The sequence below is a fragment of the Saimiri boliviensis genome, chromosome 20 (assembly GCF_048565385.1).
Source record: "Saimiri boliviensis isolate mSaiBol1 chromosome 20, mSaiBol1.pri, whole genome shotgun sequence".
In the NCBI taxonomy this organism is placed as follows: Eukaryota; Metazoa; Chordata; class Mammalia; order Primates; family Cebidae; genus Saimiri; species Saimiri boliviensis.
Genome location: NC_133468.1, coordinates 33554920 through 33656387, shown reverse-complemented (window position 1 = coordinate 33656387; position 101468 = coordinate 33554920). Strand labels below are relative to the sequence as shown.

Here is a 101468-nt window from a genome sequence, read left to right as displayed (position 1 = left end):
GCGTGAGCCACCGCATTCAGCCAAAATTTTAAATTTAAGAAAAATAATTTAAAATCTCCTGTCTCCATTGGGATATTTCCCACACTACTCCCACTGTTTTTTTTTTTTTTTTTTTTTTTTGAGATGGGGTCAAAAAATGACAACCTTTGTCATTCAGGCTGGCGTGCAGTGGTGTAATCATAGCTCATTCTAGCCTCAAATTCCTGGGCTCGAGCAATCCTCCCACCTCAGCCTCCTTGGTGCCTTTTATTTTATTTTTGAGACTAAGTTTCGCTCTTGTCGCCCAGGCTGGAGTGCAGTGGTGCCACTTCGACTCACTGCAACCTTCGCCTCCCAGGTCCAAGCGATTCTCCTGCCTCAGCTTCCCAAGTAGCTGAGTAGCAGGGATTTCAGGCACCAGCCATTACACCTGACTGATTTTTGTATTTTAGTAGAGATGGTGGTTTCAGCATATTGGCCAGACTGGTCTCGAACTCTTGGCCTCAAGTGATCCTCCCGCCTCAGCCTCCCAAAGTGCTGGGATTATAGGCGTGAGCCACCACGCCTAGCTCCTGGCGCCTTCTTTAACACTGGCTGTTAGGACTGTGTCCTGGCGAGGCCTCTGCACACCGAGTGCATTTCCCAGATCCAAAGTAATAACTTCCCTTGCCCAGGAGCCTTCAGGGCTGGAGTGCCCGGTCTCGCAAGTGGAGGAAACAAACGTTCCTCTGAGCGGGGGAGGGGGAGTGGGGGACAGTGGGAAGGGTTAGTCCCGTCCTTCCCTGCCGTTGCCTCCGCTGCGGGCGTTCCTCCAGGCCTGCTGAGGGCGCTGCGGGTACGGGGCCGCGCCGCTCTGGCCGACGGGAGGGCAGGGAGGCGCCTCGGTGGCGGTGCGCTGTCCAGCATTTCAGCAAGCGGCGGCGGCACCCGCGGGGAGGCGGGGGGCGCGGGGCCGTGGGGGCCGTGGAGCTGCCCTGCCCAGCTCAGCCCAAGCGAGGCGGCAGCCCGGACCGGCAGGATCCGAGGGCCTGGCCCCGCCGCCCGGCAGATCGCGGCGGTCAGCGGGGAGGTGAGAGCGCCTGTGGGGCGGGGGCATCTCCCAAAGGGGCTGGGGCCGGGTGGAAGCCCGGGCCTCCCCAGCCACCCCCAGGGTCTGCAGGCCCTCCGAGCAGAGGGGCGGTGTGGGGGAACAGCGCGGGTGTCTGTCCGGGAGTGCCAGGCACCCGGAGAGCAGAGATGAGGGACGTTCATTTCACTGAGAGGGATGGAGACAGTGGGGACACTATGGGGTCATGGGCAGGACTCCCCTGGGCATAAATGACCATGGCCTGGTCCACGAGGGTGCCAGGGAGGCCCCCAACTGCCGTCCCACTGAGGAGAAGGACCTGCTCCCCAGGGAAGGGAGAGACCGATGCAGGGACCCCATGGAGATGCTGGTCACTGGCCCGGGTGGAGGGAGCAGGCCCCCACCTGGATGCTGGGCCTCTGTCCAGCAAGAGGTGCCAACCCAGGGGACAGCCTGGCCCCTTTCCCAGCTGCCCAAATGGCCCTAGGGAGGCAGGAGCTGGCAAGGAGAACTGGGTTTCACAGAGGATGGCATTTACTCTTGCACTGGGAAGAGGATGGAGGACACAGAAGAGAAAATAGCTGCTAGGAGTTTGGGGGGGGTTCTCTGTACACACCCCCTACCCCCAGATGCCCAGAGAGAGTTCCTAGAGCCCAGAGTTAGCCCAGCCCCAGAGCGAATTCCTGGTAAATAGGAGAACTGAGAAAAGATGCAGCCTCTGCCTTGCATCCGCCTCCCCCTCCCTCCCAGGGCTTCTGCCTGGACAGTGTTGAAGCCTCCTGCAGTTCCTGCTCCTGACAGCAGATCCATTGTGGCGAGAGATTTAGGGGGAGCAAGGGAAGGTTGTACCAAGTCTGTCTTGGTACTTCAAAGCCTGTTCCCTATTCCAGTCATAATTTCTTGTTGCCCTAAGACCTCACTCATCCTAGCATCAGGGGGCTTGGGCTGGTCTTTTGTCCCATGGCAAGAGAAATGGCAGGTGCTGGGGTTTGTTGGAGAGATGCATACCAGTTCCTCTGTCCAGGGGGCATCTTAAGGTCATGGCCCCAGCTTGTGCCACCTTCTTCCTCAGCCAAAAATAGGACCCAGCTGGCTAGGAAATTGTTCCCACACAACACTAGCTTTCTGGTTCCTTAACTTTATACCCCATCCCACTCTCCTGTGGGGTGGAGGAGGTATTCTTGAAGAGTGACTAAAGAGTCAACTGGGTTTTAAGAGGTGGGGATATGTGGGTTGGGAGTCATGGACTCTGATGTCAGAAAGACATAGGGTCAAATCTAGGTTATGTGACCTCAGGTAAGCCATTGACCTTTCTGAGTCTTTCCAATCTGCAAAGCAGGTGTGGTGTTAACAATGTCTACTTTGCTGTTGAAAGAAATGCTCTGGATAAGGGGATGGGAGACTACTTTTACAGTATAAAATGCTGGGTGAGTGTTAGTATATAGGAGACAAGTAAGAATTGCTTAAAGAAGAGCTGGATAAATGTGTAAGAGTGTTGAGTGATATTTGAAGCGTATTTTTCTGTTCCCAGAGGAGGTGAACATTGGTTGAGGGCCTCATAGCCAGCTCCATGCTGGGCACAATGCAACGGTTGACTCAGCTAATCCTCACGGAAGCTTCACGAGGAAGGCATCATTGTCCCTATTTCATAGCTGAGAAATGAGGCTTGAGTGACTTTCCCAAGGTCATGAAGCCACTCGAGCTGTCTTCCTGGAGGCAGGAGAGTTACTGACGACCTGTCCCATTCTCTGTTTATCAAGGCCCAGTTCAATGCCAGTGTCTTGATTCACGATGCCAGCTTTACAGGTGGGGAGCCTCAGGGAGATGGATGAGGGTGTACAGTGCAGTGAGGAGGTGACTCCTGCAAGGTCACTGGGATACTTGGAGGTAGAATATGCTTTAATCGGCCAGCTGGGTGCCTCTATCCCTGTCGCGCCTGCCAAAGTGGGAGTCTGGGTCTGACAGTCCCATCTGCTCCTGCACTCACTTTGCATCTCCTCTGCCTGCCAACCTCTTGCTGACCTCTTCAAGCCAGTGACTGCCCCTTCCTTTCTTAGTGTGTCACCCTCACCTCCTGAGATGGTCCATGGCCAGATGTGGCTACTGGTGCTGCTGGGGTCAGCCTCCCTTCCTGACTTTTCTCCCTCCTCTGCCCACATTTTATTGCCACCCCCCCTCCAGGGACAAAATCATAGCTTTTCCTGTCTCAGAAGCCTGCTAGGGGCACTGATGGGGAGGTTAGGGGAGCCCAGCCCCTCTTCCTTCACTCCTATACATACACTGAGCCTCTGTCCGTGGTCCTGTAACTTCACATACATGATCTCATCTCCTCCTCACGTAACCTGGAGTCAAAAGTGCTGCTGTCTCCCTTTCACAGAGGAGCAAATCAAGGCCTGAGAGTGTGATGGGACTTTCCCAAGTCACAGAGCAAGGTCTTAGTGCAACCCAAGTCCACTGCCTCAGGACCCCAGGATGACTTCCACAGCACCACTCTGCCCGCTATTCTCCAGGCTCCCCAGGGTGAAAATCAACCCAGGCACTGTAGGCCGGTGAGTGTTGGAGGGGTGGGTACGAAGTGCTGGAGGCAACTGAAGGACACTTGAAAAGGAGTCCAAGGACCTTTCTGGGCCTATCTCTGATCCTGGCCCCCTGTATGACCTTGAAAGGAGCCCTTCCCATCTCTGGGCTTCAGTGTCCCCAGTCCTAAAACGATGGGGTTTAATCCCAGGTGTGGCGGCTCACACCTGTCATCCTAACACTTCAGGAGGCCAAGGCAGGAGGATCCCTTGAGGCCAGGAGTTCAAGATCAGCCTGGAAAACAGAGTGAGACCCCATCTCTACAAAAAATTATAAAAAGAAGGCTGCTCTTCTCTGAACACCACTTCTCCAAGCTCCTTTCTCCTAACTGAGCCTCCTGCCCCTCAGCGAGTCCCCGCTCCTGATCCCCTCTCCCCTCATTGAACCCTCCCCCATCTCTGAGCCCTCCACTCCTTCACTGAGTCAAGGTGTTGGAACTAAGGAGTCCCTTCCCCTCCTCCCTCCCACTCAGCCTGGACTCATTTGCACACTGACCCATTCCCTCTGCAGGGCTTGCCTCCGGTCTTTTCTTTCTTTCTTTATTTTTTGAGGTGGAGTTTTGCTCTTGTTTCCCAGGCTGGAGTGCAATGGCGCAATCTCAGCTCACTGGAACCTCCGCCTCCAGGGTTGAAGCAATTCTCCTGCCTCAGCCTCCTGAGTAGCTCGGATTACAGGCACGCGCCACCATGCCTGACTAATTTTGTAGTTTTAATAGAGATGGGGTTTCTCCATGTTGGTTAGGCTGGTCTTGAACTCCCAACCTCATATGATCTGCCTGCCTCGGCCTCCCAAAGTGCCGGGATTACAGGCATGAGCTACCAAGCCTGTGCCCGACCTCTCTCTCTCTCTCTCTTTTTTTTTTTTTTTTTTTTTTTTTTTTTTGAGACTGAGTCTTACTCTGTCACCCAGACTGGAGTGCAGTGGTATGATCTTGGCTCACTGCAACCTCCACCTCCTGGGTTCAAGCGATTCTCCTGCTTCAGCCTCCCTAGTAGCTGGGACTACAGGCATGCACCAGCACGCTGGGCTAATTTTTTTTTTTTTTTTTGAGACGGCGTTTCACTCTTGTTACCCAGGCTGGAGTGCAATGATGCGATCTCAGCTCACTGCAACCTCCGCCTCCTGAGTTCAGGCAATTCTCCTGCCTCAGCCTCCTGAGTAGCTGGGACTACAGGCACGCACCACCATGCCCAGCTAATTTTTTTGTATTTTTAGTAGAGACGGGGTTTCACCATGTTGACCAGGATGGTCTCGATCTCTCGACCTCGTGATCCACCCACCTCGGCCTCCCAAAGTGCTGGGATTACAGGCTTGAGCCACCGTGCCCGGCAATTTTTGTGTTTTAATAGAGACAGGGTTTTGTGACATTAGCCAAGGTGGTCTCAAACTCCTGACCTCAGGTAATCCACCCGCCTCGGCCTCCCAAAGTGTTAGAATTACAGGCATGAGCTACTGTACCCGGCCATGCCGCCTCTCTTTACAGCACCAGCTGCAAACTTAGTCTTATTTTCCCGAAAATTCCATGAATAAGCCTCAATCACCTCACCTCTGCTGCTTTCCCAGCCCCATGCCTGTGGTCCTTGGGGGGCCTCCTGGGCTCTGGTGAAACACCCTAGGAGGTATATGGAAGACATCCTGGTGTCTTTGCAGCTCACCTCGAATTCTGGGCCAGAAAGGACTCTAATCTTGGTTCAACCAAAGAGTCCTGGGATCTCTAGGTGGGCCACTGGGCCTGTTTAGCCCTATTTTCCCCTTTAATTAAGACCCAAGTCTGTAGGTGACTTGGGACAGGTGAATTTAAAATCTCAGCTCCAATAAATCAAAGCTTGAAACACTGGAGGTGACTTCTGCCTCTAGTGATGAAACTGGAGGCTTCCTAACATACAGATTTATAGGGCAGAGTGATGTTTAAGTCTTGGGACTGACAGGGCCTTCATGGGTTGGGGGGATCATCTAGTCAAAACCCATTTTTAAATTTTTTTTGAGAGAGGGACCCAGTCTGTTGCTCAAGCTAGAGTGCAGTGGCACAATCACAGCTCACTGCAGCTTCGATCTCCTGGGCTCAAGCAGTAGCAGTCCTCCCGCCTCAGCCTCCCAAATAGCTAAGACTATAGGAATGCACCACCACATGCAGCTATTATTATTATTATTTTTTTTTTTTTTTTTTTTTTTGAGACGGAGTTTCGCTCTTGTTACCCAGGCTGGAGTGCAATGGCGCGATCTCGGCTCACCGTAACCTCCGCCTCCTGGGCTCGGGCAATTCTCCTGCCTCAGCCTCCTGAGGGATTACAGGCACGCGCCACCACGCCCAGCTAGTTTTTTGTATTTTTAGTAGAGACGGGGTTTTACCATGTTGACCAGGATGGTCTCGATCTCTCGACCTAGTGATCCACCCGCCTCGGCCTCCCAAAGTGCTGGGATTACAGGCTTGAGCCACCGCGCCCGGCTATTATTTTTTTTAGAGATGGAGATTCACTATGCTGTCTTGGCTTCCCAAAGTGCTAGGATTACAGGTGTGAGCTGCCACGCCCATCTAAGAACAGCTTTTGCTGAGTGGAGAAGAGTCAGATGAGGGGAAGGGAAGGCGTTTGGGAGGCAGAATGAGGGGGAGTGGGCTCAGAGAGGAGAAAGGGGTGAGGGTGAGAGAGAGATGAGAGAGAGAGAGAGAGAGAGAGAGAGAGAGAGCAAGCATGGGAGGCCCAGGAGAACAGAGGGTACTATGACAGGGAAGGGCTTGTTATCACCAATTACAGACCCAGGCTGGCCCAGCCTAGGCGTTCACTGTGGCTTAGCACCTGCTGATACCTCTGGGGTGCTGCCCCTCTGCCCTCTTCTGGGTCATGAGCACAGGAGGGTGACATCTCCATGCCAGAGGCTCAGCCTGTGGGCCCCATGTCATCTAGAATAGAATTCTCAGAGGGCCTGGGTGGGTGAGCCAGGTTCAGGCTGCTTTGCTGACTGCTGACCTAGAAGACAGGCCCCCTCCCCTGGGGCCATGCGTGCATTGGCTCCAGAGCGGCACTCACCCCCTCAAGGACTCCTCCAGAGCCTAAAGCCGCCGGCCTGTCCGTCTGCAGGGCCGCTTCCTCGGCAGCCAGCCTGGCCTCTGCCTCCAGCCACCCCCGCCCTGGCCTCCTGCCCACTGCTGAGACTGCTGTGCCCGTGGAAGCTGGCGGACGGTGCCGAGGCTCCCTCAGCATCCTGCCGGGGCCTCTGAGGGCTGTGAGGAGGCTTGGCCTGGTTACCCAGACCCCGGGGTCCAGGAAGCTTCCTCAGCTGAGCCCCTCCCAGTCCAGCACTCCTCCCCACCACCATTTCCCAGCACTCCCCAGGATAGAGACAAGTCAAAGCAAGTTGTTAGATTCTTAGAATCAGAAGAATGGCATATCTTCAGCCTAGGCAACATAGTAAGACCTCAGCTTGCTAAAAAAATTTAAAAATAAGCCATGTGTGGTGGCACGTGCCTGTCGTCCCAGCTCCTTGGGAGGCCGAGGTGGGAGGTTGCTTGAGTCTAGGTTATAGTATACTATGATTACACAACTACGCTCTAGCCTGGGCGACAGAGTGGGACTCCATCTCAAAAAAAAGAAAACACACACACACACACACATACACACACGCACACGCACACGCACACACAGAATGGCATACCTTCATTGTACAAGTCTTGGGAAATGCAGAAACCAAGGAGAAAATAAATAGAAAAAATCCGTAGTTCCACCACCCAGAGACAACCACTGCACTCCAGCCTGGGCGACTGAGTGAGACTCCGTCTCAATAAATAAATAAATAAATAAATACTCTTTAGAGCCAAGTTTGGTGGCTCACCCTTGTAATCCCAGCACTTCAGGAGGCCGAGACAGGAGAATCACTTGAGCCCACAAGTTTGAGACCAGCCTGGGCAGCATAGTGAAATCCCATCTCTACTGAAATAAAAAATAAATAGATAAAAATTAGCCAGACTCGATGGTGCACGCATGTAGTCCCAGCTACTCAGGAGGCCGAGGTGGGAGGATTGCTTGAGTCCGGGGGGTTCAAGGCTGCAGTGAGCTGAGATTGCACCACTGCACTCCAGCCGGGGCGACAGAGCGAGACTGTTTCAGTGAATACATAAGGCTGGGCGTGGTGACTCACGCTTGTAATCCAAGCACTTTGGAGGCTAAGGCCGGCGGATCACCTGAGGTCAGAAGTTCAAGATCAGCCTGACCAACATGGTGAAACCCCGTCTTAAAAAAATACACACACACATACATACATACATACATACATAAATATTCTTCAAAAAGCATATTTTTAATATCCTTATAAAAGCTGTGTAGGCTGGGCGTAGTGGCTCACACCTGTAATCCCAGCACTTTGGGAGGCCAAGGTGGGCAAATCATCAGGTCAGGAGTTCGAGACCACCCTGATCAACATGGTGAAATCTCGTCTCTACTAAAAATACAAAAATTAGCTGGGCATGGTGGTGGGAGCCTGTAATCCCAGCTACTCAGGAGGCTGAGGCAGGATAATTGCTTGAACCCAGGAGGCGGAGGTTGCGGTGAGCTGAGAGCATGCCATTGCACATCAGCCTGGGCGACAGAGGAAGATTCTGTCTCAGAAAAAAAAAAAGAATGACAGGGGAGGTGCTAGACAGAGAGGGCAGAGGATTGGCACTCCAGAGGGTGTCATGGGCAATTACACAGAGGTATGAAACCTCCTGGTTTTATTCAGGGGATAGAGTTATCAGATGTGGAAACAGCACAGGACGGTGGGGGGGGACCTGATAATAGCAGGCAGCCCAGTGGGTGTGGTCAGCCAGGCTAGGCCTTGAAGGACCCTGAAAACCATAGTAAGAACTAGAAATTTTTTTTTTTTTTTTTTTTTTTTTGAGGCAGGGTCTCACCATCAGGTAGGCTGGAGTGCAATGGTGAGATCATAGCTCACTACACCCTCCAACTCCTGGACTCAAGATATTCTCTTGCCTCAGTCTTCCAAGTGGCTGGGACAGGCCTGTGCCACCACACCCAGCTAATTTTTTAATGTTTTTGTAGAGACAGGGTCTCGCTATGTTGCCCAGGCTGGTCTCAAACTCCTGGCCTCAAGCGATCCTCCCATCTCAGCCTCCCAAATTGTTGGGATTATAGGCATGAGCCACTGCACCCGTCAAGAGCTGGAAATTTATTCAGAAAGCAATGACAGTCATATGCTCTGGGGCAATGCCATAAAATGCTCAGGTTTGCACTTCAGGAAGCCCCCTCTGGCTGCAGTAGCGTAGGAGGGAGAGAGGGAGAGGAAGAGACCAAGAGCAGAGAGGCCAAGGGGGGTGTCTGTCTGCCTGTTCATCTGGGCAGGTGATGGTACCACTGTCAGAGGAGCAGGCTTCAAGACTGGCAGAATCTCCAAGCCACCCCTTCTCCCATCAGGGCCCCAGAGGGGGCTTCTGGGGAGGCAGGCAAGCTGGAACACTCAGTGGGTCCTTCCTCCAGGCAGTCATTTCTTCCCTCTCTGTCAAGCCCTGTCTGACACATATGTCTTGGTCCCTGCGACCCATCCATCAATCTCCCCAGAACACCTCTCTCTTCCCTGCCTGTCAAATGCTCTCTTCTCTCTCCTGCTCTTCAGACATCAGAAAGCAGAGACGGTCATTCATTCACTCGTTCATTCATCACACAGCAGCGGCCCCTCCCCACTTAAAGCTGCATGAACACTTCGTCATCTCCAAGCCCTGCGCTAGGCACTAGGTAAAGAGAGGGGAAGCAGGAGCTGGGCACAGTGGCGTACACCTGTGGTCCCAGCTACTCAGGAGGCTGAGGCGCGAGGATTGCTTGAGCCCAGGAGTCTGGGGCTGTACTGCGCTATGATCGCACCTGTAAATGGCCAATGGACTCCAGCCTGGGCAACATAGTGAGATCCTGTCTCTAAAAAAATGGGAGGAGCAGGACAGTTCTTGAGCCCAAGCAGCCCTGGAGAATGTTTTTAGATGGACTAGGCATCATGTAGGAGCATTCCAAGGGCTTCAGGGACACTGGTGTGGGGAAGTTCCACCTGACCTGGTTGACTTTGATTAACTTTTGAGCCGGCATCACAGATGGAGCTCAAAGAATGAGTGCAGGTTTGCCAGGTGGAGGCACAAGGAGGCAGGGTGCTTTTGGCAGGAGCAGAGAGGAGGAGGCAAGAGCACCAGGCGCTTGGGAACAGGGTGGCTGGAGTGCCGGGGTCTGGATGGAGAAGCTGAAGCCCAGGGTTGGAGACAGGGGCGTCCCAGTGTGGGGGGTCTTAGTGCCAGGCAGTCTAGCCTTTTTTTCCGTGGACAGCAGAGAACGCCAGGAATGTTCCAGTAGGTAAATGTACGACCAGAGCTGTTCCAGGAAGGTCACTCTGAAGAGCGGGTGTGATTTGGACAGATGGAGACAACAGGGGGCCTGCGGTGTGTTTTCAGGACATGGGTCATAAGGCCCGGGGCCTTTCCCCTCCTCTCCGTGGCTCAGCCCAACCTGGACACCCAGAACCGCTGCAGCCATGGTGGGGGTACAGGTACCTCCCCACGTTCTGTTTGTTTTTTGTGGGTTTTTTTGAGGTGGAATTTCGCTGTTGCCCAGGCTGGAGTGCAATGGTATGATCTTGGCTCACTGCAACCTCCGCCTCTCTGGTTCAAGTGATTCTCCTGCCTCAGCCTCCCAAGTAGCTGGGATTACAGGCATGTGCCACCATGCCTGGCTAATTTTGTATTTTTAGTAGCGATGGGGCTTCACCATGTTGCTCAGGCTAATCTCAAAATCCTGACCTCAAATGATCCACCCACCTCAGCCTCCCAAAGTGCTGGGATTATAGGCATGAGCCACCATGCCCAGCCCCCTGCCCCAGTATTTCTAGAACAGTTTATGAGTAGATTCCCAGGACTCACCCAAAATGACTGATTGCAATACTTTTATTATTATTACTATTATTATTTTTAGAGACAGGATCTCACTCTGTTGCCCAGGCTGGCGTGCAATCTCGGCTCACTGCAACCTCTGCCTCCCAGGTTCAAGTCATTCTCCTGCCTCAGCCTCCCAGGTAGCTGGGATTACAGGCGTGCACCACCACGCCCAGCTAATTTTTGTCTTTTTAGGAGAGACAGTGTTTTGACATGTTGCCCAGGCTACTCTGGAATTCCTGACCTCAAGCGATCCACCCGCCTCGGCCTCCCAAAGTGCAGGGGTTATAGGCGTGATCACCTGGCCAAAGTCTGCATTTTTTAAGGCTCCAAGGTGACCCTACATGCTAGAGTTGAGAACTGGTGCCTTATTGCTTTGCACACACTATTCCCTTCACCCGGAACGCCCTTCCTCCCTCTTCCTCTGCCTCCCTGAGCACCAGGCTCTGCTCAGATCTCTTCTCTGTGATGTCCTGTTCCAGTCTGAGTGCCCTCGAGGGCCCGGGGCTGCTGCTTCCCCAGCCCACTTTACACCCCATTCTGTCTGGTGGTTTACCTTTCCAACTCATTTAGCCTTTTCTGCGAGCCAGAGGTTGCTGCATGTATTCACTTATTCAGTCCTCACAACATCCAGTGAAGCAGGCAGGTCATCGTTTGGGAAACGGAGGCGCCGAGAGGTTAATCACATCACCCAGCTAAGAAGTGGTTGACCCGCAGAGGCTGCACCGAGGCACTGTGAGGCCCCACAGTGGCCGTTCTCTGAGGGCAGGGACCTTGCGGGATTCACTGTTGCAGGTCATCAGTGCAAGCACAGGGCCTGGTATCTAAGAGGTACTCAATTTCCTCATCTGTAGGATGGGCTGAAGGAGAGCAGTTCTCTCCCAGGGCTGCTCTGTAGCTTGGGATATGAGAGGGACTGTAAGCTATAGGGTGCATGGCGTGGATGGGGAGCAGGGGCAGAGGCTCCTCTCTATTTATTTATTTATTTGCGACAGGGTTTTGCTCTGTCACCCAGGGCGGACTGCAGTGGCACAATCATAACTCACTGCAGCCTTGAACTCCCAGGCTCAAGTGATCCTCCTGCCTTAGCCTCCCAAGTAGCTGAGACTACAGGTCCATGTCACCATGCCTGGTTAATTTTTTTTCTTCATTTTTAGTAGGGATGGGGGGGTCTCACTATGCAACCCAGGTGGGTCTTGAACTCCCGGACTAAGTAGTCCTCCCATCTCAGCCTCCCGAAGAGCTGGAATTGCAGGTGTGATCCACCACGCCCAGCCCTCTCTGGGATTTTGTTTCCCAGACAGGAGAACTTGTCCCTCCTCCACGTGCTGTGCTTCGGCCTTTCCCACAGAAATCAGCCCCTTTGACCCCGGCCTGGGGGTGGGTACCCTGATGGAGATTCTCAGATGACGGCAGAGCAGAGTGGAGACTTGGAGACGGCCCAGCTGCAAGGGCAGCTCCCCCTCCCGCTCTGACCTGAAGGGGCTCACCTGTTCCCAGAGCAAAGAGGACCTCCCTTCCGCATCCCCACCGTTCCTACCTCCCACCCACCATTCCTCAGGGGCTGTGGGTTATTGTCAATGATGTTGTTAATTAGCTGCTTAATTAACTATTTAGGCTAATCAGATTAATTGACATTAATTGGTTACCATTTGTCAAGGACCTTGGAAAGCTGTGCTTCTCAGAGTTGAAGTGTGTGCCTGGCGCCGGGCAGGGGAGTTGGGGAGGAGCTGTCACCGTGCTGAACAGCTGGGGGTACCAGGTGGCAGGCAGTGGCAGTTCCAAGGCCACCAGGACCACTGCTCAGGGACTGTGTACCTCCTGGCACCTCTCAGGAAGCACCAGCTTCTGAGTGCTGGCCTCTCACACCTTGGGACACACGTCACCTCTTCCTCTCCCTTAGTTGTTTAAGAAAAGGTTTGACAGGGACTGGGGGAAGACTGAGAAACTTTCCTTTTTGTAAAAAAAAAAAAAAAAAGAGAGAGAGAGAGAGAACGAGATGGGGTCTTGCTATGTTGCCCAGGCTGGTCTCGAACTCTTGATCTCAAGTGATCCTCTCACCTCAGCCTTTCAAAGTGCTGGGATTACAGACATGAGCCCCTGTGCCCATCCAAGAGACTTTCCTTCCTCCATCCCCAAGGGCTGTTAAGACCTCAGAGGGAGAGGGACCTTAAAATTCTAAATAAGCCGTGAAGTAAGTAGGTCACCACATAACAACTGCTAGGATGACGTGCATATGTTCAGCCAAAAAAAAAAAAAAAAAAAAAAAAAACAGAAAAGATGAGCAGTGTGGGGTAGATAAAATATGCAAAATATTAAACTATGATAAAATGATCAGATTTGCATTATTTAGTCAATTACAGCCCCCAAAACCCACAGTACATTTTTATGCCTGTTTTAAAACACAACTAACAGTTTTAAATTATAGCACTTGAAACAACAACAAAAAAAAACTACTATGAAATGCATCCTACGTTTTGGGAAGAGGGAAAAAAAAGCCAACCCGCTGAAAAATGGGAGTGTGCGTTTGTCTTTAGAGCCATTCTCTGAAGATTAAATGGCTCCCATATTTAGTCCAATACTGGGCTGGGAGTTAGCAGCCTGCAGTCTTTCTTTTTTTTTGGGGGGGGGAGGTGTGTTGCGGGGACGGAGTCTTGCTCTGGCGCCCAGGCTAGAGTGCAATGGTGAGACCTCAGCTCACTGCAACCTCTGCCTCCTGGGTTCAAGGGATTCTCCTGCCTCAGCCTCCCGAGTAGCTGAGATTTCAGGTGCCTGCCACCGTGCCCGGCTAATTTTTGTATTTTTAGTAGAGATAGGGTTTCACCATCTTGGCCAGGCTGGTCTCGAACTCCTGACCTTGTGATCCACCCGCCTTGGCCTCCCAAAGTGCTGGGATTACAGGCGTGAGTCACTGCACCCAGCCCCATTTTTTTTTTTTTAAATAAAGACAGGGTTTGACTCTGTTGCCCAGGATGGGGTGCAGTACTGTAATCATAGTTCACTGCAACCTCAAACTTCTAGGCCCCAGTGATCCTCTACCTCAGCCTCCTGAGTAGCTGAGACTACAAGCATGCACCGCCACCCTGGCTAATTCTTTTTGGTAGAGTCGAGGTCTTGCTATGTTGCCCCGGCTGGTCTTTTTTTTCTTTGAGACAGAGTTTTTTTTTTTTTTTTTTTTTTTTGAGATGGAGTTTCGCTCTTGTTACCCAGGCTGGAGTGCAATGGCGCGATCTCGGCTCACCGCAACCTCCGCCTCCTGGGTTCAGGCAATTCTCCTGCCTCAGCCTCCTGAGTAGCTGGGATTATAGGCACACGCCACCATGCCCAGCTAATTTTTTGTATTTTTAGTAGAGACGGGGTTTCACCATGTTGACCAGGTTGGTCTCGATCTCTCAACCTTGTGATCCACCCACCTCGACCTCCCAAAGTGCTGGGATTACAGGCTTGAGCCACCACGCCCGGCCAGAGACAGAGTTTTGCTCTGTTGCCCAGGCTGGAGTGCAATGGCATAATCTCAGCTCACTGCAACCTCTGCCTCATGGGTTCAAGTGATTCTCCTGCCTCAGCCTCCCTAGTAACTGGAACTACAGGCATGTGCCATCACACCGGCTAATTTTTTGTATTTTTAGTAGAGATGAGGTTTCAGCATGTTGGCCAGGCTGGTCTTGAACTCCTGACCTCAGGTGATCCGCCAGCCTCAGCACTTCCAAAGTGCTGGGATTACAGGCATGATCCATTGTGCCTGGCCCCAGGCTGGTCTTGAACTCCTGGGTTCAAGTGGTCTTCCCACCTCGGCCTCCCTAAATTCTGGGATTATAGGCATGAGCCACCAACCCTGGACAGGGAGCCTACAGTCTCATCTTGACTTTTCCACTGAACTCCTGAGGGTCCTTTCCCCTTTCTGGGCCTTGATTTCTTCAATGGTGAGTCCCTGGCCTGTCTTCCTGAGATGGTGCTTACATGGAGCAGAGGAGGGGTGGACTTCCAGTACCCCGGAGGTGCATACAAATGTGAGGGGACGGAAAAGTTTCATTTGGCGGGAGGGTCTAGTGCTCATCTTGGACGGGGGATTGCTTTCTAGGGAGGAGGGGTTCCCAGGTTGGTGACAGAGGTTTCTAGCTTGAGAAGGGGTGACATGGAGAGCGAATGTGGGGTCTCTCCCTCTCTCCCCCTTAACTGTCCAATTCTGCAGCCCCCGGGGGGAGGAAGGACGGGAGAGACTGGAGGCTGTTGCCTAGCAACGACAGGCGCATCTGGATCGATGGCAAAGTCAGTGCTGCTCCAGCCCCCAGCCCGGCTCTCTTTGATCTCAGCCAGCCCAGCAGAAACCTGGGGGGAAGCCCCTGGGCAGCCAGCTTGATTGGAGCTGAGTCAATAGAGGGAATTTTCCATAATGAGATTGTATAGGCAGTGGAGGCAGCTGCCCGGGCTTCTCCTGTCACCCTCCCCAGCGGGTGGAAGGGGTCAACTGTCTGTCCGTCCAGCACACATCCTTCCTGCTGATCGCCCTGGCCTGCGTAGGGGGTAGGGTCAGGGGTGGACATCACCATCCAATTTTGATTCTTGTCGGCCTTGCACTGCCAGGGACTCAGAGCCCAGCCCCACCTGTTAGGTTTTGAAGGGAAGGTGAGGGTTATAGAATGACACACACACAGAAAGAGGGCAGCTCAAAGGCAGATGTAGGGTGTTTGTTTGTTTGTTTGAGACAAAGTTTTGCTCTTGTTGCCCAGGCTGGAGTGCAACGGCGTAATCTCGGCTCACTGCCAACTCCTTCTCACAGGTTCGAGAGATTCTCCTCCTGCCTCAGCTTCCCAAGTAGCTGGGATTACAGGCGCCCGGCACCACACCAGGCTAATATTTCTAGTAGAGACGGGGTTTCATCATGTTGGCCAGGCTGGTCTTGAACTGCTGACCCCAGGTGATCCACCCTCCTCAGCCTCCCAAAGTGCTGGGATTACAGGCGTGAGCCACTGCACCCAGCCCCAAATGCAGGTTTTGTGTCCAGCATAAAACCTACAAAAGTAGGGAACCAGCCTAATGCCAGAGCTACAGCCTGGGGCAATTTACAGGTATGGGCGGGGGCGGGGTGGGGGGGAGTCTGGACAGTCTGGCTTGCCCTGCAGGATATTGATAAGATGTCCCAGTGATGAGGCGGTCTGGCCCTTGTTCCGGCAGAATGTGATACTCCTGCACTTTCTCCCTGCAGAATATTATTTAGAGGTAGGCTGTTTCTTCAGTCAGGCCTTTGTTAGCCTTGTGGTCAGGTGGTTAGGCAGGATGTTTCCCATGGTTCGAACCCCGTGAAATGTTTCACTTTGACCAAGGTCTGCAAAAGAGCAAGGAGCTTACAAAATGGTATGATTTAGACTAACACCACCCTAGCCCTGCTAGTAGTATACATGCCTCTGACACTTGGTCCAGATGAGGGAAACTGAGGCCCAGGGGGAAAAAAAAAAGGAATCTGGTTATACAACTTCTAGCCCATTGCATCTTCCTCTGCCTAGCTCCCAGGTGTGAGCCTGAGTGGGGGTTGGGGTCTGATCCTGGAGGAAGGAGAAGGAAGTGATGAAACTGGAGAAAGCACATAAGCTTCTCCGATTTCACTGCAGGGTCAGCGTTCAAGGCCAGCTTGGGAGGGTCCTCAGAGAGCATAGGCTTCTGACACACAGGTGGCTCTCCCTCCGTATCTCCCGAAGGCCATCTGATTTGCACCCTCCCGGGACACAGAGACTGCCACCTGCCATCAGTGACAGCTCAGTCATAAGACTGTTCTTTCTTGGGCTAAGCTGAAGCTGTTTCTGTAGAACATTCCCTCCACCCCCAGTCTCCATTCTCACTCAGGCAGCCCCAGGGAAGCTGTCTACTCCCGGTGGAAAGGCTTCAGCCTCCCACAAGGCCACTGAGGGCCCTGACAGAGAGCAGGAGGACTGAGTGAGGCAGGGATTCTTTTGTTCCACTAGAATGCAGGGAAGAAGAGACCAAACCACTACTTGCTTATTTCATATCCGTTCCGGATTCTACAGATCTGTCTGCTGGGTTGAACTGGTCTGTATTGCTTTTTTTTTTTTTTTTTTTTTTTTCTTTCCTTTCCTTCTTTCTTATTTTGAGGCAGGGTCTCATTGTGTTGCTCAGGCTGGAGTGCAATGGTGAAATCTCGACTCAGTGCAACCTCCACTTCCTGGGTTCAAGCAATTCTCCTGCCTCAGCCTCCCAAGTAGCTGGGACTACAGGCATGCACCATCACAGCTGGTTTATTTTCTTTTTTTGAGACGGAGTCTCGCTCTTGTTGCCCAGGCTGGAGTACAGTGGTGTGATCTCGGCTCACTGCAATCTCCACTTGCCAGGTTCAAGCAATTCTCCTGCCTCAGCCTCCTGAGTAGCCGGGATTACAGGCACCCACCACCATGCCTGGCTAATTTTTTATAGTTTTAGTAGAGATGGCCATGTTGGCCAGGCTGATCTCGAACTCCTGGCCTCAAGTGATTCGCCGGCCTCAGACTCCCAAAGTGCTGGGATTACAGGCGCAAGTGACCATGCTCATCCTGTATTGCTTTCAGTAGCCAGTGTTGCTTGTTCTGATATCTTCAGAGGGCTATCATGCTGGTGTGAGTGTCCCCAGTGTCTTCTGTGGGTCAGCCAGTCTGAGCTCCTGGCTTGGCTGGGTCTGTCCCGTTTACAAGGCTCTGTAAGACCTGCCCTGGGCTACTTCAGTGCACTGATCTCACCTGAGCATTGTTACCTGTTCTCATGGGGGCTGCATTACCTGTACTGTGGATTCCTCTGGAGGGAGCAGACAGCAGAGGCCTCCTTGTCCCATCTTGTCCCTTGTCAGTGATGCTCCGGCCCCCAGCTGGCTCCTTTGATCTCAGTCAGTCCAGCAGAAACCTGGGGGGATGCACCGGGCACCCTGCTCGATTGCCACCCAAACCTTTGCTCCAGGAACTCAAATCAAAGCCAACAAAGAGAGGAGCCTCGACCAGGCAAATCCTTCCTATCTATTCAAAGTCAGGGCTGGGGCTGGGCGCAGTGGCTCACACCTGTAATCCCAGCAGTCTGGGAGGGCAAGGTGAGTGGATCACTTGAAGTCAGGAGTTCGAGACCAGTCTGGCCAATATAGTGAAACCCCGTCTCTACTAAAAATACAAAAAGTTAGCCGGGCGTGGTGGCACACACCTGTAATGCCAGCTACTTGGGAGGCTGAGCACGAGAATGACTTGAACCCAAGAGGTGGAGGTTGTAATGAGCCGAGATCACGCCACTGCACTCCAGCCTGGGCAAAACAGCGAGACCCTTTCTCAAAAACGAAAAACAAAGACAGGGCTGGACTCCGAGGCTTACAAAGTAGATGACCATGAGGCCCATGTAAATGTCAGCACACACATGGTCGAGGCATAGTGAGAGCAGTGACCAAGGACCTTTGCCTCCATAGTTCCCAGAGATGGTGGTGGTAAAAACAGGTAGTGGGCTCCCTGTTGGTGCAAACACAGGCTGGGTCTCAACAAACAGACCTAGGTGGCTGCTCTGTTCCAAGCCCTGCACTGGGCATTAGGGAGATGGATGCGGATCAGTCTAGTCTCTGCCCTTGGACAGCCCTCCGTCAGCCAGGAAGCAGTCATGCTAGATTGCTAGTAGTAGCCAGAGGGTAACAGCAGAGGGACGTCCCCCCAGGAAGTCCTTCCAGGCAGTCAGGGAAGGCTTCACGCAGGAGGTGATGCTTGAGCAGTCTTGCAGGATGGGTAGATGAGGAAGGACCTTCCAGGCATGAGGAATAGCGTGGGTCAGTGCGTTCTTGGGTGGAGCGGAATGCTGTGCGGGGCTGGACAGGGACTAGCGTAGGGCTGGACACGTTGCCAGCCATCCCACCAGGACTTTCTTGCCCTCTCTGCCTTGCCGGCCCCGGGCACCTCATCTTGGCTCTTGAAAACTTTGCCAACCCAGCCACCTCCATTCCCCAGCACAGACTGAGACAGCAGGAAAAAGGGACAGCCCTACCCTGGCACCGCTGGACCCAGCCCTAGTCTGAAAATGGGAGGGTTGAAGAGGGACTACAGGGGCTGTGGCCAGAACGCAGAGCTGTAGTGCCCACACTTTTGCAGGCCAGGCTGCCTGTCCCTCCAGGAACCAGCCCTCCCACCCCCAGCCAGAGAGCCTGGGGGCTCTGGCCAAGATTTTCCTCCAGCTCCAGCAGGGGCGGCAGGAAGCTCCTGCTGCTGAATAATTGAAAGCAAGGCTTTCAGCAGCTCCCCTCCCCCCAACCACATCTTCTGGAGGGTTGGGTAACAAACAGCCATGCCAGCACCAGCGCCTCCCCAGAGACACTCCAAGGAGTCATGGAGGAAACTCACTGGGCTAACCTCTCTCTGCTGGCTGCCTACGCCACCTCCCACTGCAGTATCTTCTTACCCATCTTTTTTTTTTTTTTTAATTTGAGACAAAGTCTCGGTTTGTCGTCCAGGCTGGAGTGCAGTGGTGCAATCTTGGCTCATTGCAAACTCCGCCTCCTGGGTTCAAGCGATTCTCCTGCCTCAGCCTCCCAAGTAGCTGGGATCATTGGTGCCCGCCAGCACGCCTGGCTACTTTTTGTATTTTTAATAGAGGGGATTTGCCGTGTTAGCCAGCCTGGTCTCGAACTCCTGACCTCAGGTGATCCACCCGCCTCACCCTCCCAAAGTGCTGGGACTACAGGTATAAGCCACCATGTCTGGCCTGTTACCCATCTCTACTGGTCTCTACTGGTCTCTACCGGTCTATGTGGGTTTGTATTTCTGAAAAGCACCATGATTGGGCTATGAGTGTTTGTACTGATTTAAAATGGTAATTATCAACCTGATCCGTTCTGATTTATACGCATCTATATTTCCTCCTGGTCTAACTCATGCCTGTAATGGTTTAGACTGATTGGGGTAGTTCATGGCTGATAAAAGCTAACACTTAATACATACAGCTTATCACCTACACAGGCACAGTGTACACACCTTACTCCTTTCCTCCTTACCCTGAGGTGGGGGTATTTATATTAACCCCATGTTACAGATAAGGAAGAGTTTAAGTCACTTACGCACACGTAGTAAGTGATTTGAACCCATCTGCTACTGGCTGACCGGCACAGGTCTGTCTTGGTTCATGTGGACCGGGATATCCTCTAGGAGCAGAATTTTCTCCAAAGGCAGGGGTCTGAGGGCATCAGGCTACAAGAGAGAGCTGAGCACAGTGACTCACATCTGCAATCCCAGAGCTTTGGGAGGCCAAGGCAGGAGGGTCGCTTGAGTCCAGGAGTTAGAGACAAACTTGGGCAACCTAGTAAGATCCTGCCTCTACAAAAAAATTAAAAATTAGCTGGGCATGGTGGCATGTGCCTGTGTGTAGTAGTGGCCAGCTACTTGGGAGGCTGAGGTGGGAGAATCACTTGAGCCCAGGAGGCAGATGCTGCAGTGAGCCATAATTACACCATCGCATTCTAGCCTGGGTGATAGAATCAGACCCTGTCTCAAAAATAATTTTTAAAAAGCTGCAAGAGAGATCTTTCCAAAATGCAGTTCTGACCTCCCCAGCTCAATACCCTTCACGGGCTCCCTATTGCCTGCAGAATATGGTCCTAGCTCCTCAGCCTGACTCTGAAGGTCCTGGGGTCTGGCGCTTGCTCAATGGGCTCAGCCAAGACAAGCCCATGCTTTTTTTTTTTTTTTTTTTTTTTTTAAGATGGAGTCTCCCTCTGTGGCTCAAGCTGGAGTGCAGTGGCATGATCTTGACTCATTGCAACCTCCGCCTCCTGGGTTCAAACAATTCTCGTGCCTCAGCCTCCCAAGTAGCTGGAATTACAGGTACCTACCACCATGCCTGGCTAATTTTTTGTGTTAGTGGAGACGGGGTTTCACCATGCTGGCCAGGCTGGTCTCAATCTCCTGACCTCAAATGATCCACTTGCCTCAGCCTCCCAAAGTGCTGGGATTACAGGTGTAAGCCACCACACCCAGCCACAAGTCCATGCTTTTCCCTGTTTCCTCTCCATCCCTTCTTCCCACACACCCCTACACCCTGTCCAGGACATCCTTCTCCTCCTTCTTTGTCCTGCCAACTCCTACTTATGCTTCAAGATCTCTCCTCCAGGAAGACCTCCTGGCTATGCTCCTGACACACCCCAGCTCCATTACATGTCTCTGCCATTCATCCATCATCCCAGCATGATAAGCACCCATGCTTCTCTTTCTGCATTTCTCTCTTATCCTCTGGTGAACCCCAGAGTCGCCACTCACAAATAGCTGCGACCTGAATGAATGACTCAACCCTGGAGTTGATGGGGTGTCTCCTGGTCCCGTGGTCCTTACTCCCCCAGCCCCATGCTCTTGGGCAGTGAGCACTGGGGAAGCTTCCAGGATAAACTGTTCAAGGCTGGAGGTCTGCAGAGGGTTCCCACAGGGAAGGGAAGGTTCAGCAGGAGAGTGCTCCAGGGAATATGTCCCTGTCTTGGCTGTACCTGGCTTCAATGCCAGGATTTGGAGTGGGGACACGCCCACATTCCTTGGCACAATGCAGATGGCTTTTCTTTCCCAGCTTGATAAAATATCTTAACAAACCATTGTTGCCGCACACTGATTTTTGACCAAGACCCAAGCCGAGTTTCACAACTTAAGGACCTGGTTTAATGCGTATTTGTCAGTTCTGTCTCATTTCTGACAGTTGCAAAGAATCTTTTTCCTCTGGGAAACTCAGGAGGCACATTGCTGCCCACCCGCTGTCCCCACACTGGGCTTTTTCTCTGGAAGAGCTCATCTTATGTTTCCAGCCACCACCTTCACAGGAATGCAGCTTTCTTCATCAGAAATTCCTTTCCACCCTAGCCCTCTTAGTCAAGGGTCCCTGGGTCTTACCATGCCCTTACCATCGCCTGTCCTGTCCCCTGCACTCCCTGTTCCTTACCTGGAGAAGACACTTCTTCCTTTCCTCTCTTCCTTCCTTCCTCTCTTCCTCCCTTTCTCTCTCTCTTTCTTTTTCTTTTGGATAGAGTCTTGCCCTGTCGTCCGGGCTGGAGTGCAATGGCAATGATCTCAGCTCACTGCAACCTCCACCTCCCAGGTTCAAGCAATTCTCCTGCCTCAGCCTCCTGAGTAGCTGGGACTACAGGTGCATACCACCATGCCTGGCTAATTTTTTGTATTTTAATGGAGATGAAGTTTCACCGTGTTGCCCAGGCTGGTCTCGAACTCCTGAGCTCAAACAATCCACCTACCTCTTCTTCCCAAAGTGCTAGGATTACAGGCCTAAGCCACTGCCCCCAGCTGAAGGCACATCTTTCAAAGGCCCATTTCTAACATGATTCTCTTCATGAAACCTTCCCTGACCATCCTAGGCAAAAGTAGAGCCTCCCTGGTCTCTTTTTTTTTGCTTCCACTGGGTGGATGGGTGGGAGAATGTCAACAAGGTCTATCTTTGGAAGAAGCTAGTTAGTGCAAGAATAAATGAATGAATGATCCCACCAAGCTCCAAGCTACAAGAATAGGGAATATTGTCTCCATTTTACAGATGAGGAAACTGAGCCTTGAAGTTTAATGACTTTTCCTGATCACCCAGGCAGAAGTAGTGGAGCCAGAATGTAAGCTAAAGTCTTCTGACTCCAAGTCTTTGTCCTTGTCTAAAACTCTTTTTCCTGGCCCCTGTAGAAGACAACACAAAAAAACCTTAGCAGTAAGAAGGTGGTTAAATTGTGTGACCACAGACGAAGTGCTCACTTGAAGCTGTGGGGATCTGTACCTTTGAGGCTCTAAGTCCCAACATTCTCTGGGGAGGCACGATGCAGGGCCAGGAAAAGAAGCCTCTAGGGGAATGGGTGCTGCACCCTCCCCTCATCCCCCACAAGAGAGGCTTCTGAGCCCCGGGAGCAAATGGGACTCCTGAATTGGTGACGGGGTGCTGTCCGTGGTGCTGGAGGGTTGCGATGCTGCCAGAGAGATGAGGAGCAGGGAGTAGTTTGCTCATTCCTGTAATCCCAGTGCTTTGGGAAGCCAAGGCGCAGGGATCACTTGAGGCCAGGAGTTCGAGACCAGGCTGGGCAACATAGTGAGACTCCGTCTCTACAATAATAATAATTGATCATAATAATGACCTCCAGTGCCATTTATGAGACGCTCATTGCATACTAAGTACGGTGAGGCATTTCCCATGCATTAGTCCTTTACGACAAACCTGTGAGGAAGACGCTATGATTAATTAGATTCATTTTACAGGCAAGGAAACTGAGGCCCAGAGAGTTGAAGTCGCATGCCCTAGGTCTCTCGGCTCATGAATTCCCAAAGAGCACTGTCCTGTCTCCCTCTCAAATCAGGGGTCCCCAAGGCAGGGCCAGGTCTCCTCACAGACCCATCTGTGGTCCACTTCTCATTACGGCCATTCCCTCTCCCCTAGACCTGATCAGGTCACTACCGATCTGAGCATCTTCTCCCTCTGAGCCTCAGGGTGAATACTGATCTCATTAGCTGAGAGGCCTCTGTGCCTGTCAGCAGCTGACTTTCTGGAACAGGCTGGACCCTGCAGTACAGATGGGCCGTTTCACCTTCAGTTAATCACTTGCAGGTAGCAGCATCCAGTGTGTGGCCCCTTCCATCCATGGCCAGGCTCGCTCAGGACACCCAGGCTTGGGCTTGTGGGAGAGAGACAAGTCCAGGGACCTAGCTATGAGGCTTGGAAATCAGGCCTCTAGGCCTTTAACCACTTCCTGGCTTGCAGAAAAGGGAGTGTGCCCCTTTGGCAGGCATTAAACTAAGGCTTCACAATTTAATCTGCACATGGGTTTGGCTGGCTCCAGCATCTGGGCTTGCCCTTAGGAGCTGACCCAATGCTGGGGACAACCTCAGTGGAGCTCTAAGGGTGGCTGGTGGGGCCTGGGCTCCTGGCTGTATCAGCAGAAAGGAAGTGGTCTGAAGGCCTGGTGCCACACATTTATGTATGTATGTGTTTATTTATTTGTTTATTTTTTAAGATGGAGTTGCGCTCTTGTTGCCCAGGCTGGAGTGCAATGGTGCGATCTTGGCTCACTGCAACCTCCGCCTCCTGGGTTCAAGTGATTCTCCTGCCTCAGCCTCCCAAGAAGCTGAGATTACAGGTACCCGCCACCAAGCACAGCTAATTTTGGTATTTTTAGTACAGATGGGGTTTCATCATGTTGGTCAGGCCGGTTTTGAACTCTTGACCTCAGGTGATCCATCTGTTTCGGCCTCCCAAAGTGCTAGAATTACAGGTGTGAGACACCACACCCGGTCTGGTGCCACATATTTAAAGTTAGTATTATCCAGACTTCCAGAGTAGCAAAGGATGCGTGGGGTCTTTGAGTCATTGTTTAGTGGGAGAAACAAGTGTTGAGAGAGGGGCAGGGACTTGTTCAGGAGCTCACAGCCAATCAGTGTAGGGTAAAGACGTCCAGTGTACTGTTCCGCGCCAATGAAGGGCAGTGTCAATGCTTCCAAGGAACAGACAAGTTAGAGTTAGGGTTAAGGTTATGGCTCTAGACTCTATATCTGCTTGCTTGCTGCAGCAAACCCCTCACCCTCCAGCACCCCCACTTTGTTCTTCATGTTCCCCATCACAGTAAATGGCTGCACCATCCACCTGGTCACCCAGGCCAGAAACCCAGTATCATCTAAGCCGCTTCCCCATCCCACATCCAGTTAATTACAAACCCTGCCAGATTGGCCCATTTATTTCTTGAATTCTGGTCGTCCTCACCAGCTCTGGCAGCCCTGCCTCCTGCTCCCTGCCATCCTTGCTGGGAAGCCTGCCTTGGCCAAGCAAGCAGGGGGCTATAGACCCTTCTCCAGTTCTCTTTGATCACATTATGCTGCTGTTTACCTGTCAGTCTCCTAAACCAGCCTGGGAGCTTCTACAGGGCCAGGATGAGGTCATGTTCCTCTCTACACACACGGCCTTTAATAAGGTAGGGCCCAGAGCAGATGCTGGGTGAGTGTTTGTTGAGTGAATGTGTGAATATCATTTCTATCTCATGTTTGAACAATTCCTTTAATAGGGATCTCATTCGTCCTAGGACAAACTGCTTAGTTTTGTTTGTTTGTTTTTTGAGATGAAGTCTCCCTTTGTCACCCAGGCTGAATGAAGTGCATTTCTAACAAATAACACCAATACTACTGGTCCTTGGACTACCCTAAGAGGAACATGCTCCTTCTAAAAAAAACTCTTTAAAAAACAAAGCAGTTCTGGCCGGGTGTGGTGGCGGCTCACACCTGTAATCTCAGCACTTTGGGAGGCCGAGGTGGGCGGATCACTTGAGGTCAGGAATTCGAGACCAGCCTGGCCAACATGGTGAAACCCTGTCTCTACTAAAAATACAAACATTAGCTGGGCATGGTGGCACACACCTGTAATCCCAGCTACTCGAGAGGCCGAGGCAGGAGAACTGCTTGAACCTGGGAGGTGGAGGTTGCAGTGAGCCAAGATTGCGCCACTGCACTCCAGCCTGGCAACAGAACAAGACCCCTTCTAAAAAAAAAAAAAAAAAAAAAATTGAAAAACGGTTATTTCTAGACCAGTGCCCACCTCCACCTAATTGGTGGTCCATACTTGGGCTGTATCATCAGGACCTGAGGGGACATGAGCAATTTCATCCCCAGAGACTTCGATTCAGTGGATCTGGGTTGGGTCCCAGGTAGCACTGACATATGAAATATAGGGCACCCAGTTAAATTTGAATTTCAGATAAAGGAATAATTTCTTAGTAGAAGTATGTTCCAAATATAAAATTCAGATTTAATCTAACTGGGTAGTCTGTGTTCCTATTTGCCAAATCTGGCAATGCTAGCTAAACATTGCCACTTCTTAACAAGCCTCTCAGTCGATTCAGCCGGGTTTGACCTAAATCCTCTACAATTCTTCATATATTTGAAGCCAGGTATTCTGACCACCTGTGTTTTCTTATCATCCTTCCCTCCTTGGCATCCTATTTTCGTTGATAGAGCCTAAGATAACATGTACTTTTGGCAGCCACATTGTGATATTGACTCAAATTGAGTCTTTGATCATTGAAAATCCCCAAATCCTTCCCAAACATTCTGCTTCTGAACTATGTCTACTCCATTCCAATTTTAGTCTGGGACTCAGCTTTAGAATGTGGCACTTCTCACTATCCTGTTTCACCTATTTTTTTTTTTTTTTTTTTTTTTTTTTTGAGACAGAGTCTCACTCCATCGCCCAGGCTGGAGTGCAGTGGTGTGATCTCGGCTCACTGCAACCTCCACCTCCCATATTTAAGTGATTTTCCTGCCTCAGCCTCCTGAGTAGCTGAGATTACAGGCACCCACCACCATGATTGGCTAACTTTTGTATTTTTCGCAGAGATGGGGTTTCACCATGTTGGCCAGGCTGGTCTTGAACTTCTGACCTTGTGATCTGCCTGCCTCAGCCTCCCAAAGTGCTGGGATTACAGGTGTGAGCCACCACATCCAGCCCTGTTTCACCTTAGATTCTTCCAATGTCTCCAGCTACTGAGTCCTTTTAGAGTCTAACTGTACATCCATGAGCCCTCTGAGGCTGTGTCCTCAGTGAATTTGATTGTCAGACTACCAATGTTCTATCCAGCCAATAGTGAATATATTGGACAGATGTGGTGAGAATACAGCCCTGTGATTCTCCACTAAATAGCTACATCTAACATGACATTGATCCATTAATCAGCTCCTTTTGAGTACAGGTCAATCAATCAACCAATTACAGCAAAATGGGATATCAGCACCCATCAGGACAGTGTCACTTTATGAAATCTCACAGTGAGACCAAGGACAGTGGCTCATACCTGTAATCCCAACACTTTGGGAGGCTGAGGCAGAAAGATCACTCGAATCCAGGAGATTGAGAACAGCCTGGGCAACATGGCAAGATCCCATCTCTACAAGAATAAAATTAAAAAAAAAAATCAGCTGAGCATGGTGGTGCACCTGTGGTTTCAGCTACTTGGAGGCTGAAGCAGGAGGATCACTTCAGCTCAGGTCAAGCCTGCAGTGAGCTATAGTCATGCCACTGCACTCCAACCTGGGCAACAGAGTGAGTGTCTGTCTAAAAGGAAAGAAGGAAGGAAAGAAGGAAATAAGGAAGGGAAAGAAGGAAGGAAGGAAGGGCGGAAAGGAGGGAGGGAGGGAGGGAGGGAGGGAGGCAGGGAAATCTCACAATGGTTTCTTTTCTTTCTTTCTTTTTTTTCTTTTTTTTTTTTCCTGAGACAGAGTCTCGCTCTTTCGCCCAGGCTGAAGTGCAATGGCGTGATCTCAGCTCACGGCAAACTCCGCCTCCCAGGTTCAAGTGATTCTCGTGCCTCAGCCTCCTGAGTAGCTGAGATTACAGGCACCCACCACCATGCTGGCTAACTTTTGTATTCTTAGTAGAGATGGGGTTTTACCATGTTGCCCAAGCTGGTCTTGAACTCTGACCTCAGGTGATCCGTCTACCTTGACTTCCCAAAGTGCTGGGATTACAGGTGTGAGCCACTGTGCCCAGTCCCACAATGATTTCATAAAAATATCATGTCATACGGTTCACAGAGGGACCCTGTGCCTGCATTCCTGCAGCCACTCCCTGGTCCGCTGGCTCAGCACCTGACTTGGAAGGGAGCGGACTAAGTGTGCAATGATTCGGGTCATTCTATTAACGACCTGCCGCAGACTCCCGCCTGGTGCCTCTTCAACTTACCAGGTGAAATTGGTCGAATCCACCGTCTGTCCTAGTGAAAATCCAGACTGCATCTGCCACGCCTCTCTTCACACTGCTCTCTTTTCCTCCTCAATCATTTCTGCAAAAATTACCCTGGGCAACCCAGCATTGCTACCCAGGTGTTCTCCTAGCACTGGGGCTAGAATTTCTCAGGGTTTGGAGATCTGAGTGCATTCAGAACGACTCCCACCAGCTTTCCCCCTTTGCCCTCCAGGAGCTCAGGCGAAGTTCTAGGCCTGGGAAACCGGCCCAGGTCAGAGGGAAGACCTTGTGCTCTCTCTCCACGCCTTCAGCGTGCCGCTTGCATTGCCTGGTGTTGGGGTAGGTTCTAATGAGCCAGAATGAAAGAATGGTCCCCTTCCCTAAAAGGCTCATGGTCTAGAATAGGAGTTAGAAGCAAACTGCCAACTGAATCTCAGTATGCAAATGTCATATTTAAAAAGTGTAGCCGGGTGCAGTGGCTCACACCTGTAATCCCAGCACTTTGGGAGGCCGAGGCGGGTGGATCACGAAGTCAGGAGATCGAGACCATCCTGGTCAACATGGTGAAACCCTGTCTCTACTAAAAATACAAAAAATTAGCTGGGCATGGTGGCTCGTGCCTGTAATCCCAGCTACTCAGGAGGCTGAGGCAGGAGAATTGCCTGAACCCAGGAGGCGGAGGTTGCAGTGAGCCGAGATCGCGCCATTGCACTCCAGCCTGGGTAACAAGAGCGAAACTCTGTCTAAAAAAAAAAAAAAAGTGTGGCACAAAGAGGGAATGACTCATCCTTCCTGGAAGAGTAGAAGACTTCCCAGAGGAGGTGACTTTTGGGCTGGGCCCTGAAGGATGAGTTGAAGTTCCCTAGGTGAAGAAAAGGGGAAACAGAACTCCAGCCAAGAGAAAACACAGGCAAGGGCACAAAGGAGGAAGTAAGAGCCGCATTTGGAGAACGAGGACCAAGGCTAAGGGGCTGGGTGTTGGTTGCAGGATGGGGTGCAGCATGGGATGAATTTCAGGACAGTGTTCAACAGAATGCACAGGGGCTCTTACAGGCTGTATCAAGGACCACGCCATGTATTCCTCTATCCTACCTCCTGTTGCCACGGTCTTTGTTCAACCCGAGTGCACTGAGCTTCACATGCAATAGGCCCTGTCTGGAGCTAGGAGTTGAAAGCTAAGCTGCCCTCAGCCCAGGTGGAACCAGACCTGTAAACCCACAGCAACAACAACAAGTAATAAGAGCTCTGGGAGGTAAGGCCAGGCGAGGTGGCTCACACCTGTAATCCCAGCACTTTGGGAGGCCAAGGAGGGTGGATCACCTGAGGGTCGGGAGTTCGAGACCAGCCTGGTCAACATGGTGAAACCCTGTCTCTACTAAAAATATAAAAATTAGCCAGGCGTGGTGGTAAGCGCCTGTAACCCCAGCTACTCAGGAGGCTGAGGCAGGAGAATCACTTGAACCCAGGAGATGGAGTTGCAGTGGGCCAAGACTGTACCACTGCACTGCAGCCTGGGCAACAGAATGAGACTCCAGCTCAAAGAGAGAGAGAGAGAGAGAGAGAGAGAGAAAGGCTGGGAGTGGTGGCTCACACCTGTAATCCCAGCACTTTGGGAAACCGAGGTGGGCGGATCACAAGGTCAGAAGTTCGAGACCAGCCTGGCCAACAGAATGAGATCCCATCTCTACTAAAAATACAAAAATTAGTCAGGTGTGGTGGTGCACGCCTGTAGTCCCAGCTACTTGGGAGGCTGAGGCAGGAACCCGGGAGATTGTAGTGAGCCAAGATGGCACCACTGCACTCCAGCCTGGACAACAGAGTGAGACTTCATCTCAAAAAAAAAAAAAAAACCCTAGAAGGGTGATACCAGCCAGAGGGGAAAGGAAGGCTTCTGGAAGGAGATGATGCCTATGAGTGGTGACTTTGAAGACAACGAGGAATGAAGAGTGTCCCAGGAAACAGCCTGGAGCCAAGATAGGTGGAGGAGGATGTGTATGGTGGGCAGTGATGGGGACGGGGCTGGACCGTGAGGCAGGGCTGTGTCGTGACTTTAAGCCAAGGTGACAGGAGTCACTGGAGGCTGCCAACCAGGGCATGACATGGTCTGATTTGCTCCTGAACCCGTCTGCCAAGTTGGCAATGGAGGATGAAGGTCTGAGAGCAGATAGGCCAGGCAACCACAGTGAGGCAGTAGACCTGAGTGGAGAGAGGAGCTTGGGTCCAGGTAGTCACAAGGGGGAAGAGGAGGTAGGTAAACGTGAATGATGTTGAGAAGAGGGGATGGGGCTGGGCACAGTGGCTCATGCCTGTAGTCTCAGTACTTTGGAAGGCCGAGGTGGGAGGATTGTTTTGTAAGCCAGGAGTTCAAGACCGGCCTGGGCAAAATAGCAAGACCTTGACTGTATATAAAAAAAAAAAAAAATTTTTTTTTTTTTTTTTTTTTTTTTTGAGACGGAGTTTTGCTCTTGTTACCCAGGCTGGAGTGCAATGGCGCGATCTCGGCTCACCGCAACCTCCACCTCCTGGGTTCAGGCAATTCTCCTGCCTCAGCCTCCTGAGTAGCTGGGATTACAGGCACGCGCCACCACGCCCAGCTAGTTTTTTGTATTTTTAGTAGAGACGGGGTTTCACCTCGTGATCCACCCGCCTCGGCCTCCCAAAGTGCTGGGATTACAGGCTTGAGCCACCGCGCCCGGCGGCTTTTTTTGTTTTTTTGAGACGGAGTTTCGCTCTTGTTGCCCAGGCTGGAGTGCAATGGCGCGATCTCGGCTCACCGCAACCTCCGCCTCCTGGGTTCAGGCAATTCTCCTGCCTCAGCCTCCTGGGTAGCTGGAATTACAGGCACGTGCCACCATGCCCAGCTAATTTTTTGTATAAAAAAAAATTTTTTTAACTACCTGAGTATGGTGACATATGCCTGTAGTTCCAGCTCCTTGGGAGACTGAGGTGGGAGGATATCGCTTGAGCTCTGGAGTTCAAGGCTGCAGTGAGCTATGACTGTGCCACTGCACTCAAGCTGGGGTGACAGAGTGAGAGCCTGTCTCAAAAAACAAACAAAGAAGAGGAGAGGAGGGACCCAGCTTGAGGACAGGTGAACTGTGGTGGGCCAGGGCAATAGGGCAAGCTCCACACATGTCCCTGGCTCAGGTGATCAACAGACAGAGAAATCGCCTATGAGCCAAGCACTGCGGCCGAAGTGGGTTCGGAGCAGGGCGCCCAGAGTTCTGTTTGGGGCCTGGTGGGTGATGCTTGTGGAGGGTCCCAGGAAAACCCCTGGTGGTATAGGGCTGGTCTAGGGACAGAGGGGGGAAGCCAGCAGGTGTGGAAGTGGAAAAGAGGGGTTAGAAGAACAGCTTTGGTCTCCAAGCCCCTAGGCACTCCCCTCTCCAGAAGAATCTGACAGATGCTCCCAGGAACAGAAATCAGAGGTTCAGAGAGGGGTAGTGACATCTTCAAGGTCACACAGCAAGGAGTGGAGGAATGCAGCCTAGAACCCATGCACTTGGGACTCAGGGGAAGGACATATGAGAAGAGCTTATGTTTTCATCACCACCGTTACCTCCTGTCATTCTGTCCCCTTCACGGCCTCCCATAGCTGTCACAATCCCTCTCTCTTTTCTGCTTTCCAGTTTCGGTGGCTCTGAACACTCCCACCCCCATCCCATCACTCTGAGGCCAGAGAGGGGAGGGTGCGTTGGGGGAGAAGTGTTACAGGAATCCAAGATGTCCAGGCATGCCCAATCCCTCCTTTCCCTCCCTCCCTCCTTCCATTCCCTCCCTCCCACCCCACTCCCTGGGAATGAGGCCTCCCTGTTGCTTAGCAACTAGCAGAGTCTTGGAGAAAGGAAATGGAAATAGCTCAGGAGGTGCCTCCCCTCTGTTAAGATAGAAGTCCTTGGAGAGAGAGAGAGAGAGAGAGAGAGAGAGAGAGAGAAGTGTGTGTGTGTGTGTGTCTGCTCTACTTTGGAGGGCCTAACAGAGTCAGGGCTTCTTTGTTCCAAGCCAAATTGGAACTCCCACCCTACCCTGAGCCTACAGGAGGATGTGGCTACCTGAAAAGCTAATGTCAGTGTAGCTTTGGTCACATCATCAGAAGCAGTGTTCCCAGAACAAAGGAGGGGATAGTCCTGTGGGCCTCAGTCTGGGTGAGCCCCTCTTACCCGGAATTTTGGCTTTGGGAAAGTTGGCTAGATCAAAGTGAGAGCTGAAAACTACCTCTGGGGTGAGAATGGAGTAAGCTTCCCTCTTTCCCCTCTCTGCAGAGCTCCCCTGGGAGCAGACTGGGAGGTAGGAACACATGTCATCTGTATCCCATTGGACAGAGCCAGGACAATGGGTCTGGTGTGTGCATAAACAGTTTCAACTGAGCCTGAAGGAGAAACACGACTGGGGAGCTAATGATGTGTGCGCGCGGGCACTGGGATGTTTGGCCCAAGCACTTATGCAAGGCAGAGGGGATTGTCCTCAGTAGTTGCTAGGTCCCTGGAGGTGACACGATTCCCAGCCAATGGCTCTTAGAGGTCATCCAGTCTGGCCTGCATCCACCCACCTTACAGATGGGAAAAGCCCAATGTCCAACCCACTCGTGCCCTGAGGTGTGACCCAAAGATGCAAACCAGCCGTCCGCCTCCCTCTGCACCAGGAAGGGAAGCGGATTAGAGCCATGAGTGGGCCCTTAAATCTCCAGGATTAACTCGAGCAGAGAGGAGCTTAGCAGGTGGCCAAGAAGTGACCATCCCGCCTCGTGTCTGTGTCTGTCCCTCAGGGTCAGCGGCCCAGGCCAGCGGCCCCGGGGCCAGCCGCGATGTCGTCCACCGTGAACAACGGGGCGGCCAGCATGCCGTCCCCACCCGACGCCGCGAATGGCTTCCCGCAGCCCGGCGCCTCCTCGGGGGCCTGGCCGCGAGCGGAAGAGGAGCTGCGCGCCGCGGAGCCGGGCCTGGTGAAGCGCGCGCACCGCGAGATCCTGGACCACGAGCGCAAGCGACGCGTGGAGCTCAAGTGCATGGAGCTGCAGGAGATGATGGAAGAGCAGGGGTGAGCGAGCCGCGGGGCGGGGAGGTGGGCGGGGCGGGGAGGTGGGCGGGGCGAGGGTGGGAGAAGCGAGTGATGCTGGTCGTGGGCGTGGCGAACGCCGTGGGCGGGGAGGAGGGCGGGGCTATGGTGTATTAGGGCGGAGTCAGGAGGCCGTGGGGACCCAGGAACCTAGGTCAGGCAAGAGGCCAGAGGCCAGACTAGTTGGGATGAAGCGATTGCAAGTCCTGCTCATCTTTCATTTATGTATTAAGTTGTTGCGAATGTAATGTTGGTTTTTGCTATTAAAAGTAATGGTTTCCTTCACGAGCTCTTGAAAAAAAAAAAAGTAATGGCAAAACTTGTCGGGCACACTGGCTCATGCCTGTAATTCCAGCACTTTGAAAGGCCGAGGCAAGCAGATTATTTGAGGTCAGGAGTTCGAGACCAGCCTGGCCAACATGGTGAAACCCCGACTTTATGAAAAATACAAAAATGTCTGGGCGAGGTGACTCACGCCTGTAATCTCAGTAGGTTGGGAGGCCGAGGCAGGTGTATCACTTGAGATCAGGAGTTTGAGATCAGTCTGGCAAACATGGCGAAACCCCGTCTCTACTAAAAATAAAAAAATTAGCCAGTTGTGGTAGCACGTGCCTATAATCCCAGCTACTCTGGAAGCTGAGGCAGGAGAATCGCTTGAACCCGGGAAATGGAGGATGCAGTGAACCGAGATGGCACCACTGCACTACAGCCTGGGCGTCAGAGAGAGACACTGTCTCAAAAAGAAAAAGAAACTAGTGGGCTGGCTGTTGAAGGAGTCAAAGTCAGGAGCAGGGGCTGCCCCTCAGGCTTACACTGCCAGTGAGCTGAGAAATCAGAAACTCCCTGCACAGGGGGACTAAGCCTGGAGCCATATGGGGCCAGACACAGCCTGTGTCCTGTAGTCCGTCCAAGCCTCACCTTTGACTGTCCACCCCAGACCTCCTGGGCTCCCTTAGACAGTGGCCACCATCTCTGAAGAGCTCAGGAAGACCCTCAGGCTCAGACAGACCGTGTCTTGCTGAAGGCCATCTGGAAGGTGGGGGGCCACGGTGGAGCCGGGATCAAGAGTCCCACTGGCTGCCAGACAGGTCTGCTTGTTGGAAGAAGAAGGGGACATGGGAGCCTCGTGCTCGCCTTGCCCAGAGGACCCCCTAAGGGGGAGGAGGCCCCCTGCAGAGAGGGATAGATGGATGGATGGCAGGATGCTGAGGACACACAGAAAGGAGACTCCAGCTGGTGGGGGAACACGTTGATGAGCTGTGGGTAGTAGGTATGGGAAGAGGGAATGAGACCCCAAGGGGCAGGGGCAAGGAGGGGCGAGGTTGGGGGTATTTCCTACAGTAAGAATCTCAATCCCCAAATTAAACCTGCAAATCTAGCCAGGTGCGGTGGCTCACACCTGTAATCCCAGCACTTTGGGAGGCCAAGGCAAGTGGATCACTTGAGATCAGTTCGAGACCAGCCTGGCCAACATGAGGAAACCCCATCTCTACTAAAAATACAAAAAATACAAAAAATACAAAAAAAAAAAAAATTAGCCGGGCATGGAGGCAGGCACCTGTGATCCCAGCTACTCAGGAAGCTGAGGCAGGAGAATTGATTGAAACTGGGAGGCAGAGGTTGCAGTGACTTGAGATCGTGCTACTGGACTCCAGCCTGGGCAACAGAGCAAGACTGCATCTCAAAACCAAAACCAAAAACAAACAAACAAACAAAACCTGCAACTTCTGCCAAATTTTGTCTGGCGAGTCAAGGAGGGAGGGGAGTGTGGGCAGAGGACAAGAGGGTTGACAGGGACAGGCAAAGTGTCCCCTGCACTTTCCTGCTCCTCCTCCTCCCAGAACCCCACCCCATTGATGAACCCATCCCCATCCTGAGCCCCTCTCCCTTCACTAAGCCCCCTCCTCTTCTCTGTACTTTCCCATCCTGAAAGCCCTCCCCATCAAAGACCCCCACCCTTACTGGGCCCCTCCCCAAGCAAAAGGTGATGTCATTTGGCCACATCCTGGGTGTTAGACTCCCAGCATCAAAGATCCCTGCCTCCCTGGGAAGCACCCACTATGTCCCCACTTAGTGAGGGCCCCTTCCCCTACCCAAGCTCTCACTTCAGGTGGTCCTTATCCTGAAGCGACCCTCAAAAAACCAGATCTTGATTGAGCATTCCCCCTGGCCTCCCCATCCTCAGCAGGCATTTGATCATTGCAGGGATAGGCATTCTGAGACCCCCAAATCCAGGCTGCAGGTCCTATCTTGACCTTGAACAAGCCTCGGTTTACTCACCTGGAAAATAGGGGCACCGTGTTCTGGAGCTGTTCTGAGAGTCCTTGGTCAAAGACACTCATGAGACTGCCCAGCCCCCAGCCCATCCTCACAAAGTGCTCAATAAACACTAGGTGCCCCTGCTCTTTTATCAAATCGAGTCATTAATATCCATTTCTAGAAACACTGGTTCTGTCACGTTTATTAACCGGGTTCTCGGGCATTTGACAAATATTCCCATCAATCACAGGAACAGACACTCTTTGGCCCCATTAAAAAACAATCCTTTTTCTTAATATTGATGGCTGGCTGGCTAATCCACTGGTGATTGATGGCGTACTTGGAGTCACCTTCCCAGACAGCCTTGGCTTACAGTCTGCAATCACTGCAGGGCGGGATGGAGCCCCCAGCCTTTCTGATGTGATGCTCCCACCATGGACACCAGCATCCTCCCTGCCACCTTATTTATCTTCTGGCCATGCCTCTTTTTTTTTTTCTTTTTTTGAGATGGAGTCTCACTCGGTTGCCCAGGCTGGAGTACAGTGACACGATATCTGCTTACTGCAACTCCCGCCTCCCAGATTCAAGTGATTCTCCTGCCTCAGCCTCCCAAGTAGCTAAAAAATTATCCAGTTAATTTTTGTATTATTATTATTTTTGAGATGGAGTCTCAGTCTGCCTGGAGTGCAGTGGCGTGATCTCAGCTCACTGCAACTTCCACCTCCCACATTCAAGCGATTCTCCTGCCTCAGCCTCCCCACGTAGCTGGGACTACAGGCGCGCGCCACCACACCCAGCTAATTTTTGTATTTTTTTTTTTCTCTCTCTTTTTTTTTTTTTGAGACAGAGTTTCGCTCTTGTTACCCAGGCTGGAGTGCAATGGCGCGATCTCGGCTCACCGCAACCTCCGCCTCCTGGGTTCAGGCAATTCTCCTGCCTCAGCCTCCTGAGTAGCTGGGATTACAGGCACGCACCACCATGCCCAGCTAGTTTTTTGTATTTTTAGTAGAGACGGGGTTTTACCATGTTGACCAGGATGGTCTCGATCTCTTGACCTCGTGATCCACCCGCCTCGGCCTCCCAAAGTGCTGGGATTACAGGCTTGAGCCACCGCGCCCGGCAATTTTTGTATTTTTAGTAGAGACCGGGTTTTACCATGTTGGCCAGGATGGTCTCGATCTCTTGATCTCAAGATCCACCCATCTCGGCCTCCCAAAGTGCTGGGATTACAGGAATGAGCCACTGCGCCCGGCCCAATTTTTGTATTTTTAGTAGAGATGGGGTTTCACCATGTTGGCCAGGCTGGTCTCGAACTCCTGACCTCAAGTGAGCCACCCGCCTTGGCCTCCCAAAGTGCTGGGATGACAGGCGTGAGCCACTGTGCCCAGGTGCCATACCTCTTCTTGTGAGGACTTGGGTGAGGTGACAGAGCACAGCTCCATCCCTAGCTAGGCTTGGAGCTTTGAGCCCTCCCCTCTCCCTGTTCTGTTTGCTCATCTGTAAAATGGGAATCAAAAGGCTACCATCCCAGGCGTTGTAGCTCATGCCTGTAATCCCAGCACTCTGGGAGGCTGAGGAGGGAGGATCACTTGAGCCCAAGAGTTTGAGACCAGCCTGGGCAACGTAGTGAGCCCCCCACCCCCCATATCTACAAAAAAAATTTTAAATTAGGCCAGGTATGGTGGCTCACACCTGTAATCCCAGCACTTTGGAAGGCTGAGGTGGGCAGATCATGAGGTCCAGAGATCAAGACCATCCTGGCCAATGTGGTGAGTCACAAGGTCAAGAGATCAAGACCACCCTAGCCAACACGGTGAAACCCTGTCTCTACTAAAAATACAAAAATTAGCTGAGCATGGTGGCGTGCACCTGTAGTCCCAGCTACCTGGGAGGCAGAGAGGGGAGAATCGCTTAAACCCAAGAGGCAGAGATTACAGTGAACCGAGATAGCGCCATTGCACTCCAGCCTGGTGACAGAGCGAGACTCTGTCTCAAAAAAAAAAAAAAAATGTAATACACATAGTAGTTGTACATATTTATGGGGTACATGAGATGTTTTGAAACAGGCATGGAATGTGAAATAGGCACATCATGGAGAATGGGGTATCCATCCTGTCAAGCATTTATCCTTTGAGTTAGAAATAATCCAATTACATTCATTAAGTTATTCAAAAATATGCAATTAAGTTATTTTTGACTGTAGTCACCCTTTTGGGCTATCAAATAGTACTTTTTTTTTTTTTTTTTTTTTTGAGATGGAGTCTCTCTCTGTCGCAGGCTGGAGTGCTGGCACAATCACTGTTCACTGCAATCTCCGCTTCCCCAGTTCAAGCAATTCTCCTGCCTCAGCCTCGCCTCCCTAGTAGCTGGGACTACAGGCATGCGCCACCACACTCAGCTAATTTTTTATATTTTTGGTAGAGACGGGGTTTCACCATGTTGACCAGGCTGGTCTCAAACTCCTGACCTCAGGTGATCTGCCTGCCTTGGCCTCCCAAGGTTGCTGGGATTACAGGTGTGAACCACCATGCCTAGCCAGTAGGTCTTATTCATTCTATTTTTTTGTATCCATTAACATCCCTACCTCCCCGTCACCATGTTCTCTGTCCAAGACAATGACCTGCAGCCCAGGGAGGACAGAGAGAAAGCTTCAGGACAAATAAGACTTAGTTGTTAACATTTATTGGGCACCTACTGTATGCCAGGCACTGTGCAAAGTGCTGTAAGCACGTCACCTCTATGAATCCTCTGACAATCTTGAAAGGCAGGTCATGTTCCCATTTCACAGTTGTAGAAGCTAAGGCTAGAAAAGTTAGGCCAGGCACAGTGGCTCACATCGTTAATTCCAGCACTTTGGGAGGCCGAGGGGGGTGGATCACAAGGTCGGGAGTTCAAGACCAGCCTGGTCAACATGATGAAATCTCATCTCTAATTTTAAAAATACAAAAAATTAGCCAGGCATCATGGTAGGAACCTGTAATCCCAGCTACTCAGGAGACTGAGGCAGAGAATTGCTTGAACCCAGGAGGTGGAGGTTGCAGTGAGCTATCACACCACTGCATTCTAGACTGGGCAGCAGAGTAAGACTCTATCTAAAAAAAAAAGAAAAGAAAAAAAGAAAGAAAGGAAGGAAGAAGGAAAGAAAGAAAGGTACAGTGACTCACACCTGTAATCCCAGCACTTTGGGAGGCTGGGGCAGGTGGATCACAAGGTCAAGAGATTAAGACCATACTGGCCAACATCGTGAAACCCCATCTCTACTAAAAATACAAAAATTAGCCAGGTGTGTTGGCGCACACCCAATCCCAGCTACTCGGGAGGCTAAGGCAGGAGACTCGCTTGAACCTGGGAGGTGGAGGTTGCAGTGAGCTGAGACCGCGCCACTGCACTCCAGCCTGGCGACAGAGTAAGAATCTGTCTCAAAAAACAACAACAAAAAAAGATAACTAGACTTTGGTCTCTAGCCTGAGACTGGGCTTAGGGAAAGAGGGAGAGGGAGAGGGGAGTAGAGAAGTCAGGGGCTTCCATTTGAGGCCCAGACTTCAGCTACCTCCCTACCCCAAGCCAGCAGCAGAGAGAAGCAATGAAACCACCCCTTACCCCCCAACTACCCCCCACAAGCCACCTGGCAGCCTCACTCTTGCAGAAATGGGGATGCTGTGAGGACCCTCCATGGCTGTACAAGGATCAGATGTCACAGAGGCCAGGAAGGCAGAAAAGGCCGTGTATGTCTCAAAGCCAGAATTCTCACTCTTCCCCTAAAATTCTAAAAAGAGTGACCGCAGTCTGGAGATGGGAGGGAGGCCTGCCCTGGGGGTTCAGCCTTACCTGAGGGGTGAGGGCGTCATCTCTCCCCACCTCTGGGAACAAGTTTTTCTTTTGTCTGTGTACAATGTTTTGTTGTTGTTTGTTTGTTTGTTTTTTGAGAGGAGTCTCTGGGTCACCCAGGCTGGAGTGCAGTGGCGTGATCTCGGCTCATGGCAACCTCTGCCTCCCTGGTTCAAGTGATTCTCCTGCCTCAGCCTCCTGAGTTGCTGGGACTACAGTTGCCTGCCACCACACCTGGCTAATTTTTGCATTTTTAGTAGAGTCAGGGTTTTGCCATGTTGGCCAGACTGGTCTCAAACTCCTGAGCTCAGGTGATCTGCCTGCCTCAGACACCCAAAGTGCTGAGATTACAGGTGTGAGCCACCGCGCCTGGCCAGGTTTCTGTACAATGAACTTTTTTTTTTTTTTTTTTTTTTTTTGAGACAGAGTTTCGCTCTTGTTACCCAGGCTGGAGTGCAATGGCGCGATCTCGGCTCACCGCAACCTCCGCCTCCTGGGTTCAGGCAATTCTCCTGCCTCAGCCTCCTGAGTAGCTGGGATTACAGGCACACGCCACCATGCCCAGCTAATTTTTTGTATTTTTAGTAGAGACGGGGTTTCACCATGTTGACCAGGATGGTCTTGATCTCTCGACCTCGTGATTCACCCGCCTCGGCCTCCCAAAGTGCTGGGATTACAGGCTTGAGCCACCGTGCCCGGCCGTGTACAATGAACTTGAGCTCCCTCAGTGCTGAAAGCCTGGCTTGGTCTGTAATTTTGGACAGGTTATTGCAAGCCAGAGTGTGCACTGTGACCCAGGAGTGTGGTTGGGGGGCTGGGCTGGGTGGGGAGCAGGAAAGAGGGAAGCAAAATCAGGAGAGCAGCCCCTTCACCCTCTTTGTGCCACTGCAGGTATTCAGAGGAGGAGATCCGGCAGAAAGTGGGGACGTTTCGGCAGATGCTGATGGAGAAGGAGGGAGTGCTCACCAGGGAGGACCGACCTGGGGGCCACATGTGAGTGCTTACCTATCTAGGGATGGGGTAGAGGGGGTGCAGGCTCAGGCAGCAGCTGGGTACCAGAGGGGCCTGTCCAGGTGCTCCCTCGGGTGGCTTGGTCTGGTTGGGGTTTAGGTGAGAGGGGGGAGAGGAAGAAGAGAAGGAGGAGGAGAGGTCATGGATTCTGCCCACTGGAAATGCTGGCCTGGCCCAGGGACACCTGGACATCACCAAGGGCCTCCTCCTACCCACCCTAGGTCCTACCTATGGCTCAGCAGTGGGAGGGGTAGGGGAGGCAGCCCAGGTCTCACTCAGCTCAGGGAATTCTGAACTGCAAATCAGAAGACCTCGAATATGCCCTGACCCCAGCATTGTCTCTGGCCAACAATGTGACCCCAGGCAAGCTCCAATAATTCCTTCCTATAGAAATGAAGTTCAGGCCAGGCACAGTGGCTCATGCCTGTAATCACAGAACTTTAGGAGATCAAGGTGGTCTGATCACGAGATCAAGAGATCAAGATCATCCATCCGGGCCAACATGGTGAAACCCTGTCTCTACTAAAAATACAAAAATTAGTTGGGCATAGTGGCACGTGCCTGTAGTCCCAGCTACTTGGGAGGCTGAGGCAGGAGAATCGTTTGAACCTGGAAGGCAGAGGTTGCAGTGAGCCAAGATCCTACCATTGCAATCCAGCCTGGTTAACAGAGTGAGACTCCATCTCAAAAAGTAGAATACAATACAATACAATAGAATACAATAGAATACAATAGAATACAATAGAATACAATAGAATAGAATAGAATAGAATAGAATAGAATAGAATAGAATAGAATAGAATAGAATAGAATAGAATAGAAATTCGGAGCAAGCATACAGTCTGGGAAGTAAGAACTCACACACCAAATGCCACTGGCTTAGTGGATAAAGAGGGTGTAGGGCCGGGCACAGTGGCTCACGCCTGTAATCCTAGTACTTTGAGAGGCCAAGGCGAGAGGATTACTTGAGCTCAGGAGTTCGAGACCAGCCTGAGCAACATGGGAATATTAGTCGGGTGCGGTGGCATGGGCCTGTAATCCCAGCTACTCAGGAGGCTGAGGCACGAGAATCACCTGAACCTGGGAAGCGGAGGTTGCAGTAGCTGCACCCTGCTCTCCAGCCTGGGCGACAGAGCGAGACTCTGTCTCATTAAAAAAAAGAGTGTAGGGTTTTGCTGAGGTCACGCCTCTGCAGCCTGTCACAGGATAGGAGGAACACCGGTTTGCTGTGGGCTTCTGGGTGGGCCTTGGATCAAACAGGCAAGGCAAATATTGTCTCAGATCAGAGGCGAACTGTGAACCACTCGAAGCCATACAAACAATGAAGGCGGCTGCATTGTGAGGGTGGGAACAGCCTGTGCCTGTGAGTGTCCAGCCATGCCTGGCCGAGCTCCATGCCTGGCAGGCGCTGTGTGCTCAGGGAGTGTTGCTGAATCCACTCAGATGGGCCTTCCCCGTTCACCTTCAGTTTCCCTGCCCAGCACCAACATCTCGTGCTTCTCTGCCTAAAAGTGAAACTGAGGCTAGGTAAGAGGCCAGGCTAAATATTGCTGGTCATTTCTTTAAGAGTAGGGCAAGGCTGGGGGCAGCAATGGCTCATGCCTGTAATCCCAGCACTCTGGGAGACTGAGGTGGAAGGATCACTTGAGGTCAAGAGTTCAAGGCCAGCCTGGCCAACATGGTGAAACTCTGTCTTTACTAAAAATACAAAAATTAGCCAGGCCTTATGGCGAGTGCCTATGATCCCAGCTACTCAGGAGGCTGAGGCAGGAGAATTGCTTGAACCCGGGAGGTGGAGGTTGTCATGAGCTGAGATCATGCCATTGCACTCTAGCCTGGGAGACAGAGTAAAACTCTGTATAAAAAAAAAAATTGCCGGGCACGGTGGCTCACGCCTGTAATCCCAGCATTTTGGGAGGCTGAGGCAAGTGGATCACTTGAGCTCAGGCGTTCGAGACCAGTCTGGCCAACATGACAAAAACCCATTTCTACTAAAAATACAAAAATTAGCTGGACATGGTGGCGGGCACCTGTAATCCCAGCTACTGGGGAAGCTAAGGAAGGAGAATCACTTGAACCCAGGAGGTGGAGGTTGCAGTGAGCCGAGATTGTGCCACTGCACTTCAGCCTGGGCGACAAGAGCAAAACTCCGTCTCAATAAATAAGTAAATCATAAATGATTAAATGAGATAAATACATGTAAAGTGATCAGAATCATACCTGGCACCTGGTTAGTAATGACCACAATATGCCCCAGCCTGGCTGAGTGATGAGCAGAGAGGGGGGACCCTTTGCCTGGACTCCCCACCCTCCTCCCACATCTGGGTCCTTTCATCTGTCAATTGGCCATTGTGCTACTAATAGGAAACAGGACCAGTTAATTAGTGAAAGTGCTGACGGGAGGAAGAGCTTGCAGCGCTCGAAGTCTTTACCCGGGGCAGAGCCCTGCCCATGGCGGTCAGCCCAATGCCCATCCTCTGTGGGGCTGTTCCCCTTGTCTGTCCCTGTGTAGCAGACTCTGGGTGCACTTTGATCAGCTCTGTGGGGCTCAGTTTGTTTTCACAGGGGGGTTAAACTTCCCCTGCCTACTCCCAAGACATGATCAGGAGTAACCTAGTTAGCAATGATGAATTTAAGGCTGGGCGCGGTTGCTCATGCCTGTAATCCCAGCACTTTGGGAGGCCAAGGTGGGCAGATCATGAGGTCAGGAGTTTGAGACCAGCCTGGCCAACATGATGAAACCCCATCTCTACTAAAAATACAAAAAGTTAGCCGGGCGTGGCGGTGCACGCTTGTAATCCCAGCTACTAACGCTGGGAGGCTGAGGCGGGAGAATCCCTTGAACCCGGTGGTGGAGGTTGCAGTGAGCCGAGATCGTGCAATCGCACTTCAGCCTTGGCGACAGAGTGAGACTCTGTCTCAAAAAATAAATAAAAACAAAAATAAATTTTAAAAAATAAAAAACAAAAACATGAAAATTCAAGAGCATAAAACATTAAACAAATCTAGGACTCAAAGCACACACCCACAACAGTATCTGTAAAGTCAGAAGGGGATGACTAAACTGAAAGACCTCATGTTAGCTTACATCTCCAGCAGGGAAGGGTGTCATTTGCTCATAAATTCTCAAAGCCAGTTGCCAGGTGAATTTACATAGGTGTTTGTTTTTGAGACAGTCTCGCTCTGTCACAGAGGCTGGAGCGCAGTGACACGATCTCAACTCACTGCAACCTCTGCCTCCCAGGTTCAAGCAATTCTCCTGCCTCAGCCTCCTGGGTAGCTGAGATTACAGGTGTGCACCACCACACCTGGGTAATTTTGTATTTTTAGTAGAGATGGGGTTTCACCATGTTGGTCAGGCTGGTCTTGAACTCCTCACCTCAAGTGACCCACTTGCTTCAGCCTCCCAAAGAGCTGGGATTACAGGCCTGAGCCACCTCACCCAGCCTGGGCTATTTTATTTTGTAAACAACATTCATCACTTTTGTGTCAGTATCAGCTGACACTCCCTGCTCCTACTAGCTCACCTACACAGTACTCGAGGTGCCCTTAAGTTTTCCTAAAGACTATGTTTGATGTGTCAGGCACTTTTGTGCCTGAGGAGCTGTGTAGGCGGTCCTGGAAGGATGGGGCTGGATGAACTGAGCTGAGGGCATTGGGGATTTTAGGGACAGGGACAGGAGGTAGGACGCCACTGGCCTCAGAAAGAGGAGCATGGAGAAGAAAAGAGAAGTTTAAACAAAGAAATGTGGGGGTGTTTGGCTCTGCACAAGCCAGGGGATGACATGGCTTGTGTCACCCCAGAAAAACCTCACTATGACCTGTGTAACATCAAGGAATCACGAAGCTTGGGAGTCAGGAATTGTTCAGGAATTGAATGACATTCTTGAGAATAGCCTCAAGGCTAGCCTCCCCTGTCATATTTGGGTAACATTATTTTGTCTTTTTTTATTTTTCTTTTTGAGAAGGAGTTTCACTCTTGTTGCCCAGGCTGAAGTACAGTGGCGCAATCTCGGCTCACTGAAACCTCCACCTCCCAGATTCAAGCCATTCTCCTGCCTCAGCCTCCTGAGTAGCTGGGATTACAGGCACGAGCCACCACCCCCGGCTAATTTTGTATTTTTAGTAGAGATGGGGTTTCTCCATATTGGTCAGGCTGGTCAAGATTCCCGACCGCAGGGGATCCGCCCACCTCAGCCTCCCAAAGGGCTGGGATTACCGGCATGAGCCACCGCACCAGCTATTTTTTCTTAAAGATGGGGTCTCACTGTGTCACCCAGGCTGGAGTGCAATGGCACCGTCATAGCTCACTGCAGCCTCAAACTCCCGGGCTCAAGCCATCCTCTGGCCCTACCCTGTAGCTGGGACTCTACAGGTACATGCCACTGTGCCTTGCTTTTTCTTTCTTTCTTTCTTTTCTGTAGAAACAGGAGTCTCACTGTTGGCCAGGCTGGTCTCGAATTCCTGGCCTCAAGTCATCCTCCCACCTTGGCCTCCCGAATTGTTGGGATTACAGGTGGGAGCCATCATACCCGGCCTGGTTATATTTCTTTAAATTCAAAATCAGGCTTCAAAGAGTCAATTAGCGGGTTCCCTAAAAGTTTGTCTTTCACCCTGTAGCTGTGGCCTGCCTCCCTTCCCTCTGTCTCTTTTTCTTTCTTTCTTTCTTTTTTCTTTTTCTTTTTTGTGAGACAGAGTCTTGCGCTGTCACCCAGGAGGGAGTGCAGTGGCGTGATCTCAGCTCACTGCAACCTCCGCTTCCCAGGTTCAAGCGATTCTCCTGCTTCTGCCTCCAGAGTAGCTGGGATTACAGGCATGTGCCACCACGCCCGGCTAATTTTTTTATTTTTAGTAGAGACGGGGTTTCGCTATGTTGGCCAGGCTATCTCGAACTCCTGACCTCAGGTGATCCACCCGCTCAGCCTCCCAAAGTGCTGGGATGACAGGTGTGAGCCACCACACCTGGCCTCCTCTGTCACCTTTCCTGTGTTGCAATGTCTTTTCTCCCTAGAAGAGGTGTTAGTGTGTAAGTAGCAGCAAAGGCTCCTCTGTTTCATGGTGGCTACCCCTCCCCAGATAACATTCACAGGCCAGGCCTCACAGACAGCATCTTACTTAAAGCTCTCCTCAAAGCTGATCTGTTCTTTTCCTCGTTGTATATTTATGACCGAGAGCTTAGTCATGCCTGGATTCAAACCTGTCTCTGTGAATCTATTACAGGAAAGGGATCTAATCCAAACCCCACGAGAGGGCTCCTGAATCTCACCCAAGAAATAATTTAGGGCGACTCCACAGTGCAAAGCAAGAGCAAGTTTATTAAGAGAGTAAAAAAATAAAAGAATGGGCCGGGCGCGGTGGCTCAAGCCTGTAATCCGAGCACTTTGGGAGGCCAAGGCGGGTGGATCACAAGATCAAGAGATTGAGACCATCCTGGTCAACATGGTGAAACCCCGTCTCTACTAAAAATACAAAAAATTAGCCAGGCATGGTGGCGCGTGCCTGTAATCCCAGCTACTCAGGAGGCTGAGGCAGGAGAATTGCCTGAACCCAGTGGGCGGAGGTTGCGGTGAGCCGAGATCGCGCCATTGCACTCCAGCCTGGGTAACAAGAGCGAAACTCCGTCTCAAAAAAAAAAAAAAAAAAAAAAGAAGGCCAAGCATGGTGGCTTATACCTGTAATCCTAGCACTTTGGGAGGCCAAGGCAAGAGGATTTCTTGATCAAGCCAGGAGGTCAAGACCAGCCTGGGCAACATAGTGAGACCCCATCTCTACAAAAAAAAAATTTTTTTTAATAGTTGGGAGTGCTGATGTGCTCCTGTAGTCCCAGCTAGTCTCAAGGCTGGAGCAGAAGGATCACCTGAGGCCAGGAGTTCAAGGCTGCAGTGAGCTGTGATTGCACCACTGCACTCCAGCCTGGGCGACAGAGCAAGAGTCTGTTTCAAAAAATAAAATAAATAAAATAAAAATATTTAAAAAAGAAAAAAAAGAAAGAAACTGTACAGCACCTATGACCTCAGTAAATTCTCCCAGCAGCCCTGGAATGGAGTTATCACTCTCACCTTCAAGAAGAGGCTCAGAGAGGAACACGACAGGCCCCAGGTCACAGGACGACTCAGGACAGTGCAGGATGAGCGCTCGTCTGGAGCTTCAAAGCTCAAGCTCTTGCCTCAAGCCCAGCTACCTCTAAAAAAGAAGCAGCGCTCTGAGAAGAGCCTGCAGGGAGGTGACATCTGTGGCAGAGGCTGGCTGAGGCTCCGGGAGCAGAGACAGGAGGCGGCTGGTCCCTGCTGAGCAAAAAGGAGAGTTCTGTAAGATGGATAGGGACTATCAGAGGCCCCCACCCTCTGCCATCAGGCTTGATTGATGATGAGCACAGTCCTGCTGCAGAGACGAGCAGCGGGGCCCCCTGGAGGCTGCAGAGGGGAGGACGAGGAGAGGCTGTGAATATTTCCGCCACAGAGGCAGGGCTGAAGGAAAGGAGAGGAAAGAGGGCAAGAAGGCACTCAGCCGGCCGGAGGGGGCTCAGGGACTAGGACACCCAGGAGAGGAAAGACCCACAGCAGTGAGCTGGGGCTCAAGGAGGGTGGGGCTAGGCGAGGAGGAAGGGGCTTTTTGAGAAATTAGGGTTTAGGCAGGGCAAGGTGGCTCACGCCTGTAATCCCAGCACTTTGGGAGGCCGAGGCAGGCAGATCACTTGAGGCCAGGAGTTCGAGACCAGCCTGGCCAACATGGTGAAAATCCATCTCTACTAAAAACACAAAAATTAGCTAGGTGTGGTGGCAGATGCCTGTAATCCCAGCTACTCAGGAGGCTGAGGCAGGAGAATCACTTGAACCCGGGAGGGAGAGGGGTTGCAGGGAGGTGAGATCAGGCCCCTGCACTGCAGCCAGGGCAACAGAGTGAGACTCTGTCTCAAAAAGAAAAGGAAAGAGAGAGAAAGAGAGAGGAAAAGAAAAGGAAAGGAAAGAAGGAAGGAAGGAAGAGAGAAATTAGGGTTCAGTGAGGGAAAGGAGGGGCTGGGATGGGGGTCCCAGAATAGGACAGTAGGGTTAGGGGCACAGGGACCAAGTGTGGGGTTCACTGAGGGGGAGGGCTTCAATGAATCAGGCTGGGATATGGAAGGGATTCAGTGAGGAAGAGGAGCCTCATATGAGTAGGCACACTCCCCACCCCCACCACTGCAGGGTGGCTCATGCCCAGAATCCCAGCACTTTGAGAGATCAAAGGGGAGGATCTCTAGAGGCCAGCAGTTCAAAACCAGCCTGGTCAATACAGTGAGACCCTTGTAGTCCCAGCTACTCATGAGGCTGAGGAGGGAGGATTGCTTGGACCCAGGAATTCAAGGCTGCAGTGAGCTATAATCCCACCACTGCACCCCAGCCTGAGCAACAGAGCAAGACTCTGCCTCCAAAATCAAAAAACAAGAGGAGGGGGCTCACCGAGATGGTGAGACCTTAGAAGGGGTGCAGGCTAAATCACGGGTTCAGTTCCTCTCTTTCTTTTTTGCAAAAGATTACGCCGTGAGGTTGGGGACCTGTAGGGGACGTGCCTCTTTGGGTTCCCCGAATATCTTCCTGGCCCTGTAGAGGCAGGGGCCGCAGGTCCCCTCGCCCCTCCTCCCCCCGGGTAGCAGCTCGCAGACCTGGGGGGCTAGTTCAGGCCCCGAGCGCCGGGGAAAGGGGCGGAGAAAGGGCGTCCCGAGACGGGTGGTGAGCGTCCCTGTCGCCGGCAGCGTGGCGGAGACCCCGCGGCTGACCGAGGGCGCCGAGCCGGGCCTGGAGTACGCGCCCTTCGACGACGACGACGGCCCGGTGGACTGTGACTGCCCGGCCGCCTGCTACCGCGGCCACCGCGGGTACAGGTCAGCGGCCGCCGCGGCGGGGGTGGGGGGCGCGCAGGGCTGCCCCCCCTCACCGCCCCCACCCCCGCCCCTTCTCCCCCAGGACCAAGCACTGGTCTAGCAGCTCGGCATCGCCCCCTCCCAAGAAAAAGAAGAAAAAGAAAGGCGGCCACCGGAGAAGCCGGTGAGAGCCGCGCCTGGCCGGAGCGGGAAGGGAGGGGGCGGTGGGGTCTCTCCCCGGGTTCCCGTCCCTGGCCCGCAGGGGAACCCAAACCATGCCTCATTTGTGAGCCCCGCACCTCTCTGCGCCCCTCCCTCGCCCTCACCCTCACCCTGCGGCTAAATACCCTCCAGGTAACTGAACCCATTCCAGGCCTCAAGCTCCTCCCCTTATATAGGCCCCGCCCATCAACAAGCCCCTCCCCTTTGACGGGTCCCGCCCCCACCAAGCCCCTCCCCCTCTCTAGGACCCGCCTCTAAGTGAGCTCCTCCCCCACTAGGCTCCACCCCTCGTCAAGCTCCTCCCCTTCTCTGGGACCCGCCCCTCACTGAGCCCCTCCCCTACTCTAGCACCTGCCCCTCACCGAATCCCCGGAGCCAGACTCACTGACCAGGTCCATGTGTTACCAGCACCTGCTCCCAGTCCCCTCGGCCCTCCTCCAGGGCTCCTGTGCCCACCACCACCAGTGCCAGTGGCCCTGGGGAGGAGGGGCCTCATCTGCCATCCCAGCATCTCTCTGTCCACCTCTCCTGTCCTGCGTGAGACCCTGGCAAGTGTCTGAGGCCCCTGCTAACCCTATCCATCCGTCTGTCCTTTCTCCCTGGCATCTGTCCTCAGCAAAAAGAGGAGACTGGAGTCCGAGTGCAGGTCAGTGGGGGCAGAGCTGGCTGGGCCCAGGGTGGGAGACGTCTGTGGGTGGAAGAGATGGCAAGGTCATCCCTCAGATGCCAGAGGCCTGGATCCTCAGGGCCTGCACCCTGGACACTGCCAAGGTGCCAGCTTTGCCCCTACAGAGGCCATGAATCCCACCATTGGAGTCTCTGAACTCTGAGTTTGAAACTATCTTTACCTACAGTGCCAGGGGAGCACTGGAAGGGTGACTTGGGGACAGTATAGGCAGCGCCATCAACTACCTTGAGGGACCTTGGCGACTCTTGGGGCCTAGGGTCACTCTGTACAGGGGGCCTTGGGCTTCATGGCCTGGAATCCCCTTTCCAGCTTCAATGTCCCAAGCACCCTGGCCTCTCCAGCCATTTCCAGCCCCTCAACCCCCACCCCAGCTCACAAGAGCCCACCCCACTGTGTCCACAGCTGTGGGAGCTCCTCACCCCTCCGCAAGAAGAAGAAAAGTGTGAAGAAACATCGCCGAGACAGGTACCCTTGCTGCCCCACCCTGGGGCCTCCTCTTCCTTCCGTGGGGCCCAGGGCCAGGGCTGTGCCCCTCCATAGGCATTCCCTGGGCCACCCCAGGCAGGCTCAAGAGAACTTCTTTATCACCCTACAGGTCTGATTCTGGGTCCCGGAGGAAGAGACGGCACAGGTGAGCAGTGCTTTGCAAAGAACACGGACAGTGGTCCCTGAAGGGACCAAAGCCCAAAGGACACAATGATTGGGGTGGGGGGGGGTTCTGAGGGTCCCACTGGCTCCATCCTTCAGCTCTAGGGTTCCTTCCCAGGCTGGGGGAGCTGGGCAGTGGACGAGGTGCATGAAAACTGTTTGCAACCCTTGCCTGCCCCATGCATCAGCCATGGCATGGGGACCCCAGGAATTTCCACGTCCAATGCCCAAGGGGCATGTCTGTCTGTGGAGGTGTTGGTTAGACAAGCAGAAACACCAGGACCCTGAATTTGCAGGGAAAGAGCTTGAGAGACAGGAGGCCCTCCACGAGCCAGGAAGGCTCCGTGGATAGGAGGCAGAGTGGGGAGCAGTGGCTAGAGGTAGAGTTTCAGGGGGCAGATGCTAGCCCCCAGCAGGTTTGACTGCCAAGTTATGGAGTCATCAGCCACCCAGGAGGGCTGGAGGCTAGCGTGGAAGGGCTCTGAGCAGGGCAGTGGTTTGTTCAGGGTGGACAGGGGGAGGGGAGAGGAAGTGAAAGGCGGGATCCCAGGCAGAGGCAAAGTGGTCCAGGAGAATAGGGTTGATGAGAAAGCAGAAAACTCAGCCTGTGCCAGGCATGGTGGGTCATGCCTGTAATCGCAGCACTTTGGGAGGCTAAGGCAGGCAAACTGCTTGAGGCCAGGAGTTTGAAACCAGCCTGGTCAACATGGAGAAATCCTGTCTCGACTAAAATCACAAAAATTAGCTGGGTGTGGTGGCGAGTGCCTGTAATCCCAGCTACTCGGGAGGCTGAGGCATGACAATCACTTGAACCCAGGCTGCAGAGGTTGCAGTGAGCCAAGATCACACCACTCCAGCCTGGGCGACAGAGTGAAACTGTCTCAGAACCAAAAAAAAAAAAAAAAAAAAATAGGCCAGGTGCAATGGCTCATGCCTGTAATCCCAGCACTTTGGGAGGCCGAGGTGGGTGGATGGTTTGAGGTCAGGAAATTGAGACCAGCTTGGCCAACATGGTAATACCCCCATCTCTACTGAAAATACAAAAATTAGCCAGGCATGGTGGCGGGCACCTGCAATCCCAGCTACTTGGCAGTCCAAGGTAGGAGAATCGCTTGAACCCAGAAGGCAGAGGTTGCAGGGAGCCGAGATCACGCCACTGCATTCCAGCCTGGGTGATGGAGCAAGACTCCATCTCAAAAGAAGAAAAGGAAAGAAGGAAAGGGAAGGGAAAACTTGGAAGGAAGAAAGTAAGAAAGTTGTCTGGCAGTCACATTCCAGGGGTGGCATTAGAGCCAGAGCCCCTCCCAGCAGCCCAGAGGAAGGGCAGAGTCCTGGCTTCCTTCCTTGCTGTGGGAATTTGCCAATTAGGGAGGAGCCTAAATAAACACTTAAGGCCGGGCGCGGTGGCTCAAGCCTGTAATCCCAGCACTTTGGGAGGCCGAGGCGGGTGGATCACGAGGTCGAGAAATCGAGACCGTCCTGGTCAACATAGTGAAACCCCCGTCTCGACTAAAAATACTAAAAAAAAATTAGCTGGGCATGGCGGCGCGTGCCTGTAATCCCACCCACTCAGGAGGCTGAGGCAGGAGAATTGCCTGAACCCAGGAGGCGGAGGTTGCGGTGAGCCGAGATCGCGCCATTGCACTCCAGCCTGGGTAACAAGAGGGAAACTCTGTCTCAAAAAAAAAATAAATAAATAAAATAAACACTTAAATCTGCCCCTCCAAGGACCCCAATTTTCATCTTCCCCTGACCCACAGTGTCTGTGGGTCAGTGTGGGCCCCTACTGCCCCCAAGTGGGCACCATTAGCTTACACACACCCTCTGGCCAGCTCCCATCCTTCATGGACAGGTCCTAAAAGTGAACTAGGGCTAGACTAGCTTCAATGGGGAGGCTGAAGCCCAAAGCAGGCTCCAGCAGCCACACCCTCGCTCACTCTGCTCCTGCGGGAAGCACATTTCTGTGTTTCTTAGCATGGCTTTGTTCTGGGGTCAGAAGGACTGAAAGGGGTCTAGTGGTACCAGAGAGGTTGGGGCTAGGGATTGGGGTTGGGTGAGACCTTTGAGGGCGAATCAGAAGCATCTCAGGCCTTTCATCAAAGGTAGAGGGTGCTGGGCTGGGGGGCTTGCCCCAGAGGGCTAGATGGGAGGAGACGGGAGGCTGTGGGAGTTGGGAGGGGCAGTCCCAGAGATGGATCCAGAGATGTCATTGAAAAGGAGGGAGATTGGCCAGGTACGGTGGCTCTCGCCTGTAATTCCAGTATGTTGAAGCGCTGAGGCAGATGAGGCCAGGAGTTCAAGAACAGCCTGGCTAACACGGTGAAATCCTGTCTCTACTAAAAAAACAAACAAAAAATAGCCAGACATGGTCAGGCGCGGTGACTCACACCTGTAATCCCAGCACTTTGGGAGGCCAAGGCAGGTGGATCACGAGGTCAGGAGTTTAAGACTAGCCTGGCCAAGATGGTGAAACCCCATCTTTACTAAAAATACAAAAATTAACTGGGTGTGATGGTAGGTACCTGTAATCTCAGCTACTTGGACTCGTGCCTGTAATCCCAGCATTTTGGGAGGCTGAGGCAGAGAATTGCTCAACCCTGAGAGGCAGAGGTGGCAGTGAGCCAAGATCGCACCACTGCACTCCAGCCTGGGCGACAGAGCAAGACTCTGTCTCAAAAAAAAAAAATAGCCAGACGTGGAGGCAGGCAACTGTAATCCCAGCTACTCAGGAGGCTAAGGCGTGAGAATCACTTGAACCTGGGAGGTGAAGGTTGCAGCGAGCCAAGATTGTGCCACGGCACTCCAGCATGGGCAACAGAGCGAGACTCCATCTCAAGAATAAAAAAAGCTGGGACAACGTTCCCTTGGGAAAGCATTTCTTTCCTAAACCCCTGGTGAGCTGGCCTAGGGTCGGGCCACAGTCTGGGAACACAGGGAGGAAGGGGCACAGGCACATGAATGTCAGGCCACACCCCAGTACTCACCTATATAGGGAATGAGTACTGGGCGTGTCCCAGGTCCGATACCAAAGACAAGAGCAAATGAACATTTCCACCTGGCCCAGACCGGAGGCCTGAGGCTGTCAGACCTGCAAACAACACCCCCCTTTATCTGGGGCCAGCCACACTTCTGAGAACAAGTACTCTCAGGCCAGGCCAGGACTTAGAGAAGGAGGAAGGACCCAACCTTGGCCGAGTGAAAGGGACAAAGGGGTGGGGTAGGATGGAAAAGTCCCCACCAGCCAGGAACAAATCTCAGATCCACACCTGGGCATAGCCAGGCTCCAGGGCACAAAGGCCACGCCCTCCCCGGGCTGCACCATCACTGTGGTCTCTGCTCTCTGCAGATCTCGAAGCTCCAAGAGTAAAAGAAAAGAGAAGAACAAAGAGAGGAAGAGGTAAGCACCCTCCCTTCTCTCCAGCCCCAGATTCAATCTCCCTCCTGCCCCAGCAAACTAGGCCTTTTCAAATCCCAGAATCAGGCTGTTAAAGGTAGCTCATTTTGGGCCAGGTGTAGTGGCTCTCACCTGTAATCCCAATACAAAATTAGCAGGGCGTGGTGGTGCGTGCCTGTAATCCCAGCTACTTGGGAGGCTGAGGCAAGAGAACGGCTTGAACCCGAGAAGCAGAGGTTTTGGTGAGCCGAGATGGCGTCATTGCACTCCCGCCTGGGTAACAAGAGCGAAACTCTGTCTCAAAAAAAAAAAAAAAAAAACTAGCTCATTTTCCCCAGTTAGGTAAATTCAGATCTAGGGAGAAAGCCAAGGGTCCTTGCTGATTGAGGCAGGAGAACTGCTTGAACCCAGGAGGCGGAGGTTTTGGTGAGCGGAGATTGCACCATTGCACTCCAGCCTGGGCAACAAGAGTGAAACTCCATCTCAAAAAAAAAAAAAAAAAAGAGTAGCTCATTTTCCCCAGTTGGGAAAATTAAGATCTGGAGAGAAAGCCAAGGGCTCAGAGCTAGAACCGAATCCCAGGCCTCTTGCCTTCCAAACCAGGGTCCTTCCAAGCCCAGTCTTTGTGACTCCCCCCACCTCCTTCCTCCCACCCCACAAGTCCCAGGACCACCTGGTGAGGGTTGGGGTGGGGTCTTAGGGACTGGGGCTTTCTAGAGAAAAGGGGTGCTTTTCCTAATTCTCACAGATGACCAATATGGACCAGATAGGCTCTGCAGCCAGCACCAACCCTGCTGACGTTCCTTTCCTAGGACACTTTAGGGGACTCATGAACACTGGCTTTCAGGAGGGCTCCACTGGGATCCTGGTGGGAGGTCGGGCAACTTGGGGGCTGGAGGGTGATGGGGGGCAGAATTGAGGTACAAGCTGATTTCCCTCATCCACGCCAGGCCTCACACAGAGTCCCCAGGCCGGAGGTCTCACCGCCACAGCAGCGGCAGCTCCCACAGCCCCTCCCTGTCCTCCCACTACAGTGATTCCAGATCTCCTAGCAGGTAACCTGGGCCTCTGGGAGGCTTTCTCCTGGTGGAGGGTGAGGGTTGCAGAGTAAACACCCCCAAGGGCTGGGGAGCAGGGCTGGTGGACAGAATGTCAATTCATCAGTGGAGAGAAGTTTATCGGGATGGCCAGGTGCGGTGGCTTATGGCTGTCATCTCAGCACTTTGGGATGCCAAGGCGGAAGGATCGCTTGAGGCCCAGGAGTTCAAGACCAGCCTGGGAAACATAGTGAGACTCCCTTCTTTAATTAAAATTAGTCAGGCGTAGTGGTGGCTCACACCTGTGATCCCAGCACTTTGGAAGGCTGAGGTAGGCGGATCACCTGAGGTCGGGAGTTCAAGACCTACCTGACCAACATGGAGAAACCCCATCTCTACCAAAAATACAAAATTAGTCTGCTGTGGTGGTACATGCCTGTAATCCCAGCTTCTCAGGAGGCTGAGGCAGGAGAATCACTTGAACCTCGGTGGGGGTGGGGGGTGGAGGTTGCAGTGAGCCCAGATGGCACCATTGCACTCCAGCCTGGGCAACAAGAGTGAAACTCTGTCTCAAAAAAAAAAAAAAAGTAATTATAATTTTTTTTTTTTTTTTTTTTTTTTTTTGAGACGAGTATTGTTCTCTTGCTCAGGCTGGAGAACCGTGGCCCATTCTTGGCTCACTGCAACCTCTGCCTCCCAGATTCAAGCAATTCTCCAGCCCCAGCCACCCAAGTAAGGCTTGCACCACCACGCCAGGCTGATTTTTGTATTTTTAGTGGAGATGGGGTTTTGCCATGTTGGCTAGCCTGGTTTCAAATTCCTGACCTCAAGCGATCCACCTGCCTCTGCCTCCCAAAGGGCTGGGATTACAGGCAAGTGAGCCGCTAAGCCCAGCCTAATAATAATTTTAACAAGAGAAATTGACTAGGAGTGATAGCTTGAGGAAGAACCGCCCTAAAGCCCCTCAGCCTCCACCTGCGTCGGAAACCCAGGCACAGCATGGCTGGCTCACCCTGGTCAAGCCCTCTCTAAGTGGAAAGGTTCCCAGCGCGGTGAAAGGGTGGGTGGGGTGGGGGTCCGCCCTCCTCCCCCGTGCACCGGGGATGCGGGGAACGGGAGGCGCAACCGCTTGCAAAGTGGGTGTCCCACGCCGGCTCCCCCTTTCTCCCTGGCCCCCGATCCCAGGCTGAGCCCCAAGCACCGAGACGAAGGGCGAAAGACGGGCAGCCAGCGGTCCAGCGGGAGCCGGTCGCCTTCCCCGTCCGGCGGCAGCGGTTGGGGGTCGCCCCAGCGGAACGGCGGCAGCGGGCAGCGGAGCGGAGCGCACGGGGACCGCCCCGGCTCGGCGCACAGCCCGTCCGATGTACGTACGCTTCGCTTTGCGGAGGGTTCCCGCGCCGCGGGCTGCGCCGTGCGGGGTCCGGCGGGGCGCCGGCGGGGCAGGGGGCGGTGAGTGTGGCTCGGGGCGGGGGCGGCCGCTTCCTCCCTCCTCGGCTCCCCGCTGAGGGTGTCCTGGCTCGGGAGCCGCCGGCAGTGCTCGGCTGCTGCGCCCACCGGGTCCTGGTGTCAGGGTGCGGGGCGCCTGCGGTCTTGGGCCACCCTTGCGCTTGGCAAACTGAAGGCCAGAGGGAGGTTGATCACCGGACACTGAGTTGGGTACAGAGCTGGGGAGGAATCAAGGTCTCGTGCCCACCCCAGGCATATTAGGGTGGGAGGGGCATTGGTAGGAGTCCCAGGCAGGAGCAGGATTCGAGAGATAGGACCCCCGGCTGGGCACCATCTGGGCCCTGAGTCTTCCTCTCCCCACCAAGTCCTGGCCCCACCCCTGAGCACCCCTCCCCCCTCCCTCAACTTTCTCCCAGCCCCTGTCTCCCCCAGCCCCTCCCGCATCTCAGTCCCTTTGCCCCACAGGACTGCGTTTCTAAAGTCCCTGTTCCAGGGAGACTCTGCCCTTTTCCAGGCACCGCCCACACTTGGACAGGTGTCTCAAACCTGCCGGCTCCTCTTCCCGAGGCCACCCTCCTAAGGCACCCTGCCAAGGTGCCTCAGAGACCCCACACCAACACTGCCTCCCCCTAACTGTCCCCACCCTTCCTCCAGGAGGGGCACAGATGCCTGAAGACCTACAGGCAGGGGCGGTGGGGGGGGGCGGGGGGCTGGCAGAGTAAAGAGACTGTCTCAACCTGTCCTCAGGTGGATGGGCTGGGCCCGGGTCGGGGCTTCTCCCAGACACCAGGGAAGGTCCACATCCCCTTCTGGTGTGTTGATTATAGAGTACACCATTTAGACCCCTCAGAGAGAGGGGGCTGCAGTGCTGACAGGGACACTGGGGTGGGGTGGGGGGTGGCTTGGAGTGGGGAGGCCTGCAGGTTCCTTCCCAGACCCGCAGACTGCCCGCTACCCAACCCCAAAGCCTCAGCTGGGAGCGGGGAGCTGCCCCTCCCCAGACCTCAGGTCTCAGCAGCAAACATGTACGTGTTGGTCAGTTTCATTTTGATTTTTGGCTGTTTCCTTTCCCTTTCTTTTCTCAAACACCCTTTACTCCCACGTCCTCAGAGAGGAAAGTCAAGGGCAACTGACTGAAGGCTCTTGGTCTCAAGGTTAAGTTTTATTGAAGGATATTTACCTGTCTCCAGACTGTCCCACCTGGACCAGGTGCCAGGCTCCTGGGCTCTGGGGGTTTCGGTTGGGCCACGCAGGGAAGATGACGCTGTTGTCCCTGGATCTGTCTTGGGGGGGTGAGGACAGGCAGAGGTAGCTGACGGTAGCTTGGTAGAGGCTAGAGAGAATTAACAAGCCCACAAGATAGGCACCCACAACCACCCACCCACCCCCGTAGGCATGGATTCCCAAGAGCACAGGACCCCAAACGCCTGCTTGCCAGCTTCTCGTCCACCTTCCTGGGGTCTCCAGAGAGACACAGAGATGCAGGTTCTCTGAAGCCAGGGCTGAAAGTGGGTCCCTTCTTACTTCTGGTCCTCTCTCCAGCTATGGAGTCCTGAGCAATGATCCCTCCTCCACCCCTCCCCAGTGCAGACAAAATGGTTACAGCAACTAGGCAGACTCCCCAGGGACAGGGCAGTTGGGGAACGAGAGCCAGCCACCAGCCTCAGGGCGGGAGCTTCTGAAGCACCCACATCTTGTGTCCCTCCCAGCCTGGGACTCTAGCTTGGCACAGCCCTGGGAGTTTTCTTGGAGATGGCGTTTCATGAACCCTTTCACCAAGCACGGTCCCCAAATCCTATCCCTCCCCCTTGGGGCCCTGGGACATCTAGGACTTCGGAGCATCCCGGGTCTCAAACCTGCACTCGAATCCCTGCCTCTTTGTCTAAAAAAAGACCTCTGAGGAATCAAATGAGGCTAGTTCTCGCTCATTTTTGGAAAAGTGAGATGGGGGATGGGAGAGGGGTCCCAGACTTCACCATGAACGCAACTGTCTTTGGGAAAAAGTACTGGGGTTGCCGGTATTCTTGGACGCTACCTTTAAAAAAAAAAAAAAAGAAAGAAAAGAAAAAAGAGAGAGAGAAACAAACGGGAAAAAAAAGGAAAGCTCGACATTTTTTAACCCCGTCTATGTTTTTGTTTGTTTTTTAGCCTACCATTTGAAACATGGTAATACTGTGATTCCATTTCTTGCTTAGCTGGTGAGGGAAGAGGGTGGGCAAGTTTATGTAACTTTTTCTGTTGTTTTGTTTTTGTTTGTATTTCCTTTCCTTTTTCTTTTTTTCTTTTTCTTTTTTTATGTACAGAAATGCAAACTATCTCTCTGGGGTTTTTTTTTTTCCTATCTTTGATGTTCTAGAATTTTGCTTTTGTGTGTGTTACTGTGGGAACCTTTCCTCTTAATGCAGAGATGGCTTTTGAATTTTAAGTGAACATTAATCATATACATATCTCTATATACTTTTTCCCTCCTTTGTAATCTGAATTTAAAAGGGAAGATAACTCTTAAAAAAAAAAAAAATCACGCCCACACCGACAGCTCCTGCCAAGTCAGCAACGGCAGCAGCCTCCTTTCAACCCCAGGCACAGGCTGGAACTGCCACAGATTTTAAATTAACTACAGTGGTGCAGCCTGTGCTGCTGCGTGCCCCAGGAAGCTGGGAGACCAAGGAAGGGGAAGAGACTTATCCTTGGTCACCTAGGGAGCTTCTTGGAGCTTGCTGCTCCTCCTTGGTTCAGTTTAGTATAATGGGCTGGACACCGGGCACAGGGAGAGGACAAGCTGTTCAGTACCATCAGTGTCAGACCCCAGACTCAGATCCTTAGGAAACTGTGGAGGAGGGAGAGGTCTGAAGGCACCTGGCGGGGTTTAGCTGAGACACTCCAGGCAAGAGAAAAAGTTTATCTTGGGCTGGGTGCGGTGGCTCATGCCTGTAATCCCAGCACTTTGGGAGGCTGAGGCGACTGGACCACCTGAGGTCAGGAGTTCAAAACCAGCCTGACCAATATAGTGAAACCCAATCTCTACTGAAAATAAAAAAAGGTCAGCCGGGCGTGGTGGTTCATGCCTGTAATCCCAGCACTTTGGGAGGCTGACGGAGGCAGATCACCTGAGGTCAGGAGTTCAAGACCAGCCTAGCCAACATAGTGACGCCCCATCTCTACTAAAAATACAAAAAAATTAGCTGGGCATGGTGATGTGTGCCTGTAATCCCAGCTACTTGGGAGGCTGAGGCAGGAGAATCACTTGAACCCGGCAGGCGGAGGTTGCAGTGAGCGGAGATCGAGTCACTGTACTCCAGCCTAGGCAACGGAGCAAGACTCTGTCTTGAAAAAATTTTAAAAATTAAAAAATTAGCAGGCATGTTGGTGGGCGCCTGTAATCCCAGCTACTTGGGAGGCTGAGGCAGGTGGATCGCTTGAACTCGGGAGGCACAGGTTGCAGTGAGGTAAGATCGTGCCATTGCACTACAGCCTGGGTGACAAGAGTGAGACTCTGTCTCAAGAAAGAAAAAAAAAATTCCATCTCGGTCTTGAGACTGAGGCCAATGACATAATCACTCCCAACAAATCCCTTCCTTGACCCATCCCAGGTGATGATTGATTGGACCCCACAGGAATTTCTGTGTTCTGCTGCTTACAGAAAAAACTGCAGCTCAGAGAGGTTAAATAACTCGCTGAAGGCCACACAGCATTAGAGGTAGATCCAAAAGTAGCTCCCAGGTGGAGCACTGTGGCTCACACCTGTAATCTCAGCACTTTGGGAGGCAGAGGCAGGAGGATCACTTGACATCAGGAGTTCCAGACTAGCCTGATCAACAGAACAGGACTCTATCTCTACCAAAAAAAAAAAAAATTGTTTTTAATCAGCGAAGCATGGTGTCATGTGCCTGTAGTCTCAGTTGCTGGGGGAGATGAGGGAGGAGAATCACTGGAGCATAGGAGTCCGAGGCTGCAGTAAGCCATGATTGCACCACTGCAATCCAGCCTGGGCAACATTGCAAGACCCAGTATCTACAAAAATTTTTAAAAATTAGCTGGGCAGAGCTAAGTGTGGTGGCTCACACCTGTAATCCCAGCATTTTGGGAGGCTGAGGTGGGCAGATCATAAGGTCAGGAGATCAAGACCATCCTGGCTAACACAGTGAAACCCCATCTCTACACAAAAAAATTAGCCAGGCGTGGTGGTGGGCACCTATAGTCCCAGCTACTCAGGAGGCTGAGGTGGGAAAATCACTTGAACCTGGGAGCCAGAGGTTGCAGAGAGCTGTGATTGCGCCACTGCACTCCAGCCTGGGCAACAGAGTGAGACTCCATCTCAGGAAAAAAAAAAAAAAAAAATTAGCTGGGCATGGTGGGATACACGTGTAATCCCAGCTAGTCAGGAGGCTGAGGAAGGAGGACTGCATGAGCCCAGGAGTTTGAGGCTGCAGTGAGCCATGATTGTGCCACTGCACCTCAGCCTGGGCAACACAGCAAGACCCTGTCTCAAAACAAAAAAAAAAAGAAAAAATAGACTCCAGCCCTCTGACTCTGACCTCTAGACCTCAGCTGGGCTGTGGAGAGGGTGGCAAATGGGGAGCATAGTCCAGGAGCCCTGAGCAGAAGGATTTGGGGGGGTGGATGTTGGTCATCTCAGCTCCTGCCTTCCCCAGCAGACTCCTCCAGAAACCAGCATCCAGCCCTCTCAAGTCCCTAGACGGAGGTCTGCCCACACAAAGAGACCAGGGTGCAGGTGGCCCCCACATTACAGAAACTCACTCTATATGACTGTGCTTCAGTGACTCAGGGAACCCCAAGCCCTCACATACGTGTGGAGAAATAAATATGGAGGCACAGAGACGGAAGACAGTCACTCAAGGTCACACAGCGTAGGATGGAAGAAGAAGAAACTGAGCAGGAGACCTCCTGCGGCAACCCCTTCCATCCGGTTTCACCCGGCCTCCCTCCAGCCCCCACCAGCATAGCCTGGTGCTAGCCTTACCTTCCTGAGGCCTACAAAGAGTATACGGAGTTTGGCATTTTTTCTTTTTTATTATTGCATTTCTGTCCAGAGGCCACCTGCTCACATTAGAAGTCTCCAGCATTAGAAGTTTCAGGGGATGGGGCAGACACAGTGACTCAAGTAATCCCAGTACTTTGGCATGTCAAGGCAGGAAGGTCACTTGAGACCAGGAGTTAGAGACCAGCCTGGGCAACATAGCAAGACCCCCATTTTACAAACAAACAAACAAACAAAGCATTTAAATTAGCCAGGTATGGTGGTGCATGCCTGTAATCCCAGCTACTCAGGAGGCTGAGGTGGGAGGATCACTTGAGCCCAGGAGCTGGAGGCTACAGTGAGCTATCATCCTGCCTGTAGTCCCAGCTACTCAGGAGGCTGAGGCAGGAGAATCGCTTGAACCCAGGAAGCAGAGGTGGCAGTGAGCTGAGATCACACCACTGCACTCCAGCCAAGACAGAGCGAGACTCCAGCTCAAAAAAAAAAAAAAAGAAAGAAAAAAATCCAGTGTCAGGAGATACTGGAAGGTGACGCCCTTAGGTGAGGATGGTAGAGAAGGCTCAGGATCATGGCCCAGGCTCTCTCTGACTTCTCCCTGTGGTTCAAATGTTACCACATTATGGGCAGCCTAGCCTAGGGTGACCCCCAAGAAGAGGTGCCAAGGCACGCCCTGACCTGCTTTATCCAGGAACAGAAAAAGGCAAAAGGGATGACTTTTGCCAAAATGATGCCGAAGCCAGGGGAAAAGGAGTGGGACCGACCTGAGATGGGGCCACTCCTCCAAATCTGATCTGCGGTTGCCTTCCCTTTTAAATGCACATTCTCCCTTCACCCATCTGTCCACTCGAACTGGCCTCGTTTAAACAGCGCTTGTCTCTTCTTTCTGTCTGGGGGCACCTTTCCTCGCTCTCTTCCTGCCTCTCTGCTTCTGTTTGCGTCTGTCTTTCTGTTTCTCTTCGTCCCTCTCTTCCCCTTTCTATCTCTGTCTGTCTTTGTCTGTCTGTCTGCCTGCCTCTGCCTCTTTCTCTCTTCCTCTCCATCTCTCTCCCCCGGCACGGGCCTCTCTCCCATGCTGCCAGCCCCTCTGTAGCCCACCCTGTGGTTCTCTTCCATCAGCTGCTTCCTGCATGCCCTGTGGAGGTTTTCTGCTGTTTGAAGAGTAAAGAAAGCTTGGCTAGTGGAACCCATTGTTTAAAAAGAAGAAAAAAAAAAAAAAAAAGAGCAAACAAATGACTGAGCAAGAGCCCCCTCCCATCTCTGGGATGAGACAAAAGCCACATCGGCCACCCATTTCCTGGCTCGGAGGGGAGCACAGTTTAGGGTCACTGTCTTTCCCCCATTCTGCATTCCCAATGCGGAGACCTTCTTTTCTTTTTTATTATTGCATTCCTGTCCCTGACCACTGAGAAGGTAGGTATCCCAGCTCCGCTGTGCGCTCTCGCTCCCATCTCCAGATAAGCCCCGCCACTCTGCTTGGTTTGAATGTGGTTTTCTTTCTCTCTCTTTCTCTCGATCTTGCCCTGGTTGGTTTCATCTTCCTCCCTTTTCTTTATTTTAGTGACTACTCATTTGTAACTTGCACTTTCTTCAAATGAGCTACAAAGCTGTGTTTCCTGGTTTGTCATTTGGTTTTCTCGACTTTCCCCGACCAACTTTTCTAGCCCATCTCCCCTCCTTCTTCCCTGCTCCTTCCTTCTTCCTCCCCATCCCCGACTCCCGCCCCTCACATCCTCCTTCACGCCTTCTTTCTCATCCCGTTGTCCGAGTGCATTTCTGTGTGGTTTAGCATCCCAAGTTTGTGTTTCTTTCCTGAACTATATGCTGCAGTTAAGCCAATTTGATTTCTGTTGTGTGGAGTAGCTGCTAAGCCCCTCCTCACCCTTCATCCCTGCCAGTTCCTGGGACTTCGGTCACCCCGCTGGCCTTCAGGGCCCTTTCGGGCAATAGGCAGTGACAGAGGAGCCAGTGGGGGGGCCCCTGGCCTCCAGATCCTGGAGGAAGTTCTGGCCAAGGTCAGGCACAGGGAAAAAGCCCCATCCCACCCTCGGGGGGCTACTGGGTCAGACAGAACTCTGGGCTTCCTCGATCCTTCCCTGGCTGCAGGATAGAGCTTTGGGGTGGAAGCTGCAGGACTCTGGAGCAGGGACAGGCACTAGGACTGGGCCTCCAGGTTCCATCTCTTGGGTGCCACGGTAGATTCACTTGGGTGGCAGAGGGTGGGGCGGTGAGCTGGCCAGGAGCAAGCTTGGGACCTAGAGGGCCTACTTAGCACAGTCTCTGTGAAGTAATTAACAGGTAATTTACCTGCCCACTGCTTGGTCCCTGACTCAACCCAGACAGGGACTCCCTCCACCTTCTCAGCAGTCTTCCATCTTCTGAATTTGAGCAGCTTAATGTGGACCCTCAGAGCGGAAGGATCCCGAAAGAACAACCAGCAGGGATGGGGGCCCGCAGGGTGCTGGAGCAGAAGCAGGACTAGGTCCTGGTTGGACTAGGTCCAACCCAGGGCTCATCTGGCCACACTGAGGGTACTAGAGTCAGCGGTAGGCCCTATGGGACCCCATCTCCACACCCCTACCCTTTAAACTGTTTCCTTTCCCACCTGGGAACAGCTACAGAAACTCAGTATTCCGGTCAGGTGCGGTGGCTCAGGCCTATAATCCCAGCACTTTGGGAGGCCGACACAGTTGGATCATTTGAGGTCAGGAGTTTGAGACCAGCCTGGCCAACAAGGCAAAACCCCGTCTCTACTAAAAATACAAAAATTAGCCAGGGGTGGTGGTGCACGCCTGTCATCCCAGCTATCTGGGAGGCTACGGCAGGAGAATCGCTTAAATCCGAGAGGCAGAGGCTGCAGTGAGCCTAGATCATGCCACTGCACTTCTGTCTCAAAAAAAAAAAAAATAAGGACATTCAGCATTCCGACCATTATGAGGCCTCCATGGGCTTTCATCTTCCGCTTTTTAAAGAGAAGGCCCTTGGCCAAGCGCAGTGGCTCACACCTGTAATCCCAGCACTTTGGAGGCTGAGACAGGGATCACGAGGTCAGGAGTTCAAGACCAGCCTGACCAATATGGTGAAACCCCAACTCTACTAAAAATACAAAAATTAGCCGGGCGTGCGCCCTATAGTCCCAGCTACTCAGGAGGTTGAGGCAGGAGAATCACTTGAACCCGGGAGGCAGAGTTTGCAGTGAGCCAAGATCATGCCACTGCACTTCAACTTGGGCAACAGAATGAGACTCCATCTCAAAAAAAAAAAAAAAAAAAGAAAGAAGGCCTAGCCAGTCACCCCTACCCACCCCATGTTTATCCCAGAGACAGGTGCCAGGGAGCTCACCCACTTAGCTTCCTCCTCAACCCTGGGTGGTGCCAGGAGGGCAGACAGCAAACGGCTGTTTGCAAGCTAGACGAGGTGGTAATGCCTGTAGTCCCAGCTACTCAGGAGGCTGAGGCAGGAGGATCACTTGAGCCCAGGATCACTTGAGGCTGCAGTAAACCATGATTGTACCACTGCACGCCAGCCTGGACAACAGAGCAAAACTCTGTCCCCGCTCTTTCAAAAAATTAAAAGTAAAAAAAGAAAAGAAGGAAAATGCTACTGATCTGACAGGAGAAACTCTGCTGAAGCCCGATGAGGAAGGGGAGGCTCCATGCTTTGGAGTTTCTGACATGACCAGGGACCCATAAGTTGGGATCTCAAACACTGAGTTAGAGGTGGGTGGTCATCTAAGCCCTCAAAGGAAGCAAGAGAAAAGCATCTCAGGTGTTTACCTGCTCTGGGCCTTCAGAGTCCCAGGACCAGGTGAGCACACTGACCCTTGCTACTCCCTTCTACCATCTTTTCCACTTGACCCTCAGAAATTGCCTTCGCAAAAGTTGGGCGCGACGGCTCATGCCTGTAATCCCAATGGTTTAGGAGGCTGAGTGGGAGGATCACTTGAAGTTAGGAGTTTGGGACCAGCTTGAGCAACATAGCAAGACCCCATCTCTACTAAAAAAAAAAAAAAAAAAAAAAAAAATAGCCAGGCATGGTGGTGTGCGCCTGTGGACCCAGCTACTCAGGAGGCTGAGGTGGGGGGATCACTTGAGCCCAGGAGTTGGAGGGTGCAGTGAGCTATGATTGCACCATTGCACTCTAGCCTGGGCAGCAGAGCCAGACCCTAATTCCCCCCCCCCCAAAAAAAATATACAAACAGAAGAAAAAATATCAGGAAGCAAGGGGTAAAAAGGAGAGGAGGGGCTCCTGGGAACAGGGCTTGGAGGCAGGCGAGGTCCCTCACTCACTCACTCGTTCATTCATTCATTCCCACACACATATGCCCAGCACCTCCTCTGTGCCAGCCCCCATCTGGATGTCCATGCCAGGAGAGAGGCAGGCAGACCTGGGCGTCCCAGGACAGAGGCTGGACAAAGACCACTGAGCACGATGAGAGGGAAAAGCTGAAATGGGAGTGGGGGGCTCACCGCAGCAGCCCCCAGCTAGCACGGCCTGGCAGAGTCCTTAGGGAAGGGAGGAACCAGGTTCTGTGGGATCACAGAGGAGGAGACCTGACACAGCCTGGAGAAAGCGCCCTGGAGCTGAGGGCAGGGACCCCAGTAGGCATTAGCCAGGCTGTGGTGGCAGGTGGGGAGAGGAGATCCCGGCAAGAGCCACCAAGTCACAAAAAGCAGCTTCCTGGAGGAGAGATTGGGAGGTCTCTGATCATCCTATGAAATCCCATAGTGCTTGGCCTTGGATCTTCCCTCAAGTCCCGGGACGAGTAAGACCCGAGCATGGGGGTCAGACTCTGGCAGGCACATGGTGACCCCTTCCTGAGGACCTCGGAGGGATGGGTGGAAAAGGACGTGAGGCTGAGCCTACGAGTCTTCCCCAGGGAAGGCTGTATCTGCCACGCTGTCCGGCAGTGCCTTCCTCCCATCCTCTGCCATCCTGGTACTTGGTGGATACCCCAAAGGGACCCCCCGTCCTTCCTGCACTGCTCTGACCCTGTGAAGGGACCATGAGTCGGTTGTACTCTGAAAAGAGTCTCCCCAACACCAATATAGGCCGACGCAGCAAAGACTCCGCTTATCCCCATTTTACCAATGGGGAAACTGAGGCTCCCTACAGTCAGGTGACTTCCTTCGGGTCTCACAGCAAACTCACACCAGGGCTGATTCCAGGGTGTTCACTTTTCCAAGTTCTATCATCTTGGGCCATGGCAGGCCCGTGGCTTGGAGGAGATGAGAAGGAAGTGCGGAAGAGCTTGGTCTTCAAAACCAGCAGGCAGGAAGTATCCGATCAGCACCGGGGACTGGACCCGGAGGCTTGCACCTCAGTGGTAGGGGCGCACTATGATAGGGGTGAACAGCCATCCACCCTGGACCCTTTTTGCTTCTAATACTCCCATCCCACTCTCAGCTCAAGATAGTGGGAAGTCAAGAGGGCCCTGTAGCATCTGTGGGAAGGACCCATCATGGCCCATCCTCTTCCTCCCTGACGATTGGCCCCTTTCACTGAGTCAGAAGTAGCTGGCTCAGACCAGGTGTGGTGGCTCACGCCTATAATCCCAGCACTTTGGGAGTGGGAGGCCAAGGCAGGTGGATTGCTTGAGGCCGGGAATTCAAGACTAGCCTGGCCAACATGGTGAAACTAAAAATACAAAACAATTAGCCGAGCATGGTGGTGTGCACCTGTAGTCCCAGCTACTCAGGAGGCTGAGGCAGAGAATTGCTTGAACCTGGGAGGCAGAGGTTGCAGTGAGCCGAGATGGCGCCACTGCACTCCAGCCTGGGCGACAGAGCAAAACTCTGTCACCAAAAAAAAAAAAAAAAAAAAAAAGTTAGCCAGACATGGTGTCTCACACCTGTAATCCCTCAGCTACTTAGGAGGCTGAGGCAGGAGAATCGCTTGAACCTGGGAGGCTGAGGTTGCAGTGAGCTGAGATTGTGTCCAGCCTGGTCAACAGCATGAGACTCCACCTCAAACAAACAAACAAACAAACAAAACAGAAAAAGAAAAAAAAGTAGCTGGCTCAGATCCAAATTCAGGGTTGGAGCCAGGGTTCACAGCTAGGCAGATTCCTAACTTCTGAACTCTGCCCTGCTGTCCCCCTGTGCCTTTCCACCAATGAGGTTGACCTCCTGGTTCTACCTCCATGTTCAGGCTCAGCGCCAGCCTTGCAAGGAAAGACCTGGGCACCACCTTGCTCCCTCCGGGTAACACCCTGGGCCATGCCAAGGAGGCCATGATTCTTCCAGTCCCTGGCAGCAAGGTGCCCTGAGAGGTAGCAGCAGCTTTTGTCTTCTCATCCAAACAGCCTGCCAATGGCTGGGTGCGGTGGCTCACGCCTGTAATCCCAGCACTTTGGAAGGCTGAGGCCGTAGGGTCACTTGAGGCCAGGAGGTCAAGACCAGCATGGGCACCATAGTCAGACCCTGTCTCTATTTTTTTTAATACAAACAAATTGGGCCAGGCGCAGTGGCTCACACCTGTAATCCCAGCGCTTTGGGAGGCTGAGGCCAGAGGATCACTTGATGTCAGGAGTTCAAGACCAGCCTGGCCAACACGGTGAAACCTCATCTCTACTAAAAATACAAGGATTAGCCAGATGTGGTGACAGACGCCTATAGTCCTACCTACTCTGGAGGCTAAGGCAGGAAAATTGCTTGAACCCAGGAAGCAGAGGTTCAGTGAACCGAGATCATGCCACTGCACTCCAGTCTGGGTGGCAGAGCGACATGCCGTCTCAAAAAGAAAGAAAAAGGAAAGAGCGAGCCTGCCAAAAGAGCTCGGTCCAGGCACCACCTGGCTTTTCAGGCTTTCTTCCTTCCTTAGCAAGCAGAATGAAGGTTTTATTAGGCGCCAAGTTCTGTGATAAAAAGTGAGGGTACAGAGGGGAATCAGACACCACATCTGCCCTGGAGGTCTCAAAGTCAAGTTGCTAGTGGTGATCGGAGGACTTTTGGGGAGGAACAGACCTATAAACAGACGAGGACAGTCAACTGCTACCAGATAGAAGGCCAAGAAAGGAGGAGGGACCAGCTCTGTGCAGGGAGGGGAGACGGGAGGGTGGGCAGGGGGCATGCAGAGAATCCTGGAATCTTTGCCCTGGAAGGGACGTCAGAAAGCAAAAGCCAACCCTCTCATTTTGTGGATGGGGAAACTGAGGCCCAGACTGGGGAAGTGACATGGCCAGGGTCGCTCGGTGAGATAGAGGCAGGCTCTCAGACTCCTGAATCCCAGCCAGGGCCCTATTGACGGTGGCACCAGGTGCCCTTCCTGGTTTTCTGTGTCCCGATCCTTGTGTCCTGACTCCACTTTTGGAAAAACATTTGCCATCTCTATCCAACGGTCACCTAAGAGGTGCCCACTCAGGAGCCGGGCGCTGCCAGCCCTTCCTCCAGAGGTGGCGTGGCCTCCTCTCAGGCCTAGAGCGGGGTGGTTGCGTTTCTCTCTCTCTCTCTCTCTCTATCTCTCTTGCATTTTTGTGAATCTAATGATGAACTTATACTACCACGCTTTTCCCTTCTCTTACACACCTTACCTACTAAAGGAGGAAGTGCCACTTTGTTGGTAAGTGGACGTTAACCAAGAGGGACTTAAAAATCAGAACTTAAAAAAAAAAAAAGAAAGAAAGAAAGAAAGAAAGAAAAAGAAAAAAGAGAGAAACAGAAAGACAGTCGGGTGCTACTGACAGCTCCAAAGCTCTCTGCAGGGCCGGAAAACAAAGACAGAAAAATATTAACAGAAAAATGTCAGGCTCCCCAGGAGTTCAGATATTGTTTTTTGATTTTTGGTATCTAATGACATTTGTGGATTTTGGTTTTTTTTTTTATTTCTGTTTTTCCTCCCTTTCTTCGGTTCAGTTTTGAGTTCAGTTGTCCCCCTCGCCCCTCCCCCATCTGTGTGCCGTGTGACTCCCCCCCCCTCTCCATCCCCTCGCCCACCCCCCAAGCGCTGGGGGCCCGGCCTGATGGGCTGGCCCTGGCCCTGCTCCCGGTGCCGCTCTCTCTTCTCTCTGCCGGGAATCGTCCGTCCCTTCGGGGGGGCAATGCCAGCCCCGACGCCTGTCCTGGAGCCCCTGCCCTTTGGCCCCCGCCCCCCACCGCTCCGTCCCTCTTGTGTTTTGCATGCCAAGAACCTTGCATGAGCTGCACTGTTGAGGCCAGAAGGTGGACACCCAGGAGAGGCAGAGGCAGGGCAGGCGCGGGGAACCGTGTGTGCGATGCTCCGGGACTGGCAGCCCCCGGCCCGGGCCCGGTGAAAGCCCTCTCTCCTTCTCTCCCCCCACCCCACCCGCCCGCTCTCCCTCCCCAACCTCTCTCCTCCTGCTCTGTCCTCTCTCTCTGCCTCCACTCTGGTCCCCTGCCTGCCTGCCTGGGTTTTTTCTGTTTCTCGAACTTCTCCCTGGCTTCCATCCTTCTCTCTCTGTCTGTCTCTCTTCCATTTCCCTCCCTCTCTCTTCTCCTGTCTCTCTCCCCCCGCTTTTTCCTTCTCCTCCTCTCATCTCTCTCGCTCATTCTCCCTCTCTCATCTCTCTGCCACTTTCTCTCTTCCTCTTACTCTTCTGTCTCCTTCCTCTCTCTCTTTCTTCTCTCTTGCTCTTTCTCCTCCCTCTTTATTCTCCCCATCTCTCTCTTCGTCTCTGTCTCTCACTCCCTTCTCTCTGTCTCTCTTTCCTCTCTCTTTCCTGTCTCCTGTCTCTCTTTCTCCTTTCTCTCTCCTGTCTGTATCTCTCCTGTCTCTCTCGCTCTCTCTCCTGTCTCTCTGTCTCTCTCCTGTCTCTCTGTCTCTCTCCTGTCTCTCTCCTGTCTCTCTCTCTCTCTCTCTCTGTCTCTCTCCTCTCCCTCTTCCTCTCTGTCTGTCTCTCTCCGTCTCCCTCTCCCCCCTCCGTGCCCTCTCTGCCTCTCTCCCCGTCAGAAGCCCAGCTCGCCCTCGCCCAGGGCCCGTGACAAGGCGGCGGACCCCGCACCCACGCCGCCCGCGCGGGGGAAGGAGAGCCCCAGCCCGCGCTCGGCGCCGTCGTCCCAGGGTCGCGGAGGCCGCGCGGCGGGCGGGGCGGGCAGGCGGCGGCGGCGGCGGCGGAGGCGGCGGCGCTCCCGGTCCTCGGCTTCCGCGCCCCGCCGCAGGGGTCGCCGGCGCGCCCGGCCCGCGCCCCCCCGGGGCTCGTCGCGCTCGCTCAGCAGGGCCCGCTCCAGCAGCGACTCCGGCAGCGGCGGCGGCGCCCCCGGCCCCGGGCCCGAGCCCGGCTCCGAGCGAGGCCACGGCGGACACGGGAAACGGTGAGCGCGCTCGGCCCCGGGAGCCGGACTCCCGCCCCCACCCCGCACAGGGCTCCCCTCCGCTCGCGGATCCCCGCCCACGGGATCCCTCCCCGCACCGAGCTGCCCCCCACGGATCCCAACCTCCCACGGAGCTGCCTCCCAGGGATCTAAAACCCCCAGTGACCTACCCTCTACGGATCCCAACCCCCACGGACCTACCCCCCCAGGGATCCCACTCCCCATTGACCTACCCCTCACTAATTCCACCCACCCATGGACCTACCCCCACAGGTCCCTCCCCCCCATCGAGCTACCCACCACGGATTCCACCCTCCCCTCTGACCTACGCCCCACGAATCCCACACCCCATTGACCTACCCCACAGATCCCACCCACCCACTGACCAACTCCCCACAAATCCCACACCCCCAGTGACCTACGCCCCACAGATCCCACCCCCCACCATTGACCTACCTCCCACGGATCCCAACCTCCAACGGAGCTCCCCTCCCTCTCCACAGACCCCCAAACCCCCAGACCCCATGGATCCTCCCATGGATTTCCTCCCTCCACTGATCCCAATTCCCCCCTCACGGGGCTCCCTCCCCCGACGACCCCAACCCTCCCCAGGGAGTTACCTACCTCCACTGACCTCCAAACTCCACTGATCCCAGTCCCCCCACGGAGCTGCCTCCCCACCCTGACCAACCCCCCAGTTATCCCGACTTCTTCCCCACACTGATCCCTCTCCCCTTACTCATCACTGCTCCCAGGGAGCCCCCCTGCCCCCGTGAAGCTCCCCGCACCCCGCGGAACACCCTCCTCCACTGATCTCCCCCAACGCGCCTCTTCACGGGGCTCCCCTGGAACTGACCCCTGCCCTTCACCCGTCTCCGCGTTCACTGCGCGCTCCGCACAAACTAACCACAAAATACGCGGACCCCGCCCCTCCGCCCTAAGCCCCTCCCCAGGGAGCCCTCCCCACCCCCAGCCCCCATCGGGGTCGCTGAGCCCAGTCCCGCGCCGTCCTCCTTCTCCAGGGCCAAGGAGCGGCCCCCGCGCGCGCGGCCCGCCAGCACCTCTCCGTCCCCGGGCGCGCACGGCCGGCGCGGCGGCCCGGAGGGGAAGAGCTCGTCGCGCAGCCCGGGCCCGCACCCCCGCTCCTGGAGCTCCAGCCGCTCGCCCTCCAAATCGCGCTCGCGCTCCGCGGAGAAGCGGCCCCGCAGCCCCAGCCGCTCGCCGTCGCCGAAGAAGCCCCTCGGCCGGTGAGTGTCGGCCCGCGGCGGGCGGCGGGGTGGAGCGGCCGGGCCGCGTCGCTCACTTACCTCGGGCCGGCCCCGCAGGGACAAGGACGGCGAGGGCCGCGCGAGGCACGCCGAAGCCGAGGCCGCCCGCGCCCGGCGCCGCTCCCGCAGCTACTCGCCCATCCGCAAGCGGCGCCGGGACTCGCCAAGCTTCATGGAGCCGCGGCGCATCACCAGGTATGGAGGGTCGCGGGGCGGGGAGGCCGGGGCGGGCCGGGGCGCAAGGCTGGGGCCGCTGACCCGGATCAGGGACAGAGAGCTCGGCTCGGCTCGGGGACCTTCTCCGAGGATTCGACTGAACCTGGCACGGAGAGGGGGGTGGGGGTGGGGGCCGAAGGACAATGAGTGGGTTCTGCCAGGGTAGGGGGGCCGGGGAGGAGGGGGACTAGAACTGGAGGCGGCGAGGGCGATCAGAAACAGGTGCAGGAGGCCTCGAAGAGGGAAGGGTCCCGGTGGGGGCCTGAGGCTCCATGGAGGGTAGGGACTCTGTACTTGGGTCTGGGTGGGCAGCAGCCGGCAAGGAATTCAGCTCTGCAAGAGTCGTCCTGCCATCCCTCCGATGCCCCTCCCACCCTCCCCACATCCCTCTCCGGACAATGATGTCTCCTTTTCTCCTTCATCTCAAGGTCCAGCCTGCTGAGTGGCCTGTGGTCAGCCTGGGAGCCAGGCGGACCCCTCTGCACAGGCTGCCTGGGAGATGCCCAAGTGAGCTGGTCTGGCCCTGGTCAGCTGTCCGTCTGTCTGCCTCTCTCTATCTCACTAACCTGGGGGATTTGGAGGAGGGGACACAGCAGTCTGGTCTCTGGGGCAGCTGTCAGAGGAGCCAGCCACTCCCCCTTGCCCTCCACAGCCCAGTGGTGCTGTGCCCAGGACGTGGCTGGTGAAGTCATAATCAGTTTCTCTGCTAGGATTGGAAGTGTCTGGGCCTCGGTCTCCGGGTGACATTATGGACCACCTTTGTGGAAATCGCCCTGAAACCCTAAATTACCCTGGCAGCAGCTGGGGGAACCACAGGCAAAAAGTCCTGAGCCCAGCTCTCCACCGCCTTGCTGGGCAGCCTTGGGAGACGGGTGTGCCTCTCTGGGCCTCGGTCGCCACATCTGAACAATAATGATAGTTTTGTGAGCATCTTTTCAGCTCCAACAGTGTATGATTCTCCAACTAGTCCCACCTAGTCCTTGGTGATCCAGGTAATCAAGAAAAAGATGGTGGTTGGCGGGGGGCATTCCCCAGAGCTCAAGGCCAGACCACCTTGAAGGATAAGCCAGATTATTTTTATCACTATTTTTTGAGATGGAGTCTCACCCTTGTCGCCCAGGCTGGAGTGCAATGGCGCAATCTCGGCTCATGGCAACCTTCGCCTCCTGGGTTCAAGCAATTCTCCTGCCTCAGCTTCCCAAGTAGCTGGGATTACAGGCGCCCACCATCATGCCCAGCTAATTTTTTTGTATTTTTAGTAGAGATGGGGTTTCACCATGTTAGTCAGGCTAGTCTTGAACTCCTGACCTCAGGTGATTCACCCGCCTTAGCCTCCCAAAGTGCTGGGATAATAGGCGTGAGCCCCAGTGCCCAGATAGATTGTGATTCTTCTTTTTTTTTTTTTCTGAGATGGAGTCGTGCTTTGTCATCCAGGCCGGAGTGCAATGGCACTATCTCTGCTCACTGCAACCTCTGCCTCCCGGGTTCAGGCAATTCCCCTTCTCAGCCTTCCAAGTAGCTAGGACTACAGGCACACACCACCATGCCCAGCTAATTTTTGTGTGTGTGTGTGTGTGTGTGTGTGTGTGTGTGTGTGTGTGTGTGTTTTTAGTAGAGACAGGGTTTCACCATGTTGGCCAGGGGGGTCTCGATCTCCTGACCTTGTGATCCACTTGCCTCGGCCTCCCAAAGTGCTGGGATTACAGGTGTGAGCCACTGAGCCCAGTCAATTGAGCTTCTAATGGATGTCCTCTCCCACCTCCTGCCCAGCCACCATGCCCAAGGAACAAAGAGCCATTGCAAACCCTGGGATCTTCCTGCCCCGCCTTTCTTCTGATGCCAACTCACCCGGCTGGGGACACCCCCAGACAGGTCACACACCCTGCCCGTAGGCCAGGCCCTCACACCTTCCACCTGGCACCCCCTCAGCCCCTCTCCCAGGCTGCCTCCTCCTCCTCCACTAATGTACACCTGTTTTCTTCCTCAGAATTAACCCTGAGACAGGGCGGTGTTGCCCGCTTAACCTCTCTTTTCTCTTCTCTGGGTCATAGCCTCCTGGCTTCCAACTAACTCCGGGCCAGCGGGAGGTAGCTGAGTGAGGAGCGGGGCCTCGGGACTGGACCAGGGCGTGGGGAGCAGCGACCAGGACTCTCCTCCTTATTCCTTCTGAGTGACCTGAAAGCAACAAAATCCTTGATTGCAGAGGGAACAGGAGACAGAGAGGCAGGGCTGGCATGTAGTCGTAGACGCCTCCACACCAGCTTAGGTGATGGGAGCCATCTGTATTTGCAAGTTTCATTCATTCAACTTTTATTTATTTATTTATTTTGAGACAGAGTCTCACTGTGTCACCCAGGCTGGAGTGCAGTGGCATAATCTGCTCACTGCAGCCTCCACCTCTGGAGTTTAAGCGATTTTCCCACCTCAGCCTCCCAAGTAGCTGGGATTACAGGTGCGTGCCACCACACCCAACTAGTTGTATTTTTAGTAGAGATGGGGTTTCACTATGTTGGCCAGGCTGGTCTCAAACTCTCGACCTCCAGTGATCCTCCTGCCTCAACCTCCCAAAGTGCTGGGATTACTGGCATGAGCCCCCATACCTAGCCTCACCAAGTATTTATTATTAGCAGGTATTCAGATCAGGCAGAGACATGGACTCCTTTCCCTGCAGATGGGTGAAGAAAAGCAAAATGATCAACATGGAATTTGCAAGTAACTATGGACCGTCAAATTCCATTTGGAGGAGGCAGGTGTCTCTAAGGCCAGGGCTCAGGGGAAACTGAGGCAGGAAGCCCTGGCCGCTGCCGGATGGGACTCAGGGCCTGGGATGGCCTGTAAACGGCTTTTTCTTCCCTGCAGTGCCCGCAAGCGTCCTATTCCATACTACCGGCCCAGCCCCTCTTCCTCCTCCAGCTGCTTGAGCAGTGACTACTCCACCCGGAGCCACAGCCGCAGCCCCAGCCCTGGCCACAGCCACGGGAGCTACAGCAGTCGCAGTCGTGGGACCCGAAGCCGGACACGCAGCCCCTCTCAGACCCCCAGTCCCAGCTACCACAGCCGGAGCAGCTCCGAGAGCGGGGGCTTCTGAGCCCGACAGACTCAGCTTGGTGCCCCCCTGACACTGGGAGAGACGAGGGGCAGGCCCCAGGACCCTGGCGGGGAGGACGCTGCACCTCCTTGCCCCCAAGGCTACAAAGAGGTCCCAGGGCCAGTGCACGGGCAGATGGGACCAGGGAAGACTTTGAGGGTGAGCACCTGGTGGACACGGAGAAGCCAGATGTGCTGCTTCTAAGGGTGTCCTCTCCCACCTCCTGTCCACCCACCGTGCCCAGGGAACAAAGAGCCGTTACGAACACAGGGATCTCCCCGCCCCCGCCCTTCCTGCTGATGCCATCTCACCAGGCTGGGGACTGCTGCCGGTGGCCGGTAGGAGAATCCACAATCTGCTCCGTCACCTCACCTTAGCTCAGTGCAGCCAGGGACACCTTGCAAGGTGCCAGCCCTGGGAGCCTCTCTTTCCCACTCCACAGCTCCCTCCACGCCTATCAGTGGGCAGCTGAGGAGGTGGCACAGCACGCAGGATCGAAGCTAGATAGAAGGAAGAACAGCCTCACTCTTGGTGCACCCCCGTCCAAGCTGGGAGCTGTGTCCTTTTAAGCTGGCTGCAGGCGAATCCTGGCTGAGGGCTGGTGGCTGGCCCCACAGTCTCCCCAACCTCCTCCACTGGCCCAGGAGTGCCTAGACAGGTGCCTCCCAAAGGCCCAGCCTGGGGAGCTGGGCACCTCACTCTTGGTCTAACCTCTCCAGGCCACACTCTCCTCACCCCATGCCCTGGGCCTCGGTCCTACCAGACAGGCCTTCTGCATGACAAGAGGTGGGGGGTACAGACCTCAGGTGCATTTGACCCTGAGGTCAAAAGGGGTTCAGGTCAAGAGGTGGGAGAGCAAAGGGGGAGGTGGGAGGTGGAATCTGTAGGGAAGAGAAAAGGGAATGTCATCCACTGACTTGAGCAGGCCCTGGGGAGTGGAGACAGGTCCCCAGGGAGGCAGACGGGTGACAGGTCATCAGTGCCCCCAGTCCCACCCAAGAGGAGGGCCGCCTGTGCCTGGGGTCTGGGCATGGGCCGGATGACAGCCCAGGGTCTCAGGCATAGGATAACGCGTGCTTTGGACCTGCCAAGCGTGTACCTCGGGGGACCGATGGGGCCCACGGCCAACTGAGCTTCTGCAGAGACAGAGGCTGCAGCCCTCGGAAGGGAGGGGAAGAAGGAGGCTGAGGGCCTTGACGTGAGCATGGAAGGGGAAGCAGTGGCCCCAGTCCTCTTCTGCTGCTCCCAGCCCCCTCCTCCTGGGGCCCTCAGGGATCTCACAACGTCTTCCTTGGCCCAACCAGGCAGATGCCCCGGGCTCCGATGGGGGGAGGGGTCTGGGGTCTGGTCCGGGTTCCCTGCTTTCTCTATGTCCCCCCCTCCCTCTTTCTCCGCGGTGCGGATAAAAATTGGACTCGAATAAAACCCTTGGTGCCCGGATGGCAGGTGGTGAGACCAGGCCTCTGTGCAGGTGGACACCTGGGGAGGGTCAGGAGGGCCGTGGGGCTCAGACTGCTCCTTAGGACTGACCCCAGAGAGAAGAGCTGACACCAGGGAGACAGTGGGTCTATCCCGCTGCCTCTGAGCTTGAGGCTAAAACAGGACCCAAGGAGAACCTTCCTCCTACCCTGGACGCCTGGTGGCCTTTGAACCCTCTGTAGGGTGGGCTGCCTGAGCCCATACACCCAGACTAGCTTCAGCAGTGAATGGGGATGGGGTAGAGGGAGGAGGCACAGGGCGGACACAGACGCAGGGGACCCTCACGACCTGGTGGGGTGTTGCAGAGTGGATGGGACACAGCTCGAGGCAGCATGTAGGTATACGTCCTAGCTGCTGCACCTCCCAGCCACGTTGACACGGGGCCGAGATGAAGTGGGCATCAAATATCCTGACAGTCCTCAGCTTGGTGACTGTGATGTATGGAGTAAGCATTTAAAAGGTGGCCACAGCCAGGCACTGGGGCTCAGGCCTATAATCCCAGCACTGTGGGAGGCTGAGGTGGACTGATTACGTGAGGTCAGGAGTTCGAGGCCAGCCTGGCCAACATGGCGAAACCCTGCCTCTACTTAAAAGACAAAAATCAGGCCAGGCGAGGTGGCTCACACCTGTAATCCCAGCACTTTGGGAGGCCGAGGCTGGTGGATTACGAGGTCAAGAGATCAAGACCATCCTGGCCAACACGGTGAAACCCCGTCTCTACTAAAAATACAAAAATTAGCCGGGTGTTTGGCATGCACTTGTAGTCCCAGCTACTCAGGAGGCTGAGGCTGAAGAATCGCTTGAACCCAGGAGGTGGAGGTTGCAGTGAGCCAAGACTGTGCCACTGCACTCCAGCCTGGGTGACAGAGTGACTCCTTCACACACACATAAAAAAGTGGCCACTTAGGGAAAACACTGTGCCTCTGGCTAGCTACTAGTAGGAGACCTTAGAGGAGTGGATTCCTACGTATATATGTATTTAAAATGTTGCTGGGAGCAGTGGCTCATGCCTGTAACCCCAGCACTTTGGGAGGCCAAGGCAGGTGGGTCACTTAAGATCAGGAGTTCGAGACCAGCCTGATCAACATTGTGAAACCCTGTCTCTACCTAAAAAATACAAAATTAGCCGGTCGTGGTGGCATATGTCTGTAATTCCAGCTACTTGGGAGGCTGAGGCAGGAGAATCACTTGAACCTGGGAGGTGAAGGTTGCAGTGAGCCGAGATGGCGCCACTGCACTCCAGCCTGGGCAACAAGAGCAAAACTCTGTCTCAAAAAAAAACTGAGGCCAGGTGCAGTGGCTCACGCCTGTAATCCCAGCACTTTGGGAAGCCAAGGTGGGCAGATCACAAGGTCAGGAGTTTGAGACCAGCCTGACCAACATGGTGAAACCCCGTCTCTACTAAAAATACAAAAATCAGCCAGGCATGGTGGTGCACACCTGTAATCCCAGCTACTCGGGAAGCTGAGGCAGGAGAATCACCTGAGCCCAGGAGGCGGAGGTTGCAGTGAATTGAGATCGCACTACTGCACTCCAGCCTGGGCAACAGAGTGAGACTCTGTCTCAAACAACAATAAATAAAATTTTGGGGGGCCAGGCGCGGTGGCTCACACCTATAATCCTAGCACTTTGAGAGGCTGAGGTGGGCAGATCACTGGAGATCAGGAGTTTGAGACCAGCGTGGCTAACATGGTGAAACCCCATCTCTACTAAAACTACAAAAAAATTAAGTGGGCATAATGGTGGGTACCTGTAATTGCAGCTACTCAGGAGGCTGAGGCAGGAGAATCGTTTGAACCCAGGAGGTGCAGATTGCAGTGAGCCAAGATCACGCCACTGCACTCCAGCCTGGGTGACAGAGCGAGACTCTTGTCTCAAAAAAAAAAAAAAAAAAAAACATTTGGAGACCCAGTATCACTCAGTTGCCAAGGCTGGAGTTCAGTGTCATGATCTCCATTCACTGCAGCCTCAACCTCCTGGTCTCAAACAATCCTCCCACCTCAGCCTCCCAAGTAGCTGAGACTACAGGTGTGCACCACCACATCCAGCTAATTTTGTTTTTTGGTAGAGACCAGGTTTCACCATGTTGCCCAGGCTGGTCTTGAACTCAAGCGATCCTCCCAAAGTGCTGAAATTATAGGCATGAGCCACTGTGCTTGGCCTGTATTTCTTTCATTAGATTATTAGATCTAAAGAAATATACAAATTTTCCTCCTCCTCCCCTTCTTTCTTGCCTCTCTCCTTCCCATCCTCTTTTTTTTTTTAGACAGAGTTTTGCTCTTGTTGCTCAGGCTGGGGTAGAGTGGTGTGATCTCGGCTCACCGCAACCTCCACCATCCGGGTTCAAGCAATTCTCCTGCTTTAAGCAATTCTCCTGCCTCAGCCTCCTGAATAGCTGGGATTACAGGCATGCACCACCACACTCAGCTGACTGTGTATTTTTAGTAGAGACAGGGTTTCGCCATGTTGGTCAGGCTGGTCTCCAACTCCTGACCTCAGGTGATCTGCCCGCCTCGGCCTCCCAAAGTGCTGGGATTACACACGTGAGCCACCGCACCGGGAGCTGCTTCTCCTTCTCTCTCTCTTAGGGTGGTGGATTTTAAGCTTGTTTTGAATCACGTGTTTTTTGAGAATCTGATAGCGGCTGAGAACCCTCCTCCCCGAAGAATGTGCGCATGCCCGCTGTGCACATTTTGTGACATCGCATCTGTCTCACAGATACTCAGAAGGCCTTTAGCGTCCCATCGGTTAAGAACCCTGGTCCACCTCCAATGAAGGTGTGGCTGATTGGCCATGGTTCCCATGTCTGCATAACACAGGTGTCCTTGAACCAGTCCCCAGAGCTGGAGCTGCTCCAGCTGCTTTTCCAGTTTCTTTTCCCCAAAATTAGAAGGGGCACCTGGCCAGTGGCTCTGTTTCTGATCTACAGAAGCTGTTCCCAGAAGCTCTGGTGATTGGCCAGGTGTGGTGGCTCAGGCCTGTTATCCCAGCACTTAGGGAGGTCGAGACAGGTGGATCACTTGAGGTCAGGAGTTTGAGACCAGACTGACCAACATGGTGAAACCCCGTATCGACTAAAAATGCAAAAAAATTAGCCAGGCGTGGTGGCGGGTGCCTGTAATCCCAGCTACTTGGGAGGCCGAGGCAGGAGAATTGCTTGAACCCAGGAGGCAGAAGTTGCAGTAAGCAGAGATCACACCATTCCAATCCAGTCTGGGAAGAAAGAAAGAGAGGGCAGGCCGGGCACAGTGGCTCACGCCTGTGATCCCAGCACTTTGGGAGGCCGAGGCGGGTGGATCTCCTGAGGTCAGGAGTTCAAGATCATCCTGGCCAACATGGTGAAACCCCATCTCTTATATAAAGAAAAAAAAAAAAAGGGAGGAAGGAGAGAGAGAAAGAAAGAGAAAAAGGGAGGGAGGAAAGGAAGGAAGGAAGGGGCAGGGAAGAGAGAAAAAAGAAAAAGAGAAGAGAAGGAAGAGAAGAAAAAGAAGAAGGAAGGGAAGGCGGGAGGGAGGGAAAAAGAAAAAGAGCCCTTGTGATCTCTGTAACCCTTTCTAACAAGTTCAACAAAACCAGCCTCAGGCTAGGGGCGGGGCTCTGGGGGAAGCAGACCTGGCCCTGGGCTAGAGATGGGTGACACACACCAGGAGGTGGGCCCGAAAGTCAGCCTGTCTTGCCTTGAGCCTGGCATCCGACCTAGGGACGCTGCTGCCTGGCTGTTCTGTCCCCCACTCTCCCATCCGTTTCCTTCACTGCCCAGCCTGACTGCCTCCTTCTTCTGCACACCTCAGCCAGGCTGCTCCCGACATAGCAACTGCTTCCTTCCCACCCCAGCTCAGCACCCGGCCCCACCAGCCTCCTCACTGGCCAGCCTGCCTCCTTGCCCTCTCCAATCCCTCCTGCTTTTTTTTTTTGACGGGGTGTTACTCAGTAACTCAGGCTCAGACTGGAGCACAGCCTTCATCTCCTGGCTCAAGAGATCTTCCTGCCTTAGCCTCCCAAGTAGCTGGAACTACAGGTGCACTCCACTACGCCGTTAACATTTGCTTTTTGCTTTTATTTTTTGTTTTTGTTTTGAGACAGTCTCGAGCTGTCGCCCAGGCTGGAGTGTAGTGGCGTGATTTTGACTCACTGCAACTTTCGCCTCCCGGGTTCAAGCAATTCTCCTACCTCAGCCTCCTGAGTAGCTGGGATTATAGGTGTGTGCCACCATGCCCGGCTTATTTTTTGTACTTTTAGTGGAGATGACGTTTCACCATGTTGGCCAGGCTGGTCTCAAACTCCTGACCTCAGGTAATCCACCCGCCTCGACCTCCCAAAGTGCTGGGATTACAGACATGAGGTACTGTGCCTGGCCATTATTTTTTGTAGAAACGGGGTCTTGCCATGTTGCCCAGGCTGGTCTCACACTCCTGGCCTCAAGCAATCCTTCTGCCTCGGCCTGGATTCCAGGCATGAGCTACTGTGCCTGGCCGTTGCCGCTATTTCTGACATGCAAATCTGAACACCCATTCACTCATTCCACAAATACTTCTGAACAACTCCTATGTCCCCAGCAGAGTTGCTGGCTCTGAGGACACAGTACTGAATAAGTGAGACAGAACTCCCACCCTGCAGACCCCGCCTCCCTCGGCCACATCCACCTCCCAGCTCATGGGCCTCAGGAGGCCTTCCGAGTGACTCCACCTGGCAGGTGCCATCCTTGGCTCCTACCGGGGCACCCTCCCACCCCATCTCCCATCACTGCGCTTGATTCCGATACCCGAGAGCCCAACTCCCCCCCCCCACCCCCCCCACCGCCATGCCTTCTCTGCCTCCGCGGGTTCAGGTGAGCTCACAGGTCCAGGCCCAGCTCAGCCACCTCTCCCACTCCATGCACCCTTCCTGCTGCGCAGTTGCCGTGACTACTACTGTCTCTGGGGTCCTCTGGGTGCCTGCGTTAGCACCCGACCTCTTCTTGCTTGAAGCTGGGAGATGAAGGCTGCAGTGAGCCCCTGCACTCCAGCCTGGGCGACAGAGCAAGACTGTCTCAAAACAAAAACAAAAGTGATTTATTTGCTAGCATGTCTATCTCTCCCCAAAGCTCTGAGCCTCTGGGGGCCAGGCCATGTCTTCCTTGTCTCTGCATCTCCCAAGTAGGACCCTTTGAAACGTCTGTGGAATGAGTCAGCGAGTGAAAGAGGGAGTTCACAGAGCAACAGTTGCAGAAACTTTGGGAGAGGCCTGGTACCAAAGGCGAGGCGTGGTGGTGGCAAACTGACACTAGAGGGCGACAGAGAGTAAGGGAAAAAAATGCAACCAGGACCAGAGGACAGGTGCCTGGGCCAGGGTCCGTCCCAGCCTGGAGGCCCCAAGCCTTCATCCTCAATGCCCGCCCTGGCTGTGTGGGGAAGGGGTGGGCAGCATACCAAGCCCCCGCTGTCTGAACTCAGAAGACTGAACTCTGCTCTATACCCTGTGGAACGGGAAGAATAGGACCAGGACGGCCCGCAAGAAAACAGGAAATGCCAATCTCGGAGCCCCGGGCAGAAAGCCGCCCCAGGATGTGGGCACTTCTCGCTGGAGGGTCCTGAGCCTGGGGTGCACTCCTCTGGTTTGGGGGTGAAGCCGGTCCTCTTGTGGTCTCTCTCTGTCTCTCCAGATGGGGCCCAGGGGAGCCCCGACTCCACAGCACGTTTTTCCTTCCAACACATACAGCAGCCAGGAGGCCAGACAGACCTTCCTGTTTACTGTTTTCCCAGCTGGATTTTCCCCTTTCTCCTTAATCAGTTTCCTACAGCCCAGGATCGAGGGCAACAGGCCACAGGGCACCTGCCCAGCTTGGCTGTCCCAGCCTGTCCCCCATTGCCTAACCCCCGTCCCCCCCACACACACACTTTTTTTTTTTTTTTCTTAAGACGGAGTCTCACTGTCTCCCAGGCTGGAGTGCAGTGGGAGATCTCACCTCACTGCAACCTCCACCTCCTGGGTTCAAGCCTACCTCAGCCTCCCGAGTAGCTGTGGTTACAGGCTCACGTCACCATGCCCGACTAATTTTTGTATTTTTAGTACAGATGGGGTTTCACCATATTGGCCAGGATGGTCTCAAATTCCTGACCTCAAGTGATGCTCCGGCCTGGGCCTCCCAAAGTGCCTGGATTACAGGCATGAGCCACTGTGCCCGGCCAGCCTGAAACTCTCTTAAGGGGGAAACCTAAATCTCTCTCAGGACAGGCAGGAACCCCACTCTCCTGCAGGCTTGGGGAGGGGGGACTCCTGCCCCATTTACCCCTTTTTCTCCATTTCACTCTGATTTAAAGCAGCCCCAAGTCACATCCAGGCTTAGCTGGCAGACAGGGAGGGAACGTTCTCATCTAAAGCCTGGTGAGTGTCTCCCGTCCTCCTCTCACTCCCACCTCCACCGATTAAAAACTGACTCTATGATACTTGTTAAAGTATGAGCAGGAACATTTTCTTCAGGGCCATCACAGGAGATATATAGGCAGGACTGCAACGGGATTGTGCAGTAGAAGAGAGACTGAGCGGAATTCTGAATAGAGCACAGGCAAGTGAGAATGTATGGCCCGGGGGCAGGGTGGAGCAAGTGGATGGAAATTTACTAAGAGGAAACATGGTGGGGGTTGGGGGGGCTGTTCTGGCTCAACCAACCTAGCAGGATTCTAGCTGAAGGCCAGCCAGGGAGATCAGGCATCACCTTGGAGATGGTGGAGGATGAGGAACATCTCATCTGGAGGGTGATCAGGTCTCGACGGTGAGGGATTCTTGATAAACAGACTTCACAGGTTTCTTGCAAAAACTGGATTTATGAACAGGGCGCGGTGGCTCATGCCTGTAATCCCAGCACTTTGGGAGGCCAAGGCGGGCGGATCACCTGAGGTCAGGAGTTTGAGACCACCCTGGCCAATATGGTAAAACCCCATCTCTACTAAAAATACAAAATTAGCTGTGAGTGGTGGTATGTACCTGTAGTCCCCGCTACTGGGGAGGCTGAGGCAGAAGAACCGCTTGAACCCAGGAGGTGGAGGCTGCAGTGAGCCGAGATTGTGCCATTGCACTTCAGCCTGGGTGACACAGCAAGACTCCGTCTCAAAAAAAAAAAAAAAAAAATTAGCCAGGCATGGTAGGCACATCTGTAATCCCAGCTACTTCGGAGGCTGAGGCAGGAGAATCGCTTGAACCCGGGAAGCGGAGGCTGCAGTGAGCTGAGATCGCACAATTGCACTCCAGCCTGGGTGACAGAGGGAGACTCTGTCTAGGAAACAAACAAACAAACAACTGAATTTACGCAGAGGGGTTTAGGAAGGTTGCCGAGCCTCAGTAAAGTTCGGTCAAGCAGGGAATCTTTGCCGCCACTTCCCATGTGCACACCCCTGTCCTGCAGCATTTAGGCTGTGCAGTGGGTAACGCAGGGGACCTGGAGGGGAGGGGAGGAGTGGAGGAGAAACTGTTGATTCACGGCTCCGGAAGGAGACTTAAAAGAGAACATCCAGTCCAATGGTTTCATTGCACAGATCAAGAAAATGAGTCATGGATGCCGGCCCTTGGCCAAGGCTGCAGTCAAAGACATCCAGGTCCCCAGACTCCAGAGCTACATGGCCCGAGCGGGAGGGGCCGGAGGATGGATCCCCAGCCCTCCCACCTGGCCCCCCTGTGGCCTCCGCATTAGTGGCGATGGGGGTGGCACGGCCCCGCCCAGGCCAGCCAGAAACCAGAGGCCCAAGGAGTGGGGCAGGCTGGAGGTGGGCTTATAGAACCGGACTCCCAGAGAGGCAGTGTCTAGATGTTTCCAGAAAGACCCAGCATGCCCTATGCCCCCACCCCCAGCGCTCTAATGACTGTTGTCCACATTTTCAGTTCCCAGCAGGCCCGGGGACTGTCATCATCCATCAGCTGTCAGGCCTCTCCGGGGAGCTCGGGCAGCTGCCAGGAGACTCTGGCACTTTCTCTGGGGCTGGGCCAGCGAGGGCGGGGCTGGTTCAGCTGCAGTTGGCCGAGGCCTGCGGAGGGCGTGGCTAGCATGGTCAAGGCCTTGGGCGCCGTGAAAGGAAGTGGGGTAGTCTTGGGGCTGCTGCTGAGCACCCCAGATTTGGGGGCCAGAGGGGAGGGGAGGAACCATCTGAGGAAGGACTCCCCAGACCTTACAGTGAGCAATGAAGAGGAGAGGGGCCCCTCCCCTATCCCCCCACCCCATGCCAAGGAGACTTCTGGGAAATCTGGGGCTAGAATTTTCCTCTTTATCCCAGAAAAACCACCCCTGGCAGCTCAGCGCCCTGGATGCTGGAGCCAGCCCACAGACTGTCAGAGAACAGCTGGGCAAGGGGGCACATGGGAGCTGCCACCCAGCCATGGCCCCCCTTGCCCACGTTGGTTGCCCAGTGGGGAGGGCAGAGTGCAGCCTCCCAGAGGAAAGGCACCCGGTTAGGGCTGAAGGAAATACACCCCCGAGCCCTAGCCCACAGCCCTCCCTGAACCATCTGGAAAGTCTCCCCCTTTCTGGATGGAAAATAGTGAGGACTGAGACCCTTACCAGCTTTGTGACCCCAGGGCCATTCTGACCCTCAGTTTTCTCGTCTCAAAAATGAGACTCCTAGCGGGATGCCATGGCTCATGTCTGTAATCTCAGGTACTCTGGAGACTAAGGTAGGAGGATTGCTTGAGGCTAGGAGTTCAAGACCAGCATGAGCAACATAGTAAAAACCCAATCTCTACAAAAAATTGTAAAATTGGCTGGGTGTGGTGGCATGTGCTTGTAGTCCCAGCTACTCAGGAGGCTGAGCAAGGAGGATCATGTGAGCCCAGGACATTAAGGCTGCAGTGAGCTATGACTGCACCACTGTACTCCAGCCTGGGCAACGGAGTGGGAACCCTATCTATTAAAAAAAAAAAAAAAAAAAAAAGGACCGGGCGTGGTGGCTCACGCCTGTAATCACAGCACTGTGGGAAGCCGAGGCGGGTGGATCACGCGGTCAAGAGATTGAGACCATCCTGGTCAACATGGTGAAACCCTGTCTCTACTAAAAATACAAAACATTAGCTGGGCATGATGGTGCTTGCCTGTAATCCCAGCTACTCAGGAGGCTGAGGCAGGAGAATTGCCTGAACCCAGGAGGCAGAGGTTGCGGTGAGCCGAGATCGCGCCATTGCACTCCAGCCTGGGTAACAAGAGCGAAACTCCGTCTCAAAAAAAAAAAAAGAAAGAAAGAAAAAAGGAGTCCAGGCACAGTGGCTCACGCCCGTAATTCCAGCACTTTGGGAGGCTGAGGTGGGTGAATCGTTGGAGGTCAGGAATTTGGGACCAGCCTGGCCAACGTAGTGAAACTCCACCTCTACTAAAAATACAAAAAATACAGGGTGTGGTGGTGCGCACCTGTCATCCCAGCTACTCGGGAGGCTGAGGCAGGAGAATTGCTTGAACCCGGGAGGTGGAGGTTGCAGTGAGCTCAGATAGCGCCACTGCATTCCAGTCTGGGTGACAGAGCAAGACTCTGTCTCAAAAAATAAAAAATGATTAAAAATTGGCCAGACGCGGTGGCTCACGCCTGTAATCCCAGCCCTTTGGGAGGCCAAGGTGGGCGGATCACGAGGTCAAGAGATCGAGACCATCCTGGCCAACATGGTGAAACCCCATCTCTACTAAAAATACAAAAAATAGCCAGGCATGGTGGCACGTGCCTGTGGTCCCAGCTACTCGGGAGGCTAAGGCGGAAGAATCGCCTGAACCCAGGAGGCAGAGGTTGCAGTGAGCCAAGATTGTACCACTGCACTCCACCCTGGCGATAGAGCAAGACACCGTTTCAAAAAAAAGAATAAATATTTTGGCCAGGTGCCATGGTTCATGCCTCTAAGCTCAGCACTTTGGGAGGCAGAGGTGGGCAGATCACAAGGTCAGGAGTTTGAGACCAACCTGACCAACATGGTGAAACCCCGTCACTACTAAAAATACAAAAATTATCTGGGAGTGGTGGCCGGTACCTATAATCCCAGCTACTTGGGAGGCTGAGGCAAGAGAATCACTTGAATCCAGGAGGCAGAGGTTGCAGTGAGCTGAGATCAAGCCACTGCACTCCAGCCTGGGCAACAGAGAGAGACTCCATCTCAAAAAAAAAAAAAAAAATTTTTTTTTAAAAAAGGAAAGGAAGAAAAAGAAACTCTGATAGGATACTTTGACACTCTATAAAGCACGTATAACTGGGTAATTCTCATTATTCTAAGGCTCAGTAGGCTCAATTAAAGGCCCTCACAGTCACCATGAAGCTAATTATGTACCAAGCACTTTACAAACATTCACGCCTTTGAAATTCACCACAACGCTGCCAGACATGCAGAGGCATTGCTAGCTCTGCTTTGCACATGCAGACATGTGGGCTCAGGGTGGTCACCACGCCAGCAGCACCCAGATTCAAGCCCAGCTCTATCTGTCCCCAAAACCCAGTTTCTGCCCCACCCACCCACCTCATCCCCGGGCGCCATCCATCTTCCCTTCCTTGTGGGAGGTCTAAGAGTCATCCCTCAAGAACTGAGCCCTCAGCCAGGCTGGTCTCGAACTCCTGACCTCAGGCAATCTGCCTGCCTCGGCCTCCCAAAGGGCTGGGATTACAGCCATGAGCCACCACACCCAGCCCGTGGTAGCCCACACCTGTAGTCCCAGCTACTCTGGAGGCTGAGGCAGGAGAATCACTCAAACCCAGGAGGCGTTGCAGTGACCCGAGATTGCACCACTGCACTCCAGCCTGAGCAACAGAGCAAGACTCCGTCTCAAAAAAAAAAAAAAAAAAAAAAAAAAAAGGGCCGGGCGCAGTGGCTCAAGCCTGTAATCCCAGCACTTTGGGAGGCCGAGGCGGGTGGATCACGAGGTCAAGAGATCGAGACCATCCTGGTCAACATGGTGAAACCCCGTCTCTACTAAAAATACAAAAAATTAGCTGGGCATGGTGGCGCATGCCTGTAATCCCAGCTACTCAGGAGGCTGAGGCAGGAGACTTGCCTGAACTCAGGAGGCGGAGGTTGTGGTGAGCCGAGATCGTGCCATTGCACTCCAGCCTGGGTAACAAGATCGAAACTCCGTCTCAAAAAAAAAAAAAAAAAAAGAACTGAGCCCTTGAAGATGAATGTGAATTCCAAGGGAGTGAGCAGTGTGTGGGTTTTGTACCTTGAGTTGCACAATCTCTCCTGGCTGGGGCAGCAGGGATAGATCCAGTCCGCCCTGGTTTCAGGCAAGATGAAGGGAGCTAGTGTCTACAAAGGGCCGGCAGATCCCATCCAGAGCGTGGCTGGGCCCAGTAGAGCCACACCTGAAACTGTTTATAACCACCCATACCTGACAGCTCCCTCTAGGGTGGGGCACCCTGTGCTCCCGTCTGGGCCAAGACACAGGCAGAGGCAGATGAGGGCCCTCCCTGGCTCCTGACCTCACCTGACTTTATACAGCTGGGGATGGGAGGGGCTGGGAGCGCTGGGGAGCACAGGCCTGGGGCTTTCTGACGCTAGTCCCACGGGGTGTCAACCAGGAGCTCCCTGGGCTCATTGACAATGACCCAGCCGGGGAGGTGGGGTAGAAGGCAGGGTCCTGTCTGCCTCCCACCCTTGGCTCCCGAGAGTCCCAGGAGTTCAGAGGCCTTTCCAGGGACGATCTCAGATTCATGGTCCAGCCCTGGCTCTTCCCTGAGGAGGAGCACGTGGGTAAGATAGAGGTATCCAAGACTAGCGCAGTGGCTCACACCTGGAATCCCAGTGCATTGAGAGGCCTAGGTGGGAAGATCGCTTGGGGCCAGTAGTTCAAGACCAGCCTGGGCAACACGGTTCGACCACCGTCTCTACAGAAAATTTAAAAATTGGCCAAATACTGTGGCACACACCTGTAGTCCCAAGTACTCAGGAGTCTGAGGCAGGAGGATCACTTGAGCCCAGGAGGTCAAGGCTGCAATAAGCGATGATCATTCTACTACACTCCAGCCTGGGCAACAGAGCAAGACCCTATCAAAAGAAAACAAAGAAAAGGAAAGAAAAAGAAAAGAGGCTGGGCGCGGTGGCTCACGCCTATAATCTCAGTTTCACCACCTTGGCCAGGATGGTCTTGATCTCATGACCTCATGATCCATCCACCTCGGCCTCCCAAAGTGCTAGGATTACAGACGTGAGCCACAGTGCTCGACCATCCAGCTAATCAAAAACAATTTTTTGGTAGAGGTGAGGTCTCGCCATGTTGCCCAGAATGGCCTCAAACTCCTGGCCTCAAGGGATCCATCCTTCCTGCCTTGGCCTCCCAAAGTGCTGAGATTACAGCATGCACCCAGCCCCTTTTAATTTTTTTTTTTTTTTTTTTTTTTTTGAGACGGAGTTTCGCTCTTGTTACCCAGGCTGGAGTGCAATGGCGCGATCTCGGCTCACCGCAACCTCCGCCTCCTGGGTTCAGGCAATTCTCCTGCCTCAGCCTCCTGAGTAGCTGGGATTACAGGCACGCGCCACCATGCCCAGCTAATTTTTTGTGTTTTTAGTAGAGACGGGGTGTCACCATGTTGACCAGGATGGTCTCGATCTCTTGACCTCGTGATCCACCCGCCTCGGCCTCCCAAAGTGCTGGGATTACAGGCTTGAGCCACCGCGCCCGGCTCCCTTTTAATTTTTTTAAGAAACAGGGCCTTGCTCTGTTGCCTAGGCTGGAGTGCAATGGTGAGAACATAGCTCACTACAGCCTCGAACTCCTGGACCCAAGCACCAGACTGCTTTCCATCACATTCCATCAAACAGCCTTGTGGTTCCAACCCTGCCTCTGACACTTCCCAGCAAAATGTTTGCCCCAGCCCAACCTGTCTGGCGCTGTCTTGCTTAACAAAAGGACCGGCCTGGCCGCGGGCCACACCCGCCAGCCATTAAGCACCAGGGCCTCCGAGTGCCCTTGTGTGGCACGTCTCCAGCGTCGCACTCTCGAACTCATTTGTTTTCCTTAACGAGAGAAGGTTCCAGATTGGGGCAGAACCCTCTTCGCCCCGCCCACGGCCCCCTGAACGCTGGGGGGTGGGGGGAGTGCAGGGGGAGGGGCGGTCCCAAACGGGTCATTTCCATTAATAGAGACCTCAAACACCATCTGCTAAAAATACCCAACTGGAGGCGCATAAAAGCGCGACCAGGCACCGCGGCCCGCACTTCTCCGAGCGGACGTGCCGAGCAGAGCCAGCCAGCATGACGGAGCGCAGCGTCCCCTTCTCGCTCCTGCGGCGCCCCAGCTGGGACCCCTTCCGCGACTGGTACCCGCACAGCCGTCTCTTCGACCAGGCCTTCGGGATGCCCCGGCTGCCGGAGGAGTGGTCGCAGTGGTTCGGCACCAGCAGCTGGCCGGGCTACGTGCGCCCCCTGCCCCCCGCCGCCGTGGAGGGCCCCGAGGTGGCCGCGCCCGCCTACAGCCGCGCGCTCAGCCGGCAGCTCAGCAGCGGGGTCTCGGAGATCCGGCACACGGCGGACCGCTGGCGCGTGTCCCTGGACGTCAACCACTTCGCCCCCGAGGAGCTGACGGTCAAGACCAAGGATGGCGTGGTGGAGATCACCGGTGAGCACCCCCTGGCCCTGCAGGGGAGGGGAGGAGGCTAGCGGGGCGGGCGGGGCCCGGGGGTGCGGTTGAAACCCGGGGCCTGGGGAGTTAAAAGTTAGCCCTGCACCGGGAAAAGCGGGATCCGTGATTCCTCTGCTCAGGAGTTGGGGGTGCAGGTCGCTTCTAAGGTGGCTTTCTGCTCTGTAATCTCAGCGCCTTGGGAGGCGGAGGTCAGGAGTTCAAGACTAGCCTGGGCAATATAGCGAGACCTCCCCCACTACCAACTACAAGAAAATAAAAAAGCAACCAAAATTTTTTTGAAAGATCATCAGTGAAGAAATGCTCCTTTTCCACGGAACCCTCTCCCCACCCGCAGCCCCATCCCCAGATAAGCGGGTCCCCTGACGCGGTCCCTGTCCCTAGCCGCGCAGGGGGCGTGCGTGCTGCTCCCAGTGCGCTTGCGCGTTGCTCCCTCCGCCCCTCGGCACCCTGCTCCATTTCTCCCAAAACTCCTACTCGAACTTTCCGGAAGTTCCTGAGAGCCCGGACAGGCGGGCACGCCCCCACTCCCAACCCCCTCTGTTAATCCCTGCCAGCCTGCAGTCCTGGCTGCCTCCAAGCTGGAGGTGGGGCCTCTGGCCTGGCGGGGCCGAGATTCGGTCCCCTCCCCCTCATTCTGATTTTCTTCTCCCCCAAAGGCAAGCACGAGGAGCGGCAGGATGAGCATGGATTCATCTCCCGCTGCTTCACCAGGAAATACACGTGAGTCCTGGCGCCAGGTCCGGGTGGGTGGGTGGCGGGGGCTAGGGAGGAGGGCACGGACCCAGCCGGTGTGTAATGTAACGCTCACCTTCCCTCTCTGCACGTCCAGGCTGCCCCCTGGCGTGGACCCCACCCAGGTCTCCTCCTCCCTGTCCCCTGAGGGTACGCTGACCGTGGAGGCCCCCATGCCCAAGCCAGCCACGCAGTCCAACGAGATCACCATCCCCGTCACCTTCGAGTCGCGGGCCCAGCTTGGGGGCCCAGAAGCTGCGAAATCCGACCAGTCTGCAGCCAAGTAAAAGCCTTAGCCCGAATGCCCACCGGTGCCGCCACCACTGGCCATGCCCCCCTCCCCACCTGTGTTCTTTTGATACATTTATCTTCTGTTTTTCTCAAATAAAGTTCGAAGCAACCCACCTGTCACTGGCTCAGACCCTGGTGTTTGTGGACGGAAGCCTTGGCCACCTGCCATTTGCTGGCTTACAGGAGCCACCTTTGCTCAGGGTGTGCTGGGCCATGTGGGTACTCATGTGTAGGTTGCTAGGCACAGGCTAACTCACATCCACAAAGACAGAGGTCCTAGAGGCTGGACGCGGTGGCTCAAGCCTGTAATCCCAGCACTTTGGGAGGCCAAGGCAGGTGGATCACGAGGTCAAGAGATCAAGACCATCCTGGTCAACATGGTGAAACCCCGTCTCTACTAAAAATACAAAAAATTAGCTGGGCGTGGTGGCGCGTGCCTGTAATCCCAGCTACTCAGGAGGCTGAGGCAGGAGAATTGCCTGACCCCAGGAGGCGGAGGTTGCGGTGAGCCGAGATTGCGCCATTGCACTCCAGCCTGGGTAACAAGGGCGAAACTCCGTCTCAAAAAAATAAATAAATAAATAAAAATAAAAACTCAGCCCGGTGCGGTGGCTCAAGCCTGTAATCCCAGCACTTTGGGAGGCCGAGGCGGGTGGATCACGAGGTCGAGAGTTCGAGACCATCCTGGTCGACATGGTAAAACCCCGTCTCTACTAAAAATACAAAAAATCAGCTGGGCATGGTGGCGCATGCCTGTAATCCCAGCTACTCAGGAGGCTGAGGCAGGAGAATTGCCTGAACCCAGGAGGCGGAGGTTGCGGTGAGCCGAGATTGCGCCATTGCACTCCAGCCTGGGTAACAAGAGCGAAACTCCGTCTCAAAAAAAAAAAAAAAAAAAAAAAAAAAAAAAAAAAAAAAAAACTCAGAAAGAGTGAGACCCTGTCTTTAAACGAAAAAAAAAAAGAAGGTCGTGATTGCAAGGTCATGGTTGCAATTAAAACTAAGGTGTGATTAAAAAAAAATAGAAAATAAAACTGTAAGGTGTGGAAGCGGAGGAAACGGGAAGCACCTGAGGCTTGAGTTTTCAGGGTCAGCTAGGCAGGGGCCCAGGTGAAGGAGCACGGGGGTAATTGCACCTCCCTGCAGAGCTGATGGCAGGATTACTGCGTCAGAAGCTTGGCTTCGGCTTCAGCGCACCCCAAGGGCACCACAGTGGACCTGGTAAGCTTTGAGGTCTCTCAGCGCCACACCCCCCGAGGCCAGGGCATCCCTGCTGGCAGTCACAAGGGAACTGGCAGGCAGAACTGGGGTGAGAACAGCGCCCACAGAGTCTCAGGGTGGGGAATTGGGCAGCGCCCTGGCCGACGCGCTCAGACCTGTGCCGCCGGCTGTGCCAGCGGTTCCTGTTGCCTGTGTTTATTTCCAGTTGGCCTCCCTCCAGGTGTAGCCAGGCCTCCCCGGGCCCAGTTCCTCTCTCTGTTGTCTGCCCTTGCCCTAGCTGCCACCCTCTAACCAGGCCCAGGGAAGCCGTGGAGGTACAAAGCAGATGGGGGGCCAGGTGTGGTGGCTCATGCCTCTAATCCCAGCACTTGGAGAGGCCAAGGCGGGTGGATCACCTGAGGTCAGGAGTTCGAGACCAGCCTGGCCAACATGCTGAAACCCCGTCTCTACTAAAAATATAAAAATTAGCCTAATGAGGTGGTGCACGCCTGTAATCCCAACTACTCAGGAGGCTGAGGCAGGAGAATACATTGAACCTGGGAGGCAGGGCCAGGCAGGGTGGCTCACGCCTGTAATCCCAGCACTTTGGGAGGCCGAGGCGGGTGGATCACGAGGTCAAGAGATCGAGACCATCCTGGTCAACATGGTGACACCCCGTCTCTACTAAAAACACAAAAAATGAGCTGGGCATGGTGGCGCGTGCCTGTAATCCCAGCTACTCAGGAGGCTGAGGCAGGAGAATTGCCTGAACCCAGGAGGCGGAGGTTGCGGTGAGCCGAGATCGCGCCATTGCACTCCAGCCTGGGTAACAAGAGCGACACTCCGTCTCAAAAACAACAACAACAACAACAAACAACAAACAAAAAGAACCTGGGAGGCAGAGGTTGCAGTGAGCCCGAACGGCACCGTTGCCCTCCAGCCTGGGGCACAAGAAGGGAAACTGTCTCAAAAAAACAAAAGCAGACGGGGGCTTTGGAGTTCAGTCTCCATGTCCTCAAATTTTGGAGGGACCCAGAGTCTGAGGCTGTAGCAAGACACTCCCATGTTCTTTTCTCAGCTGTGGGAAGTAGAAAAGTTCCTCTTTAACGTTTCCTTCTTGTTTAAGAATAAACCATACGCACGCTAGGAACTCTTTGTTAAGCCCTGTCCTATGTAGCTGTGAGACAGGCCATGCTTACAGGCACGTGGTACATTCTACGTCCTTGTACTTTAAGCAAGTTATCCGTGCTGGATGTGCTCGCAGGCATGTCCCAGCTTACAGCTGAGGCCCCTTACCTGTTTAAAAATGTGTTTTTTTTTTTTTGACACGGAGTTTCGCCCTTGTTACCCAGGCTGGAGTGCAATGGCGCGATCTCGGCTCACCGCAACCTCCGCCTCCTGGGCTCAGGCAATTCTCCTGCCTCAGCCTCCTGAGTAGCTGGGATTACAGGCACGTGCCACCATGCCCAGCTAATTTTTTGCACTTTTAGTTTTAGTAGAGACGGGGTTTCACCATGTTCACCAGGATGGTCTCGATCTCTCGACCTCGTGATCTACCCGCCTCGGCCTCCCAAAGTGCTGGGATTACAGGCTTGAGCCACCGCGCCCGGCATTTTGTTTTTTGTTTTTTGAGACGGAGTTTCACTCTTGTTACCCAGGCTGGAGTGCAATGACGCGATCTCGGCTCACCACAACCTCCGCCTGCTGGGTTCAGGCAATTCTCCTGCCTCAGCCTCCTAAGTAGCTGGGATTACAGGCACGCGCCACCATGCCCAGCTAATTTTTTTGTATTTTTAGTAGAGACGGGGTTTCCCCATGTTGACCAGGATGGTCTCGATCTCTTGACCTCGTGATCCACCCGCCTCGGCCTCCCAAAGTGCTGGGATTACAGGCTTGAGCCACCGCGCCTGGCCTGCTTTTTTTTTTTTTTTTTTGAGATGGGGTCTTGCTCTGATGTCAGGCTGAAGTGTAGTGGTGTGATCTTGGCTCACTGCAACCTCTACCTCCCCGGTTCAAGTGATTCTCCTGCCTCAGCCTCCTGAGTAGCTGGAACAGCAGGTGTGCGCCAACACGCCCAGCTAATTGTTTTTATTTTAGTAGAGTCAGGGTTTCACCATGTTGGCCAGGATGGTCTCCATCTCCTGACCTCGTGATCCCCCAGCCTTGGCCTCTGAAAGCCAGCTTCTTTTTTTTCAGAGACAGAGTCTCCCACTGTCACACAGGCTGGCGTGCAGTAGTGAGATCTTGGTGCCCCATGCTAAGTGGCGCAGCCTTAAACTGCTCGGCTCAAGGCATCTCCAGGAGTGCACCGCATGCCTGGCTAATTTTTTTTTCTTGTAGACATGGAGTCTCTCGCTATGTTGCCCAGGCTGATCTCAAACTCCTAAGCTCAAGCCATCCTCCCGTGTTGGCCTCCCAAACTGCTGGGATTGCAGGAATCAGCCACTGCGCCTGGCCCAGCCTCTTAATGTCTGCCCACTAGTGGGCTCGCTGTCCAGAAACCCATCTCTGGAGCAGGGTGGGGAGTCAGGGCAGGACCCAGCCCCTGGCCCAATCCTCTCCAGGCCTGTCCTGCCTTTGCTTTTTTCTTTTTCTTTTCCTTTTTTTTTTCTTTTGAGATGAAGTCTCACTCTGTCACCCAGGCTGGAGTGCAGTGGTGTGATCTCAGCTTATTGCAACCTCCACCTCCCAGGTTCAAGCGATTCTCCTGCCTCAGCCTCCTGAGTAGCTGGGATTATAGGCACCTGCCGCCATGCCCAGCCACTTTTTGTATTTTTAGTAGAGTCAGGACTTTGTCATGTTGGCCAAGCTGGTCTCAAACTCTGAGACAGGAGAATTGCCTGAACCCGGGAGGCAGAGGTTGCAGTGAGCTGAGACCGCACCACGGCACTCCAGCCTGGGCAACAGGGTGAGACCCGGTCTCAAAGAATCAAATAAACAAAAAGGCAGGACAGGCCGGCAGAGGCCACCCAGCAGGTCTGGGCAGAGCTGGAGCAGGGTGTGTGTACTCCACCCCAAAGAGTGTACTGTTCTACCCATCAGCCGATGCCCTGGGTGGCAGCCCGGAGGAGCGCAGGGAAGGAGACCCACGGGTGAGCAGAGATCACACCATTCCTGGCACACTCCTCCTAGTCGAGACACCTCTGATTCTCTTTCCCTTTCCAACTCGCCAGATGACTTTAGACCTCACCATGCCCATCTAACTGAGCCTCCCAAGGATGAGCCATATTTTCATGGGCTGCTTACAAGAGACAGCTCTGCCATCTGCCAGTTGGTGCTGGGAGAGTTGGCACTATGACAAATGCCGGGAATCCCAAGCTTGGCTGAGAAGGGATGGCTCTGGATCAATAATGGACTCGTGGGATGGCCTCGGGCAGGAGCACGAGGCTGGGAGAGCCTCCCTGGCCAGCCTGCAGACAAAAAGCAAGAGTCCAGCCAGGGCTCCCAACTCTCAGCCCAGAGAGAAACAAGCATGGCTGGGGATCCCAGGAAAAACAGACCTCCTCTGGGCGGGCTTCCTATAGCATAACATCCGCTCCCACCCTTCTTCACAGCTGGCACACCAGCTGCCCAGCCTAAGATGATGCTGATGGCATCATCAGCTGGCACTGGTAGAAGGAAGTCTCCCCTCCCCCCACCACCCCAGGGCTGAACAAGGGGGCAGAGCCTGCCACAGGGGCTTGGGGTTAAAGAATGAATCAAGGTCAGGTGCAGTGGCTCCTGCCTGTAATCCCAGAGCTTTAGGAGATTGAATCGGGAAGATTGCTTGAGGCCAGGAGTTCAAGTCCAATTTGGGAAACATAGCAAATCCCTGTCTTTAGCAAAGTTTTTTTGTAGAGAGTGTCAGCTCTGTCACCCAGGCTGTAGTGCAGTGGTGTGATCTCGGCTTACTGCAACCTCCACCTCCTGGGTTCAAGCAATTCTCCTGCCTCAGCCTCCCAAGTAGCTGGGACTATAGGTGCACGCTGCCATGCCTGGCTAATTTTTGTATTTTAGTAGAGACGGGGTTTCCCCATGTTGCCCAGGCTGGTCTCGAGCTCCTGAGCTCAGGCAATCTGCCCGCCTTGGCCTCCCAAAGTACTAGGATTACAGGCATAAGCCACCGAGCCTGGCTCATGTTTTTAAAAATTTAGGTGGAGCAGCTGGGCGTGGTGGCTCACACCTGTAATTCCAGCACTTTGGGAGGCCAAGGCAGTGGATCACCTGAGGTCAGGAGTTTGAGACCAGCCTAATTAACATGGCAAAACCCCATCTCTATTAAAAAATACAAAAATTAGTCAGACGTGGTGGTGCATGCCTGTAATCCCAGCTACTCAGGAGGCTGAGGCAGGAGCATCACTCAAGCCCAGGAGCTTGAGGCTGCAGTGAGCTATGATCATATGACTGCACTCCAGCCTGGGCAACATAGCAAGACCCTGGCTCTACTAAAAATAAAAAATTAGCTGGGCGTGGTGGTGCCTGCAGTCAGAGCTACTTGGGAGGTTGAGGTGGGAGAATTGCTTAAGCCCAGGAGTTCGAGCTATGGACATGCCACTGCACTCCAGCCTGGGTGACAGCAAGATCTGGTCTCTAAAAGAGATAAAGAATTGATCAAGGCGGCCAGAGTAGCTCCGTGTTTAGGAAAACCTAGCCAGGCGCAGTGGCTCATGCCTGTAATCCCAGCATTTTGGGAGGCGGAGGCAGGCGGATCACCTGAGGTCAGGAGTTCAAGACTGGCCTGGCCAACCTGATGAAACCTTGTCTCTACTAAAAATACAGAAAGTTAGCCATGAATGGTAGTGGGCACCTGTAATCCCAGCCACTCGGGAGGCCAAGGCAGGAGAATTGCTTGAATCCGGGCGGTGGAAGTTGCCCTGAGCCAAGATCACACCATTACACTCCAACCTGAGTGACAGAGCATGACTCCATCTCCAAAAAAAAAAAAGGAAAAAGCCCCAGGCTGGGGCCAGCCCCTGGTATGGGCCCACTGCACCCCTGACGGAGACATGGCCTGGGATGCAGCCTGGGCCTGGGCTCAGTTTCCATTCTGAAGCTCTACTTCTGGGTGACCTCTGATTGCCTGTTGTCAGCTCTGGGCAGGGTGAAGATCAAGGGGGAATCATGACTATTGGAAGCTACGCAGGTCCCCTAACCTTCGTGAGAAGACCAAAGTCCCAGGGGGACCTGAGGCTACCTGGCTATTTCTGTGCATGACCAACAAGGGCCTGGTGAGAAGGCCTTTCAGTCTGGCCTGTGACCCCAGGGCAGGCACTGAGTAACCCCTTTTTCCCACATCATTCTGCTCTCCATATGATGGGTTCCTCAAAGTCCTCTTAGGGATGGTTAGGAGCATCTACGTCTTGGGTGGGGAGGGGGACATGAGACAAGGAGGTTGAAAACTTAATCAGGTGGATGCATGACAAAGAAGTCACTCTTGCCAGGCGCAGTGGCTCACGCCTGTAATCCCAGCACTTTAGGAGGCCGAGGAGGGCAGATCATGAGGTTGGGAGTTTGAGACCAGCCTGATGAACACGGTGAAACTTTGTCTCTACTAGAAAAAAAAAAAAAAAAACAGGCGTGGTGGCGTGCTCCTGTAGTCCCAGCTACGAGGGAGGCTGAGGCAGGAGAATCACTTGAACCTGGGAGGTGGAGGCTGCAGTGAGCTGAGACCGTGCCACTGCACTCCAGCCTGGGCCACAGAATAAGACTCCATCTCAAAAAAAAAAAAAATCACTCCCTTCTCTGGGGTCACCTACCCTCTCTCTTCACCCTCATGCCCTCACTGGACCTCTTGTGAGTCCCCTTCTGCCCACTGATTCTGTTCCTCCCTAACTCAGCTCTGCTCCCTGACTGCCCCTCCCAATACCAAGCCCCTCCTTGCACACTGAATGAAACCCTTTCTTTTTTCTTTTTTTGAGAGAGAGTCTTGCTCTGTCACCCAGGCTGCAGTGAAGTGGTCCCATCTCGGCTCACTGCAGCCTTCACCCCACAGGCTCAAGTGATTCTTGTGCCTCAGCCTCCCAAGTAGGTGAGATTACAGGTGTGCACTACCATGCCCAGCTAATTTTTGTATTTTTAGTAGAAACAGGTTTCACCATGTTGGCCAGGCTGGTCTCAAACTCCTGACCTCAAGTGATCCACCTGCCTTGGCCTCCCAAAATGCTGGGATTACAGATGTGAGCTGCTGTGCCTGGCTTCTTTTTTTCTTTTTCTTATCTTTTTTAGAAACGGAGTCTTACTCTGTCTCCCAGGCTGGAGTACACCGGCAAGATCATAGCTCGCTGCAACCTCCAACTCCTGGGCTCAAGCAGTTCTCCTGCCCAGCCTTCTGAGTAACTGGGACAACAGGCATGCGCCACCATATCTGGTAAGTTTTTAATTTTTTTTCTTTTTACTTTTTTTTAAAGATGAGGTTTCACCATGATGACCAAGCTGGTCTTGAACTCCTGACCTCAGATGATCCACCCACCTTGGCCTCCCAAAGTGCTAGGATTACAGGCGTGAGCCACCGATCCTGGCAGTTTTTAATTTTTTGTAGAGATGGGGGTCTCACTGTGTCACCCAGGCAAGTCTCGAACTCCTGCAATCAAGTGATCCTCCTGTTTCTGCCTTCCAAAGTGCTGGGATTACCTCGCCTGGCCTGAAACCCCAACTTTTCTTAGAGTTCTCCAAGAAAGTATTCTCTGAGCCCCCATCCGATGACTGTACTTCCTCACTTCCCCAAGCTCCCCTCCCTTCTTTGAGGCCCCCTACTCTGAATCCCACCCTGCCTTTCTCTGAACCTTCAAGCCCAAACTATCCCTTGGCAATTTCTTCCATCAATCACTCTGCTGAAGACCCCCGAGACCCATCTTCTCCAGGCCTGCCCAGCCTGAAAGCCTTGAACCCTGGGAGCATCCCCACATGCCGATCCCCTCAGCAAAGGGGCGGTGGGCTCTGGATGGGAGGAAAATAAATCAATCCCCACCCGGGCTCGGGTCAAGGTCAGGCAGGAAGCCTCAGCCCCTCCCGCACGGAGGATGGAGCTGTGCCCAGGCAGCCCCGAGACTGGCCCCTAGAGGACGACTTGGGGCTGTGCACCCACTTCGCCCCACTCCCAGGCCCAGATAGAGCAGTAAGCGACTGCCCCCTGGTGCCCTCCCAGAGAGAATGAACTCCTGAGGCACCGACACTGCCCCGCCCAGGTTCTGAGCCCTGCAGAGTGCAAACAGAGGCAAACGACTTGGTCTTGGCCAGGCGTGGTGGCTCACAGCTGTAATCTCAGCACTTTGGGAGGCTGAAGCAGGAGGATCACTTGAGCCTAGGAGTGTGAGACCAGCCTGGGCAACATAGTGAGACCCCCATCTCTACCAAAAAAAAAAAAAAAGAGAGTAGGAAAAAGTAGTCGGGTGTGGTAGTGCACACCTACAGCCCCAGCTACTTAGGAGGCTGAGGCAGGAGGACTGCTTGAGCCCAAGAGCTTGAGGCTGCAGTGAGGTGTGATCACACCACTGCACTCCAGACTGGAAGACAGAGCAAGACCCTGTCTCTTATAAATAAATAAATAAAATTAAATACAAAGAGACAGGCCAGGCACAGTGGTTCATGCCTATAATCCCAGCATTTTGGGAGGCTGAGGCAGGTGGGTAACTTGAGGTCAAGAGTTTGAGACCAGCCTGGCTAACATGGTGAAACCCTGTCTCTACTAAAAATACAAAAATTAGCCAGGTGTGATGGCAGGTACCTGTAGTTCCAGCTACTCAGGAGGCTGAGGCAGGAGAATCTCTTGAACCCAGGAGGTGGAGGTTGCAGCGAGCCGAGATCATGCCACTGCACTCTAGCCTGGGCATCAGAACAAGACTCTGTCTCAAAAAAAAAAAAAAAAAAAAAAAAATAGAGGCTCAGTCTTGAAAAACTCTGACACCTGCCCACCGCCCCTCTCCCCAGCCCCACGCCCAGCATGCCTTTGCCCGATTCTCATCTGCCCCGGGCCTCAGTGTCCAAGAGCCTTCAAGCCTCCTCGAATTTCCCTCCTGAAGGACCCAGCCCACTCTCTCGGCCTTGGAAGGGTCCGGCAGCCAAGGCCTGGGCCTGGGACCCCGCCCACCCTGTCGCACCTCTGCTGCAGGAGGAGTTGATCACTGTTTCTGTTCTGGTCCTAATCAGAACTGGCATGTATTAGGAGGCACCTGCTAGCTGCCAATCACTCATTAGTTTATTAAATCCTCTGCAACCCTACTCCACTGAGAGAGGCAGCATGGAATTGCAGTTATGCCCACAGAAACTCGTGTACACTGCCTGGATTCGATTCCATTTGGCAACTTCCTTTTTTTTTTTTTTTTTTTTTGAGACTGAGTTTTGCTCCTGTTGCCCAGGCTGGAGTGCAATGGCCAGATCTCGGCTCATTGCACCCTCTCTCTCTCCCAGATTCAAGCGATTCTCCTGCCTCAGCCTCCCAAGTAGCTGGGATTACAGGCATGTACCACCATGCCTGGCTAATTTTGTTTTTTTGTTTGTTTTTTTTTTTTTGAGACGGGAGTTTCGCTCTTGTTACCCAGGCTGGAGTGCAATGGCGTGATCTCGGCTCACCGCAACCTCCGCCTCCTGGGCTCAGGCAATTCTCCTGCCTCAGCCTCCTGAGTAGTTCGGATTACAGGCATGTGCCAGCATGCCCAGCTACTTTTTTGTATTTTTAGTAGAGACGGGGTTTCACCATGTTGACCAGGATGGTCTTGATTTCTTGACCTCGTGATCCACCCGCCTCGGCCTCCCGAAGTGCTGGGATTACAGGCTTGAGCCACCGTGCCCGGCCTAATTTTGTATTTTTAGTAGAGACAGGGTTTCTCCATGTTGGTCAGGCTGGTCTCGAACTCCTGACCTCAGGTGATCCGCCCACCTCAGCCTTCCAAAGTGCTGGAACAAAAGCCATGAACCACGGCGCTTGGCCTGGCCACTTACTTTTCAAGTGTGGGACTTTGGCCATGTTGCTAAATCTCAGTTTCTTCAACTGCAAGATGATGCGACTATACAAATGAATACTTAAGGAGTCTTTTTTTTTTACTTTTTTTTTTTTTTTTTTGAAACAGGATCTTGCCCAGTCACCCACGCTGGCGGGCACTGGCACCATTATGACTCACTGCAGCCTTGAATTCCCGGGTTCCAGCTATCCTCCTGCCTCAGCCTCCCAAGTAGCCAGGACTACAGACATTTGTCAATACGCCTGGTTAATTTTGTAATTTTTGGTAGAGACAGGGTCTTGCTATATTGGCCAGGCTGGTCTAGAACTCCTGGCCTCTGGTGATCCTCCTGCCTCAGCTTCCCAAAGTGCTGGGATTACAGACTTCAGCCTCTGCACCTGGCCACTGTGAGTCTTTAGAACACTGCCCAGAGCAAACAGTTGGCACTCCATCACCGCTAAACATTTTTGAAGTAGGTTGTATTATTCCCGTTTTACAGATATGGAAAGTGACCCCCTAAAAGCCTAAATACCTTGAGAGGTTATGTCACCTAACTAGGACATGGTGGGATAATTCAAATCCTGAGCTCTTAAGCTTCTGTCCCCCAATAGCCCTTTATTCAGAAAACGAGACATTGGATTGGGCACAGTGGTTTTCACCTGTGATCCCAATACTTTGGGAGGCTGAGACTGGAGGTCCGGTATCTGAGACTCGTCTGGGCAACATAATGAGACCCTCTTTCTTTCTTTTCTTTCTTTCTTTTTTTTTTTAAGAGACAGGGTCTTGCTATGTTGCCCAGGCTGGAGTACAGTGGCTATTCCCAGGCGCGATCCCACTACTGATCAGCACGAGAGTTTTGACCTGCTCTGTGTCTGACCTGGGCCGGTTCACCCCTCCTTAGGCAACTGGTGGTCCCCCGCTCCCAGGAGGTCACCATATTGATGCCAAACTTAGTGAGTGTGGATACCCGATCGGCATAGGCCACTACAGCCCAGAACTCCTGGGCTCAAGCGATCCTCCCACCTCAGAGACCCTGTTTCTCAAAAAAATAAAATAAAATAAAAAGATCAGCTGGGTGATAAGTCCCAGCTACTTGGGGCCCAGGAGTTGTAGGCTTCAGTGAGCTATAATTGCACCACTGCACTCCAGTCCAGCCTGGGCAACAGAGTGAGACCCTGTCTCTGAAAAAGAAAGAAAGAGGCCGGGCGTGGTGGCTCACACCTGTGATCCCAGCACTTTAGGAGGCAGAGGCAGGTAAATCACCTGAGATACGGAGTCTGAGACCAGCCTGGTCAAAGTGGTGAAACCCCATTCCTACTAAAAATACAACAATTAGCCAAATGTGGTGGCATGAACCTGTAATCTCTGCTACTCAGGAGGCTGAGGCAGGAGAATCTCTTCAACCCAGGAGGCGGAGGTTGCAGTGAGCTGAAATCGTTCCATTGCACTCTAGCCTGGGTGACAAAAGCGAAACTCTGTCAATAAAAGAAAAGAAAAAAAAGAAAGAGAAAATAGACATTGCTGAGTGACAGAATCCCACCTTTCGAACAGCAGCCACATCGGAGTTGATTTTTAATTACTAAATCCCGCCTTGATAGTGAATTGGGCAACTCATCTCCCCACTCGGCCTGAGATTATACAACTCTATGTCAGGAGATGGGAAGTGGGGAGATTGGGTATCTTTAATCCATTTCTGACATCTTTCAGGACTGATGATGGGGGAGAGCCCTAGCCCTGGCTGGCCACCGCTGTTCAATTCAAAGTTATCACCATCAGGACAGTGGGAGGGAAGGGCATTCGAGCAGAGGGCCTTGCA

General features: G+C 53.6%; 2 protein-coding genes across 2 annotated transcripts; both read left to right on the top strand.

The window, feature by feature from the left end:
• The first annotated feature begins 853 nt into the window (after window positions 1-853).
• Window positions 854-74923, top strand: SRRM3 (serine/arginine repetitive matrix 3). Its single transcript, XM_039460724.2, has 15 exons — window positions 854-1048; window positions 31969-32240; window positions 39237-39338; window positions 47089-47217; window positions 47300-47380; window positions 48035-48064; window positions 48509-48571; window positions 48702-48737; window positions 52101-52151; window positions 53099-53203; window positions 54371-54548; window positions 68535-68896; window positions 69919-70143; window positions 70222-70359; window positions 73240-74923. The coding sequence occupies exons 2-15, from the start codon at window positions 32008-32010 to the stop codon at window positions 73466-73468; spliced, it is 1962 nt and encodes a 653-aa protein (XP_039316658.1). The 5' UTR covers window positions 854-1048; window positions 31969-32007; the 3' UTR covers window positions 73469-74923.
• A 13077-nt stretch (window positions 74924-88000) lies between these two features.
• HSPB1 (heat shock protein family B (small) member 1) lies at window positions 88001-89655 on the top strand. Its single transcript, XM_039460532.2, has 3 exons — window positions 88001-88490; window positions 89171-89234; window positions 89344-89655. Exons 1-3 carry the CDS (start codon window positions 88127-88129, stop codon window positions 89531-89533), a joined length of 618 nt encoding a protein of 205 aa, XP_039316466.1. The 5' UTR covers window positions 88001-88126; the 3' UTR covers window positions 89534-89655.
• The last annotated feature ends 11813 nt before the right edge of the window (window positions 89656-101468 follow it).

What these genes read in the sequence shown, in the direction of transcription:
- SRRM3 (XM_039460724.2), top strand. Translation starts at nt 32,008, where the DNA reads ATGTCGTCCACCGTGAACAACGGGGCGGCCAGCATGCCGTCCCCACCC. An exon ending in GAGATGATGGAAGAGCAGGG is followed by an intron (nt 32,241 to 39,236) that starts GTGAGCGAGCCG and finishes GTGCCACTGCAG; the next exon opens with GTATTCAGAGGAGGAGATCC. An exon ending in CGCGGCCACCGCGGGTACAG is followed by an intron (nt 47,218 to 47,299) that starts GTCAGCGGCCGC and finishes CTTCTCCCCCAG; the next exon opens with GACCAAGCACTGGTCTAGCA.
- HSPB1 (XM_039460532.2), top strand. Translation starts at nt 88,127, where the DNA reads ATGACGGAGCGCAGCGTCCCCTTCTCGCTCCTGCGGCGCCCCAGCTGG. An exon ending in TGGCGTGGTGGAGATCACCG is followed by an intron (nt 88,491 to 89,170) that starts GTGAGCACCCCC and finishes TCTCCCCCAAAG; the next exon opens with GCAAGCACGAGGAGCGGCAG. An exon ending in TGCTTCACCAGGAAATACAC is followed by an intron (nt 89,235 to 89,343) that starts GTGAGTCCTGGC and finishes CTGCACGTCCAG; the next exon opens with GCTGCCCCCTGGCGTGGACC.